General features: G+C 41.3%; 6 protein-coding genes across 10 annotated transcripts in view; 2 read left to right on the top strand and 4 right to left on the bottom strand.

Annotated features, from left to right (window-relative positions):
- Window positions 1–54436: 54436 nt before the first annotated feature.
- LOC311044704 (uncharacterized protein) lies at window positions 54437–61604 on the bottom strand. The gene is made up of 8 exons (XM_084056458.1): window positions 61533–61604; window positions 60682–60789; window positions 59659–59695; window positions 59170–59242; window positions 58911–59022; window positions 57937–57991; window positions 57472–57544; window positions 54437–55862 (listed from the first exon to the last, which is right to left on the bottom strand). Exons 2-8 carry the CDS (start codon window positions 60763–60765, stop codon window positions 55367–55369), a joined length of 930 nt encoding a protein of 309 aa, XP_083912584.1. The 5' UTR covers window positions 60766–60789; window positions 61533–61604; the 3' UTR covers window positions 54437–55366.
- Window positions 61605–64824: 3220 nt separating this feature from the next.
- On the bottom strand, window positions 64825–76064 carry cdc34b (cell division cycle 34 homolog b). Of its 4 annotated transcripts, none has more exons than XR_014600727.1 (6): window positions 74882–76064; window positions 73503–73589; window positions 72163–72260; window positions 70099–70233; window positions 65724–68800; window positions 64825–65639 (listed from the first exon to the last, which is right to left on the bottom strand). XR_014600727.1 is itself a non-coding variant. In XM_084056462.1 (5 exons), the coding sequence occupies exons 1-5, from the start codon at window positions 75095–75097 to the stop codon at window positions 68590–68592; spliced, it is 747 nt and encodes a 248-aa protein (XP_083912588.1). In that variant the 5' UTR covers window positions 75098–76045; the 3' UTR covers window positions 65226–68589. The 4 variants fall into 4 exon arrangements, 1 of the variants encoding a protein (XP_083912588.1); XR_014600728.1 differs by having other exon boundaries at window positions 64825–65592; XR_014600729.1 differs by having other exon boundaries at window positions 65226–65592; window positions 65640–68800; window positions 74882–76045.
- A 3135-nt stretch (window positions 76065–79199) lies between these two features.
- On the top strand, window positions 79200–96334 carry cactin (the record flags this gene model as incomplete). 2 transcript variants are annotated; one of them, XM_084056438.1, is made up of 13 exons in its annotated part: window positions 79200–79531; window positions 80827–81042; window positions 82160–82317; window positions 82642–82734; window positions 83221–83480; window positions 84974–85069; window positions 85667–85812; window positions 86428–86590; window positions 87304–87430; window positions 88050–88242; window positions 89177–89299; window positions 90467–90837; window positions 94830–96334. In XM_084056438.1, 13 exons carry the CDS (start codon window positions 79200–79202, stop codon window positions 95318–95320), a joined length of 2769 nt encoding a protein of 922 aa, XP_083912564.1. In that variant the 3' UTR covers window positions 95321–96334. The 2 variants fall into 2 exon arrangements, with proteins under 2 accessions (XP_083912564.1, XP_083912563.1); XM_084056437.1 differs by having other exon boundaries at window positions 82130–82317.
- LOC311045982 (dnaJ homolog subfamily C member 9-like) lies at window positions 92619–93413 on the bottom strand (the record flags this gene model as incomplete). The annotated part of the gene is made up of 1 exon (XM_084058052.1): window positions 92619–93413. One exon carries the CDS (start codon window positions 93411–93413, stop codon window positions 92619–92621), a length of 795 nt encoding a protein of 264 aa, XP_083914178.1.
- An 18319-nt stretch (window positions 96335–114653) lies between the features above and the next one.
- Window positions 114654–117130, top strand: LOC311044705 (interferon-gamma-inducible GTPase 10-like). Its single transcript, XM_084056459.1, has 2 exons — window positions 114654–115420; window positions 116365–117130. Exons 1-2 carry the CDS (start codon window positions 114874–114876, stop codon window positions 116700–116702), a joined length of 885 nt encoding a protein of 294 aa, XP_083912585.1. The 5' UTR covers window positions 114654–114873; the 3' UTR covers window positions 116703–117130.
- A 13173-nt stretch (window positions 117131–130303) lies between these two features.
- sema4e (semaphorin 4e) overlaps window positions 130304–140000 on the bottom strand; it is a 28541-nt gene continuing 18844 nt past the window's right edge. Inside the window, exons 11-15 of the mRNA XM_084056439.1 lie at window positions 138309–138531; window positions 136315–136451; window positions 135566–135723; window positions 134447–134499; window positions 130304–133415 (exon numbers count right to left, since the gene is read on the bottom strand). Of these exons, the coding sequence (XP_083912565.1) occupies window positions 132766–133415; window positions 134447–134499; window positions 135566–135723; window positions 136315–136451; window positions 138309–138531 (1221 nt within the window). The 3' untranslated portion in view covers window positions 130304–132765. The remainder of the gene's footprint in view (window positions 133416–134446; window positions 134500–135565; window positions 135724–136314; window positions 136452–138308; window positions 138532–140000) is intronic.

Below are 140000 nucleotides of genomic sequence, written 5' to 3'. Positions count from 1 at the left end.
TCTGAACTGGACTGTCACTGAACGATAGCTGCTGTCTTTATTTGTGACACATCATCTCACCTCTTCATAATTTCCGCAGGATGTGTGGCAAATAGGACAGGACATCCTGTTTATAAATACATACCTAAAATGTATGTGATCATATGAGTGTGCAAACGGGTGTGCAAATGATATAGTAATGCATGATGTGATGTGTGTTTGTGTGGATTTGCACTCAAGTCCGTGCACCCAATGGCACAAAAACTGTCCTTGTGCATGACAGTCAAAGCTGTGAAAAGTGTGGTAGTGCCTTCCACACAGGGGGTAGGGGATAGCCTACCTGAGGAATACAGGTGGGTGGGGGGGACAGTACAAAATACAAAAGCAATATAAATACCTAACAACTGTACAACTATTACGAAATTAAATAAAACACCAGGCTTGACAAAGAAAAACCAGGCATTTCAATTCACTTCAGAACAAATCTAGACCCATACTTTGCTTCCTCTTAAACGCCCCTTTAGGGAAGATTTAAAAGAAACATAGGAGCTGTTACTCTTAAGATCTGCAGGTAACCCATTCCATGCTATAGTTGCTGTGTACATGAATGTATATTGTCCAATGTTCCTCTTTAATCTGACAGGAACCAGGTCAGTGGCTCTCCCCCTAGTTGTAACGTGGTGGTGGTCTTGTAGAGCGGTCGTGGTGGTCTTGTAGAGCGGTAGTGAACATCCAAAAGTCAATATAATACAGAGTGGTTCATTGTCAACGTGCACAGATAGTTTCTTTGTTCATAAACTCCACACCTTGTTACTTACCTAACTATTGATATAAGTAAAGATTGGACAGGGAGGCCATGCTGTTTCTAGACTCTCTTTCTTGTCAAAGTAGAGAAAAGGAAGCCAAGAAACAGTGAAGGAAGTGATGTGCTCAACTCCAAAGCTGCACGGAAAGACAAAGAGGCACCACACACGGTCTGCATAGCTGACCACAAGAGTGAGGGGGCGTATGTGTGATAATACACAAGTGGATCCGAGAAGCCCCGTGCTCAGCACTGAACAGGATAGAAAAGCATGACGTGCTGCGTGATTAGATTACTGCAGTGCAACATAAGGGTGGAAAAAATCGAGCTGTGCATGCATGCCAGGCTGACAGCTGAGTTTCAGAGTACATCAAACTATATCTCCATGGGATCAAAGGTGTGTGCACCATGCACGCGTAAGGCCCGGGAATCGAAGCTGGCTCTGGAAATCCAACATCTTAACCACTGAGAAATGAGCTACGTTGCTACACACGAGCATAGATTCCTTAGGCAGATTATAAGACAGTGGGCCCCTGGTATAGACTTGTAACTTAAAAGGTACCATATGGGTTTCTTTCTTGTAACATCTACAAAGTGAATGTTTAGGCTATTCCTTCAGGTTTCAGTAGGACTTTTGGGGCTCTGTTATTGACATGAGTGACAATTCACACAAAGGCTCATGGCTAGGGGCCCCCTAAACTATTTTTCAGAAACCTGTGGCTTAAACCACAGCTGATGCAGGAACCACATGACACACAAACTGAAACTTGAGATGAGAAAGACACAAGATCGATAAGGACATGTGTGCATACAAATATAACAAAACTATTATTTATATGATTTGGTTATTATCACATACACATACAATACAGCTGTTAGCAGCATTATTAGTGAAATTCCTCAATAGCAATTGATAATTGTAAAAAAAAAAAAAAGAGAGAGAGAGAGAAAGGGTAAAATGGTAGAAACAGGGGATGTGATGTGCTCAACTCCAAAGTTGCAATATGTGAAAAGACAGTCTGAATAGCTGACCACAAGAGTGAGTGGGAGGAAGACACAGTAGCAGCTCCATTCAAATATACCTATAAAGATTAGACTATAATGAAAAATAATACCGATAATAATAATTATAATAAAATGCAGTGAATCTCATTCACCCAAACGTATGCATGTAATCAGTTTGTGGAGGTGTGGGTATTCTCTCATTTTAAATTTAAAAAAAGACCACCCATACATGTAATGTCTATGGGCTGCACATGGGACCCATTCTGTAAGCAGGTTTAATAGTATGCATGATTGCACTCCTTTATACATGCCCATGCATGTTACTAGCATTATAGCATTGTCAGGATGTGAGGGAAAAACACCATATATGTTGTATGGTGCTGTGGGAAGGGTGTGGGAAGGGTGCGTGCGTGCGTGCGTGCGTGCTTGCGTGCGTGCGTGCGTGCGTGCGTGTGTCACTCCAGAGCGAAAAAGATACAAGCAGTTTTTTTTTTCTTCACTTTTCCACGAGGCAGAGTTGATAAGAATCATAGAAGAGCAGGTTGCTGGTGTCGACGCTGCTACAAATTAATACTGAAACAGTTCGGAATACAGAATTAAATTGAAAAAATATATAGTTGTGAAAACAGTCAAACTGAATTTACAAAATGTTGCACTTACAGTATACACAACATAAGTTCGAATCAAAATGAAGAGTTAGCCATATGCATGGACCCCCTACCTCTAGCTATACACGGACTAGCTGTCACAGTCTGAGTTAGGGCAGATTGTTGGACCCAAGTGCAGGAGAGACCAGGTCGGTTTAAAGGGTTTATTAACATACTACACGTGACATAAGACAGAATGAACAAGCCTCTTTGGACCCAGCGGAGAGAGGTTTTTCAGTATTTAATTTAATAAGCCAGCCGCTGTCCGGGTCTCCCCTGCCGCTGCCCCTCCTGTCCTCGGGTCCCTTGACCTTTGCCCCCTCCAGCGGCGCTCGGCCCGTAGGCCCCTGCCCTTCCCTTCCTGGTGGTGGTCCCTGCCCCGTGGGCCGGCACGTGGTTGGTGGCTGCCTGGGGGTTCTGACGGCAGTAACCCGCCGGCTGTTTTGGGCCTCGAACCGTCTTCTCTGTTCCTGCCTGCTTGTGCCCTCTGCGCCGGTGTGTGCAGAGCCCTGGCGGCGTTCCTGGAGGTTCTGGCCCGCCCCGTTCCTGTCCTGGGACGCCTGAGGGGGTACTGTCACGGTCTGCTCCTCGGACCTTGGACTTTGTCTTTATTATTTATCCCTTGACTGCCTATATGGTATTGGACCCTTCTTAGGCCTGGTTAGGCCATTCTTCTGTTGTATCGTTCCATTTGTATTTATGTTACTCTGATGTTGCCTTTGCCCTGATGTTCTGTACCTTTATTTTGTAGTATTGTTTCCTGTTCTGCTTAGTTACTGTTACCTGTCTTGTCTGTCTCTCCTCCCGTTTGATTAGTCATGTTCTCCTCCTGTGTCCTCTTAGTTCCCCAGCCTATCCCAGTGTTGATTGTCTGTTGAGTTCACCTGTGTCTTGTTGTTTCCCGTCTATATAAACCCTGTGTTTGCACTAGGTTCTGCTGGTTCATTGTTCATTTCCATTTAGTCTGTATTCCCACCTGTTGAGTTTTTAAACCCTTTAAACCGACCCGTTCAGACTCTGTCTCTCCTGCACTTGGGTCCTACAATCTGCCCTGACTCAGACAGTGACACAAGCTACATGCACGGACACCCCCCCCTCTAGCTACATGCATGGACCCCCCTCCCTCTAGCTATATGCACGGACCCCCTCCCTCTAGCTATATATACGGACCTCCCTCCCTCTATCTATATGCACGGACCCCCCTCCCTTTAGCTACATGCAAGGACCCCCCTCCCTCTAGCTATACGCACGGACCCCCTCCCTCTAGCTACATGCACGGACCCCCTCTCCCTCTTGCTGCATGCATGGAATGTGTGAAAATTGATTCCTAAATGTTGTCATTCATTATTATTATTTTTTTTTAAATTCTAAAGATTTTTTTTTTAAATCACACATTTAGCAGAGCACTAGCACCGCTGCTATGGAAGATGTGACTCAAGTTGCATGTGAGCGAAGCTTTTCCATATACAAATTAATCAAAAACCGTCTGAGGAGCACAGCATCACAGGAACACCTTGAGGCCTTTATGCTGATGGCAATTGAAAAAGGACTGCATCATCGACCGAAAGCGCACTGATGCGACAGCTGCTCATTCAATAAGGTAGAACATAGCCTACAGTACTTGTTTATTATTCTATTCTACTCTATTGTGCTTTGGTCAATTAATTGGGCAGCTGCTGCTGTGCGTCTTTACGCAGTGCAATGTTGGTGTGTGCGTTACAGTGCAATGTTGGTGTGTGCGTTACAGTGCAATGTTGGTGTGTGCGTTACAGTGCAATGTTGGTGTGTGCGTTACAGTGCAATGTTGGTGTGTGCGTTACAGTGCAATGTTGGTGTGTACGTTACAGTGCAATGTTGGTGTGTGCGTTACATTTCTTGTGTTTTTGGCCGCCGTGCCCTGCTCTTTGTCTCAGGGTAAATTTGGTTGTAATAGACTAAAGAGTTTAACTATTCGGTGTGGCCTTAGTTTTTCCCAAGATTTTATTTGAAAATAGCAGATATAATAGCTCACAACGCATGGCATCGTGATTTGTGACGCGTTGTGAGCTTGTAGATCTGCTATTTTCAAATAGCCGACTCTTTTGGGCTTGTTTTCCTAGACCTGGCTGTTTGTTTCTCTCATAGAACCTGGCAACACTGCCCGCAGCGGGCAGTTGTTGGTGGCTGGTTTTGCGTGTTTCTCTGTGGAGTGTGAAGCTGTATATTAAGTGTAACAAATAATCGTATGCATTTAGGCAATGTGTAGATCATTTGGTAGACAAGTGAGCGCTATGATATTAAACTTGGACTGTGACTAGATCGCCGTAAAATGGAGCTACTGACGACGTGACCTATAAATGGAGTAATAGTAAAGAATAGGTTCCTATGTATATTCGTGAAATATGAACATCTACAATGGTTCAATAATAATTAGCATGGATTATTACAAAAGAAAAACATCTACAATTTTTTTTACCAGTTTTGTTTTATATATATTTAGAACACACTATTATTACTGTTGCAATATTATCTAAACAGTAAACCTATATGGCCTAAAATAAAATATAAAGTAGAACAAATGAAGTAAAATCAGGCAAAAATAAGAATTAAATAACATGACCTAACCCTAATCCTAACCCTAAAACCGAAATAAAGTCACCAGAAACCGAAAAGAAACTACCGGTAACAAAATCCACCAATTAACCTAAAAGTTTTTTTTTCGGCTTTTCGGCTATTTTTACATAATGATAATTTATCATTATGTAAAAATAGTCAGAGAAGACTATTTTTGTGGTTAGAGCTCAGCGCTCTAACCACAAGACCACTGAGCCGGATGGCCCACTTGTATATGAACAGCTAATCTCAGGCACTGCTGGACCGGTGTGAAACTTTGTGCATCCCCACAAGGCCCAGGAAGAACCGCCGCCAGAAAATTCTCTTGAACAAAACGCTTGAACCCGTAGGTCATACAATGAAAGTTTTTTTTCCCCTGGATGATGTTGCAACTCTCCATTTAGGCCGCATCCATTTGTACCAGACTATGTTTTCCACCATTTTGTGCCAGTTTTCTGTGCCAGATCTGCGCTCCAAGAATTGCACTATTCTAGTTTTTGAATGGTGGCATACACTTATACGATCAACTCTCACTAAAAGGGTTTCTGAAAAATTGGCAGCCCTCATATCATTGTGACTCAGGTCTCTCTAATGCAAGTAACATCAACACTTGCAAGCATTTGTGGTTGGAACTTTAGCTGTTTGTTGTAAACATGTTGACATGGTGTATGTGTGAAAGGCGGGTGCTTTACTTGAACAGGGTGGTTTTAACACCTTTGTGTAATTAGAATAGACAAAGCGAAGAGACCAAAGTGACTCTATGTACCCTGACATTGTGGTCACTGGTCAGCTTAGGTTCCCGAAAATGATCGCTTCACTTAGAAAAGTTGAGAAAAACACACCCACAGTAACCAACTGCTGACATTTATTTTCTCCTCCCTTGATGATTAACGAATATATTCAAAATGTTAAACCTAAATATGTGACATAAATCATTGACTTTATAAATAGCTCTAACACACCTTGCAGTCCTTATTCTGTAGTATTAAGCATGAATATAATAGCGCAGAGGAGAACACAACTGTGTCCCTTTTATACTCATACTGTATATGGAGTTCCAAATATTGAGTCCAGGCCTGATGTCAGTACTAGGATGTCATATTGATGACATCAGAGTACTCCATATGGGGAATTGCAGATTTATCAATACTAGAGGTATTAGGTATTAGGCCTCTATAGAGGAGACAATTGCCACTCGGGGACTTCTCACAAATGCACCGAGGAGGTTCACCAAGGAGAAGCAGTTTATAATGCAAATGATGAAGCGATTTGCATGAATGGTGGATTTATATGACGTGTGTGGGGGGAAAAAAACATCATTTGTAGATTACTTTTTAATTTGTTATTAGATTTTTTATTTGCAAAGTTAATTAAGTGTGCATTAATTTGTAAATTGAGTGATTTGGAGATAAATAGATAATTATATTTGTAAAGCAGAGCATCTGGAATTGTGGATTGGGATCACATATGTGAAGCAGAGCATTTGAAACTGTCGATTTGATACACATACTGTATGTGAAGCAGAGCATTTGAAACTGTTTATTTGAGACACATGTGAAGCATAGCATTTGTAGTGCTGATCCAAAAAACACTTTCAAACCAGAACTTTCTAAAATCACTTGTTTTCATTCAAACCAGGACTTGTGGATTTATTAATTATGAGACTGATCTGACACCATATTTTTAATGCTACAATACTTTTTGCCACTCAATTCAGCCTCTGAGAAAAAAAAATGTAAAGTGCTAGCTAGGGCATAGGGATTAGCCTGGATGCTTAAGACCATATTTTTGAAAAATGTGGACACGGCTGACAAAAGCGCCATTTTTTTTTTACATGTTCTCCATCACCTTAAGTTTCATTTTGGAAGGGGAGCCACACCATCAAGATGGCAGAAGGCGGCCATCTTGGATTACAAAGATGGCCACCATGCAATATCTATAAAAGCCAATATCTCAGCTTCCAAGCCACTTGGAAGGTCAATCTTAGTGTCAAAATATACATTTTCTGGGACAAGGAATACAATAAAACTATAGGGAATATCAATAAGTGACTAATTCAGCCAATATTAGATAATTTGGTCATTTCTGGCAATATATGTACACAATTATGCATGCTTCGGCTAGATTATGCACAACATCTCAGTTTCAGTGTGTGTGTGTGTGTGTGTGTGTGTGTGTGTGTGTGTGTGTGTGTGTGTGTGTGTGTGTGTGTGTGTGTGTGTGTGTGTGTGTGTGTGTGTGTGTGTGTGTGTGTGTGTGTGTGTGTGTGTGTGTGTGTGTGTGTGTATATATAGCCATGCAACACAGAGAGGGGAACATGAGCACCTTCTTTAAACATGAAAACCACCCATACCCTCCCTCTCTATCTGACAGAGGGAAACTACGGCTGGGAAAGAAGTCAGATCTGCTAAATATTCTGACACAGAAGACACAAGAAGAACCTCCGGCTACGTTTGATGTCAAAGTACTCGATGGAGCTGCTGTGGTGCACTTCCTGTCCACTACCAACATTACCACATTTGACGAATATGCCAGTTGTGTCTTTGTTCCCCACATCATGAAACACCTGGAGATCTCCAAAAGAGTTGATGTGGTCTGGGATACTTACATCACCAGCAGCATAAAAGAGTCAACAAGGGAGAAGCGAGGCAAAGGGATACGACGGAAGGTGGCTGGTCAGAACAAGCTGCCGGGGAATTGGCCAGATTTCCTGCGTGATCCTATAAACAAGCAGGAACTCTTTACCTTTCTCTCTGGGAAGATTGCATCCACCGCCTGGCCAGAGGGCAAGCTGGTCTTCATCACATCTGGCATCACAGTGGTCGGCACAGACACCAGCCACTCCATGCTGCCATGTAACCACGAAGAGGCCGACACCAGGATAGTGATTCACCTGCTTGATGCCCTGGTACATGGCTGTTCTACCTGCTTGATACGCACTGTGGATACGGATGTTGTCGTTATCCTCATCGGCAAGTTCCATGCCCTGCTCACCAAGTATCCAGCAGCAGACATCTGGGTTGCTTTTGGCACTGGCAAGAACTACACCTATGTTCATATAAACACCATCTGCCATGCTCTGGGCAAAGACAAGTCCACAGCACTTCCCATCTTCCACTGTTACACAGGCTGTGACACAACATCAGCATTCTGCAGGAAAGGGAAGAAGTCAGCATGGGTGGCGTGGAAGTCCTACCCTGAGGTCACCCAGGCCTTCAACTACATGGCAGAAAATCCATACACTTCAGTGACCATAGATGCCCAACACTTTCAGCTTCTTGAGCGTTTCACAGTCATCATGTATGATAAGACAAGTGATTTGGAATCTGTCAATGAAGCACGGCGAGAGTTGTTCTGCCAGAAGAACAAAACGATGGAACACATTCTACCAACGCAAGATTCATGTTGCAACACGTGAAGCGAGTTGCCTACCAGTCTGGGATCTGGGCCACGTCTGAACTGGCCCAGCAGCCGACACCCAGTCCAGAAGGATGGGGATGGACATTGGATGACAACAACCAGGTCTGGCTTCCTGTGTGGAGCATTCTACCGATGGCGTCAAAAGCCTGCAATGAACTGGTCAAGTGCGGTTGTAAACGTGGTTGTGGTGCAAGGTGCTCATGCAAGAAGGCACACTGGAATTGCACAGATCTTTGCAGTTGTCAATGTGACAGATAATTTGAATGTCAATTCACTTCATGCTCCATGTGTCTGACTGCTAACCGAGTTGAAAATTATGTAAATATGTTGCTAGAATGACCATATTTATTTGATCTTGCCACAAATAAACATCTAGTGGTATTCTCAATCGCTTTATTGCATTCCTTGACCCAGAAAATGTATATTTTGACACCAAGATTGACCTTCTAAGTGGCTTTGAAGCCGAGATATTGGCACTTATAGATATTACATGGTGGACATCTTTGAAACCCAAGATGGCCGCCTTCTGCCATCTTGATGACGTGGCTCCCCTTCCAAAATGAAACTTATGGTGATGGAGAGCATGTAGAAAAAATGTGGCGCTTTTGTCAGCCGTGTCCACATTTTTTTGTTAACAGCCCTCACTAGATCCTTAACAGGTACTTCATGCATTTTTTGTTCTGATTCTTCTGTCTGCACACTACTTTATTGATGTAGCCTACTGCCAAACCCTTTTCCCCATTCTCCTTTACGCTCTCAATAACACTGATAAAGAATTTGGCCTTTCTTATGGAATGTGTTACTTGTATGGGTACATTTCTGTTCAGAATAGACTTTAATGATTGTTTCAGTAGCTCACCTCTCCGTTTCATTAGGCTTCTACTGCAGTCACCGTCTATCCAAGGCAAGGAAAGTCGTTGCCCTTTCCTTCGGTTCCCTCTTGTGGTGGGGTGAAGGATTCCATGACCTCGTTAACTTTAGTTAAATAATTTGCAACCAATCTCTGTCATATATTTAGGGCTGTCGATAAGCTTTGTTGTTGTTGTTTTTTTGGTCTAACACATGCATGGGGTCTTAAAGATTTGTTGAAAGGTTGTTTTTTAGAGATTTTTAAACATATTCAAGCGGGCCCTAATCCAGAAAAGGTTGAGAACCACGGCAATACATGAAGGCACACTCCTTCATGGCAGAACATCTATCTATTTGTATACAATATTCATTGTTTCTGAACTTGAATATTTCTCATTGAAGAGAACAATAAACTGTTCCAGAGGAAGCCATCTTACGTAAACTTCTTGATGCAGCGTAGTTTCAGGTAGGCGATGATGAGGAAGATGACAGCCATGACAATCAGAGCCACATGATTCGCCAACAGATCCCATGTGGTGTATTCAACTCCTAGATAGTCCAGGTACTGTTCCCCTGTGCATATTAGACCAGCTAGGCTCTCGCTGCGGTTGGTCGAGTCAGGGGGCATGGTGGCGTTGGGCATCACAAGGTTCTCGCAGAACTTCAAACCCACAAACTCGTTGATCTGGAGGGCAGCCAGACCATAGCGAGGAATACTGATGTACTGGGCCCAGGCCAGCCAGTAGTTGACGCTGGGGAGGTGCACAAGCAGACCAGAAAAGATCATCATGAAGGCGAAGGTGATCATAATCAAAATGTTTGCTAGTGTGACCACGCTCAGGTCTGCTGACACGGCCATGGTCATGGCTGCGGCAGTGTACCCGACCCCCATCACTGTCAGTGTGAAGATGACAAAGGCGGACGCTGTGGCTTTCAGACCGATCATGTAGTAGACGATGCAACAGAAGGAGAAGGTGGGGACGGTGCGCAAAGTGATGGCATCAGCCAGGATCCTAGACAGGAAGTAAACAGACACTCTGTAGTAGCCACTGATGTATTCATGCACGAAGAGCTTCCGCCCAGTGATGAAGAGTTCGGCCGCAGTCACAGTATTGAAACACTGTAAGGTGGAGATGAAGAAGAGGACTCCCATCCTGTTCTGGATCCCACTCTGGTCATCTTTGACGTCCAAGAAAATAGCACCCACAATGAGAGCCAGGAAAATATTCATTCCCAGCTTGGCCACTGCGATTTGTGGATTTCGCACGAGACCCGTTATGGTCCTCTTGAGCACCCAGTGGAGCTGGTGAAAGTAGGAGGTTTTATAGGTGACAGTGCGGGACGTTGGCGGGGTGACGGACCGTTTACACTGGCTGATACGCTCCAGCTCGGCCTGCGTGTCCCTGAAGTAGCTACTGTTCCTGTACTGCTCCACCAGGCACTCTTCAATGCTCTGTACGGGGCTGCTCGACACCTTAAATAAGCCCAGTTCTTCCGAGCCTTCTTCAGAGCCCTGCATCTTGGTGCCAGAGTCTCCATTGATTACGTCTAGAAAGAAGTCTGCCGGGTTGTTGTGAGGTTCACAGGAATAGCCAATGTTGGTGAAGTAATCCAGAGCATTTAGTGCAGACCCGTGGTACACCATTTGACCACTAACCAACAAGGTCAGGCTGTCAAAAAGTCTGTAGATGGAATACCGTGGTTGGTGGATGGTCATGATGATGGTGCGTCCATGACTGGCCATCGTTTTCAGCAGTAGCAGGACAGAGTTGGCAGTGCTGGCGTCCAGGCCTGTGGTGGGTTCGTCCAGAAAGAGAACATTGGGGTCGGTGATGAGTTCCATGCCAATACTGGTCCTCTTCCTCTCCCCGCCTGAGATCCCCCGCATCAGCTGTGTGCCCACCCTGGAGTCGGCCACCTTGGTGAGTCCCAGCTCTCTGATCAGGTGATTCACACGAGCCTCCTTCTCCCCCTGAGGCACCGAGCTTGGGAGGCGCAGCGCTGCAGAGAAACTGAGGTTCTCCCGCACCGTCAGTGTGCCCATCACCACGTCATCTTGAACCACATAGCCTGAGAGACACTTGAAGTTGGGAGGCTGCGGAGCTCCGTCTATGAGAACCTCCCCAGAGAGACCTGCAGGGTCCTTCCTTGCGCCGAGAACATCCAGGAAAGAGGACTTTCCACTTCCGGTCGGTCCAAGAATAGCGTGCAGACCGGGTCCCATGACTCCATTGAGGTCCACCAGTATTGTTCTGGGTGTGGTTTTCTTGCAGAGGAAGCCGGACTTAAGCAGCACTTTGTACTGGATGTTGTGAAAGCTCACAGTGGAGCCAGGCGGCTGATTGGCCATCTCCACATCTGTCAGGACCTCTGACAGGGCTGTCCCATTGGTGTTAAGACCTTCCACCATGGCAAAGTGCGTGTGATTGGCTCCATCCATCACCCTCTCTGTAGAGAGCACCCCAACTTAGAAAGACTTGGGGAAAGCCACAACCAATGGGGTGGATGTGTATCTCTTCTTCACTCCGGATCCAAGAGAACAGTAAATATATCGCTGAATTTAGATCTATATATAGGCGTGCAAGGAGGGTCACTGCCACTAACTAAAATACCTTTCACATATGGGGATCTAACCTTTGATCAGGCCGAAATCAGGCTGAAATCTTGTTTAAATATGGAGTCATATGTCATTATTATGTCATGCGGAAATTACATCACAGGCTATACACATGAAGTTCGAGATCCACATGATTCGTCCTTTTTGAGGGGTTGTCTGTGCGTATTTCAATGTGTCAATGTGTTTCTGGAGCTATAGCTTGCATACTGCTAGCGTTTAGCAGCTAGACCGATCAGCTGTTATATACTTTTTTGAAATATTTAACTTAAATGTTATCATGGAAGTCAAAGGGGCTCAAATAAAGCTGAAACCTTGCCCTTATTTTTATTCATATTTATTTAACAGGGACAATACAAAAAACAATGTATCAAAAACATGAAACAGTTGCATTGTGTTTAGGGTTTCTAGTCAAGGCTATTTTTCAACCCCTGTGCCTGGTTAGGCCTTTCTATAACACAACCCCATGATGCAGGTCTTTAAACACTGCAGTGTGATCTGTTGTGTGGTTATCTTGCAGACAGAATAGCCCATGATTCATGACTTCCTTATGACAGTGGGTGTTTCTTTGTCCAGGGAAATAGGTAATGTGATATTGTGGCATGGGTTTATATGTTTTTAATTTTCCTTTAGAAACCACATTATGTATACTGTTCGGGCCACTAGGCGGCCCTCACATTTACGTCACACTGCCAATCTGACCGATATACCCATATATGAGCATATATGGGCATAATGTAGATTGGTATATCCGGGCATATTGGTATGTCCGTATATGGGCATGTACTGATGACATCAGGGATCTCCATATACGGGCATAATAGGGACAAGGACTGACAGATACAGAAATTGCCATATATTGGCATGAAAGGGAGGCGGACTGACAGATACATAGATCTCCATAAATGGGCATATCAGTCGAATTGACGGTGCGACATACGTTCGAACTCTAGAGGTTCGGGCCGCATAGCTCCCCGAAACTCTAGTATTGATAAATCCGCTAATCCCCATATGGAGTACTCTGATGTTATCAATATGACATCCTAGTACTGACATCAGGCTTGGACTCAAACTTTGGAACTCCATATATGAGTATAAAAGGGACACAGTGCGCCTCGACAATAGGCGGAGTATTTCCCATTTTCAATACTTTTACTTCTACTCCACTACATCTCAGAGGCAATACTATACCTTTACTCCACTACAATTATTTGAAAACTTTAGTTACTAGTTACTTTGCAGATATACATTATCATATTATAAAACATACATTAACAACTTTAGCCCTATTTTATACCTAGGCTATATGAAAATAGCCGATCTACAAGGTCACAACGCATCACGATGCGACGTGTTCGATCGATCAATCGATAGATAGATAGATAGGTATATTGCATCAAGTTATTCAAGTTATTCATGGGAGTTATTGCTATACTCTTTTATCTTTTATCTTTAGTATCGATCGATCGATAGATAGATAGCAGTGTGGTTTTAACACCTTTGTGTACGCGAAGAGACCAAAGTGACTTTATGTACCCTGACATTGTGGTCAGCTTATAGGTTCCAGAAAAACATCGCTTCACTTTTGCGAAAAACACACCCAAAGTAACCAACTGCTCACATTTATTATATATATATTATATATATATTTATTCTCCACCCGAATATATTTTTAAACCTAAATATGTGACCTAAATCATGACTTTGTAAACATCTCTAACACACCTTGCAGTCCTTATCCTGTAGAGTAGCATTAAGTATGATATGAATGTACAATACATCTTATTTGGCCTCATCTATACTGTACTTTGCACGCACACTCCCAGAAGCACAAGAAAGAACCTCCACCACTTTATATTTTCTGTAAATAGTTGTTTCACGGTGACATTTTAGCATCCTGTCTTTACCATAGACATCTTGCAGGAACTTTTGGACTTTCTTGACACAATGTTGCAGGAAGTAGTTTAGATCCTCTTTATGAATACAGTATATTTACAGCAAATCAACTACACAGCTTCTCTAAGAAGAAGAAAGAAAGAAAGAAAAACAAAATACAACTGGTACACAACTGCAATTCCAAGATTTATTCAGCAATAAGCAATTAGGGATGAGTACCGTTCTCATTTGAACCGATACCGCACGGTACCCGGTACCTGGAATTCGATACGGTACCGAAAACGGTACCTATTTCAGTACTTTTTGTTTTATTTTATCATTATTATTATTATTGACCTTTTTCTGTATTTTACATAGAAGACAGTGGTTCTGACATTTAAAGACCCCCACATTATCTGAAAATATCTTGTGCCAGGGACCCCGATAGCAGATCTATAAACTCTACAAAAATAAATGAAAATAAAAGTACCGTCTTCGGTACTCAACCCTATAAGCAATATGCATTTATCACTTTAAACTGTTAAAATGTTGCACATCAAGGACAAATATGCCCAGACATTTGCACAGATTGTATTATTAATTGTGTTGATGAATAGAGTAACAGCTGTTTACAGTTTAGTTGGCAGCCATGGTCTGGTCCATCCAGGCGTGCAGGTTCGGGATGCTGGCGTAAATACCAGGCATGCGGGTATTGCAGTCTTCCCAGGAGGACACACCAACCAGGGTCCAGGCTCCATTCTTCTTATACACCAGGGGACCCCCACCGTCACCCTGAAACAACAGGCAGTTATGTTAGTAACCACCTCGAAAACGAGAGGACACATCTCAAGGGGTTATCCTTTCTAATAAAGGTACTATATTAGACCTTTGCCACAATATTTTAGAAAAGAGCAGCTCAAGCTTGTGCTGTAGCTTGTTTCTATTACCAGTGTTGGGTTTCTGTAACGGCACAACTTTTTGCGATAACTAGTAACATAACTAGTTACTTTTTTCCAGTTTGGTAACACGGTACAGTTATTTTAATGGTGGTGTTCGTTACTTCATGAGAAAAGAGCCGATAACTTAAAAGGATTAAAGGTTTATTATGGTCCGACTTCTACTCTCATACTAGCCGTGTCTGTGACTTCACCCTCCACTCACTGCGGGACTACTCGTGTTATTCATAAGAGGGGACGATCAATTCAATCAAATATTACGTTGCCTGTAGTTCCGACAGTCTGGGAAAAAAGTATTCGATGGCTTGAAATAACCTTTTAAACCAGGTTCAAGATCACGTTGAGCCGTCTGCTCTTGTCTAGAGCCAGGCAGAACTAAAATAACATGATTTCAATGTTGTTGTTTAAGACATTATTCCTATATCTACTAGTTGTCATCCTAGATTAAAGTTGATAGTTGTCATCTTGTGCTTCAGCAACATGAAAAGGTATACATACATTTGAAGCAATATAAATGAATAGAAGTAATGCAAAAGTAACTATAGTAGCGTAACTAGCTACTTCTGTAATGCAGTAAATAGTAAAGCAACTTACTAGTTACTTTTTGAGAGTAGTAACTAGTAACTATACTTGTTTAATGTAACTTGCCGTATTGCACTCCCACTGACCCCAGCCCAGTACTCTCTTGCTGGAGTCAGACTTCACTTCACATGTTGGTGACAGTGAGGAGACTGACAGCCTCTCTGCTCTGACTGCTTATTGAACCTGCTGTCTAAATGTAATCTAAAGCCAGTGGCTAAAGGTTCAAGTGTTATCTTTATTTTTGGATTCTTCTGTGAAGCAATGCAACACAAACAAATATTCGACATTAATACTAGCCCCGTTTGGAACCTCTCCCTTCGCTAGCTCCGAGATGAGGTCCCACTGTAGCGGGTACAGGCAGAGGTAGAGTCTGTGTGTGTCACCTTTTTTGCCACATCGTATCCAAAAAGTAAAGGTAGTCCCAGACACCTACAGATGTTTGAGGCTTTTCCGGAAAGTAAACTTTTTAGGACGGGGTTGAAACAAACATTTAAATCGCTTATTTAGTCAGCCTGTGCCATGTTTTCACATTGTTGCCGAATCGGGAGCCGTACTGGCACCTGCCGTAGGGGGTTCTTCCGGGTTCAATGGGAAAACATGGCACAGGCTGACTAAATAAGCAATTTTAAACATCCCAGACAGGTAGGTGTCTGGGACAACCTTTACTTTTTGGATACGATGTGGCGAAAAAGGTGATCCACACACGGACTCTACCTCTGCCGGTACCCGCTACAGTGGGACCTCATCTCGGAGCTATATAGCGGAGGGAGAGGTTCCAAATGGGGCTACGTTAATACAAGGCTGAGTAACTGATGGGGTAAATGTGGTTGTGAAGAGTAAGTATTCCTATGTGTTTCATGTGTTCGGAAAAGCTTTCCGAACTATAGTTCTGAGAGTCAGGACATCTAGAGATCTCACAGCTGGAAAAGTTGTGAGACTTCCCGACGCTCTGAATGCCATCAATGTGTAGTTATATCACCTCCCCCTTTCTGAAGAAAAGGGTGGATGTTGGGAAGGAGTAGGTATTTTGCTCTTTACACTCACCTGGCAGGTGTCAGCTCCAGCAACCCCGGCACAGAGCATCCGACTGGTGATCTGTCCGGAGTAGAAACTGTTGCAGTCCTTGAAGCTGATGAGGGGAACACAAGCCTGCTGGAGCTTGTCAGGGCTCCTGGGAGCTGGGAAAGAAATACACAGGATTTGTGTCGTCAAATGTCTTGCGCACACTGCCACTGACGTAGAAGCCACAATTTATTCACAGAATGTTCTACACCTTTTGAAATATCTTTCCATTTTTACATTGGAAGTCAATGTGGCTCGGATTGCCCATTTTGGGCACGGATGAGGTACACCAATACTTTTGTACTATTACTCAAGTCAATTTTTAATTCCGAACATTAAGTATTTTTTCCAACACTGATCACTGTACTGTGTGGTTGAGGGATGAAAAGTGTGTTTCCTGTGGTTCACTTACGGTCGTAGCGGGTATGGCCCCAGCCAGTGGCCACACACTTAATGCCAGCCTTGAGGTCATCACCAGTCTCAGCCACACACACGGGGGACACATAACAGTTCATCTCGGCAGGGCGTTGCAGCTTGATCAGTGCGATGTCATAGTCAAGAGTTTTGTTGTTGTAGTTGGGGTGACTGAAGACCTATCAGGGAAATTATACATTCATCTTAGCTGTTATAGGAGAGATGTGTACAAAGCTAGTTGTTGCTGCTTGTTGTGTAGATTGAATGTCTGGCTTCAACCATGTTTTACAATGTAGCCACAAACATAACAAGGTATGCAAAAGAAAACATGCAAAATGGCCAGCAGGTAATGGAGATGACTCTGATAACAAATGTAACAACATAATGTTGTGTCCGTATTACAGTGTATCATGTCATATGAAACAAACCGCCTACCTTTCCAATTCTAATCTTCTGGATGTTGCGTGTTAGTTTTAGATTGTGCTGGCCCAGGATTACACGGTGACATGTTCTGAAAATGTAAAATAAGAAATGACAATAAACAATACAATGGTGGGGTGCTTATCTCAAAGAGGGTTGAGGAGACATGCAGAGTACAGTACAAAAGGCTCAAATACTGGAAGAATCATAACTGCTGGAATGAATGAATGGATGAATGAATGATCTTCAATCATCATCGTCTTCTTTTCAGCATTTACAATAAATGTTATGTTTCCAAAAGTACAGACTGAGATTTGGTGACCCTTTTATAAGCCCCAATAGGCACTGCTACGGAGCCCCTGAAGGGACATTACTAGGTAGATTGTTTGAAGGGTAGGTACATTTTTTGGAAGGGTCACTTTATTTTTAAAACGTGGCGGTTTATGTTTTGTGGTATGGGGAAAAGAATAATATGTTGGCAGAAAAGAAAACGAGACTATAAAACATATTTTTAGGGGGTGACATTTATTTAAAAAGGGGAAAGATTTTTTTTTTGGGGGGGTGACTTTATTTTTAAAAGCTGGCGGTTTATGTTTTGTGGTATGGGGAAAAAAATAATATGTTGGCAGAAAAAAACGGGGGGGGTGACTTTTTTTTTAATAGTTGCTTAATTATTTAAGGGTGTATAAAATGTATCTTTTTAGTGTATGACATTTTTTGAAAGGGGGATGATTTTTATTTATTTATGGAATATCATTTTTTGTCTGATAAAAAAAAACTTTTTGTCAAAGTTTTTTTTTTTTTTTCAATGTTTTTTTTTTTAGGTTAGTTTTTTTTTTCTTGCATGACTTTGAAAAAAAAAACTTAAAAAAAAAAAAAAAAATCTTTGTAAAAAAAAAAAAAAACTTGGACAAAAAAAAATATAGCCTATCTCGAAAATAAAACCTCTCCTTTTCAAACTCGTGCGCACGAGTTTGAAACTCGTGCGCACGAGTTTGAAAAAGCACTTTATTTTGAAGGACAGGGCTTCCGTCAAAGGAGTTCCGGCAAGTACGTCCCTTCCTCTTTGACCAAATTTGATCACCAGACTTTCCACCACGGAGGAAATAGCTGGTCAGCTAACGGTAATTTGTTTACAAGGAAATGATTGTAAGTGATTATGTGCTCTCATTAATCTACCGCTATCTGGGAGAATTAATGAATGAATTAATGCGTGTGTACAGCTTGCTTACTAACGTTAGCCATTATGCTAGCTAACGCTAACGTTAGCACCGTTAGCTCCATGGGTAGCACCCAGCTAGCACTGGCACTGACCCACTACGTTAATGTACGTTGCCGATCATATTTATGTTGTATATGGCATTGGTTCTCAAAGTGGGGTCCGGGGACCCCCAGGGGTACTTGAGGGGGTTCCAGGGGGTCCCCAGCTAAATGATGGACAGGAACCAAATGGACCCGTATGGGTCTGTAACTCTGAGAGTGTACAAATGGAACCATAACGGGTCCATTTGGTTCCATTTGTACACTCTCAAGAGTTAAATTAACATTGATTTTACAATATGAATTGGGGTCCCAGAGGTATAAATGCCATTAAATGGGGGTCCGTAGCCTAATGCATGTTAAACTGGGGGTCCTTGAAATTAAAATGGTTGAGAATCACAGCTAGAGAGCCGTAAAAACCTTCTCTTATTGGGGTCCCTGGCTTATCTTTTCAAATGGGGGTCCGTGGGGTAATAAGTGTCATTTTGGGGGTCCTTGACATGAAAAAGTTTGAGAACCACTGGTATATGGAGTGCAGCGTTTCAAAGTGATTTAATTCTAGGGAGAGAATGTCATCATATTGGCTGGCATGTTCTATCATGTTCTATGACATGAATAACGTTGACACCAAAAATAGCAGATCTACAAGCTCACAACATGTTGCGTCCGCGACGCGCTGTGAGCTTGTAGATCTGCTATTTTTGGGGCCGACAACGTTGTGCGATGTAGCATATATATACTGATGCAATATCAGTTGTATGTACAATACAGGATATTTAGAATAATTTAGCACAGCTAAAGGAGAGGGCTGTCAAGCTAAGGTAAAGCAATAAAATATGTTTGGCCCCTGTAACCCCATATCAACAAATACTTCAAACTATCCAAATGGAAATGTCAATAAAATGTCTATTGTTTTAAATTCCAACTTCAGCTACAAAGGCAAAGCTGGTGTCATCGATAGTGGATACATTTCCATGCCTGAGGGACTGTCATGGGTCAGTAAGTAAAGTTAATACATTGTTACAAAACATTCCAATGTGAATCCTACTGTAATGTGAACCATTATTGGCAACTCTGAATTTCAGTGTTGCTGCTGGTTATTTCCTAATGTGTGCATGTGTGTTTGTGTGTGTTCTTTTCTGATAACTTTCTCTACTTTATGATGCATGTTTCAACCCAGGCCAGGGAGGAGTCACATGAAAAAGGTAAAGCAAGGTGTCTTGGATTGAAATAAGGTACAAGTTGCCCTTCTATCTCAATCCAACTCAAATGTACAGTGTCTACTGTACATTTAGGAGTGGATGTGACTATGCTTTTTGCAACAAACCGTTCTTGTAAACTTGGATGTTCATCTATCACCATTAGCTTGGGTTAATCTTTTTCTGCTCTTCACAGAATCAAATAACTGCAGACAAGCCTTGCCAAAACATGTGGCCACCACTGCAGACTGCATATGGGACAAATTCAATCCAAGCCATAATCGAAGAGTTGCCGCATCTAGTGGACACTCAAGGCATGGTGAGGTTACATCTCACAGAATAAGTTTAGTACAGACTAAATCGATTATTGTTTGTGCCTTACACATTTTTTTTGTCTTTTCCTGTCTGTAGATTTCTCAGGATTTCTCGATGTTAAATCCTGAGTGTACTGGGAGATGAACTCTGAATTCTCTGCAAAGATCACTCACATGGCTGGCCAGGAAGGAGAAGACGGGTGACCTTCGCGTCAACATACAGTAGATTTGCTCTCAGCTGGTATTCACATAGAGCTCACATATTCCGGGAGCAGTATGGGTTAGCTCCCCAGCCTTGGTCTCCAGCCTTGGTCTTCCGTGAGGAAGAAGCCCAACAAACAGATGGATCATGCAGACACATTTTTTGTAATATAGCCTAATATATAAGTTGGCATAAGATATTGATAGCTAATTACAGTGACATTATTTTAATGCTGTGTAAGGGCAGGCATGTGTGTTCCACCTACATGTGCATTCACACTCATGTTCAGTAACTTTGGACTCTATTTGGACTTGAGCACTACTGGGGAATTGACTCAACCTAGACTCCAGATATAGTGACTTGACTACAGCACTGGAGCTTTGGAGTTCAATTTAACCTGTTGTATCAACTTGTAATAATCTTGTTCTTTCCTCTCTTTTCTTTTCTTCTTCAGCATGTGGCAAACCTGGTGCAGTAGCTGACCGCAGCAACCACAGAGTATCCATATGTTTTTATGCTAGGGGAGGGGCATAAGTGTTCCCAAGCTTATGTGATAATAAATGGGGCGGCCTTGGTGCACCCATCTCTTTTGGGTGATGGGTGTTTTAAATCATTTTATGTCTTCGATCTCAATTTCCCTGAAACCATGTTCCCAGGTTTGGGAGTTCATTCAGACTTTCATCTTTGACATCCCAGGCTTCCAAGATTTCAAAAATGGGTTACCCCCCACACCCCTGTTCAATGGTTCAAGTAATCCTGATGATAGTAAAGTACACTAGCTTCCAAGAGTTACCCCCCTCCAATGGTTTGAGTCTTTGTCATGTAAGCTAAGTATACTTCAAGTGCAAAAGAAAAAGTTTTTTTAATTGGTCTATTTTTTGGCCAAAGGCTTTCTGTTAGCAACATGAATGTGGGAATGTATGTCGGCATAGCATGAGATAAATGCAACATTTAGCATGTAATGACTTATGTAATGAACTAAGATCTATATGTTTTGTGGGGTAATACTATTCAACAGAGTTCAACGTGACATAAGCAATTGATAATGTAGGAAACAGCAGTCATGAACATGGCAAATGTCAAAGCACAAATGTCTATTTGTAATTCTTGTATGCACTTTTAATTTAAGCTGTCATTTATATCAGTGTGTATGTATATAAATATATGTGTGTGTGTGTGTGTGTGTGTGTGTGTGTGTGTGTGTGTGTGTGTGTGTGTGTGTGTGTGTGTGTGTGTGTGTGTGTGTGTGTGTGTGTGTGTGTGTGTGTGTGTGTGTGTACGTACACACACACACACACACACACACACACACACACACACACACACACACACACACACACACACAGCTTTGGTGGAAAACATCGGATTGCTGCGGACGCCCTGCCAAGGTTACAACCTGACCTGACCATGTCTACAGCCAGCCATCTAAGAGGGCTTGAACAACACACCCAACATGATGACACAGTGATGATGTGATGACACAGTTATTGCTGATGTATACATTTCTGCAAAGAGTGGCAAATAAAGACCCTGATTTTGTAGGCTACGTGGTTGTGATGAGGAGTTAAAGTGACCTATCTATTTGATTTATTATTTCAATAACTTCAATGACAATAGCTGTACCTTAGCATGTCAATGATGACCCAAGACGACTCACCTCTGCATTCACATGCCATTTGAGGTACTTAATAGCTGCAATAGCAGAACATGACCCAAGATGATGAGACGATGATTAGCATGTTAATTAGAAAGATGACCCAAGACGATTGTTAGAGTGAATCACCTCTCTTTCACTTGTAGAAGTTGGAAGTAAGTATAGAAGTAACTTATTTTTGATCAAAGTAGTTTTTCAATCCTGTAATCTCATTCACATAATATGGGCTCCAGCAGTAGTTAAATAGGTCTATATGGTTATACTGTATACATGCATGCATGTATGTTTTTATTCTTTTTTTAATTTGTATAAGTGATTCTATAAATAGGCGAAGCTCTCTCTCTAAGCCTATCTAGTTTTAGTTCTCCAATAGCTGCAATAGCAGAAGCATGAGGCATGTTAATGAATTAGAAAGATGGGGGCATTATATAGGCCCATGGTTCTCAAAGTGGGGTCCGGGGACCCCCAGGGGTACTTGAGGGGGTTCCAGGGGGTACCCAGCTAAATGATGGACAGGAACCAAATGGACCCTTATGGGTCTGTAACTCTGAGAGTGTCCAAATGGACCCTAACGGGTCCATTTGGTTCCATTTGGACACTCTCAAAGTTAAATTAACATTGATTTTACAATATGAATTGGGGTCCCAGAGGTATAAATGCCATTACATAGGGGTCCATAGCCTGATGCATGTCAAACTGGGGGTCCTTGAAATAAAAATGGTTGAGAATCACTGCGAGAGCTGTAAAAATCTTCTCTTATTGGGGTCCCTGGCAAATCTTTTCAAATGGGGGTCCGTGGGGTAATAAGTGTCAATTTAGGGGTCCTTGACATGAAAAAGTTTGAGAACCACTGATATAGGCTACTCCATTCTACATTGTGTTATTACGTTGGTGGCATATTATAGACCTACTTAATATTCTACAATTTATTGAAACTAAAAAGCGGCGCAATTACTTCAGACTAAACTTGCATTAGGAGCCCCGTGGACCCCTGGCCAGTCCACTGGGACCTCGGAGGAACCCCGGCTGCCACCCCCGCCACGGGGACCCCTGTGGACCCCCGGCCGTTGAAAAAAAAACTTTGAAGATGAAACAATACTTGAAAAAAAAACACTCACTTTGAAAAAAAAAAACTTTGAAAAAAATAATAATAATCTTTGAGAAAAAAAAAAATCTTTGAAAAAAAAAAAAAATCTTTGAAAAAAAAAATATTTTTCTTTGAAAAAAAAATATTTTTCTTTGAATTTTTTTTATTTTTCCTCCTTTTCAAAGTCGTGCGCACGACTTTGAAAAAAAAACACCCACTTTGAAAAAAAAACTTTCTTCACTTTGAAAAAAAAAACTCACTTTGAAAAAAAAACACTCACTTTGAAAAAAAAACTTTCTTCACTTTGAAAAAAAAAACTCACTTTGAAAAAAAAAACTCACTTTGAAAAAAAAAAACTTTTTCTCCTAAAACAAAAATCATCCCTCTTTACAAAAATGTAATTCTCTAAAAAGATTATTCTATACACCCTTTAATAATTAAGCAACTATAAAAAAAAATGTTAACCCCCCCCAAAATTGTTTTTATAGCCTCCTCCTTTTTTTCTGCCAACATATGATTTTTTTTCCCATACCACAAAACATAAACCGCCAGCTTTTAAAAATAAAGTGACCCTTTTAAAAAATGTATCTACACTTAAAACAATCTACCTAGTAATGTCCCTTCAGGGGCTCCGTACACTGCAGTAAAAGTGTGTGTGTGTGTGTGTGTGTGTGTGTGTGTGTGTGTGCGCGCGTGCGTGTGTGTTATATTCATAGTCTACTGTACCTGACCTTGCAGTGGGCAGCAGTCACAACCCAGTCCTTGTTGATCAGTGTTCCACCACAGAACGGAGGGCCGCAGCAGGTCTGAATTCACATTGATTTCATTAGCAACAGTAATTCAGCTATTATGAAATGGCAAAACACAGCTTCCCCTCCTTAACGTTCATCCACCTATTTGCACGCACGCGTGATGTACCTGCAGGGAGACCTGCCAAGGCCAGGAGTGAGGTACAGCCTCCGTACCGTTGATGATACCTAATCCATCACTGGGACATCCAGGGACTTTTGGTTTGATGGCAGGAACACCACAAGCTGAAGAACACGCACGCAGGCAGGCAGGCACGCACACACGCACGCAAGGTATAACACTTCATTACTGCTCTTTTAAATCAACTAGATATTCAGGTCACTTTTCAGTGCCTGTGGCACCCACCAATGCCAGTCTGCATGTCACGTTTGTGACGTCCACCGTCAACCCACCCACTAGGCAATTTTAATATAGGATTCAACCTACTTTCTATGTGATGAATATACACTATACACTATAATGTGTTTAGTAAACATATTTTATTTAAGGTGATATATGGTTTTCAGGCGATATTTCAATTTGTAAGTGGCTATTTTATATTGTGTTATGATTAGCCAATTTAAACAATAAATTGTATAAATTAGCTTGTATAAATCATCAAATACTTGAGTACAGTTTTTGGTTACTCTACCCACCTCTGCCTGTGGTTCCATTGTGGACAATCACTTCTTCAGGGGAATGTACGTAGACTGATGCTGTATCTGTGCCTGTTGAAAACATGGAGCAATACAACTTAACATGTCTTAACCACAATGTTGAACCTCAATGATGACATTTGATGTTGTCATGTTTCTTCTAAATATCCTAAATGACTTAATTACTTCATAGAGCGAGGAGGCGAGGATTAGATGCCAGGAATATGACCGGTGTTGCCATGTCCGCTTATTAGAACCGACTTTGGGCTCGTTTTTCTGTAAACGAGCCCAAAGTCTTTAAGTTTAAGTTGCTTGTAAATATCGGTAGTAGCAGGTTGCATTTCTTTTTGGCTTGTTTCTAAAGTGATTATTTGGGCTTGCTTCCTAATGTTGTTTAAACCATTGGTTCTAAAACATTTTCATGGCAAGGACCCCTCGATTAATATGTATTTGTCCGCACCCCCCCCCCCCCCCCATCTGAAAATATCTTGTGCCAGGGACCCCCAATTTTTTTTTAAACAGCAGATCTACAGTTAGTTGTAGATCGGCTATTTTAAAATAACCGTAGCCTAGTCGCTTCTTTTGGGCCTTGCTTATTTCTCTCGCAAAGTCTGGCAACACTGACTATGACCAAACTGTACATTCCAACAAATAAACCTCCCGCAAGACTAATGTTAAATATGTTTTTTGTTCTACTTGTGAATTTTATCCCCCCTTTCCCCTACACAAACACACAGCCTCTAAAATGTACGGCCACACAGTCAAAGCATCCAGAAAATGTAAATGAACTTCAAGTATGGTTCTTCGGCTGTCTGTCTTATAGTGTCTTTCACGTCAACCAACGCATAATTAATTAAACCAGTCCTACCTGAGCTCCAGAGCAGCAGGAACAGCAGGGTTATTTCATTCATATCCTGTAGCTGTCAGGACACACACACTGATATGATGCTGAGTTCCAGTTAGTCTGTAGTCTGAACTGGACCTTCACTGAACAACCTTTACTGTCTTATATCTCTGTAGTTGTCACATGTCAGCTCTACTCATTATGTATTCATCAGGGAGTGGTTTATTTTCTTAATGATATTCTGAAAGTAAGCTCTCATCAACACACACACACACACACACACACACACACACACACACACACACACACACACACACACACACACACACACACACACACACACACACAGGGTGCACACTTGGTTTTTATTCAATTCAATTCAAACTTTATTCCAGACACTCAGGGGGTCCATAGACTATAGAGTACATACATATATTAGAACACATAAAATAAAGAAACAAGCCAAAACCCCTAAAATCACAAGAGGCTGACTCTCTAGTGTTTACGCAGCCTGGATGAGTACCAGAGACAGCTCTTCCTATAGAGCATCGCAGTTCCCGCCCACTTCCTGGTGCCGGAAGTAAATACTCAATGCATTTTTCCCATTGACTTTTACAAAAATATTTATATAAATTAATTTAAGCCTAGAATCAAGCTATCCAGGAGAGCGGTGAATCATGAACATAAAACGTTTGATTCTGTGAAAAAAACTTTTTTGAAAACGGCAAAACAAAGGGTATTTATTAAATATAGTATATCATATCATTAAATATAAAATAAAAAAAAATCACAGAAAAAAAGGTTTTATGGTCATGATTCACCGCTATCCTGGATAGCTTGATTCTAGGCTTAAATTGATTGATATAAATATTTTTGGAAAAGTCAATGAGAAAAATGCATCGAGTGTTTACTTCCGGCACCAGGAAGTGGCGCAACTGCGATGCTCTATAGGATTGACTATACCCTCAATAATACTGTTCTGGGACTCATCCAGGTGAGACATGAATCCATACAGACCTATTTTCTGTAAAAAGCTTTCCACAGAATACAGATGCTGGGGCTTAAGTGGTTAAATTGTGAATTTGCCTCTAATGTAACGTGTTAGGCGAGATGGAAAGAGGAAGTACCATCATGTTACTGATATTAGTCACAAAGAGGCTCTGTGCACTTCTCATCTTTAGCAAGTTAACACCCTTAAACTATATATAATTATAAGCCTGTGATCAGATGCAGTGAGAGGCAGGGCTGCTACATGTGGGCAAGTGTGTGTGTGTGTGTGTGTGTGTGTGTGTGTGTGTGTGTGTGTGTGTGTGTGTGTGTGTGTGTGTGTGTGTGTGTGTGTGTGTGTGTGTGCGTGTGCGTGCGGTCACTGCAGAGTAGATAAGAATCATAGAAGAGCACATGGCTGGTGTCGGCACTGCTGCAAATGATACGATGTACATGCCAGTAACATCAACACTTGCAAGCATTTGCGGTTGGAAAGTTAGCCGTTTGCTGTAAACATGTTGAAATGATGTACGTGTGAAAGGCGGTGCTTTACTTGAACAGGGTGGTTTTAACACCTTTTGTGTACATTCATAGAAGAGACAAAGCGAAGGGACCAAAGTGACTCTATGTACCCTGACATTGTGGTCAGCATAATAGGTTCCAGAAAATTATCCCTTCAAAAAACACACACCCAAAAAACACAGTAACCAACTGCTGACATTTCTTTTCTCCTCCCTTGATTATTAATTCATATATTTAACATTTTAAACTTAAATATGTGACCTAAATCATGACAGCTCTAACACACCTTGCAGTCCTTAGAGTAGTATTAAGCATGAATGCACAATAAATCTTATTTGGCCTCATCCTGAGAGACACGTCTCTCATTATCTCCACCAGGCCAGATGGCAGAAGGCCAGAGATAATGTTTTTTCTCCGTCCGCCTGTCCGTCTGTCCGTCTGTCTTAGAACAGCTAATCTCCGGTACCGCTGGACCGATCGGCCTGAAACTTTGCACGCATACACTTCCATGAGGCCAACTCCCAAATTGGCCTCATGGAGATGCTATAACAGGCATTTCACTTGATGTTGTCCAATAAGGACTCAAACTGGAACTGCAACAACCTGCTGTCTAAAAACCTTATTGATAGAAACATAGCGCAGAGGAGAACACAATGAAATCAACTGGGACAGTGTGGGCGGGGCATCAAGGCCACTGTGTTCACATTTTCCGAGGGCCATCTGGCCAAACGGAGGGGTAATGGTCGTCGTGACCGCCGTGAAATTCTGCTCTAGGGCTTGATTTACCTAAAAACTCTTTACATGCCCTCCGTGCCATCTTGCTATCCTCCACGTCTGCTGTTTGAGTCCACATTGACGCCACAATGTCATTTGACAACTAGGATTTGTTTGACAACAATCAACCATGGTTGTATAAAGAGGACCAATTACCCAACATCATATCTCCTGTAGATATACTGCCACTGCTTTATTAAAGAATATATAGACAATAATAAAAATTTCAATCATGAAATCATTCTTGTGTAGACTACAATATAACTCTTAAACTAGAAAAAGTGCTCCTCGGAGCACAGGTCTCCGCCAGGTCAGGTACGTTATTCTGGCCTCCTGGTGGCGCTATAATAGGCCAATGTGAAAAGGGTGCCATTTATTCTTAGGTCTTTCACGGCAATCAGACACTGCATTCATGATTTGAGGCATTTTGTTCCAATAATGTGTTTTGCTAAATTAGACCTGCTGGTGGCGCTATAACAGGCCAATGTGAAAAGGGTGGCATTTCTTCCTCGGCCTAGTGGGAATGTGCGTGTGAAATTTCACGGAAATCGCAAGCTGCGTGCATAGTTTGAGGCTTTTTGTTCAAAACGGACCAATCCTGCAAACTTTGGAAGCCAACCATAGGCAATGAGGATGGAATATGGGAAATCGGACAGATCCTTGTTGATCACATGACTATAGAGATACTGTGTACCGATTTGCATGACGTTTGGATAAAATCTGTAGGAGTAATGTAAAAATGCACAAATCGGCCTCTGGTGGCGCTATAACAGGCCCATGTGAAAACATTGGGGCAGAGGTTCTGAATTGGCATCCAGGGAGTGTGTGTGCACAGTTTCGGAGCGAACGGGCCAACGGTGCCGGAGATTAGCTGCTAACACACAGACAGGAGGGACGGACGGACGGACACACACACGGACGGACGGACGGAGGGTAAAACATACTCTCTCGCCATGCCTTCGGCCTGGCGGAGACAATAAAACATACTCTCTCGCCATGCCTTCGGCCTGGCGGAGACAATAACATGTAAATTAAGTGACTAAAGCAGTGCGTAGATTCTTTGAGCACAATCTGACGTGCGATTCATAAAAGCGAATGTACAGCCTACTGTACGTGTCTGTATCGCAGGTGTTCCTAATTTTTGTCTGAAAGTCAGAGGCGCGTTCACGTGGAGAATCATTTTCATTGCTCCATGGCCCATTTCAGACCATAAAAGGCAACCGGGAAACCTGTTATGTCAGAAGAAAAACGTCACGTACTGCTCAAAATGGACAGATCGACAAGCTTACTGTACAGCGCGGTAGATGTAGGACGCACCCACTTGACAACTTGTAGATCAGCACAAGCGAACGTTATTAATTAAAGCAAATGTGTCGATGAAATGAAATTTGTCCCTGAGCAAGACTCTTAACCCCTAATTGCTCACAGGCCCTCATTGGAAACAAGACCGCAAGGACTTTCATGAACGGACCTGTTAAAGGAATTATCCTTATCTATCAGACTTTTATAGAAACCAATGTGTATATTGAATATGAAACATAGGTGCACACATCAGTCAAAGTGCACCATATGACCAATAGGAGAGTCACCATCTCTACACAGGCTGTTACATGGCCTCCTACTGTCACTGCTCCCTTATTATGACTGTGAATACACTGCATGCAGATATTCACTATTAAATAATGAGTGGTTATTATTAAAGATGGCTCTTTAATTGCTTTAGTCATCAAATCAATTCCTCTGTTTTAATGGATGAAATTAAAATGTTTACACATTATTTGTTAGTAAACCTGATGAATGTATGAAACTCCCTGTTAAAATGCACCAGAATACAGGAAATTACATTATACTCCGTTTTAAACTTTCTGGGAGGAGGACCCCCAGCCCCCCGACCAAAATGATCACACCTGCAGTATTCATCTCCACCTACCACCAGTTTCTGCCTAAAAAAAATCTTGTTTTCATAATTGAGGGTTATATTTGGAAAACTATAGCACACAGTGCAAATGGGCTATACCAGCTGTACCTGGTTTGGGTATTACAACTGGTATGTTGCACTGGGTGCAACATCACGTACAAAAATGAATACAAAAATGTATTTCTTTAGCGTGCAGTGGTGACTCCATGGGTCGATAGAATAATATTAATAATAATTGCTGCACATGCCACCAAATCTCACTCCAAGATTTTCTGATAAGTTGGCAGCCCTGATAAACACAAGGACACATTTAGCATCCATTTCTGTTTCTTATAATTAATACATTTACATCATGCTTGTGAATGTATCTAAGAACATCCCTGCAAAGGGTGTGAGGACTAAGGAGTGGACCTACTAGTTTTAGCAGCACAGACTGTCACTTCATACAAAATATTGACCTGACCTCCTCTCAGATGTAGTCCTGCTTATTTGTGTTGTGGCGCCACCTGGAGTATTACTGGTTGTATTCCATTCCCACTGACCTCAAGTACTCTCTGTTGCCCTGAGTGACTTCTGGGCAATAATCCATTATTGGACTATTAAACCAGCTAAAGGTTGTTATGCTGTCTTTAACAAATTCATTCAAGTTCAGTAGTTCTGCACACCGTCTCTCAATGCTGATGAGTGAGGCTGATGATTTATCCTCATGTCTATGTGATGTTTTTTTCAGCTAAAGCAACTGTTACCAGATGTGTCTGTATCATTTAGCCTAAGATACATGATGTTTGTGTGTTAGACCTCTTAGATCTAGGAAGGAGACCTGCTTATCGCTGTCAATCATGGAACACTTATACAGTACAAAGACAGTTTAAAAGTGGGCATGCACCTGAAATCACGTTTTCCAGGGTGGGTCCTTGGAATACATACTGTAGTAACTATATTTCTATTGAGCGAGTGTCACCTCAAAACAAAAATTAAACAGTATATTTCAAATCAACTACACAGCTTCTCTAAGAAGAAGAACCTCCAAGAAAATACAAATAAAACACTTTTTTCAAGATTTATTACAAGATTTATTCAGCAATAAGCAAGTAGGGATGAGTACCGTTCACATTTGAACCGATACGGTACGGTACCCGGAAGAAATATTCAAAAAATAGTTTTGTTTTAATAATTTTCGAAAAATAGTAGACCTATAAAAACTTTAAAAGTACCGTCTTCGGTACTCAACCCTATAAGCAATATGCATTTATCACTTCAAACATGTTGCACATCAAGGACAAATATTCCCAGACATTTGCACAGATTGTATTATTGATTGTGTTGTGTTGCCAACTAGAGTAACAGCTGTTTACACTTTAGCTGTTAGCAATGGTCTGGTCCATCCAGGTGCGCAGGTGAGGGACGGCCGCGTACACAGCAGGCATGCTGGTATTGCAGTCTGGCTCGCCCCAGTTGGTCACACCAACCAGGGTCCAGGCTCCCTTCTTCTTACACACCAGGGGACCACCAGAGTCACCCTGAAACAACAAGCAGTTATGTTTGTAACCACTTAAACACTGATACATTATTTTAAAAGAGCAGCTCAAGCTTGTGCTATAGCTTGTTTCTAGTACCAGTGTTGGGTTTCTGTAACGGCACTACTTTTTGCGATAACTAGTAACATAACTAGTTGCTTTTTTCCAGTTCGGTAACGCTGACAGTTACAGTACTGTCATTTTAATGGTGGCGTTCGTTACTCGTTACTTGTTACTACTGTGAAGAGCCGACAACACAAGAGGATTAAAGGTTTATTATGGTTCTACTCTCACACTAGCCGTGTCTGTGACCTCACCCTCCACTCGATACCGCTGCGGGACTACTCGTTCTGTGTTCAAAGTGTTATTCATAAGAGGGGACGATCAATTCAATCAATTATGACGTTTTTTTCTGTATTGTGTCAAAACGTTATGCAACAGATGCCTGTAGTTCCGACCGTCTGGAAAAAAAGGAATCGATGGGATGAATTAACCTTTTAAACCAGGTTTTTAGCCAGCCAGCCACTGAATGCCTACAAAAGTGTATGCAGACCCCCGCTCGGAAAATCGGACCACAACATCATTCATCTACTTCCCAAGTATAGAACTGTGGTGAAGAGAACGAAACCTGTCTCCAAGGAGATATTGGTGAGGTCTGATAGGAGCAGAGAGCAACTCAGGGACTGCCTCGAGAACACTACTTGGGACATCTTCTTCGAGTCCTGCCAGGATGTTCATGAACTGACTGATACTATCACGTCATATTTAACATTCTGTGAAAACACTGCGTCTGAAAAGAAAACTATTCAAATTTTTCAGAACAACAAGTCCTGGGTGTCTAAAGAGCTGAAGGGCTACATTAATGAAAAGAAACTTGCTTTCTGTGCCGGCAACATGGATTTGGTCCATGAGAAAAGGAGGAAGCTAAGAGGAGCTATCCTCAAGGCAAAATTAGATTTTAAAAACAAAATAGAGAGCAAGTTTATAAACGGTAATGTGAAACAAGCTTGGGAGGGGCTAAACACCCTGATGGGCAAACCCCCCAAAAAGGATGAGGGCCCTAGTAGTCAAATTGATGTCAACGACCTAAATAAATTCTACTGTAGATTTGACACTACGAACGACAGCATGGAATGTGATGAAATATGCAATAACCTCCCAACAGCAACCCCCATAGTCATCAAGGAGGATGAGGTTGCTGCCTGTCTCCTCAGACTTAAGTCAGACAAGGCCCCAGGGCCTGACGGTCTGAAGCCTAGGATTCTTAAAGATTGCTATTTTCAACTTAAGGGAGTGTTAACTAGGCTGTTTCAGCTCCTTTTAGATAGCGGCACAGTGCCGCTATCATGGAAACACTCCATAATCAGGCCTGTGCCTAAGAAGCCAGGCGCAAGCTCACCTAATGATTTCCGGCCTATTGCGTTAACCTCTGTACCATGTAAAACTATGGAACGAGTCCTGGTTAACCTTCTAACTGCTTCTGTGTCAACGATGATGGACCCATTCCAATTTGCTTATAAGAGGAAGAGAGGTACAGATGATGCATTACTGACCATGCTTAATGCAGTCACACAACATCTTATGCACCCTAAAGGTTATGCTAGGATCTTATTCATAGATTTTAGCTCAGCTTTTAATTCAATGAAGATCCATATCCTGCTGAAAAGGGCTGCTGATCTTAAGGTACATCCCAGCCTAATCTGGTGGTTCAGGGATTTTCTTTTTTGTCGCCCACAAAGGGTTTGTGCCAGGGAAAACACATCAGAGGTGCTCACTGTGAGCACTGGTTGCCCACAAGGAAGTGTATTGTCCCCTGTGTTATTCTCTCTATTTACCAATGAATTTATGATCAATGAGACATATTTTAAACTATTTAAGTATGCAGATGATATGGCCTTAGTTGCCCTGTTACTTAAATCAGACCCCCGTGGTGTAGATGCCTACCTGGCTCACACAGTAGCACTTGAAGGGTGGTGTAATACCAGCCAGCTAGAAATTAATGTAGGCAAGACAAAGGAGTTATTCATGCTTAAACCAGATATTACTATACTGCCAGTCTCGCTGGATGGCCAACTCATAGAATCTGTGGAGGACTTTAAATATCTAGGAACAGTTCTAGACTCCCGGATGAGCTTCTCTGGTAACACAGAGCACATCTATAAGAAATGTTCCCAGCGACTTTATCTACTCAGAAAGCTAAATAGCTTCAGAGTTAGTCAGCGGGTCCTAGAACTTGTGTACAAGACCATGATTGAGAGTGTTTTGACATTTCACCTTTCTGCCTGGTTTGGTCACCTAAACTGTAAATTACTGAACAAACTGTCTAGGATTGTGTCAATGGCTAGCAAAATCATTGGCAAGCCCCAAAAGGCCTTGAGCCTATTGTACAGGGAGAGAGTGAGGAGGAAAGCTCTGAGCATCACAGCCGATGGCTCCCATCCTCTTTCTAGAGAGCTTGAGCTTCTGAACTCTGGCAGGCGCTACAGAGTTCCCCTAGCGACCAAAAATATTTATAAGAAGTCTTTTGTCCCCAGAGCAGTCAGCATTCTTAACTCGACAGAATGACCTGCTGCATGGTGGTGATGATGATGATGATGATGATGATGATGATGATGATGATAATGATGAAATGAGGGCGATGATGATCATGAAACAGGTTCCTAATGTGGGTCTACTCTCCTTTTCTTTCTTTTATTAGCGATGGTGTTTTGTGTATTTCTATGATGTGATCCTCACTGCTGTGCTGTACCTCTAATGTTGTTTGTCTATGTCTGTATAGTGTCTGGTGAGCCAAAGACAAATTTCCACTTGTGGACAATAAAGATCTATTATTATATAGATGTGCGTTCATGATGGGGAAAGCACATGCACTGCACGTTCGTCAACATGGATCACGTTGAGCCATATGCTCCAGTCTAGAGCCAGGCAGTACAAAAGGACATGATTTCAATGTTGTTGTTGAAGACATTATTCCTTTATCTACTAGTTTTCATCTAGATTAAAGTTGAGAGCGGCCATCTTGTGCTTCAGCAACATGAAAATGTATACATGAAGCAAAAGAAATAACTAAAAGTAATGCAAAAGTAACAGTAACGTATAGCTACTTTTATAATGCAGTAACTAGTCAAGTAACTAGTTACTTTTTGAGAGTAGTAACTAGTAACTATAACTTGTCCTCGCATATCTTGCCCATGACTCGGAGAGTCAGGACATCATCTGGAGATGCACGGGTTCCGAGGAAAAGTCGAGAGACCGTCTTTCCAAAGCCCTGAATGACATCAATGTGTAGTTATGTCACCTCCCCCTTTCTAAAGAAAAGGGTGGATGTTGGGAAGGAGTATGTATTTGCTCTTTACACTCACATGGCAGACCCCAGCTCCAGCAGCACCGGCACAGAGCATCTGATCGGTGATCTTTCCCTTAAACCAGTAACTGTTGCACTCGATGTTGCTGATGAGGGGCACACAAACCTGCTGGAGCTTGTCAGGACTCATTTCAGCTGGGAAAAAAATACACAGGATTCATGTCGTCAAATGTCTTGTGCACACTGCCACTGCCACTAACATAGAATCCACCAATGTATGTTCACAGAATGTTCTACACCTTTTGAAATATCTTTCCATTTTTACAATGGATGGAGGTCAATGTGGCTCGGATTGCCCATATTTGGGCACGGATGAGGTCATTGGCTCGCTACTCTTTCAGAGCCAGGTCAGCTACGGAAGTGGCCGTTGAATCGGGCCAAAACCTTGCCCAAATGTGGAGTCATAAGTGATATGTCATAGATATAGTATGTCATCATAGGCATGTATATAGTACATAGATGTGTCATAGATATAGTATTTCATAGATATTTCATGATATATAGTCATCATATTGTCATAGATATGTCATAGTTGTCATATTGTCATAGACTGGCCACACAAAATCCTAGATCCACATGAAGCCATGGCGTTATTGCAGACTGTCTTGTTAAATAGTTAATGGCTGTGTTACATATCTGCTATAATGTCTGAGGATATACTTGTACACAAGATGTAACATTCTTGAACCTCTTACTGTTATCCTTTTTGAGAAGGCATATTTGCCAGAAAAAAAATTCAAGGTGATAACCAGAAATGTGGAGTAGGTCTAACTTTGTTATTTTTCATAAAAATCATCTTGAAGCTTTGCTGTTTTCACATTTGTTTTATATTCTGAACAAGACGTTTCAAACTCATATATAATAATAATTGACAAGACAATTGTTGATTGACCCTATTCTAAATGTTGAAAGTTAATCTGCTCTATTAGGTTGCTCTGCAGTAGCCTACTTGCCACGTGTACACACCCTACTCTATGCTAAATCACTGTACTGGTAAAATGGTCCTTTCTGTGGCTGAGGGATGAAAAGTGTGTTTCCTGTCTTTGACTCACGTTCGAAGCGGGTGTCCCCCCAGCCAGTGGCCACACACTTCATGTCAGCAGTGAGGGTTTCACCAGTCTCAGCCACACACACGGGGGACACATACTTGTTCATCTGGGCAGGGCTTTGCAGCTTGATCAGTGCGATGTCATAGTCATGACTATGGGGGTTGTAGTTGGGGTGACTGAAGACCTACCAGGGAATTTATTACACATTAATCTTAGCTGTTAGGAGAGATGTGCAAAAAGCTAGTTGTTGCTACTTGTTGTAGATCTGGAGCCACAAACATAACAAGGTATGCAAAAAATACATGCACAATTAAGAGCAGATAATGGAGATGACTCTGATGACAAATGTAACAACATAATGTTGTGTCTGTGTATCATGTCATATAAAACAAAGCACCTACCTTTCCAATTCTCATCTTCTGGATGTCGTATGTATGTTTTAGATTGTGCTGGCCCAGGATTACACGGTGACGTGAACTGAAAATGTAAAATAGGAAATAAACAATAAAATTGCGGGGTTCATAACTCAAAGAGATGACATGCAGAGTAAAGTACAAAAGGCTCAAACACTTGAAGAATCATATGTGCTATGGAATGAATGAATGAATGAACAAACAAACTAATGAATGAATGAATAATCATCGTCTTCTTTTCAGCAGTTAAAATGAAAATTATGTTTCAGAAGGTACAGACAGATTTGGTGACCCTTTTATAAGCCCCAATAGGCACTGCAACAAAGGTGTGTGTGTGTGTGTGTGTGTGTGTGTGTGTGTGTGTGTGTGTGTGTGTGTGTGTGTGTGTGTGTGTGTGTGTGTGTGTGTGTGTGTGTGTGTGTGTGTATATATATATATATATATATATACTGTAACTGTACAGTACCTGACACTGCAATGGGCAGCGGTCACAACCCAGTCCTTGCTGATCAGTGATCCACCACAGAAATGAGAGCCCTTGTAGTCCTGAATTCACATGAAGGTTTCATAGCAACAATTAGGATTTATCTAACTTCGAGTGTCTCAGTAATTCAGCTACTATGAAATGGCAAAACATAGCTTCCCCTCCTTAACTTTCATCCACCTATTTGCGCGAACACACGCACGCACGCACGCACGCACACACGCACACAGAGCAAGCACTCCAGTTTTGTTTTTCTTTTCTTTTTTCATTATAAGTTGTAGTAACAAAAATGTACATGGAATGATATAGGATTTTAAGACTGTGTAAGTGTAAGTGATATTCATAACAACAGAGAGAGTGATGTACCTGCAGGGAGACCTGCCAGGGCCAGGAGTGAGGTACAGCCTCCTCACCGTTGATGATACCTAATCCATAACTGGGACATCCAGGGACCACTGGTTTGATGGCAGGAACACCACAGACTGAATAACACACACACACACGCACGCACACACACACACACACACACACACACACACACACACACACACACACACACACACACACACACACACACACACACACACACACACACACACCCACACCCACACACACAAAGGTAAAACACTTCATTACTGCTGTTTTAAATCAACTAGATTTTCAGGCTGCTTTTCAGTGCCTGTGGCACCCACACCTGGCCCCTGGTGTGGCTATTGTGGCTATACCCCTGACCAGTGTTTGTGCCACGTTTGGTGCGGATCGGGCCTTGCAAGTCTACATGTTAGTGACATCCACCGTCAAACCACCCATTAGACAATCTTAGTATAGGATTCAACCCTTACTGTACGTGGTGAATATGCACTATACACTATAAAGTGTTTGGTAAACACATTCTAGTATTATAGAGCTTTTACCACTTACCCCCTGTTTTATACTTTGTCATTCGGTGTCACATGAAGTGAAAATAGATTGTTGTTGTTTTATTTAAGCTGATATGGTTTTCAGGCCATATTTGAATTTGCAAGTGCATTATTTTATATTTAGTTTATTTCTGTTAGGCAAGCATTTATAATTTTATATTTCGGACATTATGGTATGATTATTTAAACAATAAATCTTATAAATAATATTAATCATCAACTTGTATAAATCATCAAATACTTGAGTACAGTTGTTGGTTACTCTACCCACCTACGCCTGTCGTTCCATTGTTGACAGTCACTATTTCAGGGGAATGTACGTAGACTGATGCTGGATCTGTGCCTGTTGAAAACATGGAGCAATACAACTTAAAATGACTTCACCACCATTTTGGACCTTAATGATGACATTTGATGTCATCATTAGTGATGACATTTGATGTCGTCATTAGGGTTCCCAACCGTCCCTTGATACTGTACATACTGGACCTGAGTTGTGTCTGTACTTGGACCCCTTTTTTTCTGTCTGCACCAAATCTCTTTGCCAAAAATAGCCTATCTACAAGCTCACTGCATGACGTGAGCTTGCAGATATGCTGTTTTTGGCTCATGTTCTCCCCCAAAATATGGATTCAAGTGGTAAATATATAATATGCAAAAACTGTACTCATAGCCTGATTGTACCTTTTAGCTGGGTGTCCCATTTTCTTGGGAATAACTTAGTGACGCCCGGCCGAGTGTCCCTTATTTGAATTTCAGGTTGTTGGCAACACTAATAGTCATGTTTCTTCTAAATTTCCTTCATTACTTAAAGGGATATTTCACTTTCAAACATGTTTGAGGTGATTTTAATGTCTACTCAGGCTTTTGTGAGCACCCCGGTAAGTTACTTGATTCAGAATTTCAATATTTTATATTCATTTTATCAGACATGCCCCCTTCCTATACAAACCCATTGTAACTTCAAACTCCATTTTAATCATGATAGATTCATTGAAAACACCCGTCCTTTGTTCTGGTGACTGATATTGTCCTTCTAATACGTGAGGGAGCCTTTTTTTCCCCTTTTTTCCCCCCGACTCTTTCATTCTTTTTTTATGTTTTTGTGGAGAAATGAAAAAGAGAACTAGTATTAGGAGCACAGTATGAGTCACCAGAACCAAGGACGGGTGTTTTTGATGAATCTAACATGATTAAAATGGAGTTAGAAGTTACAATGGAATTGTATAGGAAGCGGGCGTTTCTGATAAAATGGATATCAATCTCTAAATACTGAATCAAGCAACTTAAAAACTGTCTGGGGTGCTCACAATAGCCTGAGTAGACGTTAAAATGATCCCAAACATGTTTGAAAGTGAAATATCCATTTTAACCACTGGGGAGGCGAGGATTATAGATGCCAGGACTATAACCAAACTGTACATTACAACAAATTAACCTCACGCACAGACTCATGTTAAATATGTTCAGGTTCTATACCCGTGAATTTTAGCCCCTTTTTCCCCTACACAAACACAATATAACAATATAACCACACACAGTCAAAGCAAATGAAACACACCTATTTAACTTGAAGCATGGTTCTTCAGCTGTCTGTCTTTTAGTGTTTTTCGCATCAACCAATGAATATCATTAAACCAGTCTTACCTGACCTACAGAGCAGTAGGACCACCAAGGTTATTTGTTTCATATCTGTGGCTGTCAGGACACATACACTGATATGATGCTCAGATCCAGTCTGAACTGGACTTCACAGAACAACACTCACTGTCTTATATCTCTGTAGTTGATGAATGATATTCTGAAAGTAAGCTCTCAACAACCTATTGACCTATCTGCCTAAAATACTGGTATCGGCGAGTATGTCAGTCTATGTCATTCTGAATTTATCACAATGACTAATAAGGCAATCCCATACACTTCCCCTTCTTGGGATTTTCAGAGGAACCTCCGACTTCCCAGTAACTGACAACATTGACGCATCATCATAGCTCACCAGATCATTTAGTGCTATGTTATGTGGAAGAAGAATATTCACTTTCACTTTCCAGTTTACTAAATGCATGGTCAGGGACCACATGCAAAACCTGTTAAAAAACCCTGAATTAATATATTCTTTCAATCAACCTTAATACGTGCTACATGCCTGTGCTATTGATATGCTACGTGTTGTTGCTTTCTGGCAGAAACCTTGTATGCCCAAAACCGTTACTTATCATGAAATGGAAGAAAAAAGTAACCTCATTGACTTTATTATAAAAATGTCAATTCAATATTTATAACATATAAAACATGCAAAATACAAAGCAAGGAGGCACTGGCAATGTGAAATATGAAACTAAAAGAAGACATACATGCACATCCCAAACCCAAAATTGGGCAGGTGCTGAGCGACGATCAGTGCAGGAAAGATGGACATTTTTTAATAGAAATAATAATAAAACGCTAGCACAAGCAAGCGTTTTATTATTATTTCTATAATATTTTTTCTAAAATATTAAACTAATTGGTCCATCCGTTTGCCAGATTATCTCTGCGCACACACGCACACGCACACACACACACACACACACACACACACACACACAGCGACACACGCTGCTCTCTTCCATCAACCTCACTATTATCCCTCTCTCCTTCAGCAGCACAACCACTTGGTTTTTATTCAATTAAATTCAAACATTAAGACACTCCATACTGCCGATATTCTGCCTAAAATACTGGTATCGGCGAGTATGTCAGTCTATGTCATTCTGAATTTATCACATGATGATGTGTCATTTACAGTCATCAAGTATTTTGTATTTTGAATGCTTCAGTTGATGTTGCTCTACTGTTTTAAACTCTTACTGTACTATTCACATTATTATTTTACTAACCTGTAACTGCACTGTAACAATTATTAATGGCTAAATCTGTATTTATTCCTAGATCTGTGGTTCTCAAACCTTTTAATTTCATGGACCCCCATAACTCTGAGAGTGTACAAGGGTCCATTTGGTTCCATTTGTACACTCTCTGAGTTACAGACCTGTAAGGGTCCATTTGGAGCCCCCTCAAGGAACCCTGAGGGTCCCTGGACCCCACTTTGAGAGCGACTGTCCTAGATTATTTTGTAAATCCCGAACACAACAACAGAGTGAAGGGCGCTTCCGGTTCGTTCTACCTGGGCATGTGCAGATTCTACTCTGTGATGACGTCGCGCGGAAACCCGTCTATAATGCTGCTGCCAGCTGTATTGTATGTGACAATAAACAATGATGTACATAATGTACAGTAAATAACAGTAAGGCTATATTCCCATGTACATATTTCTTTATACTTCTTTCTCTGCCTCTTCCTCATCAAGCTTCCTGTCAGGTTCAGTTTGTGTCATGTGGTTCCTGTATCAGCTGGTGGTTTATGCAGGGGTCATCACCATGCCAGCTTGTGATGGCGACGGGCCGCGCGCGGGGGAGAAACCGCGCGACAGGACGTGCATTAACCCCAACTTTGCAACTACTTTCGCCTGCGCCCTTCACCGGGTATGGTCTAGTTTTATATAATTCAAGAAGGTTAGAACAATAATTCAAGAAGGTTAGAACAGAAGGGCCCCCTCTGTGTTTCATTGTGGACATGAGATCTATTTAGCCACTGCCTTCTCATCTTATTACCGACCCCTAATTCAGATAATGCAAAGAGATGGTTGAAATTGGTTGAAATTTCAGTTCCTTAGTTTATTTATTTTTCTCAGTTCTCTGTCTGCTGGAAATGTCTGGTCAAACGACGTGTGGTTTTGACGCAAGTGTCTTTCCAAGTTCTCTTTCTTTACCAGTCTGGCATAGGCTCAAATACTTGTGATTATCATGTATATCTGCTTTGCTTAGAGTCTGGTATAGGCTCAAATACTTGTGTTTATCATGTATATCTGCTAATTCTAACTAATATGTCAATGTACTGCTTATTGTTGACATTGTATCCCTATGGGGGATTTGCTTAAGCATTCCCTGAATATATGCTTAGTAGGCTGCTTAGACAAAATTCAGTGAATATTCTCCCAAGAGCGGAGCTTTAACGCCAAGCTTAAAGAGGTGGTGCCATGGTTTTGCACTTTTTCTTTTTTTCATGTGTCTATGAGGTTGATAGAACTTCATTAAGCCCCCTGGTGGTGTTTTTAGCTAAAGTAAGTGTTACCAGGTGTGTCTGTATCATTTAGCCTAAGATACATGATGTTTGTGTGTTTACCTCTTAGATCTAGGATGGAGACCTGCTCATACATGGAACACTTATACAGTACAAAGACACGTAAAAAGTGTGCATGCACGTGAAATCACATTTTCCAGGTTGGGTCATTGGAAGAGTACTGAAGTCTGATGTCACTACCACTAGAGGGCGCTGTTTCACAGGTTTGTGGCTTTATTTTTTGTGTTGAAATCCCCATTTGGGAATCTTAGATCACGTCATATACTGTAAGAACTGTGTTCCAAACATAAACACACCAGCCAGGTGTTTTTGTCAGAGGGGTGGCTCTGCATCGTTTATGATACTCATTCATATTTGATACAGCCTGTTTCTGGCGAAAATGGAATTAATTCTGCCTTAAAAGTCTTAAGAACTAATAATAATAATAATAATAATACATTTTATTTGTAATGCACTTTATATTTGAAACAAATCTCAAAGTGCTACAGGTTAAAAACAAAAAAGAAAGAATGAAACAGCAATAATAATAAAACAGTGTAATGAATAAACTTCAAATCAAGTCAGCAAAACACAGTAGAAGTTTAAAAAGATAAAACAACTACATCTCTATCTAGGCAAATGCCTTGTTAAAAAGGAAGGTTTTTAGGCCCCTTTTAAAAACGTCAATGGACTGTGGTGCTCTGAGATGGTCCGGGAGGGCATTCCACAGTTCCACAGGGGCGGCAGTGGTTCAGGGGGAGAGTGGCCGGGTAGAGTGAACTGGAAAACCAGCAAGGTTCCCAGTTCGATCCCGGGCTGGGGCGCTCCCCTAGAGTTAGTGTCGAAGTGTCTTTGAGCAAGACGCTGAACCCCTAATTGCTCCTGATGAGCAGGTTGGTGCCTTGCATGGTTTCCTCCGCCATCGGTGCATGAATGTGTGTGTGAATGGGTTAATGGCACAATCAATGTAAAGCGCTTCGGATAGAAGTGCTATATAAATGCACCATTTACTACTTCCGGGTCTCAAATCACTGTCCCTACAGCAGCCACGTTCATGGGAAATGTAGTCTTTGGGTTGTTTGACTCGTTGCTAGTGTTTATATTGTGTTACTCTTTGGGTAAATGTGTACATTTACACCTTCAGTCGATGCTTCAGATCCATATGAGTAAAATCGCCAGGGTGGTGTGTTTATTTTTGGAACACAGTTCTTATATGAAGTGATCTAAGATTCCCTAATGAGGATATCAACACAAAAAGTAAAGCCACAAAAACCTGCTGAAAAGCGACGTCAGGACTTCGGTGCTCTATACATATGCTGTAGTAGCTATGTTTCTAATGAGCGAGTGTCCCCTCAAAACAAAAATAAAACTATAATGTTTACATTCATCGGGATGGGGGGTGGGGGGGGTAAACTATCATTTCCTTCCGGCTCTTATTCCTTTACCTACCATCTTTACCTTGCCTTTACCACTCTTACTCCTTTAACTAGCATATTATTCACCTAGCATATTTACCTAGCATATTTACTTAGCATATTTACCTAGCCTTTAACACTCTTATCCCCCCAAACTGAACACTGAAGTGATCCTGATCTGTTGCTGATGTGAAACATACTTTATATTGCCTGTAAATAGTTGTTTCACAGTGAAATATGTTACCACCCTGTCTTTACCAGACATCTTGTAGGAACTTTTGGACTTTCTTGACACAATGCTGCAGGAAGTAGTTTAGATCCTCTCTATGAATACAGTAATTTACAGCAAATCAACTACACAGCTTCTCTAAGAAGAAGCTCCAAGAAAAAATATTGACCACTGGTACACACCTGCAATTCCAAGATTTATTCAGCAATAAGCAATTAGGGATGAGTACCGTTCACATTTGAACCGATACCGTACGGTACCCGGTACCTAGCCTGGGTGCCAGCCTGCTTCGCTACGTTCGGCGTTTTTTTTTTTCTCTCTGCGCTTATCAGTCTGGAATGCCCCCGATTGACTCGTCTTGCAGAATTACACTGGAACTACATATGTTACGTTAGGCAACGTCGTTGCTGATTGGATGTTGTTCAAACGAATGACGAATCAAAACGATCACACCGTTTTTTTTGTCCTGCCCCGCACCACAGACCAATCAGAAGCCACGCGGTAGGTTTCGAACCTTGGCTGCTGTGTCCCGCCTCCTGGAGATAGGAGGCATTCCAGACTGAGAAGCGCAGAGAGAAAAAAAAATTCGCCGAACGTAGCGAAGCAGGCTGGCACCCAGGCTACCCGGTACCTGGAATTCGATACGGTACCGGACAGTGGTTCTGACATTTAAGGACCCCCAAATTAATACATATTTGGCCGCGGACCCCCATCTGAAAATATCTTGTGCCAGGGACCCCATACAAGAAACATTCAAAATGTGTCACAAGATTTTTCGGAAAATAGCTAACCCTAATCCCCCCCAAAAAAACATTAAAAGTACCGTCTTCGGTACTCAACCCTATAACCCCTATTTATCACTTTAAACAGCTGCATATCTAGGACAAATTCCCAGGCATTTGCACAGACTGTATTATTGATTGTGTTGTGTTGCCAACTAGAGTAACAGCTGTTTAACTTTAGTTGGCAGCCATGGTCTGGTCCATCCAGGTGCGCAGGTTCAGTACGTTGGAGTAACCTCCAGGCATGGAGGGATTGCAATCTTTCGGAGCCCAGGAGGTCACACCAACCAGGGTCCAGGCTCCATCCTTCTTACACACCAGGGGACCACCAGAGTCATGCTGAAACAACAAGCAGTTGTGTTTGTAACCACTTAGACCAGTGGTTTTCAACCAGTGGTCCGGGGACCACCAGCGGTCCTTGGGGGGCTACCAGGGGGTCCCCAGCTAAATTAGTTAACATAGCCTCAGAAACATTTTAACCACTTAGCTTTGGCTATTCAAAAATAGCAGATGTACAAGCTCATAGCGCGGCACAGAGTGCCGCGCTATGAGCTTGTAGATCTGCTATTATTGAGAAATCTTGAAAATGTGTGCATATCTTTGAATATAATAATTTTTCAAAGAGAACATTTTTAACTCAAATCTTTGCTTCTGGGGGTCCCTGGCACAAAACATTTTCAGATGGTGGTCCGCGGCCAAATTTATATCAATTTAGGGGTCCCTGGCATGAAAAAGGTTGAAAACCACTGACTTAGACCACAACACTTTGCTACAGTATTTAGAAAAGAGCAGGTCAAGCTTGTGCTGTAGCTTGTTTCTATTACCAGTGTTGGGTTTCTGTAACGGCACAACTTGTTGCGATAACTAGTAACATAAATAGTTATGTTTTTCCCAGTTCGGTAACGCGTAACACGTTACAGTTACTCTTATTCTAAAGATGGTGTTTGTTACTTCATGTGAAGAGCCGACAACTTAAAGACGGGGTGCCGTGATTTTCAGTGATTCCCCCCCCCCCTAAAACATTATCATCAGGTATTATGGTTATACTAAGAGGAAGATTTTTTTCAAAAAAGTGTACTGAAATTGTTAAAATGATGTTTTTATGTGGACACGCCTCCAGTTCATTAAGTATACCTGGTTCTCACCTTAGCACCTCCTCCACCACCTTAGCACCACCCACCTGTCCTAGTCCCTCCTCCTCCTCATGCCCACACCTGTTGTGTTATGATAATGAGGCGGAGGGTATGTTTTTACTATGTCACTAAAGCGCTGTTTTTCTATTGGCACGTTTGACCCTCAAGGTTTCAGCCTCCAGGAAGAAACTCAAAATAGTCAGAGAAGACATAAAACACCATAAAAACACCACCAGGGGGCTAAATGAAGTTCTATCAACCTCATAGACACATGAAAAACAGAAAAAGTGCAAAACTATGGCACCACCCCTTTAAAGGCATAGTTCACCCAAAAAAATACTTATTTTCTATCCATTTACACACCCCATGAAGCATTGAATTCATGGAGATGTTTTAGTTTTTGTCAAATTCCTGAGACAATAATTTGAAGATGATAATAAAGCTAATGTATTCCTTTAGGAGACACAAAGGAGACTCTTTGTGTTGTATGTATTTGCGCTTCACTCACCTTGCAGACGTTAGCTCCAGCAGCTCCGGCACAGAGCATCTGAGGCGTGATCTGTCCGGGGTACCAGCGACTGTTGCAGTCCCTGAAGTCGATGAGGGGCACACAAACCTGCTGGAGGGTGTCAGGGCTCCTGGGAGCTGGGAAAAATAGACAGGATTGATTGATTGATTGATTGATTGATTGATTGATGTACTTTATTTAGTAAGACATGAGAACAGTACATGACAGTACATAACAGTACATGGAAGTACAAATTCACAATACAAGGTCTACTAAACTGGGAGACTCATTAAGCACTGGGCTTGTTTAAGATGAGATCCCCATGCACACAAATCATGATGACATATAAGAGACAGACAGATATACACAACTACTATAGAATGTCATACAATCAGCTTACAGGTTACTGGTATGAAGAGTGAAAAATATGTCACTCTGGAAAAAAAGAAAAATATGTACAAAAGTAGAAGGGGGGGGGGGGGGGGGGGGGTAGGTTAGGTTAGGACATGGGGTAGGTTAGGACTTGGACAGGGGCTATTTTTGAATTGCAGCCTCGTGAAGGTGAATCTTTAGGGCAGTTTTGAAAGTGAGCAGGGTTTTACACTCCTTTACTCCTTTTGGTAGGGCATTACACATTTTTGCTGAATAGCATGAGAACGAGTTCATTCCCTTTGTTGAGCCAAATCTGGGTTGAACATGATTTGTGGAGCTGCCTCTAGTGTTATGATAGCAAGTTGCTGTACTCTGTCCTCAACCCTAAGCCATCCAATCCTAGCTAAATGAGCAGGGGTTAGATGGGTTTTGTGATTGAGGCCAAGAAGTAGCCTTACAAGTTTGTTTTGGGATGTTTGGAGCCTTGTTAGGCCTTGGAGGTGTTGTGATACCAAGTGCATGATTCATGTCTTGCGCACACTGCCACTGACGTAGAATCCACCAATGTATGTTCACAGAATGTTCTACACCTTTTGAAATATTTATCCATTTTTACAATGGATGGAGGTCAATGTGGCTCGGATTGCCCACATTTGGGCACTGATGAGGTCATCGGCTCGCTAGACCCTTTCAGAGCCAGGCCAGCTAAGGAAGTGAACTGCAGATGAATTGGATTGAAACGGTGCTCAAATATGGAGTCATAATAAGTGTTAAGTCATAGATATAGTATGTCATAGATTTGTCATTGATATATAGTATGTTATAGATTAGTATGTCATAGATATGTCATAGATATAGCATGTCATGAATATCAAATTAGCAGACGCGTCGCTAGGTCTCTACTAGGTCGGGGGCTTAGCCCCGCAGGCAACGGGCACACATATGTCATAGATATGTCATTTACGGTCCTACATCATAAACGTTCAGGTTTAAAATAAAGTACTTACCTCATGGCCACGGACGTTATAATTATGTACGGTTCCTCAACAGTATCCGTTTATTCTGTGTTGTTCAATAAAAAGCATTTTAATCCGATCGACGGCCATTTCCTCATACAGTTACAATGTATCAGAGTGCAATACACCTCCAAACCGCTACGGTCGCTTAGTTGAAAGGGTGGAGAAAATTCAAAAAAAGAGGCCACTGATCGAATTATAATGCTTTTCATTGAACAATACGGAAGACACGGGTACTTCTGATGGCCCGTATATAATTGTAACATCCATGGCCATGGGGTAAGCACTTTATATTTGAAACCTGAACGTTTATGTAGATGTACGGGTTGTAATGGAGAAAGTGCAAAAACCAGGTTGAAGTTCAGCCATGACGCTGGTGACGGACGATGCGATCGTGTTTCCACTGTATGTGATGTGTTGCTTTTTTCTGTATAGTTATTGTTTTGACAAGGTGTCACCTGAACTACTACAGTACTAGGCTAATGTTAAGCTTGCTAGTTATAGTGTTATGTGCACACTACAGTAGGTCTATGTACATTATGTGAAGGCTATGTGCGCAGTGTGCCTACCTTTTTTATTTGACAACTTCAGTTATTACTTCTTAATTTGTAGATTTCGATTATTATTATAAAACTTACATTAGCCACTTCACCCCTATATACATTTAGTCCATTCGAAAATAGCCGATCTACAAGCTCACAGATCTTGTAGATCTGCTATTTTCAAAAGGTGTCATACATTTGACAACTTGTGAAATGGGACATTCTGCATAATGAGTAGCCTACTTTCTAGTTTTGGTACTTAATTTACATAGCAATATTTTGGTACTTTTACTCAAGTACATTTTTAATTCCGGACTTTTACTTGTAACAGAGTATTTCTAGATTTTCTACATTGCAGTGTTGATACAGTACTTTTATAAAGTAAAAAATGTGAATGCTTTTTCCACTGACTGTATGTCCAACCACATGCAAGTTTTACTTGTTACAGAGTATTTCTACATTGTAGTATTGATCATTTTACTTAAGTCAAACATTTGAGTATTTTTTCCACCACTGATCACTGTACTGGTAAAATGGTCCAATCTGTGGTTGAGGGATGAAAAGTGTTTCCTGTCGTTCACTTACGGTCGTAGCGGGTCCGGCCCCAGCCAGTGGCCACACACTTCATGCCAGCCTTGATGTTGTCACCAGTCTCAGCCACACACACAGGGGACACATGGTTGTTCATCTGGGCAGGGCTTTGCAGCTTGATCAGTGCGATGTCATAGTCATGAGTTTTGTTGTTGTAGTTGGGGTGATTGAAGACCTAACAGGGAAATTGTACATTTATCTTAGGAGAGATGTGCAAAAAGCTAGTTGTTGCTGCTTGTGATTGAATGTCTGGCTTCAACCATGTTTTACGATCTGTAGCCACAAACATAAAAAGGTATGAAAACATGCAACATGGCGAGCAGGTAATGTAGATGACTGATAACAAATTAACATAACAACATAATGTTGTGTCCGTATAACAGTGTATCATGGCATATAAAACAAACTGCCTACCTTTCCAATTCTAATCTTCTGGATGTCGTATGTATGTTTTAGATTGTGCTGGCCCAGGATTACATGGTGACGTCGACGTGTACTGAAAGTGTAAAATAAGAAATGACAATAAACAATGAAATGGTGGGGTGCTTAACTCAAAGAGATTTGGTGAGCCTTTTATAAGTCCCTATAGGCACTACAGCGAAAGTCTGTGTGTGTGTGTGTGTGTGTGTGTGTGTGTGTGTGTGTGTGTGTGTGTGTGTGTGTGTGTGTGTGTGTGTGTGTGTGTGTGTGCGTGTGTGCGTGTGTGCGTGCGTGCGTGCGTGCGTGCGTGCGTGCGTGCGTGCGTGCGTGCTACTGTACCTGACCTTGCAGTGGGCAGCAGTCACAACCCAGTCCATGTTGATCAGTGATCCACCACAGAAATGATGAAAGCCCCAGTAGCTCTGAATTCACATTGGTTTCATTAGCAACAATAATTCAGCTATTATGAAATGGCAAAACTTTCCCTCCTTAACGTTCATCCACCTATTTGCACTCACGCACACGCACACACACACACACACACACACACACACACACACACACACACACACACACACACACACACACACACACACACACACACACAGAGAGAGAGAGAGCTAACACTCCAGTTTTGTTTTTCTTTTCTTCTTTAATTATAAATCATAGTAACAAAAATATACATGGAATGATATATGATTTTAAGACAGTGTAAGATATAAAAGCAAGACAGTGTGGATAACAACAGAGAGAGTGATGTACCTGCAGGGAGACCTGCCAGGGCCAGGAGTGAGGTACAGCCTCCTCACCGTTGATGATACCTAATCCATAACTGGGACATCCAGGGACCACTGGTTTGATGGCAGGAACACCACAGTCTGAATAACACACACACACACACACACACACACACACACACACACACACACACACACACACACACACACACACAAGGTAAAGCACTTCATTACAGCTGTTTTAAATCACCTCGATTTTCAGGACGCTTTTCAGTGCCTGTGGCACCCAAACGTGGCAGCTGGTGTGGCTGTTGTGATGGTAGACCCCTGACCAGTGTTTGTGCCTGACCCACCCTCTAACCATCCACTAGGCAATTTTAACATAGGATTCAACCCTTATATGAATATACACTAAACACTATAATGTGTTATTATTAGTAAACACATTATAGTATTACAGAGCTTTAACCTTATACTTTGTCATACGGTGTCACATGAAGTGAAAATAGATTGTTTGTTGTTTTATTTAAGGTGATATATGGTTTTCAGGCCATATTTGAATTTGCAAGTGGCTATTTACATTTAGTTTATTTCCGTTAGGCAAGCATTTATAATTTTACATTTCAGGCATTATGTTATGATTAGCTTATTTAAACGATAAATCGTATAAATAATATGAATCATCAACTCGTATCAATCGTCAAATCCTTGAGTACAGTTGTCGGTTAGTCTCCCCACCTCTGCCTGTGGTTTCATTGTGGACAGTCACTTCTTCAGGGGAATGTATGTAGACTGCTGATGCTGGATCTGTGCCTGTTGAAAACATGGAGCAATACAACTTAAAATGTCTTCACCACAATGATTAGGTGTCGTCATGTTTCTTCTAAATATCCTTATAATTGCTTAATTACTTTATAGAGCTACTCAGAGCGAGGATTAAATACCAGGACTATGACCATTGTTGCCATGTCCACTTATTAGAACTGACTTTGGGCTTGTTTTTCTGTAAAGTTGGTTGTAAATATTAGTAGTTGCATGTTTTATTTTTTTGCCTTGTTTCTAAAGTGTAGTTGCTTATTTGGGCTAGGTTCCTAATGTTGTTTAAACCAGTGGTTCTACAACATTTTCATGGCAAGGACCCCCCGATTAATAGGTATTTGTCCGCAGACCCCACATCTGAAAATATCTTGTACCAGGGACCCCCCATTTTGTTTTAAAACAGAAGATCTACAAGTAATTGTAGATCGTCTATTTTAAAATAACTGTAGTCTAGTCACTTTTTTTGGGCTTATTTTCATAGACCTGGTTGCTTATTTCTCTCACAAAGTCTGGCAAGCACTGACTGAAGCCGATGAGGGGCACACAAACCTGAACAATGACCAAACTGTACATTTCAACAAATAAACCTCCCGCAAAGACTAATGTTTAAAAAAAAAAAACTTTTCCCCTAAACACACAGCCTCTAAAATGTACAGCCACACAGTCAAAGCATCCAGAAAATGTAAATTAACTTCAAGTATGGTTCTTCGGCTGTCTGTCTTATAGTGTCTTTCACGTCAACCAATGCATAATTAATTAAACCAGTCCTACCTGTGCTCCAGAGCAGCAGGAACAGCAGGGTTATTTCATTCATATCCTGTAGCTGTCAGGACACACGGACACACACACTGATATGATGCTGAGTTCCAGTTAGTCTGTAGTCTGAACTGGACCTTCACTGAACAACACTTACTGTCTTATATCTCTGTAGTTGTCACATGTCAGCTCTACTCATTACGTATTCATCTGGGAGTGGTTTATTTTATTAATGATATTCTGAAAGTAAGCTCTCATCAACACACACACACACACACACACACACACACACACACACACACACACACACACACACACACACACACACACACACACACACACACACACACAGCGACACACCCTGCTCTCTTCCATCAACCTCACTATTATCCCTCGCTCCTTCAGCAGCACAACCAAGGGAGCACACTTTTCTATTCAATTAAATTCTAACTTTATTCCAGACACTCAGGGGGTCCATAGACTAGAGTACATACATAAATTAGAACACATACAATAAATAAAGAAGCTAAAAACCCTAAAACCATAAGAGGCTGACTCTCCAGTGTTTACGCAGCCTTGATGAGTACCAGAGACAGCTCTTCCTATAGGAATGACTATATCCTCAATAATACTGTTCCGGGACTCCTCAAGGCGAGACATGAATCCATACGTGCCTATAGAGCTTGTAGATCTGCTTTTTTCTGCAAATGTTTTCCACAGAATACAAATGCTGGGGCTCAAGTGGTTAAATTGTGAATTTGCCTCTAATGTAACGTGTTAGGCGAGCTGGAAAGAGGAAGTACCTTCATGTTACTGATATTAGTCACAAAGAGGCTCTGTGCACTTCTCATCTTTAGCAAGTTAACACCCTTAAACTATATATAATTATGAGACTGTGATAAGATGCAGTGAGAGGCAAGGCTGCTACATGTGGGCAAGTGTGTGTGTGTGTGTGTGTGTGTGTGTGTGTGTGTGTGTGTGTGTGTGTGTGTGTGTGTGTGTGTGTGTGTGTGTGTGTGTGTGTGTGTGTGTGTGTGTGTGTGTGTGTGTGTGTGTGTGCGCGCGTGCGGTCACTGCAGAGTAGATAAGAATCATAGAAGAGCATGTGGCTGGTGTCGGCGCTGCTGCAAATGATACGATGTACATGCCAGTAACATCAACACTTGCAAGCATTTGCGGTTGGAAAGTTAGCCGTTTGCTGTAAACATGTTGAAATGATGTACGTGTGAAAGGCGGGTTCTTTACTTGAACAGGGTGGTTTTAACACCTTTTGTGTACATTCATAGAAGAGACAAAGCGAAGGGACCAAAGTGACTCTTTGTACCCTGACATTCTGGTCAGCATAGGTTCCAGAAAATTATCCCTTCAAAAAATAAACACCCAAAAAACACAGTAACCAACTGCTGACATTTCTTTTCTCCTCCCTTGATTATTAATTCATATATTTAACATTTTAAACTTAAATATGTGACCTAAATCATGACAGCTCTAACACACCTTGCAGTCCTTAGAGTAGTATTAAGCATGAATGCACAATAAATCTTATTTGGCCTCATCCTGAGAGACACATCTCTCATTATCTCCACCAGGCCAAATGGCAGAAGGCCAGAGATAATGTTTTTTCCCCGTCCGCCTGTCCATCTGTCCGCCTGTCCGTCTGTCTTGGAACAGCTAATCTCCGGTACCGCTGGACCGATCGGCCTGAAACTTTGCACGCATACAATCCCAGAAGCACAAGAAAGAACCTCCTTCCCGATTTTTTTTTTCCAAATTGGCCTCATGGATATGCTATAACAGGCATTTCACTTGATGTTGTCCAATAAGGACTCAAACTGCAACTGCAACAACCTGCTGTCTAAAAACCTTATTGATAGAAACATAGTGCAGAGGAGAACACAATGAAATCAACTGGGACAGTGTGGGCGGGGCATCAAGGCCACTGTGTTCACATTTTTCGAGGGCCATCTGGCCAAACTGAGGGGTAATGGTCGTCGTGACCGCCGTGAAATTCTGCTCTAGGGCTTGATTTACCTAAAAACTCTTTACATGCCCTCCGTGCCATCTTGCTATCCTCCACGTCTGCTGTTTGAGCCCACATTGGCGCCACAATGTCATTTGACAACTAGGATTTGTTTGACAACAATCAACCATGGGTATATGAAGAGGACCAGTTACCCAACATCATATCTCCTGTAGATATACTGCCACTGCTTTATAAAAGAATATATAGACAATAATAATAATTTCAATCATGAAATCATTCTTGTGTAGACTACAATATAACTCTTAAATAATGTGTAAATTAAGTGACTAAAGCAGTGCGTAGATTCTTTAAGCACAATCAGACGTGCGATGCATGAAAGCGAGTGTACAGCCTACGTGTCTGTATCGCAGGTGTTCCTATTTTTTGTCTGAAAGTCAGAGGCGCGTTCACGTGGAGAATCATTTGCATTGCTCCACGGCCCATTTCAGACCATAAAAGGCAACCGGGAAACGTCCTATGACAGAAGAAAAACGTCACCGTACTCCTCAAAATGGACAGATCGACAAGCTTACTGTACAGCGCAGCGCGGTAGGAGTAGGACGCACCCACTTGACAACTGATCAGCACAAGCGAACGTTATTAAAGTAAATAGCCGACTCTCACGTGTAATGAGAATAGTTATAAGTTTACAATGTGTAACCTCAGTGTATCAGGCCCCTGATCATTTACAGTATGATATTCCTGTTGCCGACAGGAGGATCAACACAGATCTTAAGATTAACTAATGTTCTATGTTCTACACATCCAAAATGTTAGCTGCTGGGTGTACCCTGGACTTTTCTCTGTCCGGTCATGTTTACGTTTTTTTTATTAACTAATTGACTGATGTCAAATTATTTAGGGATCAACTCCTCCGTGTGTCTGTCTGTCCATCGTTTGCTACTGCGGTGCCAAGAGCAGGCACTTAAAAGGGGGAGGGACCTTTGGATGCATGCGTGTGCAAAAATAACAGATCTTCAAGCTAAAAACATTGCATGGCGACGACGCGTTGTTAGCTTGTGGATCTGTTCAACAAGCTAACAAGAGAGAGACAGAGAGAGAGTTCCATTACTGAGGTGAGGGATTTGACAATTTAGATTAATGTGTGATGCAGTCTGTTTTATCTATCAGACTTTTATAGAAACCAATGTGGATATTGAATAGGAAACATAGGTGCACACATCAGTCAAAGTGCACCATATGACCAATAGGAGAGTCACCATCTCTACACAGGCATTCACACACTGTGAATACACTGCATGCAATCATGAAGAGATATTCACTTTTAAATAATGAGTGGTTATTGTTAAAGATGGCTCTTTAATTGCTTCAGTCATCAAATCAATTCCTCTGTTTTAATGGATGAAATTAAAATGTTTGCCCTTAATTTTCCCATGTTAGTAAAGCCTGATAAATGTATCAAACTCGCTCCCAAGGTTTTCTGAAAAGTTGGCAGCCCTGGTATCATGTTTGCAGAGCCCTGCTCTACTCAAATTCCGTGTTCTTTAATGCAACACGGCCCTCTAGTGGTTATAAAACAAAACGGTCTGCTGTGTCAGTCCAACATTAACCCGAGAGGGTCCATTTCCCTTCTGTTGTATTACTACTATGGCAAGGCAAGTGAGGAAGCACCTTATACTGCATTACAGAATTCGTTCATCCATTCAATTCCTTTTAAAACTGCAATTTATGGCGCTCTGGAAAAAAATAACTTGACATAATTTATTGTAGTTATGTATTACTTCTACACATATATTAATAAAGAAGATGCAATTAGAGCGTGAATGACAATGCTGTGTTTCTGTGCTCTCGGTTTGTATTAAGGGTGACCCATTCGAGTGGCAAATTAAATGTAAATTAAACACACCATCTATTGAGAAAACAAGAAGATATGTTGACAAGGACACCCCATACATTTGGAAACATACTTTTATTCAAATCAATATTGTCTCCAGTTCATGTAGGATGATTTTAAAAGTAGGCTAAGTGCAGTTGAATTACAGTGGATTCTTATGGGCTGGCCTGCAGTACACCGTTCTCCCTTAAGCCCAATGCATACTCCACTAGGTGACTAGGGGATTTGTTCGGTTCGGCTGGGTCCAGACTGCAATATGATGTCATTCAGAGGTTCAGGTGGGCGGGACCAGAACTTCTGTCGGCTGTCTGAGATGTTGTTTCAACTACCCGAACTGCTGCTGCTGTGTGTGTGTGTGTGTGTGTGTGTGTGTGTGTGTGTGTGTGTGTGTGTGTGTGTGTGTGTGTGTGTGTGTGTGTGTGTGTGTGTGTGTGTGTGTGTGTGTGTGTGTGTGTGTGTGTGTGTGTGTGTGTATATAATGCAGATAGATAGATAGATATTCTATACATATGCATAGAATGGAATATACCACTAGAGGTCAATTATAGTCACAAATGTGTAAAATCAACCAAAAAGCTATACAATAAAGACAAGAAAATATACCCAGGCATACCCAATAATCAATAATGTATGTAATCAAAGTAAACGAGAATAAAAAAATAAAAAAAAATAAACAAGAAGAAGCATTATGTATAAAAATGAGACCATATCAATAGAGCATATATGGGCAACTGGCGGGCCAGGGGTCACATGCAGCCCCCTAACTGCGGCCCACGGGTCAATATCTGAATATTGATACATTATTGATTTCATATGTTCCAATTCCAAATATGCACGTCAACGTTTCTTATTTAGACCAGGAAACTGCGTTGCATTTAGCTTTGAAATCCAGATGCTCTTCGTCTTTAGAAGTTTTTCCAACATCTCGTCCATGGTCCTTTTCCTGGTCTTGGTCATCTCGGGGACATGGTCTATTCCCATGGCTTCGAAGATTACTGTCTCACCACTATGAACTTTAGCAAAATGTGTCTTCATTGCACCTTTAGATCTATGTTCTGGAAGTCTGTCGTTAAAGCATCGTTCGGTAGATCCAACGTAGAAAGCAGTACAGCGAGCAGCGCAACAGATGAGAATATAAACAACGTGAGTAGTCAAGCAATCGATGCGATGTTCAATAGTATGTTGCACTTGTGTCTTAGGATGTTTAAAACATTTTGATTCGACCACTAGATCACATCCCATCCTACAATGGTTACATTTGAAAGTGCCCACTTCGGATAGCGACGTCTGTTGTTCCAGTCCAGTGCAGGGAGACAGCAGGGTGGGCTCTCTCCTGAAAGAAAAGACAGGGGTGTGTGTGAATTAAGATGTCGTCACAGTGAATGAAGTCCCAATTCCTTTTAATTATGTTGCGTATACCATACGCCTCTGTGCTGAATCGAGTGTATTTTGGTACTGCAGCTCACTGCAGCTGCATGGGGCCAGACACATGATCGAGCGAAAATGGTTTTGACCAATGGGCTCGACTCACAAACTTGCGCACGAGCTTGCGCACAGAGTTGCGCACGGAGGTGACACTACTGCGCATGCGAGCCGACGCGCAGAGGCCCCAGATAGGCCCCACCCGTCATCTTCCCCAACACGGAAGAAGGGGTAAAAAGGTAGTATGCGCTGTGGGTGAGCAACTCCATACAAGCGAATGGGTGGAAATTTCCGGTTACCTCTCTAGATACAGTATAATATATAACTAACTATAATAATATATAGGCACTTGATTTCTTTTAGTTGTTTTGGGCCTCCTATTCAGAAGGACATTGTAAGTGCTTTAATATTAAAACGACTGTGCATCTCTCTGCTCTTGGATTGAAAATACATTACTAAAAAATATATATATTATTTACCGTGTTCTTGCTGTGCTGGAGCTCTTTTGGTCAATGGAAGTCTGCCTATGTTTTTGGAGTATTTTCAACAATTGTTTCTGAAATACTCAGATACTGACCATGATACTGATCATGATACTGTCATGATACTGATCATGATACTGTCATGATACTGATCATGATACTGATCATGATACTGACATGGTACTGACATGATACTGACCATGATACTGAGGGGTTGGTGCAGCGAACACTGCAGCAAGGTGTACTTTACATTTCTTAAGACAGTTTTCCAAATATACATTCTTGTGCTGGACTCTGTATTTTATTTTCATACATTTCATTGTTGGGCCACTAAATGGTATATGCATGTTGTGTAACCCTTTAGCCTCTGTCACTGTGGTCAACATTGGGCCTAATTAAGGGAAATTAGGAACACCTGTTTACCTCAGTATGCTCAGATCTCCTCAGTTTGCAAGTTGTGACTGCAGATAGCAAATGTTTGACCTCCACTCTGTTTGTGATCACCATAGGATTGTAAGTTTGTGCATTTCCTTTCCTTGTACAAATGATCAGTGTTGATATTTGCTAACTTAGGCTACAGTGTTGTGCTTTAGACTTTGTATCTTACACCTGTTTGTTTATGGCATTAGATGGTGTTGCATCAGCCAGCATTATGTTCATTTGGGTTGTATTGTAGCTGCTCTCCTGTTATTTGGAGTTGTGCTTAAATTCATGTCATGTGTGTATAATTTTGCAGCACTGCTTAATGTAATATAGTGCAGTATACATGACCAATCAATGTGTATTTTTCTTTTTTGTAGTTTTACTGTGTGTGTCCTGCTACACTGGGAGTGGAGGGGAATAAATCGCTTTGCGAGAAACAGTAAAAGGACTCCCAGTTGTCTGTCTTCCTAGTTGGAAAAGGGGTAACTTTTTTTACGAAGGCGGAATCATTATTTTCTACATTTTGGACCAAATAACCAATTTTACAATGAGGTGCCCACTCTTCCTTATGCCCACTCTTCCTGTTACCGTGGAAAAGATAGTAGGCCTACTCACTTGCATTCAAATGCGTTGAGATCTTTCTTCTGCCTGCTGGGTTTCTTGCCAACAGTTAATTCAGCAAATCCAGCTTTTGGAAAATAATCAAAATTCAACCTGAGTTGTGCAGCAGCAGTATATGCAGTCATATGAACAAAATAATGAAAAAGACTGAAGATACATCATTGTCTGATATGGTTGAAATTACTTTCAGACATTTAAACATTCTGTTATTAGTATTATATTTTGAGGAAAAGCTGTCATACTTTGAAAAACACATGTGTGTAGGTATACCAAGCCACAGTGTTGTTTAGGCTACTACTTGTTTCTGAGAGAAATAAATAAATATACATTCACACGCACACGCGCACGCACGCACGCACGCACGCACGCACGCACGCACGCACGCGCGCGCGCGCGCACACACACACACACACACACACACACACACACACTACTAGTATACTGTATGGGGGTCTTTACCTTTAAGTTCCTCACTGGTATCATCACTGGTATCATCACTGGTAGAGGAATCTACCTGAATGTGGAGGTAAATACAGGTTTCAACTGAGCATTTCACAAATGTATATGCACGTATATGCATATTGTATCTATATTTATATCAAAACTGTTAATCAGGATTCAAATTCAAAAATAGCAACAGTAGCAGTCTTTTACTGTCTGCTAGTCTGTCTGCTACTTTTCATGCTTTTGTGTGACACTGTAATATGATCAAGTAGGGCTTTAATTTACGGAAAAACACAAAAAGTTAAAAAGAAATATGGACATACCAGAAAGAGGTTTCTGCCCGACAGCAACGATATATTTGTTCATCATATTCATCTGGGAATTTGTCTAGATCCGGCACTGCTGACCAGTATTGCCATGTCTGCTTATCATAAGCGTCTTTGGGCTTGTTTTTTTCTGTAAAGTTGCTTGTAAATATTGGTAGTTGCAGGTTGCGGCCTTGTTTTTAAAGTGCAGTTGCTTATTTGGGCTTTCTCAAACATTTTCATGTCAAGGACCCCGATATTATTAGGTATTACTATTTATCTTTGGACCCCCATCTGGTATTATGTTATGGCCCCGATTTGCATTGTTAAAATGTTTCAAAAATATTGCACATTTTGCACTTTTCTTTCAAGATTAAAAATAAATTGCCTGGGCTGTATCATGATGGTCCAGGCACCCTAGGCTGCAATGCCAGCCTGACAGTGTGTCACAGGTTCGACTCCCGTTCCCGACGACCTTTGCTGCGTGTCACCCCCCCATCTCTCTCCCCATTTCCTGTCAGCCTACTTTCCCTATCCCTCTCTAAATAAAGCCCCCCAAAAAAATCTTTTAACATAAAAAAAAAAAAAAAAAAAAATAGTAGATATACAGTCTCACAATGCGTCGCAGCGCGTTGTGAGATTGTAGGGCTTGTGAGATTTGGGCTTGGGCTTGTTTTCAAATACCTGGTTACTTATTTCTCTCGCATTATCTGGCAACTCTGCTGCTGACGTGGCTTTGGACGACGGTGGATGTGCGGTCTCAGGTTGACTGGCCATCTCCCAGTTGTCTGTCTTCCTAGTTGGAAAAGGGGTAACTTTTTTACGAGGGCGGAATCATTATTTTCTACATTTTGGACCAAATAACCAATTTTACAATGAGGTGCCCACTCTTCCTTATGCCCACTCTTCCTGTTACCGTGGAAAAGATAGTAGGCCTACTCACTTGCGTTCAAATGCGTTGAGATCTTTCTTCTGCCTGCTGGGTTTCTTGCCAACAGTTAATTCAGCAAATCCAGCTTTTGGAAAATAATCAAAATTCAACCTGAGTTGTACAGCAGCAGTATATGCAGTCATATGAACAAAATAATGAAAAAGACTGAAAATACATCATTGTCTGATATGGTTGAAATTACTTTCAGACATTTAAACATTCTGTTATTAGTATTATATTTTGAGGAAAAGCTGTCATACTTTGAAAAACACATGTGTGTAGGTATACCAAGCCACAGTGTTGTTTAGGCTACTACTTGTTTCTGAGAGAAATAAATAAATATACATTCACACGCACGCACGTGCGCACACGCACGCACGCACGCAGACACACACACACACACACACACACACACACACACACACACACACACACACACACACACACACACACACACACACACACACACACACTACTAGTATACTGTATGGGGGTCTTTACCTTTAAGTTCCTCCATATCACTGGTAGAGGAATCTACCTGAATGTGGAGGTAAATACAGGTGTCATGTATTTAAATAAATATTTACAGTATTTCACAAATGTTTATACGTTTATGCATATTGTATCTCTATGTATATCATCTCCATCGGGTGGAAACCTAATATGTCCAAAAACTTTCAGGATTCAAATTCAAAAGTAGCATATCTACAAGCTCAAAACGTGTCGCTTTGCGCTGCATTTCAGACTTGTAGATCTGCTACTTTTGATGCTTCTGTGTGACACTTTAGTGTGATCAAGTAGGGCTTTAATTTCCGGATAAAAAACAAAAAGTAAAACAAAATATGGACATACCAGAAAGAGGTTTCTGCCCGACAGCAACGATATATTTGTTCATTATATTCATCTGGGTATTTGTCTAGATCCGGCACTGCTGACCAGTGTTGCCTGTCTGCTTATTATAAGCCTATTTGGGCTTGTTTTTTTCAGAAAAGTTGCTTGTAAATATTGGTAGTTGCGGGTTGCGGCCTTGTTTTTAAAGTGCAGTTGCTTATTTGGGCTTTCTCAAACATTTTCATGTCAAGGACCCCCATATTAATAGGTATTACTATGTATCTGTGGACCCCCATCTGGTATTATCTTATGGCCCCGATTTGTGTTGTTAAAATGTTTAAGAAAATATTGCACATTTTGCACTTTTCTTTCAAGATTAAAAATACATTGCCTGGGTTGTATCATGACGGTCCAGGCACCCTAGGCTACAATGCCAGCCTGACAGTGTGTCACGGGTTCGACTCCCGTTCCCGACGACCTTTGCTGCGTGGCACCCCCCCATCTCTCTCCCCATTTCCTGTCAGCCTACTTTCCCTATCCCTCTCTAAATAAAGGCATAAAAAGTCCCCCCAAAAAATCTTTTAACATGAAAAAACGAAAATAAATAAATAGTAGATCGTCTCACAATGCGTCGCAGCGTGTTGTGAGATTGTAGGGCTAGTGAGATTTGGGCTTGGGCTTGTTTTCAAATACCTGGTTGCTTATTTCTATCGCATTATCTGGCAACTTTGCAGCTGATGTGCAGGCTTTGGACGACGGTGGAGGTTGACTGGCCATCTTGAGGTGTTAAAACATTTGAAACTACAAAACAAACACATAACACTCATCATCAGTGGTGGACAAAGTACCTGAGTCAATACCCCTGGTCAAATATATTACTCCACTACACATGAAAGTTGCTCTGTCAAATTTTACTTGAGTTAAAGTACTGGAGTCGATCGAATTAGAGTAGACGATCTATAAACTCATGCACAACGTGTCGCATCGCGACAACTTGAGAGCTTTATTATGGGCTGTTTCCCTCTCGCTATTATAGTATAGTTTGTTGATTACTTTTGATGCAGCACTGGTCCTTTTTCTTGCCTTTTTTTGGTATTAAAAAGGTCTTAAACGTCCTTAAATTGTCACTGCAAGCTGTCATCTGGGGACCCCCCCGAATAATGTGGGGACCCCCACCCACAGGTTGAGAACCACTGGTTTAAGTGGTCAAGAGCAGAAGCCAAAATAAAACATTATGTCCACTTTCATCGGGGTGTCAGGTTTCATCTGAGGGGCGTTGTCAATAACTTTCTCTCTCTTTATGTACTCTTTGTCGTACTTCCATTTAAAGTGTGATGGTATTCAATACTATTTAAACCTTTTTATCTGGTCTGCAAGTATGAACTATGTATTTTAAAAGGATAATGGCTATTATCACAGTAGTTAAGTAGCCTATTCCATGTACTTTCATAGTTATACAATGTAACACCACAAACTTGTCAAACATTTTCAATATTTTCCTGCCATGCCTGCATATCTAGATTAAAAAAGTCGAGACACTATACCCTTCTCGCAGCGTAAGAAGTTGAAAGAAGTGGTGGCCTCTCTCTCATCAGAGTGTGTGAACCATGGATATGTGTGGGAGTTCATCTGAGGACGTGCTTTTGCTCAAACGCAGCTAGAAACTGTAAAAACAAATGACTCACTGTAGGGCTTCCTGTCCAGGAACCATGAGACAGAGGGTGGGGGTGGTTGGGGGGCGGGGGGCATGTACAAATTGATATGTATATTGGCCATGGACCCCCATTTATTTGAAATGATTTTGTGCAAATGACCCCCATTAGAGAAGATTTGTGTTACAAGTGTTAAAGATTATTCATAGTTTTTCAACATTTTGACAGATAAAAAAATAATTTGAAATAGTGACCGATGAGCTGATAAATTTCTTTAAAAAAGAAGGAAAAAAAACTGCCTCATAGAACGGCTATTTCTTTTACTAGAGGTTCGGGCCGCTACGCGGCTCTCACACCTACGTCGCACCACCGATCCGACATTTGTCAGAGTACCTGTTGTACCAGTCTGTCTGTGTCCCTTTTGTGCCCATATGGAGATCTCTGTACATGTCTGTCTACCTGTGTAGACAGGTGTGGATATGTCTGAGTCAGAGAATTCTGTGAACCCATCATCAAAGAAACGAGAAAATGATGACAGTGAAGTGACAATTTAAGGACCTTTAAGACCTTTTTAATAGCTAAACAAAAAAAAGAAAGAAAACTATTACTGCATCAAAAGTAATCAACAAACTATACTATAAAAACTGGTCAAATATTGGCCAAATTGTCAAACATTATACGAGGCAAAATTGTTGAAAATACAAGCTACAAGCTCACAACTTGCGAGCTTGTAGATCTGCTATTTTCACAATAGTTCAAATATGATCATTTTGGGGGGGGGGGGGGGGGGGGGGCGCCCTGAAAAGGTTGAGAATCACTCTTTGGAAATTCACTGAGTTCCTCTTACTGACGCAACCCTTCCCGAAAGCAGAGAAGTTTTACAGCCTGCCTCTCAGCAGGAAGCCAAGCCACAGTATCACTCACAAGCTGGCTCCATGAGCAATGGAAAGTGTATAAAAATACTTAGTGTTACTATGTTTTATGAGTTTAATATATGATTGTTTGCAGATATGACCCCACAATATCTGAATTTGGGGTGATCTGAAGTGTAATACTTTTCTTGTATGACATTAATGTTTTAACTGTCTTCCGGTTGTCTTAAAATGTTGATGTTTCATATCTAAAGAATTCATTCTGCCTTCAAATCCTAGGTCGGATTTATCCTATATTGAAATTGCCCCGAGGTCTTCAACAGGAGGTCCGGGACCCCTATAGGCCCTAGGGGGTCCTCAGAGTTACTACAGGGAGGCCGCTAAATCTTTGTGTGATAGGATATATTATGTTTTTACTTGAACCCAACATCCATTTTCTGGAAAGATGGAAAGATTTATGGAAAGATTTCCCAATGCAATTTTTTTAAAGTAAGTCCACAAATAGGCCATTTCCAACCCGGAAGAAGGGGTGAAAAGGGAGTATGCGAATGGTGATGCGAATGGTGGTAATAATACTAATAATAAATAATACTAATGAAGTACTCAATTCAGTGACCTACGTTCAATGAAGTGAATGGCAGGTCGTTGAGTTAAAGTGTGAATTCCTTCGCCACTAGCCATTAATTATCACCTCAAGAACAATAGTCACACACATGATAAGCCTTCACCTCCAGTCAGACTACTAGTCAGACAGACCAAATTGCTGCCCCCCAGCCCAGCCCTCCTGCGTGCAGCGTATCAGATGCGTATCAACGTATCCGATACGACGTCTCGAACGTTTTTTGGATGTATACGATGGCACCGTAAAAAATCTACAGGCCACACTGCGTATACAGCGTACCACGGTAGAACACACCACTGTGTGTGTGTGTGTGTGTGTGTGTGTGTGTGTGTGTGTGTGTGTGTGTGTGTGTGTGTGTGTGTGTGTGTGTGTGTGTGTGTGTGTGTGTGTGTGTGTGTGTGTGTGTGTGAGAGAGAGAGAGTAATGTGTGAGAGAGAGTAATGTGGGTGTTCATCTGAGGTGGACGAGCTAGCTCTAAAAACTGTAAAAACAAATGCGTCACTGTAGGCACCCTGGGCAAGACCTGCGATGTTGGTTGTCTAGGAAGTTGACAACCGGAAATGGTTGAATTTGGCGGATGTACTGCCCAAGGAAATGACGTTGATGCTTTACAAATCTGTTAACATTCTCCGTGAATGAAACGAGTGTTGTGATTGGTCAAAAAATATTGTTTCCGGGGGAAACGGAAATCCTGTCCACTCAGGACTTCCTAGACATTCGCTGCTTTAGGTCGTGACCAGGCTCTTCTTTTCGCAGATGAGTGAGGCTGGGACCGAGGTTACACTGTAGGGCAGAAGTAGCCTGTAGAAGCAGCCTTCCTACTGCCTCCCAGTTGTTTTGTGTTGCAATGCAACATGTGACAAGGGCGTTGCGCACAGACGAGATCATGTTCTCAAACATTTTCATGTCAAATTATGATTATACATTTGCCCACGGACTCCCATTTGAAAAGACTTTGTGCCAGGGACGCCCATAAGATAATATTTCTGTTACAAGTGTTACAAATTATTCAAACTTTTTCAAAAGATTTCAAGATATTAAAACAATTATAAGAATCAAAAATAGCCAATTCTACAAGCTCACAATGCGAAATGAGAAAACATGTGTGTGTGTGTGTGTGTGTGTGTGTGTGTAATTTGATGACCGCCGGAGTCTCCGGTAGGAGCAGCCACCTGGTCATCAAATTATTGGCTTAGGAATGGGACAAAAATAAATCTCCATTAATTCAAGGCTTCATGGGGTGTGTAATTTATAGAAAATATGTAATTATTTGGGTGAACTACTCCTTTAAACTGGTCTGTGATTTGTTCCAAGGTTCTTCCTGACCTTATTGTCGTCCCAGCTTACTTTGAAATCACTCGCATCGCATTAGAATTATCTCATTAAAATCACACAAATTAAAGAGAAGATTTAGCCGGTTATAGAAATCTATTTTAGCGGATGGATGGCAGTACAAATATTTCAAAGTAAAAGGCATCTCGGTTGATAATAACATCCACACCGACACACTCAATGGGGTTAATCAATCATTTAATAAAGTAATTGATTAATAATTAATCCCCATTTTGGGCTAATCATTATAGGCAAAACGTTTCATAGATCTGATATATACAGTATACTGTATACATTTTTTTAAACTATGTTTAAATATAGAACAGACATCAATGAAGATCACTGCAGTAATCATGACCTCATTTAATTCCCAATAAAGATCTTTATTTTTTCAGTTTTTTTAAATAGCCAAAAATAAAAAATAAAATACATACAGGTAAATAAAGTGAGCTGATCATTCATAAAACCACGTTGTGCATATCAGTTATGGTTCCTGTTCAAACTGTAAACCAATAATGTTGCCGACCACCTAAAAGGACTTGAACCCAGTTTCTCTCCTCTTGTTTTAAACCAACCTTATACATTATCCTGAGAATCGCAAGTTTGAAGTCCAATTTGAGTAAAATAAAAACAATGTAGATGATGCAAGTACACACAAAGGACACCCATACACTCTTAAAATCCATAGCATCACCCCATCCCACCCTCCACCAGCACACACAAGAAAATAAATACATTAAAAATAAACCATATCGGACATAAGTGAAGGGGCCCTCTCTCCAAGGAGTTTCTACAACCTGACCCATACTGCAACATTGTTCAACAAAGACACCTTTTTTTTCTTCTTCTAAAAACAAACAAAAAAAGGAAACCTTTGCCCGTCAAACCCAGAGACCTCATCCCACATTATGATTAAAAATCATTCTTTAAAACACTACAGGCAGAATGTCTAATCAAAGAAAAATAAAGCTTTCAAGACAGTGAATTGTTTAGATAAGACAAGAAAGAATACAGCAAACATTTTCTCATAGTCATCAAATGTTTTGGGCTTTCCTTTTAAGCTATTGTCTACTGTCTTTGGCTCCACAAGGCCTGTGAGACAGGGGCCCCTAATTTAGACATATACCTCCACCAGGCCTATGAGAGAGGGGGCCCCCTACGGTAGACACATACCTCCACCAGGCCTATGAGAGAGGGCCCCCTACGGTATAACTCCACCAGGCCTATGAGAGAGGGGCCCCTAAGGTTGACATATACCTCCACCAGGCCTATGAGAGAGGGGCCCCTAAGGTAGAAACATGCCTCCGTCCACTAGGCTGCGAGAGAGGGGCCCTAACCACTTAAACCCAAGGGTTCTATACTAGGCCCCTTCCTGTTTTCACTCTGCACTAACTATCTTAGCTGGTAATAGCCGATCTACAAGCTCAAAACGTGCCACGTTGTGAGCTTGAAGATCAACTATTTTCACCGAATGTTAGCCCAGGAATAGTGATGCTAGGGTTCAAGTGGCTACGGAGAGATGCACCTCCGGTCGGTAATTAGTTTTGCCCTCCTGATAAGCTCCAAACATCCAGGGAAACTCTGCAGCGGAGCTACTTAGAATTACTAAATAAAAAGACAAAACAGATCTGATAGTTAATCGCCAGACTGTAGCAAAATTCAGTTCCATGCTGCTGAAATGTTGACGTGCGGGTTTGACCCATTGTTCCACTCATTTCAGCAAATCCTCCCAAGACAGAGAACTCATTGCGATCTGCTCGATCACAAGTCTTTTTTTTGTGTTTCTTTTTCTTCGATCGAGCAGAAGAGAAAAGGAGGAGATTGGTAAACAGTCCCAACTCGAAAATGAACGGCAACGATTCCCGAGATGTCCCGACTCCGACATGCACGAGTGTCCTGTCAAGATGCAGGCCTCCTTGTCCAAACATGTCAGGAATAAAGAATGGAGACACGCTGTATTTCCGGGGGATGTTACGCTTTGATGTTTGCAGCGCATCGCAAAAAAGAAAAAGAAAGAAACAATAAAGAAAGGAAAGGCTGTTGCAGTTTCCAGTCTCTGGAAAATCACAGACGCTGACAACAGCTGTGCATGACCCAGTTCCATCCAGGGAACTCATTAAAGTCAATACCGTGTAACTTTTTCAATTAAACAACAGTTATTTTTTATCTTTATTCTAATCTTTCACTGGGATATTCTTTGACAACAGCCATTCCACATGATGTTTTTTAACTTCTCTGAAAACTATTTTTAATTGTGTCTGCTCTGACACTCGTATGTATTTATTTATTTAAAAAATCATATATATTATGCTTTCTGACAATGTCATTGTTGCTTTCCAAAACATCCCTGGCACTAGGCCCCAGTAGCATTAGTTTTGGAGCGGCACTTCCGTGTTTTGGTTTTCAAACTGCATTCTGGGAATCGCAGTTCAAACAGACAACGGAGCTACCGGAGGATGTCACCAAACAGACTGCTAACGTCACACAGCAAGACTTTAATATCAATAGGAAACAAACCTGGACCTGATTTGTTAAGCCTTTGCACCAGTGTGGCGGCTGCAGGTTTCTGACAGCGGCATCGTTACGTGTTCATCGCTACACAAGAGAATAAAAATAAACTAACAATTGGATATAGCTATGAATGGTATTGTTAGCTAATGTGGAAAGACATGGTCCACACACTGGAGCATGCTCCCATAGTTAGTTTAACAACCAGACGGGGGACGTTTTGAACGTCTTTTCTACAAGAGAAAACACAGAAGCATACCGTACTGAACTGCGTTTCAGAGCAATTAAGTCATATACGTATATATGTTTTCTTTTTGCCACCTTATTGTCAAGTCCCCAGGACTTTTTTGTGTTATCCTTTTAGCTCACATAGCTGACTGCACCTTGTGCTGTTTAAATTTTTGTCTAAAAAAAGTATTCAATCAATCAATCAAATCACGCTGTATTTACTGTACTTTTGAGACAGACCCTTTATTCTGTTTTTAATTGCTGTACTGTCTTTGGCGCCTGAATTTCTCCCAGCGGGATCATTATAAAAGGTCTCAACTCATCTCTTCATCAGACAAAGTAAGCTCTTCCTCTAGTCTGAGGAGCAGCTAACGGTGGCAGCATACTCCAAGCCAACATCAACTTTGTTGAGTGTCTTGCTCAGAGTGAGCCGCGGTGTTGCTAGGCAGACTACTGGGTGGGTGGGGGGGGTCTAGCGTTCACAACTCAAGAGCTAGTATAAACAAAATAGTTTTGTTAAGCTCGGCAAGCACCGCCATAGCCGGAGAAATGTTTGGCGTGGTTTGGAGTACGGCCGCCAGCCTCGAGAGACACGACACCTCGTGGTCATTTATTAAACTAACTATATGGGAGGATGATCCATTTTTTCGACTCTTGTTTCCTGTCCAGCACCTGGGATTTCGGATGTGCGTGCTTTTGTTATCTTCTTTAAATTGTTACGTCTCACCTTACGTTTTCAGTTAAAAGTTTGCAAAAGAAAAAAAATAGATAATAATAATTAGGTGCACAATTATGCTGGTGCAAATTCTTAACCAGATCAGACCTTGTCCAGCTGATGCATCAGATTTTTGTCTCTGAAAGAGTTCAGAGAGTGAGAGCAAAACATAACAAAACAAAACAAAAAACATTTGCTATTGATGAATTAACCACTTAAACCCTATACTTAGTCGACCGGATGCCCAGGGCTCTATACCCAGGCCTCCTACCGCTTTCACCCTACACTAAATATTTTCACCCCAAAAAAACATAGCCCAGTCCTCGGCTATTTTGACCCAATATTAGCCCCAGAATAGTAGGTAAAACATAGGGTCCAAGTGGCTCCAAACTGAGGTGATGTGAATTCTTTCTGGATTAAAGCCCCGAATTATACTTCAGTCGCGCGACTGCGCCGCACGTCGGAAATAGCTGGCCATATCGTCTTCATTTCCGACGCACGATGCCGTCGTGGAAAGGGAGCACAAAACCAGGCTTTTATAGTCCTACAATCCCTGACATCCCGGCCGGGAAGGAAGGAAGGGGGAGGGGAGGGAGGGAGGGAGGGAGGGGGGGTGTATTGCAGCTAGATTGAGGAGGGGGGGGGGGGGGGGGGGTTTGACTCTCAATCTCGTCATGACTCCTCGTTGCCCGAGTCGTCGTCGTCATAGCAGCAGTCGGCGTCCTCGTCCTCCAGCTCCTCGTCGTCGTAGTAGTCGTCGTAGAAGAGGTCGGAGCCCTCGTCGGCGGGCGGGGCGCGCGTGCGCACGCAGTACTCCGCCAGCGTGGTGGGCACCTTCACCCCGTCCCGCTCCGCCTCCGCCTTGGTGGCCAGCACCTGTTTCCTGTTCAGGAAAAAAAACAAAGAGTTCAGCTGTAGCCGACACACTTGTAGGTAGGGTCGTCACGGTTACAAATTTAAGTTGACGATTAATTGTCCCTCAAATAATTGTGATTAACGATTTAAGTGTGTGTTTGGCGTTGACATGGGAACATATGAATAAAAACATAATTTCTGTTTGCCTTTTAGGCTTCGTAATCAAAGCTTGCACACCTGGGGCAGATGACAAATAACTGAAATATACATAGAATCTACTGACATATTTAATCATTTTCAAAATAGTATAAATAGTTGATCTACAAGCTTACGACGCGTCACTTTGTGACGCAAATATGGGGCGGGTTTATCACCAGAGGCTTTTTTATAAAAAAACATTTTAATATATTTTTATCGACTTTTCAAACAAACAGAGGCATTTTTTTTTATTCGCCCCTTGGAACTGCAGGTTCCGCACAGAGATTCCAGACTAATATATACACAGTGATATTAGCAGCATAGCCGTGGGAAGACCTTTTAGGTTAAGGGTGCAGTATGCGCGCGCGAAGATTTTTCGCGGTTTTGGTCGGGTTCTGGGAGGTTTTTGTCACCTAAATTCGGTTTATTCGGTTAACCTAAATTCGGTACCTGGGGGGAGGGGGGGCGGCCGCACCCCCCGCACCCCTACTTCCCGCGGTACTGATTAGCAGTGTTGATTTTGACAGCACATTTTGATTTAGTTTCAGTCATAGTCTTTCGAATAAAATTCCATTTAGTTTTAGTCATATTTTAGTCATCTGAAACGTTTTACTGTTAGTCTAGTTTTAGTCGACTAAATCTACAGTTGATTTAGTCGACTAAAATGTATTCTGGCGGTGCCTTGATGGCGCCGTAATGGCTGATTTTACACTTGGTTGCATGCTGAAAATAGCCGATCTACAAGCTCACAACGCGTCGCAGTGCGACGCGTTGTGAGCTTGTAGATCTGCTATTTTCAGAGCACAACACCCGACGCCAAAAATGACTTGTCTTTTAGTTCTACTGGATCTCATTTTAGTCTAGTTTTTATTTGTTGACCAAATTGTCAGTATATTTAGTCTTAGTTATAGTCATCATAGCTTGGTTTTTATTTAGTTTTTATCTAGTTTTCGTCAGTGAAAAAAGACAGTCGACAAAAGAATTTCGTCATAGTTTTAGTCGACGAAATCAATACTGGATATTGGCCTGGCCATGCCAGGCTAGTTTTAACCCTTGTGTTTTACCCCAGTACAGTAAATAAGACAAACGTATTTTCATCGAAGCATTGATTCTAGCGAGGTGTTTTACCTGATGATCTCTGCATATTCTCGGTCCTTGCCCTTGCTCTCCCTCCATTTGCGGTACATGACAGAGGCGTCTACGTTGGCGGGGGAGAAGGTGTTGGGCTCATTCAGCAGGGAGATCACACTCAGCAAGATGGTCCTGAAGGCAAAGCAACACACCAATCCATTAGTTTAATTTCATTAATACAACTAAAGAATGACCATAATATACTTAGGATCTGAACGATTCATTTGAAAACGTATCAAAATCACAATATGAACAATTGCGATTTCCAAATCGCAGAGACTGCAGTTATAATTGCATAAAAGACAGGGGGGTCTAAAATGCACTTCTGTTCTGAACACGGTATTTTAATGTTTAAGTAGTATGGTCCATGAATCACCCTTAATGTACGTTGTTTTTATGATTAGTTCACTAGAAGTCATAGACTGTACAGTGTACAATGTAAACATATTTTAATGTTAATTGCCCAGCCCAGAAATATTACTCTTTGATACCATCATCACCGTTACAGGATGAACCGTCAAACTACTTTTTTTTCTCCATTCAAATCAGGTGTGTTGAGTTTGTTTTTCAGCAGACTGCATGTACGGTGCTTTTGTTTTCAGACGTTAAGCAAATCTTATTTTAACCTTACACCTACATACATATATGCAAAAGTAGTTAATATAACATCACAATCATTTTAACCACTTTAACCATTCTTGTATACTATTAAAAAAAAAAGATCAATATTTTTGAAAGATTGTGAAAATGTGTGCAAATCTTTGAATGTATATATATTTTTTTTAATCAAACATTTTTAACTCAAATCTTTGCTTCTGGGGGTCCCTAGAACAGCATATTTTGAGATGGTGGTTGGCAGCCAAATAAATATAATTTTAGCACCCTTATAGCAACATACGTTTTTCAGAAAACTGTTAGGATTTAGAAGACATTCTGTAGAATCTGCCTCAGGTCTTAATGGGTTAAATGACAGCTATTGGGTGACACAGGGGGAACAGACAGCCTGAGGCGACTACATGTAAACACATCCAAAACAGGCACGGTGCTGGAGCACAACAACAAAATATTTCAACACTTGATAGGTATAAATAGGACAACAACACACACTGCCACGAGACACTAGCTAATGTTGAAATACACCAGAGGGCCCTGCCAGTGACAACAACATGCCCCCTGACAGGTGAGCGCTATGAAAAGGATCCCCTGTCCACTTCCAGGAACTTGGACAGTTAAACCATTAAGACCTGAGGCGATTCTTAAACATTTTCTAAATCCTAACAGTTTTCTGAAAAAAATCAAAATATAAATGTTCAAGATTTTTCAAAAATAGCAGATCTACAAGCTCATAGCGGTGCCATTTTTGAATAGCCAAAGACATCTAAAATGCAACAAAGGCAGTGTATTACCGCGTTCTAATCCAACATGAAGACGTAATCTGAAGACTCACCTCTCCAGACTCCACCTTAACCCGTAGCACTTGCCCTAGCCTTGACGACCATATGCAGTTTTACTCTTATGTTTAAAATGTAATTTAGATAGCATGTTATGTAGACAGATGCCAGGTTCATTTGTTGACCTGGCATCATATAGTGTGTACCCAGAACCCGATCCAGAGATCACATCATCACCCCAGTCCTCCACGACCTTCACTGGCTCCCAGTAAAACACAGAATAGATTTCAAAATACTCATTACCTCCTACAAGGCCCTCAATAACCAGGCTCCCCGCTACCTCTCTGACCTCCTCAAACGCCACGCCCCCTCCTGCTCCCTCAGGTCTGGTGATGCCAACCTCCTGGACTTCCCCCACAAAAAACTAACAAACGCACCTGGGGTGATGGGGCTTTCTCAGTTGCAGCCCCCTCCATTTGGAGACTTTTTCAGACTTGCTTTCCCGCCTAACTCAAACGAAATCTCCCTTTCTGCTTATTAGTCTTAGCTTAACGTTTTTAGCCCTTTAACTTTTTCGCTGCTAATAAAGTTGTTTATTTTTTATTGTTGAGGTAAAGCGACTTTACATGAAATGAAAAGCGCTATATCAGTCTGCTGAAGATGTATTTACCTAACGTTCTGGGTGGGGTTCCACCTCTCTGAAGGCAGCTCTCCACTCTGGGGGTCATCCACTGGGGGGTGTAGTATGGAAATACACACATCTCCATTCTGAAAAACCACAACAACATGAAATAATCATCGAATAAAAGAACTGAAGCACTTGTCACTCACGTATATACACTGACATGTTTGATATCTGCTGCCGTTTGACGTTTCGCCTGCACAAGACACTGTGATTCTATATCCGCTGCTATTTTTAACTGCCCCATTTTATTGCCATTTCAAACCGTGCACCTTATGTATCTACTTGACACTGCTTGTAATAAATTATGAATATTAGACTGAGTGAGCATGTAGATCTGCTATTTTTGAAAAATCCCTGGCACAATATATTTTTTTAAGATGGTGGTCCGCAGCCAAATACATATCATTTTGGGGGTCCTTGACATGAAAAGTTTGAGAACCACTGGTCTACATAACATGTTATGTAAATGACATGTTAACCGTTGCATAAGCCTGCAAGGTCCTCAAGGCTAGGTCAAGTGCTACGGGCTAAAGGTGCAGTCTGAAGAGTCAGCAGATCTAACTGGAAATAAGTGTTTCATTACGAGTTTATGTGTATATATCCTGGGTTGAAGTTATATTGTGATTACTTGTATTTCTCTTTTCCCAAAATCAAATCAAATACGTCACACGGTCAGCTATACCAGGACCTGCTTGATGTCAAATATTAAATGATATAACATCAACAAAACAACAACAGGGCATGTTGTCCATTCCTTATGTCTTCAATAATAATAGTCCTGACTTCACTCCCACTACCCCTGGGTCACACAGTTATTTTATGTATTGGATTTCCCATAGGGGTAATCTTAGGTCGTGTTCATGTTTATTTCTGGAACACAGTTCTTTTATGACGCGACCTAAGATTCCCCCCTATGGGAAATTCAAAACAAAAAAATGACGCTGTGACCCAGGGGTAGTCAGGACTCTATAGACTAGAGCAGGGGTCTTCAACAGGGGGTCTGGCACCCATAGGGGGTCCTCAGAGCTACTATAGGGGGACCGCCAAACGTTTGTGTGATAGGATTTTTTTTTTACATTAACCACTTGAACCCTAGCATCCCTATTCTGAGGGGAACATTAACCGTCCGTAAATAGCAGATCTACAAGCTCACAACGCCTCGCGCTGCGAGCCGTTGTGAGCTTGTAGATCACAATATAGAGGGGGTCCCTGCTTCATCTCTCTCTCTCAGCTAGGGGGTCCTTGTCCTGAAAAACGTTGACGAGCCCTGGCCTAGAGCAAAGCTCAGAATAGCTTTACACAGAGACTGTAATTAATATTCTCACCTCATAAATATTGGGGTGCCACATCTTTGTGAGGAAGCGGAAGGCGGGTGGAGAGTAGGGATAGTCGATGGGGAACTTGATCCGAGCCTAGGGGACGAAAAAACAAAAAGGTTCTGTGTTTATTTAAATAATTTGTATTTATTTATTTGTAACTCCACTTTACTTCAGTGGTTCTCAATCTGTGGGTTGGAGCCCCCAGGGGGATCCCCACATGATTTTTGAGGGCTCCCCAGATGACAGTGACAATTTAAGGACTTTTAAGACCTTTTTAATACCTAAAAGAAACTAAAGAAATTAAATGAAAAAGACCATTGCTGCATCAAAAGTAGTCAACAAACTATACAATAAAACTGGTCAAACATTGGCCAAATTGTCAAATAATATAAGCAAATATTGTGAGAATAGCTGATCTACAAGCTCACAACATTGTGAGGCGTTAGATCGCCTATTTTCACAATATTTATCTGTGGTATAGAGTCAAACTAAATGTAATGCCTCAACTCCTACAATTTCAAGTACTTGTCAGGGTGGGGGTGTCCCCAGTTCAAACATGATCATTTTAGGGGGTCCCCAGTTCACATATGATTATTTTGGGGGGTCCCCAGCTCAAATATGATCCATTTTTTTTGGGGGGGGGGGTCACTGCCTGAAAAGGTTGAGAACCACTGCTTTAATTCATCATTCATTTATCTATGTGTAACTCAAGAGATTGTACAAATGGAACCAAATGGGGCCCAAAACTCCTGTTACTTCGCACTGTGTGTGTGTGTGTGTGTGTGTGTGTGTGTGTGTGTGTGTGTGTGTGTGTGTGTGTGTGTGTGTGTGTGTGTGTGTGTGTGTGTGTGTGTGTGTGTGTGTGTGTGTGTGTGTGTGTACTGTGTACTGTGTACACATTACACAATTATGTTTTAGATTACACATTAATATGATCACTTGTCAGTTGTGTGATTACCATGTAATAAACAAAATGATGTCTTCTTACCTTAAAGTACCCCCCTTCATAGTGACCCCCTCCTCTTACCTTACAGTCCCACCCTCCATAATAATTACCATGTAATAAACAATGTACCCCTTCATAATAATTGTAATTACAATGTATGAACAAACTCTTCATAACCTTCATAATAATAAGTCTCATAATAATAATAATAATAAGTTCATAATAATAAGTTCTCTCCTCCTTACCTTAAAGTAACCCCCTTCATAATAATCATCATGTAATAAAAATAAACAATGAACCCCCCCCTTCAAAATAATTGTAGTTACAATGTAATAATCAAAATCTTCCTCTCCTACTCCTACTCCTTACCTTAAAGTACCCCGTTCATAATAATTACCATGTAATAATAATAAACAATCCCTTCTCTCCTCCTCCTTACCTTAAAGTACCCCCCTTCATAGTGAGTGTTGGGGGGCCCAAAAATAGCCACTTCCCAGTTGTACAGGTCTGCCTCGTCCACCAGTGTTATCCTGAAGCCCTCCACGGGCTCCTCCTGGAGACTCTTCATCTCCAACATCAGAGCTTTCTGGGAGCTGGCCACATGAGTGGGCCCCCCACCACCCCCACCTCCACCTCCACCACTGTGCTGAGCCATTTCTATTGAAAATACAAGATTATTCTAAAAGAAGATGATGATCTGGTTTGATCTGATCTAATAAAATACAAATAAAATAATATTAACAAAAAAAAAAAAGGAAGAATAATCTGATCTGATCTAAGACTGATAAGAAATACAAAATAAAAATAACAGATCCTCTTTGTTGTCTAATCTATAGAGTGGATCGGGGACAATGAAACAAGGCCAATCCTCCTGGTGAAGCTGTGCTGCTGCTGCGCACAAAGTCAGGCAGACAAAGGCTTTGTGTTGAATGTCTTTTCTTTCCACTCTATAGAAGCGATCAGGTTATTATGTATCTTTTTTTTAGCTGGATCGATACATGGGTTGATCAGGTATTAAGTGACCCCAGCATGGCCCTAATATGGTCTGGTCTGGTCTGTCCCCTGCACCGGTGGGCAGTCACTCAGTTAGTCCTGGATCCAACACAACAACAACCCACTAGGTCAGCCTGGATAAGCTGTAAACCTAATGCTAATGTATGAGCTAACAACTGAACCCTGGCAGCACTGTTGCCAGGTTGTGCGAGAGAAATAAGCCAACTAGGTCTTATGAAAACAAAGCCACAATGAGCACTCAGACCCCTATATACATTGGCTATTTGGAAGAAGAAAAAAAAAAGATCTACAAGCTCACAACGCGTCGTTTAGTCCTCTGGATCCAATACAATAACAAGCCTCACTAGGTCAGCCCCTGCTGGATAAGCTTCTGCCTGTAAATCTAATGCTAATGTATGAGCTATAACAACTGAACCCCTATGGGGGTTCCAGTCCTATCCCTATACTCTAAATAAACTCTGCTCCTTTTCTTAATGAACTAATTGTGTTGTAAATCTAAAGAGAGAACAACAACAAGGCCAGCTGGTTGTAAGGGTTTGATCAGAGCAGCAGCAGATAGATAGAGAGAGAATCAGATCCTGGTCCAACAGCAGCTCAGCTGGAGAAAGGAGAATGTGTTGTTGAAAGCAGTGTTGCCAGATTTTGTGAGAGAAGTAAGCAACCTGGTCTAGGAAAACAAGCCCAAAAGAAGTAATAGGCAGCTGTCAGCATCAAAGGATATTATTACAGCATCAGTGTAATGCAATAATTGCATTGTAAAAAGAACACAAATTAAGCTTTTCACGTCATTTTATTAGATTTGTATTTAACCTATACAAATTGTAATTAAATGTAAAATCAAAATTCCGCTGCACATGTCACTTAATTTGATTTGTTGCCTTGTACATACATTTGGTATGAGTTGGTTAACTGTTAATGATGGTGTCATGTAAGTGACATCACTTCTTCACATTTGTTCACATTTGCGTCACTTTGGTGTCATGTAAGTGACATCTGTCACAACGCGTTGTGAGCTTGTAGATCTGCTATTCTTTTTTTTTTTTATCTTGAGGAAAAAAGTGAAACATTTTGAATATGTTTTGAAACATGTTAACAACACAAATCAAGTACAGTGGCCACAAAATACTTTCAGATGGGGGTCTGTGGACACATTCATAGATTAATTTGGGGGTCCTTGACATGAAAATGTTTAAGAACCACTGGTTAAAACAACATTAGGAAGCCCCAAATAAGCAACTACTCTTTAGAAACAAGCCCAAATAAGCAACTACACTTTAGAAACAAGCCCATGCCCTTAAAGGTAAGAGGAGGGGAATACTTTGTTTATTACATGGTAATTATTATTATGAAGGGGGTATCGCCTACTTTAAGGCAATGGTTCTCAAACCTTTAAATGTCAAGGTCTCCCCTTAACTAACAGACTGGTAAGGGTCAATTTAGAACCCCTAAAGGAAACAAGAGAGTCCCTATTAGCATCTACTTTGAGAACCACTGCTTTAGGGTAAGAGGAGGAGACTGAGAGAAGACTTTTGTTTGTTACATGTTAATTATACAACTGGCAAGTGATCATATTAATGTGTCATCAAAACCCTTGTGTACACACACAAATAAGCAACTACACTTTAGAAACAAGCCTAAATAGCAACTACACTTTAGAAACAAGCCCAAAAAAACCCAACTACCAATATTTACTTTACAGAACAAGAAGCCCAAAGTCGCTTATAATAAGCTGACATGGCAACACTGGTTGTTGAAAGTAAAGGAGTCCTTTCTCTCTCTCTCTCTCTCTCTCTCTCTCTCTCTCTCTCTCTCTCTCTCTCTCTCTCTCTCTCTCTCTCTCTCTCTCTCTCTCTCTCTCTCTCTCTCTCTCTCTCTCTCTCTCTCTCTCTCTCTCTCTCTCTCGCTCTCTCTCTCTCTCTCAAGTTCAAAGCAGCCAGGGGGACCGGCGAGGAGCCTTGTGGGAGATGTAGTCCGCCCCGTCACGTAAACAGATATATTATAGATTAGCTTACTTTGAGATTAAAATGATCAGTGGTGGAAAAAGTTCACACATGTTTTACTTTAGTAAAAGTATCAATACTGGAATATAGAAATACTCTGTTAAAAGTCCGGAAATCAAAATTGACTTGAGTAAAAAGTACAAAAGTAGTGGTATCAAAATGTACTTAAAATACCAAAAGTAAAAGTACTCATTATGCAGAATGTTCCATTTAATTTGAAATATATTTATACATTTTAAACTTAAGTTTCAAATGTATACAAATGTTTTGAAAATATATAGCAGATCTACAAACTCACAATGCGTTGCATCGCCACACACATATGAGCTTGATCTGCTATTGATGTTATATTGCTATGCAAAAGACAGATCTACAAGCTCACAATTCGACACATTTGTTGTGAGCTTTTAGGTAGGTACAGTAATTTGACAGATTATAAAAGAAAATGGATATTTATCGCCACAGTACATAATATTGAGATATATATTCAGTCATATTGTGTGTGATATTAGATTGTATCTGTATTGCAGCTGTAGTTCAGAGTTGGAGGTGAACGCATTATTCGATCTTGAACCAACATAATTTCACAAATGTCCATTTAAAAGGGATTTGAATAAACAAATAATAATAATAATAAGTATTATTATTCATTTAAAGGGATTTGTTACAGAACTACATTTTATTGGTCTGACAACATGTCAACGTGAATGTTGTTTAGTGTTTGAAAAGCACTTAAACACCCTCTTCAAACGCTTAAATCACACGTCAGAACAACCACACTTCTTAATAAAGTGTTGTCATAAAGGTGATTTAGGTATAATGTGTATAATAAACACATAATAAACATAAAAACAACTGTTTTATCATGCATTCCCCTTCCCCCACTAGCACAGTCAGTGACGCCATCAACCTGCGCTGAATATTACGGTGAGTAAGGCCCCCCGCCCCTTTAGCAGGTTAGCTTTCGATTCGCCTGAGTAATTAGCTTTAGAAAATACGTGTTGATGTTTTGGAGTAAAAAAGGAATCAAAGTCTTACATTTTAATGTAAAAACATTGTTTCAAACAGTCATATTGAACATTTAACCCATATAAACATCACAGCCATCATGTGATTCATAATACGACACATTATTGTTCTCCTATTTACGCGACGGAGCAGAACCTAGGACCCCATTGAAGTCAGCAGCCGCGTTGCCATGTCTGCTTATTATAAGCGATTCTGGGTTGTTTTTCTGTAAAGTTGCTTGTAAATATTGGTAGTGTAGTTTTTTTTTATTTGGGCTTCTCTCCTAATGTTGTTTAAACCAGTGGTTCTCAAAAATGGTCATGTCAAGGACCCCCAAATGAATATGTAATTGTCCACGTATCCCCATCTAACTCTATTATCCCCATCCCCTAGCCCTAGAATGTCTGTGATCTTACATACATTTCAAGTATTTGGAATACTTGAAATGTATGTAAGATCACAGACATTCTAGGGCTACCCCATCCCCATTTTGTGCCATGGAACCTGTACCAGATTTGTGCTTAAATGTTTAAACAATACATCAAATGTTTAACATTTTCCCCCAATATTTTTTTTAAAATTATGAGCTTGTAGATCTGCTATTTTCAAATATCCAATACATGATGTAGTAGGTTTAAAGTGCTTCATTCTTTGGGCTTGTTTTCATAGACCTGGTTGCTCATTTCTCTCGCACTATCTGGCAACACTGGAAGTGTGTCTCCAGTCCAGTCTAACATGGCGTCGAAGAGACGTCGTCGGTCCAGATCGAGGTCCAGATCCAGTACCAGAGACAGTAGATCCAGATCCCCCGAGGACAGGAAGGGGGGTCGCAGCAGCCGCTCCGCCGAAAAGAGCCGTCGGCCGCCTGGAGGAGCCGTCGGGGGGGCGAGACGCGGTGGTAGAAGGTCCAGGTCCGGCAGCGGAGGCTCCGGCAGCAGCAGCCCGGGATCCGCGCTCCCACGGCGGCCTGAGAGGAGCAGAGAGGCCCGGCGGCCCGCTGCGTCCAGGAGCGACTCAGAGGAGGACGGGAGGAGGCGAGGAGGCAGAGCATCCAGAGCTCCATCCAGGTTATAGGAGATGTGATTTAAATGTTCTCTTAGGCTCTGGTCCATAGCATTATTAGAACTCCTTCTAACTATGGACCAGAGCTTCTGTAATGTTCTCTAGAACAGTGGTTCTCAAAGTGGGGTCCGGGGACCTCCAGGGGTCCTTGAGGGGGTTCCAGGGGGTCCCCAGCTAAATGATAGATTAGGCACCAAATGGACCCTTATGGGTCTGTAACTCTGAGAGTGTACAAATGGAACCAAATGGACCCGTTAGGGTCCATTTGGTTCCATTTGTACACTCTCAGAGTTACATTGACATTGATTTTACAATATAAATTGCGGTCCAAGTGATAGAAATGCCATTAAATGGGGGTCCGTAGCCCTAATGCATGTCAAACTGGGGGTCCTTGAAATTAAAATGGTTGAGAATCACTGCTAGAGCCATACAAAAAAAATCTTCTCTTATGGGGGTCCCTGGCATATCTTTTGAAATGGGGGTCCGCGGGCTAATGAGTGTCAATTTGGGGGTACTTGAAATGAAAAAGTTTGAGAATCACTGCTAAACTCCTTCTAACTCTATGGACCAGAGCTGCTGTAAATAATGTTCTCTAGAACTCCGTCTCTATGGACCCGAGAACCAAAACTTGGCTTTGCTAATTACCCAAATATTTTCGTTGCCAGATTCGAATCATTAGGTGATTCTTGTAGGTGCACTGAAATACTTCAGGCTGTAACACCTGCCCCCTCAGACAGATTCATCATCACTGAAGAGGATGTTAGTAGCAAAGTGTTTCGGTGTACTAACACAAGGAAAGCTTTTCTCCTCAAAAACGTTGCATCTGAGTTGGCTCCAGTGTGGCAACCAATATTCCAAACCTCTGTAGACACGTCACACACACACAATTCCTCTGTTTTGGAAAACCTCACACATAAAAAAAACATTACCCAAAATCCAATGTCCAAAAGAACATAAGGATTATAGACCCATAGCTCTCACTTCAGTTATCATCAAATCACTTGAAAGAATACTGTTACAACATCTTGTTAGTATTATCTAAAGACAAAATTCGATCCCTGTCAGTTTGCATATAAGAAGGGTTGCGGTACGGAGGAAGCGGTTGTCACACTGGTCAAACTTCATTACAAAACACCTAGATGAGTCTAATGAGAATCATGCAAGGGTGCTAGTGTTCGTAGACTTCTCTTCAGCTTTCAATACAATATACAGTCTGATATTTTAGTGTCAAAGATGGTACAGTTGTACTTTTACTCAAGTCAATTTTGAAAAAATGAAGTACTTTTTTTTTGTGTGTCAGTTCTGATTCAGATGGTCCCAAATCGAGGGACCGGGGCGAGAAGCACCGCGGGAGAGACGCTAAAGCAGACAGAAGGAGGAGACCGTCCAACTCCTCCTCTGACTCGGATGGAGGCAGCAGAGAGCCAGAGAGGAGAGGAGGAGGAGGAGCAGCGAAGAGGAGTCCTCCTCCTCCTCCTGACAGAGACACACACAGGAGGGAGAGAGAGAGGGACAGGTAGGCCCGTCACAGTCATTACATCATCTCCCAATCGCAATTATTTGAGATAAACGCAGTTATTTTGTCATAATCGTTTCCATGTTGAAAAGTGTTCATACATTTTCAAATATTAAAAAAAGCTGAAATAGCAGATCTACAAGCTTGCTGATTTGTAGATCAGCTATTTCTGCGATATATATATATATATATATATTTTTTTTTTAACATAACAATTGAAAGCAGCACTATGTAACTTCACTCGTCTACCCCGGATTTGAACCCGGTTTCCTGCACAAGTGCTGATTATTTTATTATTATGTATTATGCTTGCTCAGGGGATAAATGTAATCTTGACCATCAGGTCAAAATTATTGTCAGATCCTGACATGATCTAAATGTCTCAATAGAAAAGCAGGGAGACAAAATACAACCATCCCAATTGTATAAGTACCATACAGTACTATAAGTACCATACAGATTGGACAAAATGACATTTTATTCATAAGAAAAATGTGTCACTAATGTCTTTGGATATTTAAGTTACTCTGCCCTGTGCACATTTTGATCAGGAAGCCTAAAAACCAAACAGAAATACATTTTCTTATATTCATATGTTCAATGCCAAAAACACAATTAAATTGTTAATCGCAATTATTTGTGTGACAATTAAATGGTCAACTTAACCCATTAAGACCTGGAACGCATCTGTCATTTTTTTATTTGAGCTAAAAGGCATTATTTTACACTTTGGCTATTCAAAAATAGCAGATATACAAGCTCATAGCGCGGCACCGAGTGCCGCGCTACGAGCTTGTAGAACTGCTATTTTTGAAAAATCGTGAAAATGTGTGCAAATCTTTGAATATATATATTTTTAAAGCGAACATTTTTTACTCAAATCTTTGCTTCTGGGGGGTCCCAGGAACAAAATATTTTGATGGGGGTCTGCGGCCAAATACAAATAATATTCGGGGTCCTTGACATGAAAAAGTTTGAGCACCACTGATATAGAAACATACGTTTTTTAGAATACTGTTGAGATTTAGGAGACACGTAGAATCGGCTTCAGGTCTTAATGGGTGAAATGTTGTCGTGGTGGTGCCAGCCCTAACAGGAGGGAGAAAGAGAGAGACAGCCCTAACAGGAGGGAGAGAGAGAGGGACAGGGAGAGCCGGGTGAGGAGCAGCAGCAGAGACAGAGGAGAGCGGAGGGCCGAGCGGGACGTCGGGAGCCGAGACAGGAGGCAGAACAGGAGCGAAGACCGGGAGCGAGGAGGAGGAGGAGCAGGAGGAGGTAGGCCTGTCATGATTATTATTACAGAATCGCCCGATCGCAATTTATTTAAGACTTATGTCTAGACTACTATTTCTGCAATATTTAAAAAATGTCAGTATAAAATTATTAAATTCTATATGGTTTTGTCCATAGTACATTATTTATTTTGATTTCTTTGTATATCTGTTATTTGTTATATCTGCCCTGTGCAAGTTTTGTTTAAAAGGCCAACAGAAAATGAATTTTGATTGTATTGTGTTCATGTATTTTATTTTATAAATTTCTATGCTCCAAAACACAATTAAATCGTTTATCGCAATTATTTGTCCCACAATCAATTAGGAGGCGGCAGGAGCGAGAGGAGCGGTACCAGGGACCGCCAGAGGGGGCGCTCCGCCTCAACTGACTCCTCTGACAGCTCCGGTTCAGACCAAGGTTATTATAGTTTTGAAATGTTCAATAGTTTTTTATTGTTATTTCGTTTTTAACTTCATGTTTTCAATTTCAGTTAGTTTTAAACGTTTTTAGTTTTTGTCCGTTTTTTTAATGGATTTGCTAATACATTTTTTAAATTTGTTTTAGTGTTAGTACATTTTTTTATTGTATTATAATATGGATTAGTCGGGGGCAGGATTCGACAAGGTCAGAACAATTGCAAAAATAGCAGATCTACAAACTCACAATGTGTCACTTCGCGACGCGTTGTGAGCTTGTAGATCTGCTATTTTTGTGGTTTTTGACAAAGACTAAAACTAAGGACATTTCCTCTATGATTTGAGTCTATTTTTAGTTTGTTTTGTAAACACAATACAGTTCCAGTTATCGTTTTTTTTCAGTTTTGCTTTATTTATTTCATTTTTTTCAATTCTAGTTTTTGTTATTCCATTAGTTTTTATTGAACCATAATAACTTTTGCTTCAGAGGGCAAGGCCAGCAGTGGAGGAGGAGGAGGCGGCAGAGGCCTGGGCCTGAAGAGCAAGGAGGACCAGAAGAAGCAGAGAGACATGCTGAAGGCTCTGGAGACGCCCGAGGAGAAGAGGGCCAGGAGGCTGGCCAAGAAGGAGGCCAAGGAGAGGAAGAAGAGGGAGAAGATGGGCTGGAGCGAGGAGTACATGGGCTACACCAACGCTGACAACCCCTTCGGCGACAACAACCTGCTGGGGACCTTCAAGTGGCAGAAGGTGAAATATGCACACACACACACACACACACACACACACACACACACACACACACACACACACACACACACACACACACACACACACACACACTTAACAGCTTTATTTGTGTTCACATTTAGCACATCAACTGCCAGGTATTTACATTATTTTGACGACCCACAGACACCCACGTTGTGGACACGGATGTAAACATAAGCTGTTTGGGGGGAGGACGGGGGTCTCTTCTATCTACCGCAGGGGTCTTCAACGTTTTCAGGCCAAGGACACCCTAGCTGAGAGAGAGAGATGACGCAGGGACCCCCTCTATATTGTATAAAATTGTGTTTCAGATTATACTTTTTTTGTTTATTTGGTCTGCTCTTTTCTCCCTCTACACCTATACCTCTTTGCCAAAAATGGAGAGGCGTTGTGAGCTTGTAGATCTGCTATTTTTGGCTAAAGTTCTCCTCAGAAAAGGGATGCTAGGGTAAGATTTGGCAGACCCCCTGTAGTAACTCTGAGGACCCCCTGTTGAAGACCCCTGATCTACCGGATAATACAAATTGTAACTGCGATCTTCAGTTCTTTAGTTATCGGCAGTTGAATATAGCTTGTTTTCACAAAAAAACACAATCTGGGAAAAGAAATCCGAGATAAATGTATTTTTTATAAATCTGATTACATTGCAGTGGACCGGATGATTAAAAAAAAAAAGATGTCATGTCCGGCATTACAGAGGCTTCCAAATATAAACACAAGCACATTCACATTTGTAACCAAGCTGTATAATTGCATCCTCAAGATGTTGGTACTTTAGCACCTTGGTAAGGAATGCCTCAGGCTCTTCCAGACTGTGGTCGAATGTGCTGTACAACCCCCTTCTAAAATGGACTACTGTCCTCATCATCTGGTGTATAGGGCATTAACAGAATAATCGAATATTCGAATATTCGACTATCAAACCGACTATTCGACTATCAAACCACTATTCGATTATTCGATTAAAAAAAAAAAAAAAAAAAAAAAGTTTTTTTTTTTTTTTTTTTGTAGATTTTTTTTTTTTAGTGGCTTTTCTGCAGCAGACACGCAGCTGTGAGCTCTGGTGTGACGTCAACTCGCATTCCTTGAGTCCAGTCATCAATGTCATTGAAAAAAAAAAAAAAAAAAAAAACTTTTTATTTTTTTTATTTTTTATTTTTTTATTATTTTATTTTTTATAATCAAATCGATTAATCGAATATTCGAATACTTATAGGTCGAATAATTCGAATACTAAAAATCACTATTCGTGAATGCCCTACTGGTGTATGAGCTGTAACATCCGAAAAGGCATCTTAAAAAATGCAGCGACACACCGCTGTTTCTCATAGATGGGCACTGAGCTGCTTTTGTTCACTGAACTGAACATGAACCTTCAATCCCAGGAGCCTGGACCTGTTGTTGTCTTGACTTGGTTTTTGGAAAGACTCGTTCACAATACGTTACTATTTGTTTTGTGTGTGTGTTTGTAGGCATTGGATAAGAAGGGAATTGGCCATCTATCAGAGAAAGGCCTGAAGGAGAGGAACAAATTCATCCAAGAAGAGAACCGCAGAGAACTGCAGAAGGTACTGTATGGATTTTAAACATATCTTTTGTCCTATATGGCCACGTGTGATGCTGCAAGACTTGATTCATACCTCCGATGTACAAGCTCACAGCACGAGGAATTGTGAGTTTGTAGATCAGCAATTTGTTTTGCTATTATTGGGCAACATTCTTGTACGATGAACTATAACAGGCCTTATTAATCAGACTAATTGATTTGGTCGATTATAAAAATTCTCTTCACGTTGAAGTGCTGTTTAAAATAAAACAAATAATGAAAAATGCATGCTTCTCGATAATTTGATGAATAAAAAAATGATTGTTAGAATAATCAGTAAGAAAATAATTTATATTTTGAGGCCTTGTATACTGTTCAGCATTAATAGCCTGGCCCCCCAACAACCCCTCCTTTCTCTGTAAATATACCTTTTGATGCTACTGAGTTTTCTACCATTATGAATCGTATTGTATGTTTTATAAATTATGTATTACTGATGAATTGAATGCAATGGACCACAATGGAAAACATCCTTTCAGCATAACCCGACTGACTGTACTACCTGTACTGTTATAATAATAACAATAATAAAGTATTCAATCAATCAATCAAAATGCAGGTGAAGCAGCTGCGTCTGGAGAGGGAGAGGGAGAAGGCCATGAGAGAGACGGAGCTGGAGATGCTGCAGAGAGAGAAGGAGGCGGAGCATTTCAAGACGTGGGCGGAGCAGGAAGACAACTTCCATCTGCACCAGGCCAAGCTCAGGTCGGTTACACAGTCTAGTGTTGATTTCGTCGACTAAAACTATGACTATGTTCGTCGACTACCTTTTTACACTGACGAAAACTAAATAAAAACTAAGCTATGGTGACAAAAACTAAGACTAAATATATTGACAATTTCGTCAACAAATAAAAACTAGACTAAAATGTTAGGGAGGGACTAGTGGAGAAGAGTCATTTTATATTTGTTTGCGGTTGGGTGTTGCGCTCTGAAAATAGCAGATCTACAAGCTCACAACGGGTCGCAGCACGACGCGCTGTGAGCTTGTAGATCGGCTATTTTCAGCATGCAACCAAGTGTAAAATCTGCCATTACAACGTCATCAAGGCACCGGCCTTGACTAAATCAACTGTAGATTTAGTCGACTATAATCTTATGATATTTAGTCGACTAAACTAGACAAAAACGAAAACCTTTCAGATGACTAAAATATGAATAAAACTAAATGGAATTTTATTCAAAAGACTATGACTAGAACTAAATCAAAATCTGCTGTCAAGTTCAACAATCAAGTCTCCCTCGGCCAAGGCTCCTTGGAAATGGAAAAATGTTGAGAATCACTAAAGTTGTTTGTGTGTGATGCGTGTGTGTTTTCAGGTCAAAGATCCGTATCCGTGACGGCCGAGCCAAACCCATTGACCTTCTGGCCAAGTACATCAGTGCTGAAGATGACGACCTGGCTGTGGAGATGCATGAACCCTATACGTTCCTCAATGGACTCACTGTCACCGACATGGACGACCTGCTGGAGGACATTAAGGTTAGAGTGTGTGTGTGTGTGTGTGTGTGTGTGTGATGCAACGTGTCGTGATGCTTGCACATCTTGCACAATACTATTGGATATATGGTAGGGGAGGGGTTTCTCCAGTAAACAGACAACAGGCATTTCTTTACTGCAGAACTGACACAAAAAAGGGATTTCAACTGCCCTGCTAGGCCTGCTAGCGGCCTAACGGTAAGGCAGACGGAAATGGCAGTGGATTTGTTGGATGCAGCTCAAAGTGAACTTTACTCAGGTATCTAGTTTGTCACCGTCCGACCGTCCGACCTTCCTAGCCTGTGTTATTAAAGAAAAACGGGCAACAATGGCCACAACTCGATCGAAAATTGGTGAAAGTTGCCGTTTTCAAGATGTTTTGGCCATTATCTCTGGAACGGAAAGTCCAATCTGCTAAGTTCAAAGCTTGTTGGATGTGTGACTTTTGGGCCTAAACGTATGGTAATTGTTCGGGCCGGGCCGAGCTTCGGCCCGGCCCAGCTTCGGCCCGGCCCAGCTAGGGCCGGGCCTTAATTTTCAGGCCGTTGAGAACTCTAGCCAGGTGTACATGGAGCTGGAGCAGGGTTGGGGTTAAAGTGTGGACTGTGTGCTGACTGTTGAGGTTGCGGCTGTGTGGTGCCAGGTGTACATGGAGCAGGGTTAGGGTTAAAGTGTGGACTGTACTGACTGTTGGTCTGGCTGTTGTGTGGTGCCAGGTGTACATGGAGCTGGAACAGGGGAAGAACGTGGACTTCTGGAGAGACATGACCACCATCACTGAGGACGAGATCAGCAAACTCAGGAAGCTGGAGGCCTCCGGGAAGGGAACGGGAGCTGTGCAGTGTAAGAGACATGTTTAGTTTATTAGCACATACATAAACTAGGTAATATAAAATACTAGAAAGAATACATAAGAAATTACCAGGTTTAACCCATTGAGGCCTGAGGTTCCGATTCTGCGAAATGTCTTCTAAATCCTAGACGGTTTTCTGAAAAACGTATGTTTCTATATCAGTGGTTTTCAAACGTTTTCATGTCAAGGACCCCCAAAATGATATGAATTTGGCCGCCGACCCCCATCTCAAAATATTTTGTTCCAGGGACCCCCCAGAAGCAAAGATTTGAGTTAATGTTCGCTTTAAAAGAATATATATATTCAAAGTTTTTGCTCACATTTTCACGATTTTTCAAAAATAGCAGATCTACAAGCTCATAGCGCGGCACTCGGTGCCGCGCTATGAGCTTGTATATCTGCTATTTTTGAATAGCCAAAGTGTAAAATAATGCTTTTCAGCTCTAATGAAAAAAGTGACACAGATGCGTTCCAGGTCTTAATGGGGTAAATGTTGTAATCGTGACAGTCCTACCTACCCGTATATATAACTAATTTCCCAATTTGCTTCCATTGTTTTCTTTTCTTTTCTCCTTCTCTGAACGGTATAACTCTTGTGAACGGCGGCAGTGGACCGGCGCGAGGGCATCAACGCGTCGGTGGGCACGGACGTGATGGTGGTGTTCAAGGGGAAGACGTACAGCCAGCTGCAGGCCCTGCACCTCAACATCGAGACCAAGATCCGCGCCGGAGGATCCAACCTGGACATCGGCTACTGGGAGAGTCTGCTGCAGCAAGTCAGGGTGTACATAGCCAGAGCACGGTGCGTCACACTGCTGCCTTTTTTGGAGTGTGTGTGTGTGTGTGTGTGTGTGTGTGTGTGTGTGTGTGGTTGCTAGCCCTGGGACCAGACGAATCTGCCAGAGCAAATTGATTTGGGTCTGGCCCCGCTCCGTTGTGAATCCATTTCCTGCTCCCGAAGTCTGGGGTGACCAATCAGGGCCCAGTATTCAAATATGGGAGACTGTGATTGGTAGTTGGTTGTAGGTCAACCAATTGCGTCCAGAACCATTCTTTTGATCCTGCCTCTTGGAAAAACAACGTCCTCATAGAAGCACCAGACTCTTATCCACGCAGTGATATAGTCTGGCCATGTGTGTGTGTGTGTGTGTGTGTGTGTGTGTGTGTGTGTGTGCTCGCAGTGGTGTAAAGTACATTTACTCAAGTACTGTACTTAAAGGTAGGGTAAGTGATATTTTTGGGTAATCTTTTTGTTTTTTTAAAAAGGTTAAAGTACTATATTCTGATAGTTTGTTTGGTCACAGGGGTCTCTCCAGCTCTTTAGTAAACAGAATATAGTACATTTTCAGTTAGGTGACAACATTTAAGCCAATCAGGAGAGAGTACTGAAAATGCATTTTCTGTGTAATAAAGAGCTGGAGAGACATGGGAGACTCCTTTTACTGAACAAACACTCTATAGAATTGAGTACTATCAGAATATAGAGCTATTTAACACTTACCTTTAAGTACAATTTTGAGGTATTTTTACTTTACTGGAGTAATTAAAATTTTCTTTTGATGTCTATACTTTTGTTCTTTTACTCAAGTACATTTTGAATTCCGAACTTGTACTTGTAGTGTAGAGTATTTCTATACTGTACTTTTCCACCACTGGTGTTTACCTTGCTTACTGTAAGTCACTCTGGATAAAGAGCATCTGCTAAATGCCTACACTGTACTCTGTGTGCCCCTCAGGTTGAGGGAGAGACACCAGGACGTCCTGCGTCAGAAGCTGTTCAAGCTGAAGCAGGAACAAGGAGTGGAGAGTGAGCCTCTGTTCCCCATCATCAAAGAGGAGGACATCATGGAGGACATCATGTGAGTTTTTAACATGACAACACGCCTGTAGTAGACATGAGTTTTAACATGACAACACGTATGTAGTATACATGAGTTTTAACATGACAACACGTATGTAGTAGTGCTATTTCTATATTTATTTCCTGACCTACCAATGGGAAAACAAATGCTTTCATGTCACGCATGATCAACAATAACGTTTGAGTGCATGCACTGCACACAGAATGTTAAGAACGTATAGGCGTGTGTCTGTCTGGTCACGCTGGTCAGCGCAGAGGCAGGCAAGACTCCTCCCTTCCTTAAAGTTTCCCCCTATTAACGTCACTCAGTTACGTTTTAGAAACTTTAATAATTATAACAACAGCGAAGGTTTTTATGTAACATTGTCCATCTGTAATGTAGAGGATCTCAGCTGTGCTTCTCTTTGTCTGCCGCAAACCCGTCCCTTCAACATGCAGTTGAGCTGTGGGCTCCGCCTTAGCCGATCTGCAAGCCCACAAAGCGTCGCATCAGCAACGCTTTGTGGGCTTGCAGATCGGTGTCCTGTTCGGTGTCCTGTTGGACACTGAAACAAAAATAGGCACCAGTAAGCAGGAACGCACAGACATTGCGCGCGATAAGAAGTTGTAGCCTAATATTTCTCTCTTTATATAAAAAAACGAAAATGAACATAAATTTAAGCCATAACCCTTAACTAATATAGTTGATTGCACCATTTTGTTTAGCCTGTTTTTGTATGAGAATTTGTATGTGTGCACGTGTGTTTTTATTATTATAAAATATTCAAATATTGAAAATAATAAAGCATTTATTTGAATTGAAATTTGAATGGGATTATAGAGAATTGACAGCCCTAGTATGTAGAGCCCCAAGATTTATAGAGGAATTCCCCCGTACTGCTGTGTACGGTTTGTTTCCATGCTCTTTTCATTTTTGTATCGTTAAAATTGTCACTTAATTAATGTATTTTTTTAAATAGCAGATCTACAAGCTCATAACGCATCGCGACACGTTATGAGCCTGTAGATCGCCCTACTTTCAAACATCCGATGCAAATAGGTTTAAAGTGCTCACGTTGGCCTAGTTCTTTTGGCCTTGTTTTCATAGACCTTAGGTTGCTTAATTCTCTCGTAAAGATCTGACAACCAACACTGAACCCGGGCCACACGTGTCTCTTTGCAACAGGAACGAGACGGCAGAGGGCGCGGCCACCACAGAGGAGGCTGGCCCCTCCTCCTCCAAAGACCCCAAAGATCCACAGAACGACGGCGACGACGACGAGGAGGCAGGACCGTCCACGTCGGGACGAGGAGAAAAGGAGGAGAAGGACGGAGAGGAGAAGGACAAGGACAAGGACAAGGAGGAGGGCGAGGAGGTGGTGGAGTCTGTGCTGACGGAGGAGGACCTGATCCAGCAGAGCCAGGCGGAGTACGACTCGGGCCGCTACAGCCCCGCCCTCCTCACCACCTCGGAGCTGCCCCTGGACACCCACACCACCTCCCCCGAGGAGGACAGCAGCAGGCTGCTCCTGGCCCGCAGGCAGATGCAGGTCACAGGTAAACCAACCAACTAACCAACTACTACTAACGCACACAGTATACCAGGGGGGGTCTTCCAACAGGGGGGTCCGAGACCCCTAGGGCAGTGGTTCGAAAACTTTTTTATATCAAGGACCCCCAAAATGATATGTATTTGGCTGCGGACCCCCATCTAAAACATATTTGGTGCCAGGGATTTTTCAAAAATAGCCAAAGTATAAAATATGGTTAAACTGGTTAAAATGATTGTGACGCTATATTAACTAATTTTTACCCCTGGGGGTCCCCGTACCCCACTTTGAGAACCAATGCCCTAGGGGGTCCTCAGAGTTTCTACAGGGGGTCCGCCAAAATCTTTGTGTGGTGGGGAACATTAGCCGAAAATATCGGATCTACAAGCTCACAACGCCTCGCCGCTGATCGGCTATTTTCGATCCACAACTGCAAGCTGATCTATATCAGCTTGTAGATCGGCTATTTTCGGAGAGTCTGTGTAGAGGGGAAAAGGAGCAGACCAAGTACACAGCCGACGGTCAAGTTGACTAAATATTGAGTGTTTAAAAGGTTAACTATCCAGCTATCTATGAAATATATGAAAAAAGTTTAATCTGCAACACAATTTTATACAATATGTAGTGGGGAGGTCCCTGCTTCATCTCTCTCTTGGCTAAGGGGTCCTTGGCTTGAAAAACGTCGAAGACCCCTGCCATATACTATGGCTCTTCTCGACCTCTAGAGATGGTATTTTTGTATTTTCTTCCATGATGTTTCACAAATCACAGCTTAGGACTTGGCCTAACTAAATATTTCAGTGGTGTGATTTTATTTATCTTTATTACACGGCTTGGTTGAATGCTTGATTCTGATTGGTCAATCATCTGTCATCTGTTCTTAATAATGACCGATGAGCTCTATAACAGACCACTGTCTAATCAGAGACTCAGAGCACCTGCTCATGTCAACCTGCGCTGCTTGATTTTATGCTGTAATCCAACATGACAGCCATGTAAAAAACAAACAAATGTAATTTACAACTAAACGTTGCTCTCATTTGATACACTGCACTTCCTTGTTTATCGTGGCGCACCAACGCAAGAATACCAAAACACTCGCCCCGGGGCAAATCCGGCGGTATATAGAATGGGGGCGAGTGTGTTTTGGGGTGAGTGTTCCGGTTACCTGGACTACTGTCATTTGTCTTCCGAGGCGAACTTCTCTGCCCAATACTTATGGAATACTTTCATTGCCGTAAGCAAGGAAATACTTTGTTTTGTTGTTACTTTAGGGTCCATTTATTTATTTATGTAAGTAGCCGTGTAATAAGCGGGGGCTCCATACATTATCCCTTGCTTAATCCATGCCGTTATAAGGACATCTTTCCTCTCTCTGCTCCTTGTCTCGGAGGAAGCTAGGGCTGCATCTATCAATTATTTTCTTATTATTATGATTATTCTATCTATCGATTACTTGTTTGACTAATTGAATAATCAATGTGTTTCGAGTTTTTTTCCATCATTAGTTTCTGTTTTTCTATATCAACAAATGAATTGACAGGAAACAGTTCTCACAACAAGTTCTTTATAATTGACTATATCGATTTAGTGTGATTAATCACATAAGCCTCGTGTTATACTCTCCAGTTCTGGCTCCATTCTCTGTCACCGTTGTCGCCATTTAAGCTCACAACGTTGTGAGCTATTATTTGGCTAATCCCCCCCCCCCCCCCCCAGAATATGGATGCTGGGGTTCAAGTAGGTAGAACAAAATTTCAATATTTTCCTCCAAAAGTATTTTTTTAATTAAAACTGATGATCTCTCTTGGAAGGTTTCTTCTTGGCGGTAGCGGCAGGTTTCTTGTCACAGTACTTCTCCTCCAGACTGCTGATCAGGGAGCCGAACGCTGCCTCCCTGGACACCACGTTGTTCCTGATCAAAGCGGTCAGGTCCTCCTCCACCACCTCCTCTCTCAGCCCCATCTCCTTCCTCATCCGCTCACACTCCTCCGCCTCCCTCTCGGCCCTCCGTTTCCTCCAGGCCTTCTTCTTGCTGCTCTCGTGCGTGAACGCCCTCAGAGCGGGCAGCTCTCCCCGGTCTATGGCCTCCTGCAGGACGCCCCTGATCCGGGGCTCGTCCTCGTGGCTTCCGCACAGGGCGCCCTCGGCGATCCCGTCCATGTCTCCCCGACACTCGCCGTACAGCCGGAGCAGGTCCGCCCTCTCCTCGGCGGAGCCCACGTACGTCTTCTCGAAGTCCACGATGTCGCGCACGGTGATCTGAGGGAACAGCGCTCTCCAGTACTCGCTCCATTCTCTGTCGCCGCCGTCGGTCGAGGAATCGGCGGAATCCTCCACGGTTCCCTGTTCGTCGTAGAGCGCCCTCTGCTGTGCGTCCGTCAGCACGGCGTACGCTTTGCCCAGGGTCTGGAACTTGGCGGTGGCGTGCGGGTCGTCGGGAGCCCGGTCGGGGTGAACCCTCAGAGAGTTCTTGTAGTAGCCTCGTCTGAGGTCGGCCTCCGGCGCCGCGCGGCCCACGCCTAGCACCTCGTAGAGGCCCGACGTACCGAACAGAGCCCGGCAGTCCTCCAGCAAACCCATCTGTCAGGAGTCTCTGGGTTGGTGGGTGGATGGATGGATGCTTCTGCGAACTCAGCTGACTGGCTGTTGTCTGTCTGACAGGCCACGGAACCCCTAAGACGTGTATGCACACACTGTCAGTCTGCCACAGAAGAACCTTCACTAATTTGTCTTCATATGTGTTTTATACTTTATTTTTTATCTTTTATAGATTTAACTTAAAACCTATCCTGGAGTTGAATTTAGAGTGATATGTGTGGTAGATATGTGGGGCTTTATGACATGTCTGTGACGTATGACTCCAAATGTCTGTGACATCATAGATGACTGGTGATGTCACAAGGTGCAATCCACACTAGAGCCATTGGATCCATAGACATATAAAGGTAGACGCCTCCTTTGGCTCTGAGGCGTGCGTATCTCGTCCATGCTTCCACTTCCTTCCGCTTCAGCAGGGCAAGCTGGAAACTTCCGTGTGCGTCACAGAAGAGGGGCGTTCGGTAGACCAATCAGAAGCAGGTGGGGCGGGTCTTTTCTTAAGAGGCAGCCGCGCAGCAACTAGTCAGTTAGACCCGCTGTGATTGGCCAGTAGTCAACACGATGTGATTGGTCAGTAGTCAAACAGCCCTGCGGAAGAGCCTTGTATTGAGATACCAGTCGCTCCAATGAACTGCAGAGGCCAATGAGGTATCTAGGTTTCTATATCTATGATTGGATCCTCTAGTGTAGACGTGATCGTGTAGATCTTAGTGTATCCTCTGGGGTCCCAGAGATCTGAAAACACTCTTTCTCAACGTGTGGTTCGGGGACCACCAGGCGTCCAAATGGACCCATACGGGTCTGTAACTTGGTTTATCAAAAAAGATAACCACATTTCTGACCAAAAAGGTATGGGCTGACGCCATTGCTTATTAGGCCTACCCTTTTACAAAACAAAGAAAAAATGAAAGTCAAAATGGAGAGAAAAAAACTAAAACTAAAAACAAACGCAACTCAGAGTGTGTACTACTAATAGAACCAGTTACATTAACACTCAGGATTACACTGTAGTTTGGGCTCTCGGATTAAAAAAGAAAACATAACTGCAGGGTTACAAAAGGTTGAGAATCACAGATTTTAAAGAGTATTTAAATAGGGGTCTGTATAATTATCCCTATATTAAATACAAGGCCTCGCCTTATGCATATCAAAGTCCTTGAAATGAAAATTCTCTCTCTCGCTCTCGCTCTCTCAATTCAAAGGGGCTTTATTTGGCATGAGAAAACATATGTTGTTTACATTGCCAAAGCAAAAGTCAAACATTGCAACTTCTATATCTAACAAATCCATAAGAATTGTGCATTTGCTTTCAGAAATAGTAATACATCCGCATAGGAAAGGTTAGCATGGGATAAACTAATATTTCATAGTTTTACATCTCTCTCTCCCTCCCACCAGGCGACGCCAGCGAGAGCGCGGAGGACGCCTTTGTGCGGCGCGCCAAGGAGGGCATGGGCAACGACGAGGCCCAGTTCAGCGTGGAGCTGCCCGTCACGGGCAAGATGTACCTGTGGGCCGACAAGTACCGGCCGCGCAAGCCGCGCTTCTTCAACCGCGTGCACACGGGCTTCGAGTGGAACAAGTACAACCAGACCCACTACGACTTCGACAACCCGCCGCCCAAGATCGTGCAGGGCTACAAGTTCAACATCTTCTACCCGGACCTGATCAACAAGCGCTCCACGCCGCAGTACTTCCTGGAGCCCAGCTCGGACAACAAGGACTTCGGCGTGCTGCGCTTCCACGCCGGCCCGCCCTACGAGGACATCGCCTTCAAGATCGTCAACCGCGAGTGGGAGTACTCGCACCGGCACGGCTTCCGCTGCCAGTTCGCCAACGGCATCTTCCAGCTGTGGTTCCACTTCAAGAGGTACCGCTACCGCAGATGAGAGGACTGAGGAGCGGACGGAACCCGAACCCGAACCTAAACCAACCCGCCCGGTTCTTCCTGAACGGACCAATGTTCACCCCCCTGTTCTTTTTTTCTTTTTTACCATGTATTTTTGGCATTTTGTATGCTTTATTTCAGATGGGTCAGTGTAGGCCAGTGGGGTTTTCTTCATGTGAAGGACCTTCAAATTCATGTGTATGTGGCTGCTGTGCCAGGGACCCCCATAGAAGATTTGTGTTTAAAAATTACTCAAGACGTTTTGGAAAATAGCCGATGATGTATATAGGGGTTAAATTGGTTACATTGATTTTGATGCCATATTAACACATTTTGCTGGAGACCCCCTGGGAACCCCCTTTTAATCAATTTCTTTCATAAATTTAATACAAATTCATTTTTCAAAAGAATTTCATAAATAAATAAAAAAGAATCAAAAGAAATTCCCCCCAAAAAGAAACTTTTTAAGAAGTAGTGAAAATAGCTGATCTAGGTGTTGTGCGCTTGTAGATCTGCTATTTTCACTAGTTTGGGCTCCCGGAGAGACGACAAACTTTCTCTTTTGGGTCTCGAGCTCAAAAGTTCGGGAACCACCGCACGAACTGACATTTTCCAAAATAATTTCATGAATAAAAGAAAATAAAAGAAAAAAGAAATTCAATAAATAAAACTCAATAATAGAATAAAAAGTAATAAGTTGTGAAAATAGCAGATCTACAAGCTCACAACGCTTCACACCGCAAGGCGGTAGATCTGCTATTTTCAGTAGTTTGGGTTCCAGGGAGACATAACATTTTGTGTTTTGGGTCTCGAGCCAAATGTACCCTGAACGGGTCTGTAACTCTGAGAGTTTATGGGGTCTTTGAAATGTAAAAACTGTGTTAGTCATGTGTGTGCTACTAGTACGTTACAAAGATACAAAAGCTTTTCTAGTTAAACATACTGTCTGTATTGTGGTTCCTAAAAGCAAAAAACATTGTGTTTTGAAAATTACATTAAAGATGATTGAGCTTTTCCTTCTGTGTGTGTGTGCGCGTGTGTGTGTGTGTGTGCGCGTGTGTGCGCGCGCGTGTGAGAGAGAGTGAAATACAGTTAGTCCTGCATTCAAAATGTTGAGTAGAAGTACAAAAGCATTTAAATATACTTCAAGTACCTTAACGTCTCAGTCGGGTGGAAACCTCATATATCCAAAACTGTTACTTTTCAGGATTCAAATTCAAAAACGGCAAATGTAGCAGATCTACAAGCTCAAAATTTTAATATGGAGATAAGAGGTTTCGGCCTGATAGCGACGACGAGTAGAAGTACTCACGCCGGATCTGGCCTTATTTGCTCCCTATGCAAGCTTTCTCTGACGCCCCCCCCCTTTATGTGGCTAACCTCTTGAACCCCAGCCTCGATATTCTGGGGGGAACATGAGCCATTTTTTGCTCTTTGTCGATCTACAAGCTCACAAAAAAAGAATTTGTCTCAATAAGAAGGCAGGTGTCTTTGAGATTGACAGCTGTAACAATGTCATGATTATGTGTCTTACCACCGTGACTCGTGACTCTGACAGTCGTCAGTCCCATACACCTGACTTCTTATTTTGAGGGCAAAAAGTTACACTTGAATGGGCAATGCCGATTATTTAGAGACAATAAATGAGCACATCTATTACGGCCCTAGCCGTATGTTTATTTTGTGAGTGGTTATATTTTGGTTATATTTCTGTGCTATGTGTGGCTTATATTATATAGCCACACATAGCTATTATATTGTTGTTTTTCTGTATTCCATATAAGCTCATGAGTGGTGGTGGAAGCTGTGAGTCTGAGTGTGGTGCTGGTGTGAGTGAGTGGTTGATTGACTTCAAGCTGTCCAGATTGACAGGTCCAGCCTCTGGTCCTGTTCCCCTGCTCCCATTTGTCGTCCCTTTGTCTCCGCCCCAGCTAGGGTTGGCTGTTCTCAGCTCACCTAGAAAAGCCCTGACTGTCATGGCGACTGGTCCCTCTCATTTCAAAGAGCATGCAGAGATTTCTTTTTTGATTTGATTTATTTGAAAAGCAAAAACCACTTGCAGTTCGAGGATTACCCAATAAATTCCTGAGACTTATTTCCGTTGAGGTCATATAACAGACAATAAGTTAAAAATACATTACAGTACAAAACACATGTAACTTACGCAACAATACCAAACACATGTAACATACACAGTACAACAAAACACATGTAACATACACAGTACATGCATACAAACAAGTGCTCCCCTATCTTTCCCTAGTCTAATGACCCTCTACAGGGGAACCTTTTTCTAATAGACATGCTTTAGTCTTCTGCTTAAAAGTCCTCAGATTGGTTGTCAGTTTGGCACTAGATTCAAGGTCGTTCCACTGTGTGGCTCCTATGTAAGTAAATGATTATTTGCCAACTTTACTTTTAGAAGCCGGATGGCTCACATCTGCTACACTGGCTCTGGTGAAAATAATTGTGTACTTCGCTTCTCTGCGTAAAACATGTCTTTAAAAATATGGGAACCTCGCCATATATTATCTTATGAACCATGGTCAATCTGGCCATGGTTACCCTGGATTCTACTGGGAGCCAGTTGAGCTCTCTAAACTGGTTCCTACCTATATGGCATCTGGGTCCTAACCCTAGAATGACCCTGATCAGTTTATTCTGAGCTGACTGTAGCTTGGTTTTGAGGGATTTCATTAAGCCCTCGAACCAAGATGTACATGCAAAATCAAAATGGCACATTATAAGGGAGTTGGCCACCACCTGTTTTGTCTCTAAGTACCTTACTGTCCTTGCAAGAAACTTAGTCAGTCCGGAGACTTTGCTCAATACCTTGCTGGCCATATTTCGGCCATCTAGGTTACCCTCCAAGATACATCTTGGGATTCAATCCCTCTGTCTCCCCGAACCCATGTAGCCTGTTTTGTTCTGTTTGTTCATTTGTCCTTCAGTGACCTTTGATTCATTCAGTTACTTTGTTTGTACTTCAGCTGCTTTGTTTGACCTTTAATTACTCTGTTTGATCTTCAGTTATCCATATAGTTAAACCTGTTGCTTTTTGACCCGTATTATATTGAGTTAAGAGTTATTCTGTATACATTTCATTCATTATTGTATTTATCTGTTCACTCACCTTGTAGGGGTATTTGGTTAACCACTTCTTTATTTGTTTCTGTTTATTCTGTAGTTAGGTAAGTAAATTTAGCAATAGTATATTTTTCTTTTGTTAGGATTAGGTTAGGGGGTACTTTTTCTTTATTAGTTAGCCTTTTTACACCCTGGAGTTTTTGGCAAAAAGACAAAAATAGTTTGAAATCTCTGCACAAAAAAAGGAGAATAAAATCAATTCCTTTTTTAAAGCGATTAGTCCTCCGTTATTATGTCACCTCCCCTACCCTAGACAGGGGGTCGTAACAGAGAGCCAAAAAGGGATGAGAGGCATTTTTAAAAAGATTCGATTTGACACATTAACTTACATTTCAAATGCAGTATAGCCTACTAATACAAGTAAGAGAGGTGAGCCTATTCTATGAACTGAGTATCTACTTGTATTTATTCATTTTGTCCACATGAGGGAGACAAAGGCTAGTGAATAAAACCGATCAGAGGAGTCAGATCTTTGCAAGTGCCCAGTAGATCAGGTACAGTACATCACACTATTTGTTCAATGGATTTAGATGAAGGTTGTGTGTTTGCCCCATCCGTTAGTTAGTCAGTTGTAGAAGAACAGAACATTCATTAATAGCAAGAGCCATGTTGATGATCTTTGACCAATGGAATTGCTCCTGTACCTCGTGCATGCGGCTGATACTCTGAGCATGTGACTCACCATTCATTAATCATTACTGCTTTTCAACCTCTGACACAATCAATCCAATCCAGTCCACTTTTTATAGAGCACATTTAAAACAACAGTGTTGAACCAAAGTGCTGCAGGCTACACGGCCCTCATTTATCAAGCTTGTGCAGACCAAAAAACGTGCGTAAACTGACTGAGATCACCGCAATTGCTGGCATTTATCATTCTATTGCGCCTTTGACGCAGAGCAGCATTGTCTGACCATTTAACAGGCATCTAAACATATGTATTCACTCCAAAAATGTATAGCTATAAAACTAGTAAACAATACATGTGAAACAAATGGTAGGGTATGTAAAGACATACTGTACATCGACGATGTGTGTGTGAGAGACGATTGCTATTCCGAAGACTTGGCTCTAACTTGGCCATTGTTAGGAGTAAAAACAGACTTGTGTAATAAGTCTAATTCAACTAATTGACATTTATAATTCATTTCTGATATTGTTTTGACCATTAAGGATCATCTTGTCATTGAAATATCAATGTCCATGTAATTTTTCAATAACTTGATTACGATTTTGTTCTTTACTGTCACATTTATTGTATTTTATTTTATTTATAGAAAACGACTTGTTGTTTTTTTTCCCATAATTTTTATCCCACGATTTTGTAACCCTTTTTTCACCAGGTGCCAATTTGCTAAGTGATCCTGGGCACTACACTCCCCCCACCAGCCTAGGGAGGCCAGGGCCGAGCTCATGCCTCCTTCAATGCATGAGAGCCAACTGACCTTCTTGTCACCTGACGGGGGAGTTTCCCTGGTTGGACGTAGCGCGTGGAAGGAACACGTTATTCCAACCAGTTCCCTTCCCCTCCATCAGGCGCCCCGGCTGACCAGGGGGAGGCAGTATAGTGACCAGGATTACTGTATGTTTTTGTGAGGGTGTTAACTACCCTAGGAGACACGGGGAGAACATGCAAACTCCACACAGAGTAGGCCCTTTCACCAACCCCACCTAGGGTATGGGCGCTGGTGACGCGGAGGAGAAGACACACCCCCAGTGCCCACCCCCCAGAAAAAAAGAAAACGACTTGTACATGAAAAATATAACAATTATAAACAATCCCCTTTCATTTTTATTTTAATTAGGTGTTGAAATCAACAAAAAATAGGAATGTCGGAATAAAATGATGTACACAATAGTGCACCATACTGTAAGTGTGCTGAGTGATTCTGAGTGCTCTTGATCATGTTGGTATCATGGTCATTATCTGGCATGGCATGTGGAATGATGTAGCATGTGGCATGGCATGGCATGAGACCTGCCAGCATGCCATGCCATGTCATGTCATGCCATGTCATGTCATGACATGACATGAGACCTGCCATTCTCAATAAAGGTATCTATCTATCTATACCACATGCCATGCCATGCTATGCTATGCTATGCCATGCCATGCCATGCTATACCATGGCATGACACTAACATGATACTGACATGATACTGACCAGTGGTGTAATGGTGATATATTTTTTCTGGGGAATGGTATTTTAATGACGTCACATGCATGCACACGCACACTCACCGCCACCTGTAAACCTGTTATGCAAAGTAGCCATTTGGGTACATGGCTCGTGAATCTAGGGGAGTGAAAAACTTCCAGTGGAATGCCCTGGTGTCCTGTGTAGCGACCAAAACACCACTGATACTGACATGATACGGACCATGACACTAACATGACACTGACCATGATGATACTAACATAATACTAACATAATACTGACCATGTTACTTACATGACTCTAACTAGCATGATACTGACCATGATATTAAAATTATACAAACATGACACTGACCATGATACTAACATGATACTGACACGATACTTGCATGATACTGACCATGATATTAACATGATACTAACATGCAGACCATCCATGACATTATCATGATACTGACCATGACATTATCATGATACTGACCATGACATTATCATGATACTGACCATGACATTATCATGATACTGACCATGACATTATTATGATACTGACCATGATACTAACATGATACTGACATGATACTGACCATGATCAAAATCCATCAGAATCACTCAGCACACATAATATGGTTCATTTTGAGGGAAATTGTTATCCGGTTTTGTTTTATGATTTTATTTGTAGGCCTATATTCCTACATAGTCTTATTTGCTAATTTCAAGACCAAAAGTTAATGGGGGTGTTTATAATTGTTACATTTCTCACGAATATGTCTTTTGTTATAAATAAAACAAATAATCATGAAAAAAATACAATACAAGTGACAGTAAAGAACTCAAATGTAATCGAGTTATTGAAAATTGACATTGATATATCAGTGACAAGATTATCCTTAATGGTCAAAACTATTTCAGGTATGATTTTTTAATGCATGTCAATTAGTTGAATTATACATGTTGCACCTGTTTTTACTCCTAACAATGGCCAAGTTATGGCCTTTCAAGGTCAGAAGCACCCAAAATGGTCACAACATTATCAGAAATGAATTCCACACACCACAATTAGCTGAAATGGAGGTATTACATGTGTATATACACTCAAAAACAAAAAAAGTATTTTTTTCATCATAGCCGATTTGGCCATTGCGCCATTTGTGGCATTATGGCGGACAAGCACCTCTGTGATTTTTCTTGTCTAGGGACCCACTGACTCAGTTCAAGTGAGAAATTCCCCCAACACCAAATTGATTGATTGATTGATGTACTTTATTTAGTAAGTCATGAGAACAACAGTACATGGAAGTACAAATTCACAATACGAGGTCTACTAAACTGGAAGACTCATAAAAGCACTGAGCTTGTTTCAAATGAGTTCCCCACGCATACAAATCATGGTGACATATAAGAGACAGACAGATATACACAACTACTATAGAATGTCATACAATCAGTTTACAGGTTACTGGTATAAAGAGTGAGAAATATGTACAAAAGAAGAAGGAGAGAGGGGGGGGGGTAGGGGGTAGGTTAGGTTAGGACTTAGATAGGGGCCATTTTCCAATTGCAGCCTCCTGAAGGTGTATCTTTAGGGCAGTTTTGAAGGAGAGTAGGGTTTTACACTCCTTTAATCCTTTTGGTAGGGCGTTCCACATTTTTGATGAATAGCATGAGAACGAGTTACTTCCCTTTGTTGAGCCAAAAAAGGGTTGGACAAGGTTTGTGGAGCTGCCTCTGGTATTGTGATCATGGACATCATTAACATTTTGGAAGTATTTTGACAAATACAGGGGGATCCCAATGTTGTGGTATATCTTGAAGACCAGGCCCATAGCAAGTTGCTGTACTTTGTCCTCAACCCTAAGCCATCCAATCCTATCAAAATGATCAGGAGTTAGATGGGTTTTGTAATTGAGGCCAAGAAGTAGCCTTACAAGTTTGTTTTGGGATGTTTGGAGCCTTGTTTTTAAGGCCTTGGAGGTGTTGTGATACCACAAAGTGCATGCATAATCGTAATGACCTTGTATGAGGGCCACTGCAAGAGTCTTCAGAGTATTCTTACTGACTAGACGAACAATACTCCACAAATAGCGTGTTTTTTTGTGGACCGTTTTGATCGTTTTTTTCAGCATTTTTGTCACCAGAGAGGTCAGCCTCCAAGATAGAGCCCAGGTAGGTAATTTTGTTTTTTCTTTTGATGATATCATCACCCGCTTTGATCGTGAAACTCTCTGCCTTTCTAAGGTTAGGAGTGGACCCAAAGAGGATGCATTCCGTTTTACCCAGGTGTAATGAAAGCTTGTTGTCGGAGAGCCAGATGCAGATCTTGTTGAGTTCCGAGCTGAGAGTTTTCTCAACCTGCAGCCTGTCCCTGTCCGAGACTAGCAGGGCCGAGTCATCTGCGAACAGGAACAGGTTGCAGTCGCAGGCTGAAGACATGTCATTCACATATATCAGGAACAGTAAGGGTCCTATACTTCCTTGGGGAACACCACAAGTCACTGGGAGGGGGGGGGGGGGACTGGGTGCCGTTTACTTCCACCACTTGCTCCCTCCCTTCCAGGTAGGATCTCATCCAGTTCACTGACGTGTCATCAAAACCTATTGCTTTGAGCTTATTGATCATAATTGGGTGATTAACGGTGTCAAAGGCCTTCTGGAGGTCCAGCATGACCATGCCGCAATATTTGCCCTTTTCGATCTCTTGTTTGATAGAGTCGTTCAAATAGAGAAGGCATGTGTCAGTGGAGTGGTTTGTTCTGAAACCAGATTGGAATTTGTAGATTAGATTTTTCTCGGCAAGACACTTGTCGACCTGTTCATAGACTATTTTTTCCATGACTTTCGAGATGGAGCTTAGAATATAAATAGGGCGGTAGTTGCCAGGGTCTAATTGGTTTCCTTTTTTGAACAGAGGGGTCACCCTTGCTTTTTTGAAATCGTTAGGGACCTGTCCCTGTATGGTGGAGAGGTGTATTATGTGTATTGTTTGTGGAAACCTGTAGAAACAGTCCTAGATGCTTAAGGCTGTAGGGGTGGAACCATGAAGGACTGCCCCTCCAGTATGTAAGGAGAAGTGAGACTGGTGAAACTCCAAAAACCTAAAGCAAGCCTCAGAGTGGTTTTCTAGCACATCTTGACTTGACAGAATAACATTGAACCAATCTTCTGTCTCCAGTCTGGTTACTTCTGCATCTCCACAAGGACCAAAGGGAATTATTTGCCTTCCATCTATTCCTTTTCGTTCTTTATTCAATAGTTTCTTCTTCCGTTTTTTTTTTTTTTTTTTTAGCCTACTATTATTATTGTCTAGATGGCTGGAAAAGACTTAAGAAAAATTGGTGTGGATGACATTAAAAACTGGGGGAATCGGGACTTGACCGAAGTAGTGGGCATGATTCAGGATCACTTAACGCGGCTAGACAATGAGCCGCTGAACATCGCTGTCACAGGGGAGACAGGCTCTGGAAAGTCAACATTCATCAATACCTTCCGAAGTTTGGGGCACGAAGAGGACGACTCTGCCCCAACTGGCTCTGTGGAGACCACCTCAAAGGCGAAAGCATATTCCCACCCTATATACCCAAATGTCAAATTGTGGGATCTCCCTGGTATTGGTTCCCCTACATTCAAAGCAGACCAATACCTCAAGGCTGTTGAATTTGAACGCTATGACTTTTTCATCATTGTCGGATCAGATCGCTTCAGAGAATGTCATGTTCAGCTGGCCAGCGAGATTCAGAAAATGAAAAAGAACTTCTATTTTTTACGCAACAAGATTGATGGCAACATTTTGGCTGAGAAGAAAACCAAGCCAAAAGCATTCAACGAGGAAAAGATATTGAAAGACATCCGACAAAGCTGCATCGAAGGTTTGACTGTTTTACTTTTGGGAATTTCCCTTAAATTACATTAGCACAATATGCTTCATCATTTGAAAGGCTCATTTCAAATAGCAATTCAAAATACTAGCGGTTCGGGGCCCTCACATCTAGGATAAATATAATTTTATTCTCCATGGAAGGAACATTGTTCTGATCATATTATTATTATTATTATTATTAGGATTATGATATTATTATTATTGTTATATATTTTTCACAATTCTCCTGAATGAGCTTTAACCACTTAAAGACTATACTTCGTTGACAGTGTGTCAATAAAGAATATAGATCATATATAGATCTAATATAATATAATAATAATATAGATCACAACACATCATGTTGGATGAGTTGTGATTTTTGTTTGCAGACTGTTTGTCTCTTATGACATGTCATGCCCAATAGGGACACCAGGGTTCAAGTGGTTAATGTCACTCTCTCTTCCAAGTTATCCAAATAAAGAACATATGCTGAAAATGTATATAAAGAAAACTAAGATCTCACGCAATCTCAAATTAAGAGCTTTTATAGCCTATTATTTGATTCACAGATTAGGCTTCTTTTGCTTTTTCATCTAATATCCCAGATCAAATGAGAGCCTCGTGTTTGTCATAAGAGTGTCATAATAACCAGAGAACTGAACGAGCTAAAGATGGGAAATCATTTTTTTTTAAATCAAAAAAAAAAAAAACATTTTCAAAAATAAACATCGGAGACCAAAGCATTTTATAGTTTTGTCACGATTTGCTGGAAAGTATTATCAATGATAAAATGTCTTCATTCAATTCATTAATTATTATTACTAGTGCAGATCTGTATCTGCATGCTTGTGTCTTTATGCACATGAGAGCGGCCAGTTAGATGGCGTTGGTCGGAGCAGGCTAAAGACAGACAGACAGACAGACAGACAGACAGACAGACAGACAGACAGACAGACAGACAGACAGACAGACAGACAGACAGACAGACAATTTAAATATAGGATCATTAGAGTATAAGAATAGAATACAATAAAATATAGAAATGTTATTGGCATCAATAAAATACAACAATAATAAAAATGCCAACATGGATCAAATCACAAAAAGAGCTTGTTTCCATCGTGGTCCACTCCAAAACAGTTAACACCCAAAACAAAGACAGAACAGTGCAAACAAAAATAACAATACAAGGGCCGTTAAAAATTTGAATTGGAATAAGTGTTTGTTTACCGTCTAATAAAGAACATATTTCTAGTTATTGTCTAATTTGATTCAAAGTACACCGTGTTATGTCTTATTAGCATACTGTAAATTAGAGTACAACCATTTTGAATCATCAATATATCAGATATGTAATATGTTCTTTTTGAAGAATGCCTAGTTTTCACTGTTGCTACACTCAAAATATCAAATAACAAGTGTGAACCCAATTGTAATTCAAAATAAGAATGATACTGACTTAATGCTGTTCTTGTTTTTTTGTTATTGTTTAGTTTTCCATGCTGCTACACTTAAAATATCAAATAACAAATGTGAACTCATCAAATAGTATATTGTATCGTTATTGAGATATTTGGCATGAATATTGAGATATGAACTTTTATAAAGAGGCCCTGAAATTCAATGGTAGTCTTGTAAATGCATTGAGTAATACATCAACTGTTAATAAAAAAATAATTTGGTTTAATTACATTTTTTAGGGCTAAAAAAAGTCAACGTAGCAGCTCCTGATGTCTTTCTGATCTCCTGCTTTGACCTTGGTCTCTACGATTTCAACCGGCTTCATGAGGCCATAGAAAATGAGCTCCCGAAGCAGAAGAAACATGTCCTGCTCTTGGCCCTGCCCAACATTACCATGCAGATCCACCAGAAGAAGAAAACAGCCCTGGAGGAAAATGTCTGGAAGGTGGCATTGCTGTCTGGTGCTGTGGCTGCAGTGCCAGTCCCAGGCCTCTCATTCGCTGTGGATGCGAGCCTTTTGCTGTATGAGATAATCAGGTATCATAAGGTTTTCGGCCTTGATGATGAGAGCCTGCAAAGACTTGCAAAGAAATCAGGTGTGCCAGTGAAGGAGCTGAAGGCTGAAATGAAATACACACGGGACATGAAGTTTACTGCCGCAGGGGTTATAACACACCTTATTACTCATTCAACTGTTGCAGTTATTGAAGAATCTGCTGAGTATCTAGTCAGCATGATCCCTATCATAGGTTCCGTTATAGCAGGGGGGATGTCCATGGCTACCACACGCTATGTGTTGAACAAATATCTTGAGGAGCTGGCAACTGATGCCCACAAGGTTCTGATGAAGGCAATGCCGCAGAGTGAAAATGTTGGCTGTCAGTGAGAAAAAACAAACGTAGATAGATTGATCTGAATAATCAACACTTGTAAATGCACACATAAAGCTTGTTGTTCATGATTGTAACAACATGAACAACTGGAAACAGTAGGCTTTATGATGAATAATGAATAACCTTAAAATACATATTGTTAACTATATTATTAGGTGCATGGTAAGAGTCTGTCACCACATTATCACTTTTTTACATTTAGTTAATAAGGTGGTCCCATTGAGATGAAAACATCTTTTCCAAGAGAGACCTGGGCCAAGACAGCAGTAAAATACAAAGCTTTCAACTAAACACAAGATAATACTTGCAACAGGGGCATACCAATCATACACTTATATGATTCTTACTGAATTCAAATGTTATTTTATTATGTTTCCTTTGTTTAATGTTTTTTTTTGTAAAGCACATTTAATTGCATTGCTGCAATATGCTATACACACGCCTTGCCTTGCTTTGAAGGGATACAGAATATCACTTTTTCAGGAGAGGCTTGAGAGACCATTACCAAGAGATGAACAAGATACAAAGTTTTGAAAAAAATGTGATACTCAGAACAATACTATAACACTGTAATAAGAGGAACTTTAAATCATGTACACTTGTTGTAGCTTGAGTAATTTGACAGGCCAAAATACATACTGCACAGACTTTAGTGTACAATGAGTGAATATTTTGATTGTGCATAGTATGTTGTTGTAAATGAGGTAAATTGGAACATGTATAGATTTACTGGTAAAAGTGTAAATCTGTGACGCAGGAAATCTACATAATTTCCAGCTTATGTACCATATAGATGTATCAGCGGACTGGGAAATTATTTCAGAGGGAGAAATCTGGTCGTGTTGGGATGGAAAAGAGCTCGTTTTGTTTACCTCAACATCCTGTAATCTTTAAACAGGTGATGACTATTCTGTCCACCCAGTGGTGAAAGTGGTTGACATTTCTTGCCGGAACTGACACGATTTTTTTGCGGTTTCGGGTCGAAAAATGTGCGGGTTTGGGTGGGTTTTGGTACTTTTTTTCCTTTACTTTATTTCGGTTTTAGGTTTAGGGTTAGGGTTAGGTTAGGGTTACTTTATTTAATTCTCGTTCTCATAAATAAATCCTGTCCCTGGGCCCACCCATGGCTGCACCCCTGATACACATGATGAAAACAGAGCTATATTGTCCAACTTGACCATACTGTACAATATGTACATTTTCAAAAAGCCAAAGTTTAAATGGGGCTGAAGCGGTTTATGTATGTTTTGTCATAATAATTAAAATCCACGAAGTAACTAGTAGTATTAAACTAAAGTTTTCAAATAATTGAGGTGGAGTAAGTATAATATTTGCCTATGAGATGTATTGGAATAGAAATAAAAATATTGCAAATTGGAAATACTCCAGTCAAGTAAAATTACCTTAAAATTATACTGAAGTACAGTATTTGAGTACATGTACTTAGTTACTTTCCACCACTATCAGCATTAGATAAGATGAATTACTCACCTTCTGAAAAGATGAAAGAAAACACACTTTTGTTCCATAGCCCCACATTGTCTTGGTTTCAGAGATCATGGTTGTAAATATGTCGAACTTTTGCCACAAAGTATTTATATTCCATAATGTCCCATGACCCACGTCCGTGTTTACATTTTTTGACGATGCACGTTAGTGTGGAGCTGTGTTCCGTGAGCAGAAAGCTGTCAAGTGGCCTCCAGAAAATAAATCTGGTTTCCTTTCAAAACGATGTGCATTTCAGAATAAGAGTTTTTTTTAAACTCTATCCTTGTTTTGTTACAATTCAACACACGTTTTATTTTGAAATCATACTACTGGAAGTAGAAGTACCCAGGTAGCCTAGTTGAAACTACTTAACTTCACGCGAAAGCAACAGTTTATGCGGAACGGGGGGAGAAAAAAAAAGAAGTCAGGGGAAATCACGGATCTGTGAGAGTGTCCCGTCGTACGCACAAATTAATGAATGGTTGTGACGCCCTGTATGTTAATCTGACGTTAGTAGATTATGTTTTATTCTTGAACATGGCCATGGGTCTCCTGGCAGGTTATTTAATATGGGATTTTCACAGCTGCCTTTGACTTTTTCTTAACGGAACGGCGTTCCGGGACCGAATCTTTTACCGGAACGCCGTTCCGGACCGTTCCGGCCCACTTTCACCCCTGTGTCCACCACGGCTCACCAACTCAGACTGTGGCTGGCTGCTCAGTGTGGGCACTCACTCACCTGGTGGCTCACTCAGGCATTACATGCCTTGTGATCATCAAGGCCTCACTGTCAGCACTCGTAGTCGTACCTTCTTTTCAAGTGATGTAAAAAGTCATAAGACTTCATACATATCCAGTCATAATTCAGTTGAAAGTGAAAACAAGCACTCGCCTTCTCTCCTTAAATACTGCTTGACTATTATCTTGATGTGACAATGATACTGTATATTACTGCACTAATCTATATATGTCTTTAAACAATTTACAATTTAGGCATTTAGCAGACGCTCTTAATCCAGAGCGATTTACAGTAAGCAAGGACAACACAAGATAATACATCAAATGCATAGGAATAGTAATCTAATAATAGAGTAATACATAAGTAAATCAATAATCTAACAATAACTATACATGCATAAACCAAGAACCTATCATCAGCCTGTACATTGAAACTATACCTACACACTATAGGATGCCAGGTCAACAATGACCTGGCATCTGTCTACATAACATGCTATCTAAGTTACAACAGGACCAATATGGTGGAAATCTATTTTATTCAACTTTCGTTTATATCTGGGTGTTATTTTAAGAATGACAAAATGTTTATCCCTTTTTCTGTTGATAATCAATAAAATTATTCAAAAAGTAATGTGAGTTCTCATTTATCACAGTAAAAGGCATCTGTCCTTGGACTAAAAGCCTTCAGTTGTTTTGTTCAGAAATAATGTTGTCAGTTATTAGCTAAAACGAAACTGCTGTTAATAAAGTATTCATAAACTTAAGGTCTAATGCCTCACACACACTGCATGCGTCATCAAAGTCATCAGTCATCAGATCACTGTGTCCACTACACAACACTCTCAATCTGGGACGGGATCACATATTACAAGATTTCACCAGGCCACGATATACAAAGGCAATGTACTGTATATCTATTTGAAAAAGCCTATCGACAAGCCCATCAACAACTTGTAGATTGGCTATTTTCCAAAACATCTTTAGTGATATTGTGATAGTAATCATTACTAGAGTGTTTGTTCAGTAACATGGGTCTCCCCGTCTCTCGAGCTCTTTAATACAAATGAAATACATTTTCAGCTCGGGATACCAATTTTATCCAATCGGGGAGAGAACTCACACAGGATATAGAATAAACAAGTGAAATTTGAAGTGATAACTCAAAGGAATGAGCAGACAAAATTGGAACTCGATCATTACAACATTGAAACAGATAAATCCTGATTGGTTGATTTTATTTATTTTTGGCATCGAATCGGGTCAAAGCACCAGGCACCACGAAGGCTTAAGCCGGCCCTGAGTGTTTCTTGTAGACCAGGCTCATTGCAAGTTGCTGTACTCTGTCCTCAACCCTGAGCCATTCGACCCTGAGCCATTCGACCCTAGCAAAGTGAGCAGGGGTTAGATGAGTCGTAGAAGAAGTAGCCTTACCAGTTTGTTTTGGGATGTCTGGAGCCTTGTTTTAAGGCCTTTGTGGTGTTGTGGTACAGTACCATGAGGTGCATGCTTTTTGCACCTGGTGCTGTTGAATCGAAGTACTGTAGTCTACTGATGTGTTATTGGTGACAGGGTGGGACATGTGTGCTTTACAACCTGGTGCTGCTGAATCTAAGAGACCAGCATACAACTTAATTAGTGTGGTTGCCCTAACAGGGCAACCAGACTATACTCTATACACTTTTTTTCTTTATATCTTTATAGATAAACTTTATTTCAAACCGCATCTCCTCCCACAGTTTATTTTTCCCAATTTAGTGCCATATATCAAAATGACCGGCTTCACCGGGAATCGTGTGCTTGTATTTTGTTAAGAGATTGGTTGCATGGTTTTATTGATATTGATTTATTAGTGCATTAAATTTCCCCATCCACTTTAATGGAAAAGTGACAAAACTCAAGTTCAAGTATTTTTTTCTCAGAAACCGTAAGAGCTAGAGTTACCACATTTGGAGGAAAGGTTCATAATATTGTCCGAAATTATTGAAAAAATAACTACACCATTCGGCCTCATGGTGGCGCTATAACAGCCCACTTTACGTTTTGGCCTATAACTCTTGAACCGTAGATCGTAAAATCAAAATTTCTTTTTCCCTAGATTCCTTGGGTCATATATTGATTTATTAGTGCATTAAATTTCCCCATCCACTTTAATGGGAATTGCAAATAATCCCATTCAAGTATTTCTTTCTCGGAAACCGTAAGGGCTACAGTTACAAAACTTGGAGGGGAGGTTAATAGTTTTTTGAAAAATTATTAAGAAAAGAATCACACCAGTCGGCCACATGGTGGCGCTATAACAGCCCCCTTTACCTTTTGGCCTATAACTCTTGAACCGTAGGTCGTAAAATCAAAATTTATTTTTCCCTGGATTCCTTGGGTCACGACGCATCTTCCCATATAGGCCACGCCCATTTGCGTCAGGACAGATTTTCCGCCATTTTGAATTTTCTTCAAAACACACTTTTTGCTCCTTTTCCTTCAATTTTTTTCCAAATCTCACACAAATCGGTACACGTGATCTATGGACCCATGCGATAAACCTATCCAAGCGGAATTTTGATAGTCCGTACCGTCCGTCCGTAAATGGCTTCCAAAGTTAGCGGGAGGGGCCCGTTTGACCAAAAATGCCATAAATCACGAACGAAACGTCCGGTCAATCCCAAATTTGAATCACATGTCGAGGGTGGTATACTAAACCAATCCCCAAAAGCATTTCTACTTTGATCCATAGGGGGCGCCACGAATGCTCAAAACGTAACCGTTTGATGCAAAAACCTTATTTTGGGGGGATCGATCCTCTCAAAATGAAACGCAAGCGATCTCAGGAGTGACGTGACGATGTAATTGGCGCAGTCTCCGACGGTATTCCTCCCGGCGTATTGCTCGAGTCCCGACCGGCGTCGGCGCAACCACACTTTGCAATTGCCAATTGCGACGCGTCTACTTATTAGTGTGGTTGCCCAACAGGGCAACCAGACTATAGTACTCTACAAAAAAAAACTTCAAACCGCATCTCCTCCCACAGTTTTTATCCCCCAATGTCGTGCCATACGCCTAAATGACCGGCTTGACCGGGAATCGTGTGCTTGTATTTTGCTAAGAGATTGGTTTTATATTTTAATTGATATTAATGTATTAGTGAATTACATTTCCCTAATGGAAAAGTTGGGGAAAAATGGCAAAATAAAATGGCAAAATGAAAAAACTAGATTTCAAGTATTTCTTTCTCAGAAACCGTAAAAGCTAGAGATACCAGATTTGGAGGGAAGGTTCATAATTTATTGCAAAATGATTCAAAAAAGAATCACACCAGTCAGCCTCATGGTGGCGCTATAACAGCCCCCTTTACGTTTTGGCCTATAACTCTTGAACCGTAGGTCGTAAAATCAAAATGTTCCCTTTTTCCCTAGATTCCTTGGGTCAACACGCAACTTTTTCCCTAGATTCCTTGGGTCAACACGCAACTTCCCATATAGGCCACGCCCATTTGCGTCAGGATAGATTTTCCGCCATTTTGAATTTTCTTCAAAACACACTTTTTGCCCCTTTTCCTTCAAATTTTGTCCAAATCTCACACAAATCGGTACACATGATCTATGGACCCATGCGATGAATATATCCAAACGGCATATTGATAGTCCTTACCGTTCATCAGTAATTGGCTTCCAAAGTTAGTGGGAGGGGCCCGTTTTACCAAAAATGCCAAAAATCACCAACGAAACGTCCAAATGTCACAAAAATCGGTACACATGATCTCTGGACCCATGCGATAAACATATCCAAACAGCATTGTAATAGTCCTTACCGTTCGTCCGTAGTATAGTTTAATTGATATTAATTTATTAGTGCATTAAATTTCCCCATCCGCTTTAATGGAAAAGTGAAAAAACTCAAATTCAAGTATTTTTTTATCAAAAACCGTAAGAGCTATAGTTACCACATTTGGAGGGGAGGTTCATAATTTTCTCCGAAATTATTTTAAAAAACATCACACCATTCGGCCTCATGGTGGCGCTATAACAGCCCCCTTTACGTTTTGGCCTGTAACTTTTGAACCATAGGTCCTAAAATCAAAATTTCTTTTCACCTGGATTCCTTGGGTCACAACGCATCTCCCCATATAGGCCACGCCCATTTGCGTCAGGATAGATTTTCCGCCATTTTGAATTTTCTTCAAAACACACTTTTTGCTCCTTTTCCTACAATTTTTTTTCCAAATCTCACAAAAATTGGTACACATGATCTATGGACCCATGCGATAAAGGTATCCAAACGGCATTTTGATAGTCCGTAATTGGCTTCCAAAGTTAGCGGGAGGGGCCCGTTTTACAAAGAATGCCAAAAATCACAAACGAAACGTCCAATCGATCCCACATTTGAATCACATGTCGAGGGTGGTTTACTCAACAAATCCCCAAAAGCGTTTCCACTTTGATCCATAGGGGGCGCCACAAATGCGTAAAATGTAACCGTTTGATGCAAAAACATGATTTTTTGGGGGGATCAATCCTCTCAAAATGAAACGCAAGCGATCTCAGGAGTGACGACACAATGTAATTGGCGCAGCCTCCGACGTTATTCCTCCCAGCGTATTCCTCGAGTCCCGGCGGCCGCGACCCGCGACCGGCGTCGGCGCAACCACACTTTGCAATTTCCCCGGAATTGCGACGCGTCTAGTTTAAGTTGATCTGGTTTATTTGATTAGTTTAATATTTAATTTCATTATTTTTGTTTTTACAGGAAAAAAAAAACTTTGGGGAACTGTTTTGTAATGTTTTATTTATAATTCAGTTGATAAGAAATGCTGCTATACAAGTGGGAGCTAATTATAATGTTGCATTTGATAGAAAAAAACATTTGAGGATCTATTTTGTTAATTCTTTTAATTCAGAATTTCAGTTAACAGCATTATAAGAAATGCTGTTAATTGTAGGAGCTCCCTGCACTTACAGTATATAAAGTTTTTCTTAAATGCATCTAAAGAACGCTGTTTTGTGTTACTGTAAATTTTGACTTATTTTTATATATATTTCAAATTAATAAATGTTTTAATCGGCTCGTAATATCGGCCATAAGCCTCTTTGAGCACTACTAATCGGTATCGAACATGAAAAACTCGTATCAGTCGCTCCCTAATTTCCAAGCATAGATTGACCTCTCAGGAATGAAACATTGCCTTCTGACACCGCCCCTGTCCTGAAGGAAAACATTTGGCACGGCATGGCATGGCATAGCATGGTGATATGGCATGTGGTATAAATAGATAGTGTGAGAGGTTGAGGGGTGTGGGCCTGAGGGGGCTGGTGGTTGAAAGCTGAATTTATTTTCAGGCACTAATGTTACCTGAAGGCACCCTGACCTACATATTAAATAATAAGTATAGTGAAGCTTTTGCATCATTCTATAATATGTAATAATACACTATCACGTACCACCTTGTGATCAATTTGAACCGCACAGAAGTGATCACTATATGATTTTGCCACTGTATTGTTTGTGGCAACCAGTAGAAACAGCCCTAGATGCTTAAGGCTGTAGGGGGTGGAACCATGAAGACTGCCCCTCCAGTATGTAAGGAGAAGTGAAGCAAGCCTCAGAGTGGTTTTCTAGCACATCTTGACTTGACAGAATAACACTGAACCAATCTTCTGTCTCCAGTCGGGTACTCCTGCACCTCTACAAGGGCTAAAAGGAATTATTTCCCTTCCATCTATTCCTTTTCGTTCTTTATTTTTCAATAGTTTAATTTTCCTTTCTTCCTTTTTTTTACTATTATTATTGTCTAGACGGCTGAAAAAGACTTTAGCAAAATGGATGCGGATGAAATAAAAGACATTCAAGACACCCTGGGGAATCAGTCCATGACCTCAGCAGTGGCCAAGATTCAGGATTACTTTAAAGAGATAGACAATGTGCAGCTGAACATCGCTATCACAGGGGAGACAGGCTCTGGAAAGTCAACATTCGTCAATGTCATCCGAGGTATGGGGCATGAAGAGGACGACTCTGCCCCAACTGGTGCTGTAGAGACCACCAAAGAGCCGAAAAAATATTCCCACCCTATATACCCAACAGTCAATTTGTGGGATCTCCCTGGTATTGGTTCTTCTACATTCAAAGCAGAACAATACCTTGTTGATGTTGAATTTGAACGCTATGACTTTTTCATCATTGTCACATCAGATCGCTTTAAGGAATGTCATGTTCAGCTGGCCAGCGAGATTCAGAACATGAAGAAGAACTTCTTCTTTTTGCGCAATAAGATTGATAAAGACATCGAGGCTGAGAGAAAGAACAAGCCAAAAACATTCAACGAGAAAAAGACTCTGGAAATCATCCGACAAAACTGCATCGAAGGTTTGACTGTTTTACTCTTGTCTATTTCCCTTAAATTACACTAGCACAAGTAGCCTACGCTTAGGCTATCATTGTCTCCGGCCCATGGTCCAATCACAGGCCCACCCAAACTAAACATATAACAGCTGATATACAAGCCCACAACCCGTCGCTGCCTCAACGTGTTGTGGGCTTGTAGATCTTCTATGTTTGCTGCGAGACATCATTGTGTGGCGAAAAATAAATAAAGGCATGCGTCTGGCAGCACACTTGGCAGAGAGAGAGAGAGAGAAACAGCACTAATCTTATGGAACCAGGGCTGGATTAGCCGTTGGGCCGGTGGGGCCGGGGCCCATGGCTCTCAGGGGGCCTTCGGGGGAACTGGGCCGTGCGGTTAGCGACAATACTCAAATTAAATGTATAGGTTAATCAAATATCAAATGTGTGTGGGCCCCTGTATTTATAGCAGTGGTTCTCCCTGGGTCTGAAACTCAAACCCAGGCTCTTGGGGCCCCCTGAAGGGCCCCCTCAGAATGGGGTTCCTCGCAGGGCACCCCTCAAAGTGGGCCCTTTGAGGACACTGCTTCACAGTACAAAGCCAGGCTTTGTACTTTGAGAGGCCCCTTTGAGGAGGGGGGCCTTGAAGGCTGTAAGTTAACAGGACCCCCACCCTGATAAATACTATACTATTTTAACAAATAAAACAACAATAGGGTGGTTAAGTCCAATTAGAATTGGAATAAGAGTGTTTGTTTACTGTCTAGTTATTGTCTAATTTGATGCAAAGTACACCTTGTTATGTCCTATTAGAATACTGTAAATTAGAGTACAACCATTTTGAATGATCGGACTGACGTCTGTTTATTGAACGATCAGTGCTTTGCCGGGACTTAGCTTAGCATGTTCGTCAAGTCAAACAACAGTAGATGTGTTTTGACTTCACTTTGTTTCATTTCATTTTTTAGGGCTCGAAAAAATCATTGTAGCAGCTCCTGATGTCTTTCTGATCTCCTGCATGCAAGATTACCTTGGTCTCTACGACTTCAACCGGCTTTGTGACGCCATACACAAGGAGCTCCCTAAGCAGAAGAGACATGTCCTGCTCCTAGCCCTGCCCAACATTACCATGGAGATCGTCCATAAGAAGAAAACCAGCCCTGAAGGCAAACATCTGGAAGGTGGCATTGCTGTCTGGTATCTCAGCTACAGCCACTATACTGCCAGTTCCAGGCCTCTCGCTCACTGTGGATGCAAGTATTTTGCTGAAGGAGATAACAAAGTTTTATATGGCTTTCGGCCTTGATGATTTGAGCCTGCAGGAACTTGCAGAGACATCAGGTGTGTCAGTGAAGGAGCTGAAGGCTGTTATGATATACACACCAGACATGGAGTTTAATGTTCAATGTGTCACAGAGGTTATGACACGACTTATTACTTGCTCAACTTTTGTACTTGTGGAAGAATCTGCTGAGTCTCTAGCCAGGCTGATGATCCCTATCATAGGTTCCGCTATAGCAGGGGGGATGTCCTTTGCCACCACACGCTATTTGTTGAACAAATATCTTGAGGAGCTGGCAAATGATGCCCACAATGTTCTAATGAGGGCAATGCCTGTGAAAATGCTGGCTGTCAGAGAAAATCTGGTCGTGTCGGGATGTGACGAGTGCTCGTTTTGAATAACTCAACATCCTGTCATCTTTAAACAGGTGATGAATATTCTGCCACCACGGCAGGGGCGCAGCCATGGGTGGGCCTGGGTGGGCCGTGGCCAACCCAATCGATTTAGCAAAAAAAAATTTAAAAAGTAAAATGTTTTTATATTTTTTGGATGAGAAATCTGTAAAATCTGGCAAAAATAAGAATTAAATAACATAACCCTAACCCTAACCCTAAAACCGAAATAAAGTAACAAAAAAACGCCACAAAACGCCCAATATCCGCGCAATAACCGCAAATTTCGTGTGCACGCGTGCATGCGTGCCCACCCGCTCCTGCTGAGACCCAGCCTATACTAGCGTTCTGGCTGCGCCACTGCACCACGGCTCACCAACTCAGACTGTGGATGGATGCTCAGTGTGGGTACTCACTCAGGCATTACATGCCTCATGATCATCAAGGCCTCACTGTCAGCACTCGTACCTTCTTTTCAAGTGATGTAAAAAGTCATACAGTAAGACTTCATACATATCCAGTCATAATTCAGTTGAAAGTGTTTAAGAGGACATAGGAACAGCAGAAACCACCCTGTTGGAAGTGTCTGACCTCAGGCCAAGGCTGTGTATGCTCTGGCCCATGCCCTCCATGACATGTTGCAGTGTGTGCCAGGAAGAGGGCCTTTCAATGCAGTTTGCAGACAATACAGCCATGGCAGGTGTAATATCAATTCACAGTTTACCTGTTAATGTTGCACTCAAATTTACAATAATAATAAATTATGTAAATATGTGATGTATATGTGACATACACAAATGTATAGTCACATTTTTGTTTTATTATGTATGTGTTCTTTATATTTTTAAGAGCCTTAATGTGTATTGGAATGAGCAGGGAACTTATATTTTAGGAACAGATCTATCCCACTTTTCGCCACAAGGTGGCAAATTTGCCTGTGAGCCAGGTAGCTTTAGGTGGTCAGGTGACTCCTTCTTCAGATGGACAAGGAAGAGAGAAAAGACAACACTAAAACTGATTCTGTCTCCTGTTTGTCCCTGTTTGTTCAGGTAAATGATGTTTTAGAACATTAAACATGTTCAATATGAGCACTTTATAATATAAAACAAAGTTTGTCTTGGTGTTATGCCAGAAACTATTTTGTATTAGTTTGTTGAGCGTAGTTGAATCTAGGTCTAAGCAGTCAGATTCATGGCAGCCATTACTGCTGCTCACACATGTGTCCTGTAGTACAGTGGTTTTCAACTTTTTTCGTGTCAAGGACCCCCAAATTGACACATATTAGCCCACGGACCCCCATTTGAAAAGATATGCCTGGGACTCAACCATTTTGATTTCTTGGGGGTCCCAATCTACACTGTATCATCATCATTAGTGTTCATTTAACTCTGAGAGTATACAAATGGAACCAAATGAAGGTCAATTTGGTCCTTAACTATTAATTTGGCTGGGGACCCCCTGGAACCCCCTCAAGGACCACTAGTGGTCCCCGGACCACTGGTTGTGAACCACTGCTGCAGTGTGTTTCACTAACAGTTTTTTTTGCTGATCCCTTTTGTTTTTTAAAAGCTCCTGTTGTATTGTTTGATGTGTGATTGTACTTTTTGCATTTGGAAATGTTTATTTTTGTTTTTTGATGTAGTTAATTAATCCTCTCCAGTAATGCCTTGCAATGTGTCTTTGTAATCTATCCATTGTGATATACCAATGCAGTATGAACCTTTTTGGTCAAATTAAGCAAGTGATTTTTGATTGATTTCATGTGTAGGCTATGCATGAATAAGTTCATGTTGATATGTGACATTTAAAAAAAAAAATCTTAGCATTAAGCACTTATTGGTTAAAGCCAAAAAGAGAATATTCCAGTTTATTGATGCTGTGAAGAGTAAACACATGGGAATGTGAATATGGAACAGATGTGTGTTTTGATGAATGTGTGTAAGAAAGAAGAAAATATGGGTTTATTGATATTTTGTGAATGTGAGAATATTGATACAGTAACTGAAACTCTTCAAAACAAAGAAAGACAAGTAAATGGTGATATGGCATAAGTGTTAATAAATTGAGATGGACAAGGAAGAGGGAAAAGACAACTCTAAAACTGACTGTGTCTCCCGTTTTCCCCTGTTTGTTCAGGTGAACCTGCAGATCAGTTTTAAAAATATAATCTGTTTACTAAGCCACACCCCTGGGGCGTGTAACATATAGTAATAGTAATTGCCTGGCAGTAAATATTTAGAACAGTTACACAGACAGTTGGGGGAATAATTTCTATGTTGAGGTACTGTAGATGCATGCTCAGCTGGGACACAGAAGACCATGTTTTTCATGCTGGAAAAAAGGTAAAGTGGCACTTCACCAATTTTGCACCCAAATCCTGTTTTAACATTTATGTCTCTTACTTTCATCCAGAGATGTCAGAGACTTGGAAATCATGTTAAAAAAGAAAAATAACTTTCTTTTCTTTTTTTAATAAAAAAAAATAAAAAATAGTAGCCTCGTCTGAGGTCGGCCTCCGGCGCCGTGCGGCCCGAACAGAGCCCGGCAGTCCTCCAGCAAATCCATCTGTCAGGAGTCTGGGCGGGTGGGTGGGTGGATGGATGCTTCTGTGAACACAGCTGGCTGGTTGTCTGTCTGTCTGTCTGTCTGTCTGTCTGTCTGTCTGTCTGTCTGTCTGACTGGCCAAGGAACCCCTAAGACGTGTATGCACACACACTGTCAGGTGGCCAAAGAAGAACCTTCACTCATTTTCCTTCATATATGTTTTAAACTGTTTTTTTTTATGTGTGGTAAATATGTCAGGGTTTATGACGTGTTTGTGACGTATATGACTCCAAATGTCTGTGACATCATAGATGACTGGTGATGTCACAAGGTGCACTCCGCACAAGAGCCCTTGGATCCTCTAGTAGATCTTATAGTGTAGTAGATCCTCTGGGGTCCCAGAGATCTGAAACAGTCTTTCTCAACGGGTCCTTGAAATAGCCGATGGTCTATTTACAAATAGCCGATGATGTATATAGGGGTTAAATTGCTTACATTGATTTTGATGCCATATTAACACATTTTGCTGAAGATCCCCTGGGAACCCCCTTTTATATCATTTTTTTTCATAAATTGAATACAAAATCAAACATTTTTCAAAATAATTTCATAAATAAATAAAAAAAGATTAAAAATAAAAAGAAATTCCCCCCCAAAAATACACTTTTTAAGAAGTAGTGAAAATAGCTGATCTAGGTGTTGTGCGCTTGTAGATCTGCTATTTTCACTAGTTTGGGCTCCTGGAGAGACGACAAACTTTCTCTTTTGGGTCTCGAGCTCAAAAGTTCGGGAACCACCGCACAAACTGACATTTTCCAAAATAATTTCATGAATAAAAGAAAAGAAAAGAAAAAAGAAATTCAATAAATAAAACGTAAGAAGTTGTGAAAATAGCAGATCTACAAGCTCACAACGCTTCACACCACAAGGCGGTGTGAGCTTGTAGATCTGCTATATTCAGTAGTTTGGGTTCCAGGGAGACATAACAGTGTGTTTTGAGTCTTGGGCCAAATGTACCCTGAACGGGTCTGTAACTCTGAGAGTTTATGGGGGTCTTTGAAATGTAAAAACTGTGTTAGTCATGTGTGTGCTACTAGTACGTTACAGAGATAGTAGCTTTTCTAGTTGTTAAAAATACTGTCTGTATTGTGGTTCCTAAAAGCAAAAAACATTGTGTTTTGAAAATGACATTAAAGATGATTGAGCTTTTCCCTCTGTGTGTGTGTGTGCGTTGGGGGTGTCTCTCTTGCCACAATCCAGTAGAAATACAGTTAGTCCTGCATTCAAAATGTGACTTTGAGTAGAAGTACAAAAGCATTTTAAATATACTTCAAGTACCATAACGTCTCTGTCGTGTGGAAACCTCATACTGTTGCTTTTCAGGATTCAAATTCAAAAACGGCAAAAGTAGCAGATCTACAAGCTCAAAATGCATCGCTTCGCGCCAGCTTTTGAGCTTGTAGATCTGCTACTTTTGATACGTTTGTGTGACGCTGTAGTATGATCGAGTAGGGCGTTAACTTTATCACAAAAAGGTTAAATATGGAGATAAGAGGTTTCGGCCCCTCTTTTTATGTGGCTAACCTCTTGAACCCCAGCCTCAATATTCTGGGGGGAACATGAGCCATTTTTGGCTCATGTCGATCTACAAGCTCACAAAAAAAATACATATTTTGAGATTGACAGCTGTCACAATTTCACGATTATGTGTCTTGCCACCGCGAATCTGTGACAGTCGTCAATCTCATTCACCTGACTTCTTATTTTGAGGGCAAAAAAAGAGTTACACTGTATGGCAGGGGTCGTCAACAGGGCGTCCGCGACCCCTAGGAGGTCCTCAGAGTTACTCCACTGGGTCCTTTGTTGTGATATGTTTTTTTTTTCCTACCATAACCACTTAGCATCCTAGCATCCTTTTCTGAGGAGAACTTTAGCCAAAAATAGCCGATCTACAAGCTCACAACGCCTCAGCGAGCTTGTAGATCGGCTATTTTTGGCGAAGAGGTTTAGGTGTAGAGGGAAAAAAGAGCAGACCAAGTAAGCAAAAAAAGTTTAATCTGAAACACCATTTTATACAATATAGAGGGGGTCCCTGCTTCATCTCTCTCTCAGCTAGGGGGTCCTTGGCCTGAAAACGTTGAAGACCCCTGCTGTATGGGCAATGCTGATTTAGCTGAGACAATAAATGAGCACAAATGAGCGAAAGACCTACAGTGAGACAAAAAGGGATGAGAGGAAATATAAATGATAATAAAAGATTTGATTTGACACATTAACTTGCGTTTCAAATGCAGTATAGCCTACAAATACAAGTAAGAGAGGTGAGCCTATTCTATGAACTGAATGAACACTTCCACTTGTATTTATTCATTTTGTCCACACGAGGGCGACAAAGACTACTGAATAAAACAGATCAGAGGAGTCGGATCTTTGCAAGTGCTCAGTAGATAGGGTCTATTTGTTCAATGGATTTAGATGAAGGTTGTGTGTTTTCCCCATGCTGTTAGTTAGCTAGTTAGTTAGAAGAACATAGAACAGTCATTAATATCAAGAGCCATGTTGATGATCTTTGACCAATGGCGGTTAACGTTCATTTCTGCTTTTCAACTTCTGAAACAATCATTGAATTCACTGCAGGCCAGTCTGGCTGACCTATGAATTGTGGTGGAGCAGTGTTCTTGGCTGTTGCTGACAATAAGCACACTTGTAAAGTGCATGAGGCAAATGTCTTTAATTAATTGGGGGAATGTCCCATCACGTTCATATAACGTCAATGTACAAAGCTTAATGTGCTTGGGTAGCTCACTTTGGAAGAGTTCTTGACTTCAGACCACAAAGTCATAGGATCGAATCCCAGAACAGTAAACTTGCCATTTGAGCAACCTTGCTCCCACGGGTCTACTAACTTTTTTTCGCCTTTATGGCCATGGCCATTGCCATTGCCAATGCATTGGGCGCTTAAAGTTAAATATTTCCAAAACTACAAATGATTTCAAAGAAAAAATCTCAAGCATGCATGTCCACAGTAAGGTGGATTTTTTGAACTGTGAATGGAGTTTCTAGGTGAAAGTGTTTTTTTGAGGTCCCAAATTCTTCCATCGACCTCCATGTTAAATCTCTGAACTTTTAAAGGAGTATAATTCTAAAACTATTAAACATTTAAAAGATTCCTTTTCAGGCAAACATGTCCACAGTAAGATGAACATTTTAAAGTATGAATGGGGTTACTAGTAGTAAGTATGTAGGATTAGTAGCCTGTACTCGTTTCCCTTTGCCGCATCCACAATGCATGGGGCGCTTAAAGTTAAATATCTCCCAAACTACAAATGATTTCAAAGAAAAAATCTCAAGCATGCATTGTCCACAGTAAGGTGGATTTTTTGAACTGTGAATGGAGTTTCTAGGTGAAAGTGTTTTTTTGAGGTCCCAAATTCTTCCATCGACCTCCATGTTAAATCTCTGAACTTTTAAAGGAGTACAATTCTAAAACTATTAAACATTTCAAAGATTCCTTTTCAGGCAAACATGTCCACAGTAAGATGAACATTTTAAAGTATGAATGGGGTTACTAGCAGTAAGTATGTAGGATTAGTAGCCTGTACTCGTTTCCCTTTGCCGCATCCACAATGCATGGGGCGCTTAAAGTTAAATATCTCCCAAACTACAAATGATTTCAAAGACAAACTCTCAAGCATGCATGTCCACAGTAAGGTGGATTTTTTGAACTGTGAATGGAGTTTCTAGGTGAAAGTGTTTTTTTGAGGTCCCAAATTCTTCCATCGACCTCCATGTTAAATCTCTGAACTTTTAAAGGAGTACAATTCTAAAACTATTAAACATTTCAAAGATTCCTTTTCAGGCAAACATGTCCACAGTAAGATGAACATTTTAAAGTATGAATGGGGTTACTAGCAGTAAGTATGTAGGATTAGTAGCCTGTACTCGTTTCCCTTTGCCGCATCCACAATGCATGGGGCGCTTAAAGTTAAATATCTCCCAAACTACAAATGATTTCAAAGAAAAAATCTCAAGCATGCATTGTCCACAGTAAGCTGGATTTTTTGAACTGTGAATGGAGTTTCTAGGTGAAAGTGTTTTTTTGAGGTCCCAAATTCTTCCATCGACCTCCATGTTAAATCTCTGAACTTTTAAAGGAGTACAATTCTAAAACTATTAAACATTTCAAAGATTCCTTTTCAGGCAAACATGTCCACAGTAAGATGAACATTTTAAAGTATGAATGGGGTTACTAGCAGTAAGTATGTAGGATTAGTAGCCTGTACTCGTTTCCCTTTGCCGCATCCACAATGCATGGGGCGCTTAAAGTTAAATATCTCCCAAACTACAAATGATTTCAAAGAAAATATCTCAAGCATGCATGTCCACAGTAAGGTGGATTTTTTGAACTGTGAATGGAGTTTCTAGGTGAAAGTGTTTTTTTGATGTCCCAAATTCTTCCATCGACCTCCATGTTAAATCTCTGAACTTTTAAAGGAGTACAATTCTAAAACTATTAAACATTTCAAAGATTCCTTTTCAGGCAAACATGTCCACAGTAAGATGAACATTTTAAAGTATGAATGGGGTTACTAGCAGTAAGTATGTAGGATTAGTAGCCTGTACTCGTTTCCCTTTGCCGCATCCACAATGCATGGGGCGCTTAAAGTTAAATATCTCCCAAACTACAAATGATTTCAAAGAAAAAATCTCAAGCATGCATTGTCCACAGTAAGGTGGATTTTTTGAACTGTGAATGGAGTTTCTAGGTGAAAGTGTTTTTTTGAGGTCCCAAATTCTTCCATCGACCTCCATGTTAAATCTGTAACACATTTTTTTTTAAGTTATTTGTCTTGTTTGTTGTTCAAGTCAAAGCACCAGGAAGGCTGTACTTGTCAGCCATCTGTTAGCTCAATGGGTTGAGACGCAGTATTCATGATCCAGAGGCCATGAGTTCAAATCCCATTGATGTCTTTCCTATGATTCTTTAATGGGTTGAGACGCAGTATACATGATCCAGAGGCCATGAGTTCAAATCCCATTGATGTCTTTCCTATGATTCTTTCCTTTGCAGACTGGCTTCCAGAAGATCAACTGAAAACTACCAGGAAGGCTGTACTTGTCAGCCATCTGTTAGCTCAATGGGTTGAGACGCAGTATTCATGATCCAGAGGCCATGAGTTCAAATCCCATTGATGTCTTTCCTATGATTCTTTCCTTGAGTGGGTTCGATTCCCACTCCGAGTCATGTGTCCCCGGTAACTTGGGGCAACGGACAAATTGACTGATATCCTTCGTGATGCTTCCCTTTGCAGAATAACTTCTAGAAAAACAAGTTAAAACCACCAGGAAACCTGTAACTCTCAGCCAACAGCATAGCTCAACTGGTAGAGCGTCTGTCCAATAACTTGACTTGACTTGACTTGACTTGAGTGGGTTCGATTCCCACTCGAGTCAAGTGTCCCCGGTAACTTGGGAATCGAACCCACTCAAGTCAAGTCAAGTCATGTTATTGGACAGACGCTCTACCAGTTGAGCTATGCTGTAGGCTGAGAGTTACAGGTTTCCTGGTGGTTTTAACTTGTTTTTCTAGAAGTTAGTCTGCAAAAGGAAGCATCACAAAGGATATCAGTCAATTTATCCGTTGCCCCAATTTACCGGGGACACTTGACTCGAGTGGGAATCGAACCCACTCAAGTCAAGTCAAGTCATGTTATTGGACAGAAGCTCTACCAGTTGAGCTATGCTGTTGGCTGAGAGTTACAGGTTTTCTGGTGGTTTTAACTTGTTTTTCTAGAAGTTAGTCTGCAAAGGGAAGCATCACAGTAAAGACACCAGTGGGATTTGAACTCATGGCCTCTGGATCATGTATATTGCGTCTCAACCCATTGAGTTAACAGATGGCTGACAAGTACAGCCTTCCTGGTAGTTTTCAGTTGATCTTCTGGAAGCCAGTCTGCAAAGGAAAGAATCATAGGAAAGACATCAATGGGATTTGAACTCATGGCCTCTGGATCATGTATACTGCGTCTCAACCCATTGAGCTAACAGTTGGATGACAAATATAGCCTTCCTGGTAGTTTTCAGTTGATCTTCTGGAAGCCAGTCTGCAAAGGAAAGAATCATAGGAAAGACATCAATGGGATTTGAACTCATGGCCTCTGGATCATGAATACTGCGTCTCAACCCATTGAGCTAACAGATGGCTGACAAGTACAGCCTTCCTGGTGCTTTGACTTGAACAACAAACAAGACAAATAACTTTAAAAAAAATGTGTTACAGCATAAATATGAATCTTTTTCATGGGGGGCCCTGACACTACATCTTTTCACATTGGGGTCCACTGCCCAAATACATGTCAATTTGGGGGGTTGACAACAAAACGTTTCAGAACCACAGATTCCAAGGTAACAGCTGTAGGTGAATGGATAGAGTCACTGACTAGTGAGCCGCAGGTGAACAGGTTCAAGCCTCAGCTACAGCAGCAAGTCAGGATGTCAAATCAAATAGGTATTATTAGGAGTGAAATGGTTGTGTTTCTTCACCCCAACTGCACATGACAGCAGTTTTATATCAGTTTACATGTACGTTATTTTCAGTGATGAAGACAAACCGCACAGACGTTCACTGTACTTTAGTACATTTTGTAAACTTATGACTCTGAGTAGAGTAAAATATCTATAAATCCTTAGTACATGTTATTATGCGCCCTATAGTAAAGTGAAGACAGTTCATCATTTACAACTGTCTGTTAATGTGACTTTCTCCTTACCTGTTGCAAACTACCTGGCTTTCATGAATGCAGATGCCAAACAATTACTAGAATTATCTTTCATGTTTAATATATGATTCGTAAGACATTCGTAAAGAGTGTGTTGACCATTTGCTAACGTTATCATGGGCCTTGTTGTAAAGTGAAGACTATGCATTATTATTTCATGTTTAACAGTGATTAGTAAAACATGTGACATCAAAAAGTGGCAAAAGTAACGTTATATAGTATACAAGTATACAACAATTTATTAAGATATAAAATGTAGCAACTCTTGGCCACAGCACACACACACTGACATTTAAACAAAGAAATTAATCACAACAGAATCACAGAGTAGCAGCTTGGAGCCTCTGCAGTCACCACCTCCCAGTGCAAGTTAGCTTTAGCTGCTAAGCTAAACTGCTAAGCATGGAGGACATTACTAGCCTACACATCAAAACAAACATTGTGGATACAAACAGCCACCATCAAAATACCCCCTAGTCATAATGCTACTTCATGTGTGTAAGATTAGCCATTTTATGTTACCTCGATCACCTGCAACAAGACAGTTAAAACACATAAAACATGAATTAGACATATTTCTGTCCAGTCTGCAACTGCATCACTGTTCACTTCCTCCCTAGTAGGCTACTGCAGGTGTAATGCAGGTAATCAGTGTGTTGCCAGATTTTGCAAAAGAAACAAGCGGACAGGTCTATGAAAACAAGCCCAAAAGAAGCAACTACTGTAGGCTCAGGCTCATGATAACGTCTGCAAATGGTTTACATACTCTTTACGAATGTCTTACGCATCATTTGCTTAACATGAATGATAATTCTAGTAATTGTTTGGTGTCTGCATTCATGAAAGCCAGGTAGTTTGCAACAGGTAAGGAGAAAGTCCACATTAACAGACAGTCATAAATGATGAACTGTCTTCACTTTACTGTAGGGCACATAATAACATGTACAAAGGATTTATAGATATTTTAGGAATGTTTTACAAAGCATGTTAAACATGAACAAACACATTAACAGACAGTCATAAATGATGAACTGTCTTCACTTTACTATAGGGCACATAATAACATGTACTAAGGATTTATAGATACTTTAGGAATGTTTAACAAAGCATATGTTAAACATGAACAAGCTACCAATAGCTTGTATATATTATGTAACATCAGTTACAAATGATTTAATAATCATTTACAGATGTATTATACATGGCTTATTCATGAATAGTTACTAATACCTTTATAGATGATTTGTAACCGTAGTTATAAAGGTTTTAGTAATCATTTACGAATGTCAATAAACAGGTTGTTAATGATTTGTTAATAGTCTACAAACTGCTTATAAACGTTTATAAATGCTTTAGAATGGGTCGTTACAAATGATTTAATAATCTTTTACACATGTATATAAATGGCTTATTCATGAATAGTTCACTACTTACTAATACTTTACAAATGATTTGTAACTGTAGTTATAAAGGTCTTAGTAATCATTTACGAATGTCAACAAACAGGTTGTTAATGATTTGTTAATAGTCTACAAACTACTTATAAACGTTTATAAATGCTTTATAACGGGTCATTATTGTAAAGTGCTACCAAAAATGGTTCCCCCAAAAACCTATTAGGAGTACGTTTCAGGCAATTTAAAGTTGATTGGTACTGACTTTTTTTTTGGTCCCTAACATTCATCGAGCTCTGGACTTGGTAATTTTTTTTCCGTTTCGGTAGTGACACAATGGTGAAAATTTACTATATGTTTTAAAAGTGCACGGAAAAAAATTGGAATTACACACTCCATGAAGTCTTGAATTCATGGAGATTTTTTTGTTTTTGACACATTCCTGATCCTGAGCACAGACTCTCATATTGGTTGGATGCATGGTGCATATAATAGGCTATCGCATTGTAGATTAGTAGGCAATAATTCCAATATTCACTATACACTCCTCATGTTTACCTAACTGAATTATATATTTATGGACTTGTATATAAATTGTATATATGTTTGGACGACTTTTGCATTTAATTTGTAAGCAATACTTTGCCATGCTATATCCTTGGATCCATTTATTGCAGCCGTGTTTCCTTTCTTGCTTATTATACATTTTACTTCCTCGTATGATTCCAAGGACACATCAAATTTCTCTTTTGGATCTTGAGTCAAGACAGAGGATCCCGCGGAGACATCAAATTTCCCTTTTGGGCCTTGAGTCTTGGGACTCAAGGCCCAAAAGAGAAATTTGATGTTTCCGCGGGATCCTCTGGTTCGACTCAAGACTCTTTTGGGTATTGAGTCTTGGGAAACGAGTACAGGCTACTAATCCTACATACTTACTGCTAGTAACCCCATTCATACTTTAAAATGTTCATCTTACTGTGGACATGTTTGCCTTAAAAGGAATCTTTGAAATGTTTAATAGTTTTAGAATTGTACTCCTTTAAAAGTTCAGAGATTTATAATGGAGGTCGATGGAGGATTTTGGCACCTAAAAAATAAACAAAAAAAAACTTTCACCTAGAAACTCCATTCACACTTTTAAAATTCCACCTTACTGTGGACATGCATGCTTGAGATTTTTTCTTTGAAATCATTTGTAGTTTGGGAGATATTTAACTTTAAGCGCCCCATACATTGTGGATGCGGCAAAGGGAAACGAGTACAGGCCACTAATCCTACATACTTACTGCTAGTAACCCCATTCATACTTTAAAATGTTCATCTTACTGTGGACTGAAAAGGAATATTTGAAATGTTTAATAGTTTTAGAATCGTACTCCTTTAAAAGTTCAGAGATTTATAATGGAGGCCGATGGAAGGCTTTGGGACCTCAACAAAACACTTTCACCTAGAAACTCCATTCACAGTTCAAAAATTCCACCTTACTGTGGTATGCATCCTTGAGATGTTTTACTTTGAAATGATTTGTAGTTTTTGAAATATTTAACGTTAAGTGCCCAATGCATTGTCAATGGCAATAGACATTTAAAGGCAAAATGGTAGGTAGGCTGGAGGGGCTTCTTGTCAGCACCAGCCAAGAACACAGGAGTCTATCCCTGTTACAATGCACTACTAGACTGCAGGGAGGCAGATCGCTCATTGCCAGTGCCAGGGTTCGATCGCATGACCTTGCGGTTCCGAGTCAAGAGCTCTTCCGACTGAGCTACCCAGACATAAGAAACATTGTATATTGACATTGCGTGAACGTGATGGGTTATTCCCCTGAAATAATTAAAGGCACTTGACTCATGCACTTTACTAAAACATAAAATATTTTGAATATTTTGAAGTAGGCCAGCATTGAACTCTAGGAGAACTGGGATTTAGTAGTTATGTAGAGAGATGTCAGGTCATTTGTAGACCTGGCATCCTATAGTGTGTATACTGTAGTTTCAATGTATGTGAGTAAAATGGATTACTCCATTTTGTTTTAATATTATACTGATGATAGGTTCTTGGTTTACCTATGATCCTAGATTACTATTTCTATGCATTTGATGTAACCTCATGTTTCCCTTGCTTACTGTAAATCGCTCTGGATTAAGAGTGTCTGCTAAATGCCTAAATTGTAAATTGTAAGCCCCCCCCCCCCCCCCCCCCCCCCGGGGCTTTTTGTGTTATACTTTTATCATAACCTTTGACTGTACTACCTGTACAGTTAACAAACCTGTTAATAAAGTATTCAATCAATCAATCAGTCAGTCAAAAACAGTTGAATTCAGTGAGGTTACAAGATTTTGAGTTTTGACTGTAGATCTCTTCCGGAAGCGTTTTATCTAATGCTTGCAGGCAGATCCCATTCATCTGCACTGTGCTGTGTTGTGTTGTTCACACATTCTTGACGAGTCTCATCTTGCCCCATAAACCAGTCAGGCGTGTCGGCCTGTATGTACATACTGTTGAAACATCACAAGGGATTAGGTGGGAAATGCATTTTAATACAGTGACAAGACTTCACAGACAACCTCCACAGTGCATTGGAATGTTAGCCACTTTTAACCTGGTATTTTGGGCATTCAAGACTTAAGAAAAACTAAAACAAAAATATTGCAATTTAAAAATACCCGATTTACAAGTTTTCCACGCAACACGTGTACAACAAAGTATAAAATGGGCTTATGTGGTCTTGGGGAAAAAAGGGGCTCCAGTTATATGAAGGTAAACTCCATCTTGCAATGTAAATATCACATGTATACAGAACCGGTGGAGAACAGACAGCCAAACTTAAACACCTGTTTTAAGACAATGAGAACAGAAATCAACAATATGTACAGCAGAAATCATATTATATTGGTGGTGTGTGATTATTATAGCAACATTTTGGTGCATTAAAGGTAAGGTGGGTGACATTTCATGCTTAAAATATGTGTTAAATAGCTCTGTATTGCGATAGTACTCATTGCTACAGAGTGTTTGTTCAGTAACAGGAGTCTCCATGACTCTCCAGCTCTTTAATGAACAGAAAAATAAATATCCGGGTCAGGATACCAATGTTATCCAATAAGGAGAGAAAACTCGTACAGGATAAACAAGTGAAATTTAAAAAAAAAAGAAGAAAAGAAAAGCTATAAAATGTAAGCTGATAAATGGGCACCCTCTCTCCTGATTGGCTGAAATTAGCCACCCGCCTGAAAATGTATTTTCTGTTTCTTAAAGAGCTGGAGAGACAGGGAGACTCCTGTTACTGAACAAACACTCTATAGCAGGGGTCTTCAACGTTTTCAGGCCAAGGACCCCCTAGCTGAGAGAGAGATGAAGCAGGGACCCCCTACTCTATATTGTATAAAATTGTGTTTCAGATTAAAGTTTTTTTTTACTTAGTCTGCTCTTTTTTCCCTCTACACCATAGCCTCTTTGGCAAAAATAGCAGATCTACAAGCTCTCAACGCCTGGCGCTAAGTTCTCCTCAGAAAAGGGATGCTAGGGTTCAAGTGGTTAAGGTAAAAAAAAAAATCATACCACACATAGATTTGGCGGACCGCCTGTAGTAACCCCTGCTCTATAGCAATGAGTACTATCAGAATATAGAGCTTTAACCTTTTCACAAAACACATTTTTGTTTAACCAAAAAAATACCACTTACCGTACCTTTAAGTCTATAAAAAGGCCAGTCTTTTCAAAAGAGAAATTTAACACGAATGGCTGTATTATTATTATTGTTTTTTCTTTTTTATCATTCCCCAGTATCCTGTGCAGTTTCCACACGTTGAGCAAATGAGGTATTGTTATTTTCACTCGTTCCTTTTTCCAACACAAAGCAACTAAAAACAGTGAATCCACTGGGTCACCTGGTCCAGAAGGTCAGTGAATCCACTGGGTCACCTGGTCCAGAAGGTCAGTGAATCCACTGGGTCACCTGGTCCAAAAGAGCCCTCAGGGCTCCTTGAGGGGGTCCCAAATGGACCCTTAACAGGTCTGTAACTCTTGAGAGTGTACAAATGGAACCAAATGGACCGTAACCCATTCAATCCGGGGTCATTTTAGATTTCCTTGGCTATTCAAAAATAGCAGATATACAAGCTCATAGCACGGCACCGAGTGCCGCGCTATGAGCTTGTAGATCTGCTTTTTTTTATTATTATTGTGAAAATGAGTGCAAATCTTTGAATATATGATTTTTTAAGCAAACATTTGTAACTCAAATCTTTGCATCATGGGGGGTACCTGGAACAAAATATTTTACAAATGTTCGCTTTAAAAATATATATATTTAAATATATATAACAAAATATATTTAAATATATATATTATATATAATATGTATTTTCACAACTTCTTGTTTATTTCCTGTGGGAAAATGGCTATATCTTCGCTCCTCTTGCGTTATGGCTAAAAACAAGGCACATTCAAATGGCCACAGCTATGCAACGGATTACCGCAAGCGGATTTCCGAGACTCCTGAGACCTGCGTGCGTGTAACGAGGCGATCTCCGTGCGGACGGCGATCACGGAAAATATTCCATGATTTTTCAAAGGTAGGTAAAAAAACTCTAGTTTTCACTGGCACTGGGGTGACACTATTAACTTTTACTCTGGCAGTTAACCCATTAAGACCTGAGGCCGCGTCTAAAAAAAATCGAAATCCTAAAAAAAAAACGGGAAAAAAATCAAAAATAGCAGATCTACAAGCTCGTAGCGCGGCACTCGGTGCCGCGCTATGAGCTTGTATATCTGCTACTTTTGAATAGCCAAAGAAATCTAAAGTGACACAGATGCGTTCCAGGTCTTTAAGGGTCCATTTGGTTCCATTTGTACACTCTCAGAGTTATGAGGGTCTTGTTTTGAGAACCATTATGTCCTGAGGTAATTCTGACTGTTCAGTCATTTCTATCAACAGTTCACAGAAAACCCCCTAAAAATAAGACGTGCGTGTTTGCTTTTAGGATTCGGACTCCTCATCGATGAACTGCAGCTCTACAGTGTTGTGGTTGTTGTTACTACTGCAGTTCTCTGCTCCGGACACCAGGGGCTTGCTCTCCGCCGCCAAGGTCTGCGTCGCCGCCGTCGCCGCCACCCCCTGCTGGGCCTCGGGCTCTAGCAGCGCCGCTCCGTGGCTGCCCGTCGTCGCCGCCGTCGGCCTGGCGGCCCCCGCCTTGCCCTGCCCCCCGCGGCGGCTCCACGGCAGCGGCAGGTGCCCCTTGTAGAAGTTCCACGCCAGCAGGGCGGCGAGGAAGATCACCAGGAGCCCCACGGCCGCCTGCAGCCCGGCCACGGACGGCCCGTCCCGCTGGGCCTGGGGCAGGAGGCCGCGGCCGGAGCCCCCCGCCGTCACCATGAGGTTGTACTGGGCCACGGTGGCGGTGTAGACCTTGTTGGAGAGCTCCTCCGACAGGCAGCGGTACAGGCCCTCGTCCGCCGCCGTGGCGTTGAGGATGAGGAGGCCGTCTCGCAGGAACTGCAGGCGGCCGGTGGGCGCCAGGGCGCCGCCGTCGCGCTGCCAGCTCGTCTTGGCCAGGCTGGAGGGCGGCAGGCAGCGGAGCTTGGCGTTGCCGTCGTGCCAGACCGACCAATCCACGGTCTTCACAGGGTCTGATGGGAGAACACAAAGAAATCACTGTTCAGTTTGTGTCGTTGCTGTCGGCATAATTTTCAGGATATATGTTTTTTTCATAAATGAATGCCCTACTTCGTACAAGAGTGTTGCACAAGAGTAGTGAAAATAGCAGATCTACAAGCTCACAGCGAGTCGCAATGCAACGTGTGCTGAGTGAAAGTAGTTTAGACTGCGGGTTTTATAAATATTGAACCAATGAAAAGCTAAATAATAACTACATTGGATCCATTGGAACACAGGCTATTTTTTACCATTTCCTGAAAAGTAATGGTTTTGGACATACAAGGTTTCCACCCGACAGTGAGGATATCCAGATAGATTACACCTGTCATTAACATTCATACTGTACCATTTCATATCCAGATAGAATGATAATCAGATAGATTCACATTTAAACCTGTCATTAACATGTGTTTCATTTCCAGATAGAATAATATTTCATATAATTTACATGTACAGCGGTACACACTGAGATATAATCGCTCCCTTTCATTTCCTCCAGAAAAAATGGCAAACGCCCAGGAGGAGATTGTGTTCTCATGTCACATGACGTTTTATTTGTTCTGTTGCTGATTAGTAACAATATCCTACCTGGCTTTCTGCCTACCGTGTGTTTGTAGAGCATGTACTAAGTTGGTGTGTACTGTTCTTTACGTCATTTTTGTTTACAAGACGGAGACTCGTTGTGTTTAGATGTCATTATTAATGTAGACAGACGTGTTGGTGATCATATCTTCAATGTGGTTTGGGTGCATTTATGCCTGACTTCATGCGATTTAGCAGATTACAGCAGTAGATTGTAGATTGTAGATGATCAGATTACAGCCTGTTCACCCAGGCCAGGACACATGGTTATGGCAGGTGTAAACAGGACCAGAGGTCCGTGGGAACTTACTGTATGCATTACATTTAATTGAACACACTTCCTAAAGCCTGTGTTATACTTTACTGTACTAATGACTAATATTAATTTATTACGTATACTTATTACGTATGTCATACTCACCAGACTCTGGGCACAAGGAGGCATCTCCCTCTTTCACACTCTGGAGCAGTTCACTACAAGAGAGGAGAGGTGGGAAGGAGAGGAGGGAAGCGTCAGTCTAAACAATATGATATAAATTAAATAAATCTGCACATTGAAGCTATAGGATGCCAGGTAAACAAATGAACCTTCTGTCTAAGCATCTGTCTACATAACATGCTATCTAAATTACATTTTTAACCTTTGCATAAGACTGCATGGTTGTCAAGGCTAGGTCAAGTGCAGGGACGTGCAGAGCACGTTAGAGAGGCAGGGGCTGGCCTGGGCCGCAGTGTGGCGGTCCAGGCACCCTAGGCTGCAATGCCAGCGTGACAGCGTGTCACGGGTTCGACTCTCAACCTTTGCTGCGTGTCACCCCCCCATCTCTCTCCCATTTCATGTCAGCCTACTGTAATATATCAATAAAGGCAAAAAGCCAAAAAAAAAGGTACCTTATACCAGGCATAATAAATGCAAAAAGCCCCAAAAAAAGGTAACTTTGACTGCCGGCAAAACCAATTTGACATTTCTAGTCAGACTTAAGAGTAATATCTCATTTTAAATTAACAAGAGAATGATACCCGTCACGAAAAGAATAACTCCACATTTGAGCACGTTATCTACAAACAGTGGGACACAACCTTGCCCTGGTCATGACTTATGAGGCACAGTCACATTGACAAAAAACAATCTTTGCAAGCACCACACCCTAAAAAACTCCCTCTGCTCAATCACAATTCAGGGCGCATTTGCATTACTTTCACCATATAAAAAGCTGCATTCACGGTCTGGAGAGGGCACTATTTACAGAGGGGTAAAAGTGCAGGGGCTCAAGCCTCCTTTGATGTCTATGTGGGCATGTGCCTGGTCAAGTGCTACGGGCTAAGGCGGAGTCTGAAGAGGTGTGAGTCTTCAGATTATGGCGCAAAAGTGGGAGTGAATCTGCTGTTCACTCCCACTAACTGCAATGTGGGAGTTTGTTCCAGTCTGGGAGCCAGAAGGGAGAAGAGTCTGGGACGTGTGGAGCCTTGTCCCAGGTGTTTAAGGGAAGGTTCAGACAGCTTCCCTGTGTAGAAGTGTTATGTGTCGCAGGAAGCCTACCTCTGTGAGTCAGTCAGGGCGACACATTTAGCCATGGTTTTGTCCCAACCACAGTACGGGTCTCTGGCCAGGACACAGTCCACACAGGACCCTGACCTCCCACAGCTGGCCAGAGGCATCTGGACCGCTCCGTACTCTGACCCAGCATACAGCTGACCCTGTGACCACACACACACACACACACACACACACACACACACACACACACACACACACACACACACACACACACACACACACACACACACACACACACACACACACACACACACACACACACACACACACGCGCGCGCGCGCGCGCGCGCGCGCAGTTAGAGGCGCAGTAAACATAAACATTGTGTAAAGTAATAAAGTCATGAGTTCATTGGTTTAAAGATGGTGTAAGCGATTATATTTATTTTTTGTTAAAATAAGTGTTAAATAACTCTATATTCCAATTAGTAATCATTGTTATATAGTGTTTGTTCAGTAACAGGGGTCTCCCTGTCTCTCCAGCTCTTTAGTAAACAGAAAATAAATGTTCAGGTCAGGATGACAGTTTGATCCAATCAGGATAGAGAACTCATACAGGATACAGGATAAACAAGTGAAATTGGAAAAGATCTAGAGAGATGGGGAGAGCCCTGTTACTGTTACAAACACTCTGTAACAATGATTACTATCACAATATAGAACTTTAACTTTTTAGCTAAACTTTTTCTGACACCACCTTTAACATGACATGAATGTGCACAGCTTTGCTTTACCGTGGTGTTGGAGAAACGGAGGACTTTGATTGGCTCGTCAGTCTGGAAGAGTTTGACCTCCTCGATGATGAACATCTCACGTGGTGCAGTCATCGACTCGTCATATAAGTTCACCGCTTTCACTATGGTTCCATGTTCTACAGGAGAACCCAAAGTATACAACATTAACACTATGGTTCCATGTTCTACAGGAGAACACAAAGAATACAACATTAACACTATGGTTCCATATTCTACAGGAGAGCCCAAAGTATGCAACATTAACACTATGGTTCCATGTTCTACAGGAGAACACAAAGAATACAACATTAACACTATGGTTCCATGTTGTTAGGGGCAGTGGTGGCCTAAAGGTTATAGGAGCGCCCTCGTTGCCGGAAGGTTGCCGGTTCGAATCCCCGGACCGGCAGGAAAAAGTGAATGTTCACCACTTCCCCAACACCACTGAAGTGCCCTTGAGCAAGGCACTGAACCCCAACTGCTCCAGTGGAGCTGCATAGTGGCCAATAGTATAAGACTGTGGTTGTACTAGTCAGCTCCCAGGTTTTAATGTGTCTGTCTGTCTGTCTGTGTGTTTCTATGTGCAGGGCGTTGCTGAAAATGAGCACTTGAAGAGTGCTCAGCTACTACCCTGGGTAAATAAAGAAAAAGAGTTGTAAACTGACACAATGCAATGATTGTTCATCTGCTGCGATGTCTCCTGCCCCCACGGAGCATAACGTTCATTCTACATGTGCCTTGAGACAGGAGGCATTATGGTGGCTGACAGTATCATCTGAAGGTGTTAGAGATGCTGACTCTTTGGACATTTTTAAATCTAAGCTAAAAACCCATCTTTTTTCCCTTGCATTACCGTTCCCCCAGAGTTGTATTGATGTCATTGTTATGTCCACCTCTTCTTACTCTGTGGTTATAAACACTGTGTTGTAACTTTCTTTTTTGCTGATCTGTATATTTTTCAGCCGTGCACTGCCGCATGGTGATTGTTTGACCATACGAGTTGGCACATTTTACATGTGTATTCGTTGCTACTGTGTTTTGTAGTAGGACTTGTTGTGAAGTGTAACAGAGACCCCTTGGGGTGATGTTGCACTATAAATAAATACAACTGAAACTGAACTGAAGGTGTCTAAACACCTACCTGCAGATCTAGCACATTCTGTACTTGACCTTTTGCCCTAGATGTCAGTTAAAAGTCTGTACCTGTCTGTACGTGCTGAACTAAGCAACAGACCCTAATGTGAAACCCACCTACCCAACCACAAGTGTGTACGTGCCGAACTAAGCGACAGACTCTAATGTGAAACCCACCTACCCACAGACAACAGCATACACACCTGTTCCTATGAACAATTTACAATTTAGGCATTTAGCAGACGCTCTTAATCCTATACATATACGCTATACACATACACATACACATACACATACACATACACATACACATACACATCTGATCCTATATGAACACAATGTCGCAGACGCATTGTGAAACAATGCACTATGCACGCCTGATCCTATGAACATACCATCGTACTACATACACACCTATTCCTACAGTATATGAACACAATGTTGCAGACGCATTGTGAGCTTGTAGATCGTCTATTTTTGGTCTAAATCAGGCATTACTATGGCCTCAAGGCCCACTAAAATACATCGACTGTAAATTCAGTTGAATAAAATCGTATAATATTAACTATAATTAAAACTAGTCTAAAGATTTTCAGTTGACTAAAATGTGACTAAAATAATGTAATTTTATTCAAAAGACAATGACTAAAACTACATAAAATTGTCTGTCATAATTAACAATGTGTGGTACTACACCTGTTCCTATGAACATAACATGGTACTATACACATATACACCTGTTCCTATGAACATAACATGGTACTATACACATACACACCTGTTCCTATGAACATAACATGGTACTATACACATATACACCTGTTCCTATGAACATAACATGGTACTATACACATACACACCTGTTCCTATGAACATAACGTGGTACTTGTCTCCATCCGCAGCCTGCACTTGGTTCACTATGATGCGTGTGAACGCAGCTCCCCTCCGCACCAGCAGGGGCTTCTCTCCTATTGGCTTGACCGCCGGGTCCATCAGGGGTTTGTCTTTGACGAACTGCAGGGTCCGATCGGGAAGGTCCAGGGTCCGGTTGATGCCCTGCTTACGAGCCTCGGCGTCTATACACTGAAAGAGGAACACGAGACACGTGATGGAACCAAAGGTCATTATCCTTTCACGTTTATATTTTTATTTAGTTTTTACTATGTTTTCAAAGTTCAGTTTCGTTCCAATAGGCTCTATGCACAGCTGCCGTTCAAGTGAACCCAGCATCTGTCTAAATAATCTAAATGTCTAAATATCTAAATTTCATTTGTAACCTTTGCATAAGACTGCATGGTCTTCAAGGCTAGGTCAAGTGCTACGGGCTAAAGGTGGAGTCTGAAGAGGTGTGTCTTCAGATTACGGCGGAAAAGTGAGAGTGAGTCCAATTTTCATTCGTCTGAGATTTCAATTCACTTGACGCCCATTTTGGATTGATGCCAATTAAACATATTTCCGGAACTCGGATTTCAGGACTTTTAGTATGTTGTTCTGGACACCTCATAGAAATGATGTATGTCAGAGGTCTTCAACAGGGGGTCCGGGACCCCTAGGGGGTCCTCAGAGTTACTACAGGGGGTCCGCCAAATTTTGTGTGATTTTTACATTAACCACTTCACCCAAGCATCCCTATTCTTTTTTGTTCAAGGTTTTTTTTTATTTTATATTTTTACATACAGGTCAGTACAAGCATCCCTATTCTGAGGAGAACTTTAGCCAAAAATAGCAGATCTACAAGCACACAACGCCTCGCGCTGCGAGGCGTTGTGCGCTTGTAGATCGGCTATTTTCGGCAAAGTGGTTTGGTGTAGGGGGAAAAAAGAGCAGACTAAGTACAGAGTGAAAGGTCAGGTTTACTACGTATTGTTTAAGTGCATGGTTACATGTCTGGAAATACACATTAACATGAATCCAACATGATATTGTTGTGAAACAAGTCAATGAAGCTGCCGATGAAATCTACGAAGAAAGAAATATTTTACACAATACATAATGGGGGTCCCCGCTTTATCTCGCTCTCAGCCAAGGGGTCCTTGGCCTGAAAACGCTGAAGACCCCTGATGTATGTTGAAAAAAAGTCTGTTACAATTACTTTGGTGTGAAACGCTAGTTTGCCTGGACTAATAGGCCAACATCAGTTGTTGGTGAACATGTTACTGCCCCTAGAGGGGGCAACCTCCCCACATTACTGTCACAGAGAGAAATGTTCTGGATAGACCAACTCAATACAATGTTCTGGATAGACCAACTAGATGCTGCTACTTGTGTCATGGTCTGTTATGTGTAGATGTCTTTTTTTATGGACCACAATGAAAATAAGCCTTTGTATGTTGTGGAAGTGCTGATGTTCTCTTTCCTTTCATCACCAAATAAATTCATTCATGCATTCATTCATTCATGTAACTGGACCCTTGTGGGTCCATTTGGTTCTATTCGTACACTCGCAGAGTTATCGGGGGTCCATAGACTTATTGCATACCAAAATTGGGGGGTCCTTGAAATAAAATAAAAAAAAGTTTGAGAACCACTGGATATAATCCATGGGAACCGAA

Source organism: Gymnoscopelus microlampas (assembly GCF_963454915.1).
Source record: "Gymnoscopelus microlampas genome assembly, chromosome: 5".
Lineage (NCBI taxonomy): Eukaryota > Metazoa > Chordata > Actinopteri > Myctophiformes > Myctophidae > Gymnoscopelus > Gymnoscopelus microlampas.
Note: the sequence above shows the minus strand (reverse complement) of the source record. Positions and strands in the feature narration are given on the sequence as shown.

Coding starts and splice junctions, on each gene's coding strand:
- cdc34b (XM_084056462.1), bottom strand. CDS start 75,097: ATGGCTCAGCACAGTGGTGGAGGTGGAGGTGGGGGTGGTGGGGGGCCC. Junction 73,590..74,881: donor ATGAAGGGGGGTACTTTAAG/GTAAGGAGGAGG, acceptor TTCGTCCCCTAG/GCTCGGATCAAGTTCCCCAT. Junction 72,261..73,502: donor GGCACCCCAATATTTATGAG/GTGAGAATATTA, acceptor GTGGTTTTTCAG/AATGGAGATGTGTGTATTTC.
- LOC311044705 (XM_084056459.1), top strand. CDS start 114,874: ATGGATGCGGATGAAATAAAAGACATTCAAGACACCCTGGGGAATCAG. Junction 115,421..116,364: donor CCGACAAAACTGCATCGAAG/GTTTGACTGTTT, acceptor TTCATTTTTTAG/GGCTCGAAAAAATCATTGTA.
- LOC311044704 (XM_084056458.1), bottom strand. CDS start 60,765: ATGGCCAGTCAACCTCCACCGTCGTCCAAAGCCTGCACATCAGCTGCA. Junction 59,696..60,681: donor CGATAGAAATAAGCAACCAG/GTATTTGAAAAC, acceptor CTCCACATTCAG/GTAGATTCCTCTACCAGTGA. Junction 55,863..57,471: donor CTCAACGCATTTGAATGCAA/GTGAGTAGGCCT, acceptor CTTTTCTTTCAG/GAGAGAGCCCACCCTGCTGT.